Raw genomic sequence first — 144,179 nt, 5'->3', positions numbered from 1 at the left:
TCGTATGGTGAAGGTGATACTTGGAATGGTGAAGGTGATACTTGATATGGTGAAGGTGATACTTGGTACGGTGAAGGTGATACTTGGTACGGTGAAGGTGATACTTGGTACGGTGAAGGTGATACTTGGTACGGTGAAGGTGATGCTTGCTACGGTGAAGGTGATGCTTGCTACGGTGAAGGTGATGCTTGCTACGGTGAAGGTGATGCTTGCTACGGTGAAGGTGATGCTTGCTACGGTGAAGGTGATGCTTGCTACAGTGAAGGTGATGCTTGCTACGGTGAAGGTGATGCTTGCTATTGTGAAGGTGATGCTTGCTATGGTGAAGGTGATGCTTGCTATGGTGAAGGTGATGCTTGCTATGGTGAAGGAGATGCTTGCTATGGTGAAGGTGATGCTTGCTATGGTGAAGGTGATGCTTGCTATGGTGAAGGTGACGCTTGTTATGGTGAAGGTGATGCTTGCTATGGTGAAGGTGATGCTTGCTATGGTGAAGGTGATGCTTGCTATGGTGAAGGTGATGCTTGCTATGGTGAAGGTGATGCTTGCTATGGTGAAGGTGATGCTTGCTATGGTGAAGGTGATGCTTGCTATTGTGAAGGTGATGCTTGCTATGGTGAAGGTGATGCTTGCTATGGTGAAGGTGATGCTTGCTATGGTGAAGGTGATGCTTGCTATGGTGAAGGTGATGCTTGCTATGGTGAAGGTGATGCTTGCTATGGTGAAGGCGATGATTGCTATGGTGAAGGAGATGCTTGCTATGGTGAAGGCGATGCTTGCTGTGGTGAAGGTGATGCTTGGTATGTTGAAGGTGATACTTGGTATGTTGAAGGTGATGCTTGGTATGGTGAAGGTGATGCTTGGTATGGTGAAGGTGATACTTGGTATGGTGAAGGTGATACTTGGTATGGTGAAGGTGATATTTGGTATGGTGAAGGTGATACTTGGTATGGTGAAGGTGATACTTGGTATGGTGAAGGTGATACTTGGTATGGTGAAGGTGATACTTGGTACGGTGAAGGTGATACTTGGTACGGTGAAGGTGATACTTGGTACGGTGAAGGTGATACTTGGTACGGTGAAGGTGATGCTTGGTACGGTGAAGGTGATGCTTGGTACGGTGAAGGTGATGCTTGGTACGGTGAAGGTGATCCTTGGTACGGTGAAGGTGATGCTTGGTATGGTGAAGGTGATGCTTGCTATGGTGAAGGTGATGCTTGCTATGGTGAAGGTGATGCTTGCTATGGTGAAGGTGATGCTTGCTATGGTGAAGGTGATGCTTGCTATGGTGAAGGTGATGCTTGCTATGGTGAAGGTGAAGCTTGCTATGGTGAAGGTGATGCTTGCTATGGTGAAGGTGATGCTTGCTATGGTGAAGGTGATGCTTGCTATGGTGAAGGTGATGCTTGCTATGGTGAACGTGATGCTTGCTATGGTGAAGGTGATGCTGGGTATGGTCAAGGTGATGCTTGCTATGGTGAAGGTGATGCTTGGTATGGAAGGTGATGCTTGCTATGGTGAAGGTGATGCTTGGTATGGTGAAGGTGATGCTTGCTATGGTGAAGGTGATGCTTGCTATGGTGAAGGTGATGCTTGGTATGGTGAAGGTGATGCTTGCTATGGTGAAGGTGATGCTTGGTACGGTGAAGGTGATGCTTGATACGGTGAAGGTGATACTTGGTACAGTGAAGGTGATGCTTGCAATGGTGAAGGTGATGCTTGCTATGGTGAAGGTGATGCTTGCTATGGTGAAGGTGATGCTTGCTATGGTGAAGGTGATGCTTGCTATGGTGAAGGTGATGCTTGCTATGGTGAAGGTGATGCTTGCTATGGTGAAGGTGATGCTTGCTATGGTGAAGGTGATGCTTGCTATGGTGAAGGTGATGCTTGGTATGGTGAAGGTGATGCTTGCTATGGTGAAGGTGATGCTTGGTATGGTGAAGGTGATGCTTGCTATGGTGGAGGTGATGCTTGCTATGGTGAAGGTGATGCTTGGTATGGTGAAGGTGATGCTTGCTATGGTGAAGGTGATGCTTGCTATGGTGAAGGTGATGCTTGCTATGGTGGAGGTGATGCTTGCTATGGTGAAGGTGATGCTTGCTATGGTGAAGGTGATGCTTTCTATGGTGAAGGTGATGCTTGCTATGGTGAAGGTGATGCTTGCTATTGTGGAGGTGATGCTTGCTATGGTGAAGGTGATGCTTGCTATGGTGAAGGTTATGCTTGCTATGGTGAAGGTGATGCTTGCTATGGTGAAGGTGATGCTTGCTATGGTGAAGGTGATGCTTGCTATGGTGAAGGTGATGCTTGCTATGGTGAAGGTGATGCTTGCTATGGTTAAGGTGATGCTTGCTATGGTGAAGGTGATGCTTGCTATGGTGAAGGTGATGCTTGCTATGGTGAAGGTGATGCTTGGTATGGTGAAGGTGATGCTTGCTATGGTGAAGGTGATGCTTGCTATGGTGAAGGTGATGCTTGCTATGGTGGAGGTGATGCTTGCTATGGTGAAGGTGATGCTTGGTATGGTGAAGGTGATGCTTGCTATGGTGAAGGTGATGCTTGCTATGGTGAAGGTGATGCTTGCTATGGTGGAGGTGATGCTTGCTATGGTGAAGGTGATGCTTGCTATGGTGAAGGTGATGCTTTCTATGGTGAAGGTGATGCTTGCTATGGTGAAGGTGATGCTTGCTATTGTGGAGGTGATGCTTGCTATGGTGAAGGTGATGCTTGCTATGGTGAAGGTTATGCTTGCTATGGTGAAGGTGATGCTTGCTATGGTGAAGGTGATGCTTGCTATGGTGAAGGTGATGCTTGCTATGGTGAAGGTGATGCTTGCTATGGTGAAGGTGATGCTTGCTATGGTGAAGGTGATGCTTGCTATGGTGAAGGTGATGCTTGGTATGTTGAAGGTGATACTTGGTATGGTGAAGGTGATACTTAGTATGGTGAAGGTGATACTTGGTACGGTGAAGGTGATACTTGGTATGGTGAAGGTGATACTTGGTATGGTGAAGGTGATACTTGGTATGGTGAAGGTGATACTTGGTATGGTGAAGGTGATACTTGGTATGGTGAAGGTGATACTTGGTATGGTGAAGGTGATGCTTGCTATGGTGAAGGTGATGCTTGCTATGGTGAAGGTGATGCTTGGTATGGTGAAGGTGATGCTTGCTATGGTGAAGGTGATGCTTGCTATGGTGAACGTGATGCTTGGTATGGTGAAGGTGATGCTTGCTATGGTGAAGGTGATGCTTGGTATGGTGAAGGTGATGCTTGCTATGGTGGAGGTGATGCTTGCTATGGTGAAGGTGATGCTTGGTATGGTGAAGGTGATGCTTGCTATGGTGAAGGTGATGCTTGCTATGGTGAAGGTGATGCTTGCTATGGTGGAGGTGATGCTTGCTATGGTGAAGGTGATGCTTGCTATGGTGAAGGTGATGCTTTCTATGGTGAAGGTGATGCTTGCTATGGTGAAGGTGATGCTTGCTATTGTGGAGGTGATGCTTGCTATGGTGAAGGTGATGCTTGCTATGGTGAAGGTTATGCTTGCTATGGTGAAGGTGATGCTTGCTATGGTGAAGGTGATGCTTGCTATGGTGAAGGTGATGCTTGCTATGGTGAAGGTGATGCTTGCTATGGTGGAGGTGATGCTTGCTATGGTGAAGGTGATGCTTGCTATGGTGAAGGTGATGCTTGGTATGCTGAAGGTGATACTTGGTATGGTGAAGGTGATACTTGGTATGGTGAAGGTGATGCCTGGTATGGTGAAGGTGATGCTTAGTATGGTGAAGGTGATGCTTGCTATGGTGAAGGTGATGCTTGCTATGGTGAAGGTGATGCTTGCTATGGTGAAGGTGATGCTTGCTATGGTGAAGGTGATGCTTGCAATGGTGAAGGTGATGATTGGTATGGTGAAGGTGATGCTTGCTATGGTGAAGGTGATGCTTGGTATGGTGAAGGTGATGCTTGCTATGGTGAAGGTGATGCTTGCTATGGTGAAGGTGATGCTTGGTATGTTGAAGGTGATACTTGGTATGGTGAAGGTGATACTTGGTATGGTGAAGGTGATATTTGGTATGGTGAAGGTGATACTTGGTATGGTGAAGGTGATACTTGGTATGGTGAAGGTGATATTTGGTATGGTGAAGGTGATACTTGGTATGGTGAAGGTGATACTTGGTATGGTGAAGGTGATACTTGGTATGGTGAAGGTGATACTTGGTACGGTGAAGGTGATACTTGGTACGGTGAAGGTGATACTTGGTACGGTGAAGGTGATACTTGGTACGGTGAAGGTGATGCTTGGTACGGTGAAGGTGATGCTTGGTACGGTGAAGGTGATGCTTGGTACGGTGAAGGTGATCCTTGGTACGGTGAAGGTGATGCTTGGTATGGTGAAGGTGATGCTTGCTATGGTGAAGGTGATGCTTGCTATGGTGAAGGTGATGCTTGCTATGGTGAAGGTGATGCTTGCTAAGGTGAAGGTGATGCTTGCTATGGTGAAGGTGATGCTTGCTATGGTGAAGGTGAAGCTTGCTATGGTGAAGGTGATGCTTGCTATGGTGAAGGTGATGCTTGCTATGGTGAAGGTGATGCTTGCTATTGTGAAGGTGATGCTTGCTATGGTGAACGTGATGCTTGCTATGGTGAAGGTGATGCTGGGTATGGTCAAGGTGATGCTTGCTATGGTGAAGGTGATGCTTGGTATGGAAGGTGATGCTTGCTATGGTGAAGGTGATGCTTGGTATGGTGAAGGTGATGCTTGCTATGGTGAAGGTGATGCTTGCTATGGTGAAGGTGATGCTTGGTATGGTGAAGGTGATGCTTGCTATGGTGAAGGTGATGCTTGGTACGGTGAAGGTGATGCTTGATACGGTGAAGGTGATACTTGGTACGGTGAAGGTGATGCTTGCAATGGTGAAGGTGATGCTTGCTATGGTGAAGGTGATGCTTGCTATGGTGAAGGTGATGCTTGCTATGGTGAAGGTGATGCTTGCTATGGTGAAGGTGATGCTTGCTATGGTGAAGGTGATGCTTGCTATGGTGAAGGTGATGCTTGCTATGGTGAAGGTGATGCTTGGTATGGTGAAGGTGATGCTTGCTATGGTGAAGGTGATGCTTGGTATGGTGAAGGTGATGCTTGCTATGGTGGAGGTGATGCTTGCTATGGTGAAGGTGATGCTTGCTATGGTGAAGGTGATGCTTGCTATGGTGAAGGTGATGCTTGCTATGGTGAAGGTGATGCTTGCTATTGTGGAGGTGATGCTTGCTATGGTGAAGGTGATGCTTGCTATGGTGAAGGTTATGCTTGCTATGGTGAAGGTGATGCTTGCTATGGTGAAGGTGATGCTTGCTATGGTGAAGGTGATGCTTGCTATGGTGAAGGTGATGCTTGCTATGGTGAAGGTGATGCTTGCTATGGTGAAGGTGATGCTTGCTATGGTGAAGGTGATGCTTGCTATGGTGAAGGTGATGCTTGCTATGGTGAAGGTGATGCTTGGTATGGTGAAGGTGATGCTTGCTATGGTGAAGGTGATGCTTGGTATGGTGAAGGTGATGCTTGCTATGGTGGAGGTGATGCTTGCTATGGTGAAGGTGATGCTTGGTATGGTGAAGGTGATGCTTGCTATGGTGAAGGTGATGCTTGCTATGGTGAAGGTGATGCTTGCTATGGTGGAGGTGATGCTTGCTATGGTGAAGGTGATGCTTGCTATGGTGAAGGTGATGCTTTCTATGGTGAAGGTGATGCTTGCTATGGTGAAGGTGATGCTTGCTATTGTGGAGGTGATGCTTGCTATGGTGAAGGTGATGCTTGCTATGGTGAAGGTTATGCTTGCTATGGTGAAGGTGATGCTTGCTATGGTGAAGGTGATGCTTGCTATGGTGAAGGTGATGCTTGCTATGGTGAAGGTGATGCTTGCTATGGTGGAGGTGATGCTTGCTATGGTGAAGGTGATGCTTGCTATGGTGAAGGTGATGCTTGCTATGGTGAAGGTGATGCTTGGTATGTTGAAGGTGATACTTGGTATGGTGAAGGTGATACTTAGTATGGTGAAGGTGATACTTGGTACGGTGAAGGTGATACTTGGTATGGTGAAGGTGATACTTGGTATGGTGAAGGTGATACTTGGTATGGTGAAGGTGATACTTGGTATGGTGAAGGTGATACTTGGTATGGTGAAGGTGATGCTTGCTATGGTGAAGGTGATGCTTGCTATGGTGAAGGTGATGCTTGGTATGGTGAAGGTGATGCTTGCTATGGTGAAGGTGATGCTTGCTATGGTGAACGTGATGCTTGGTATGGTGAAGGTGATGCTTGCTATGGTGAAGGTGATGCTTGGTATGGTGAAGGTGATGCTTGCTATGGTGGAGGTGATGCTTGCTATGGTGAAGGTGATGCTTGGTATGGTGAAGGTGATGCTTGCTATGGTGAAGGTGATGCTTGCTATGGTGAAGGTGATGCTTGCTATGGTGGAGGTGATGCTTGCTATGGTGAAGGTGATGCTTGCTATGGTGAAGGTGATGCTTTCTATGGTGAAGGTGATGCTTGCTATGGTGAAGGTGATGCTTGCTATTGTGGAGGTGATGCTTGCTATGGTGAAGGTGATGCTTGCTATGGTGAAGGTTATGCTTGCTATGGTGAAGGTGATGCTTGCTATGGTGAAGGTGATGCTTGCTATGGTGAAGGTGATGCTTGCTATGGTGAAGGTGATGCTTGCTATGGTGGAGGTGATGCTTGCTATGGTGAAGGTGATGCTTGCTATGGTGAAGGTGATGCTTGGTATGCTGAAGGTGATACTTGGTATGGTGAAGGTGATACTTGGTATGGTGAAGGTGATGCCTGGTATGGTGAAGGTGATGCTTAGTATGGTGAAGGTGATGCTTGCTATGGTGAAGGTGATGCTTGCTATGGTGAAGGTGATGCTTGCTATGGTGAAGGTGATGCTTGCTATGGTGAAGGTGATGCTTGCAATGGTGAAGGTGATGATTGGTATGGTGAAGGTGATGCTTGCTATGGTGAAGGTGATGCTTGGTATGGTGAAGGTGATGCTTGCTATGGTGAAGGTGATGCTTGCTATGGTGAAGGTGATGCTTGGTATGTTGAAGGTGATACTTGGTATGGTGAAGGTGATACTTAGTATGGTGAAGGTGATACTTGGTACGGTGAAGGTGTTACTTGGTATGGTGAAGGTGATACTTGGTATGGTGAAGGTGATACTTGGTATGGTGAAGGTGATACTTGGTATGGTGAAGGTGATACTTGGTATGGTGAAGGTGATACTTGGTATGGTGAAGGTGATGCTTGCTATGGTGAAGGTGATGCTTGCTATGGTGAAGGTGATGCTTGGTATGGTGAAGGTGATGCTTGCTATGGTGAAGGTGATGCTCGCTATGGTGAAGGTGATGCTCGGTATGGTGAAGGTGATGCTCGGTATGGTGAAGGTGATGCTTGGTATGGTGAAGGTGATGCTTAGTACGGTGAAGGTGATGCTTGGTATGGTGAAGGTGATGCTTGGTACGGTGAAGGTGATGCCTGGTACGGTGAAGGTGATACTTGGTACGGTGAAGGTGATGCTTGCTATGGTGAAGGTGATGCTTGCTATGGTGAAGGTGATGCTTGCTATGGTGAAGGTGATGCTTGCTATTGTGAAGGTGATGCTTGCTATGGTGAAGGTGATGCTTGCTATGGTGAAGGTGATGCTTGCTATGGTGAAGGTGATGCTTGCTATGGTGAAGGTGATGCTTGCTATGGTGAAGGTGATGCTTGCTATGGTGAAGGCGATGATTGCTATGGTGAAGGAGATGCTTGCTATGGTGAAGGCGATGCTTGCTGTGGTGAAGGTGATGCTTGGTATGTTGAAGGTGATACTTGGTATGTTGAAGGTGATGCTTGGTATGGTGAAGGTGATGCTTGGTATGGTGAAGGTGATACTTGGTATGGTGAAGGTGATACTTGGTATGGTGAAGGTGATATTTGGTATGGTGAAGGTGATACTTGGTATGGTGAAGGTGATACTTGGTATGGTGAAGGTGATACTTGGTATGGTGAAGGTGATGCTTGCTATGGTGAAGGTGATGCTTGGTATGGTGAAGGTGATGCTTGCTATGGTGGAGGTGATGCTTGCTATGGTGAAGGTGATGCTTGGTATGGTGAAGGTGATGCTTGCTATGGTGAAGGTGATGCTTGCTATGGTGAAGGTGATGCTTGCTATGGTGAAGGTGATGCTTGCTATGGTGAAGGAGATGCTTGCTATGGTGAAGGTGATGCTTGCTATGGTGAAGGTGATGCTTGCTATGGTGAAGGTGACGCTTGTTATGGTGAAGGTGATGCTTGCTATGGTGAAGGTGATGCTTGCTATGGTGAAGGTGATGCTTGCTATGGTGAAGGTGATGCTTGCTATGGTGAAGGTGATGCTTGCTATGGTGAAGGTGATGCTTGCTATGGTGAAGGTGATGCTTGCTATTGTGAAGGTGATGCTTGCTATGGTGAAGGTGATGCTTGCTATGGTGAAGGTGATGCTTGCTATGGTGAAGGTGATGCTTGCTATGGTGAAGGTGATGCTTGCTATGGTGAAGGTGATGCTTGCTATGGTGAAGGCGATGATTGCTATGGTGAAGGAGATGCTTGCTATGGTGAAGGCGATGCTTGCTGTGGTGAAGGTGATGCTTGGTATGTTGAAGGTGATACTTGGTATGTTGAAGGTGATGCTTGGTATGGTGAAGGTGATGCTTGGTATGGTGAAGGTGATACTTGGTATGGTGAAGGTGATACTTGGTATGGTGAAGGTGATATTTGGTATGGTGAAGGTGATACTTGGTATGGTGAAGGTGATACTTGGTATGGTGAAGGTGATACTTGGTATGGTGAAGGTGATACTTGGTACGGTGAAGGTGATACTTGGTACGGTGAAGGTGATACTTGGTACGGTGAAGGTGATACTTGGTACGGTGAAGGTGATGCTTGGTACGGTGAAGGTGATGCTTGGTACGGTGAAGGTGATGCTTGGTACGGTGAAGGTGATCCTTGGTACGGTGAAGGTGATGCTTGGTATGGTGAAGGTGATGCTTGCTATGGTGAAGGTGATGCTTGCTATGGTGAAGGTGATGCTTGCTATGGTGAAGGTGATGCTTGCTATGGTGAAGGTGATGCTTGCTATGGTGAAGGTGATGCTTGCTATGGTGAAGGTGAAGCTTGCTATGGTGAAGGTGATGCTTGCTATGGTGAAGGTGATGCTTGCTATGGTGAAGGTGATGCTTGCTATGGTGAAGGTGATGCTTGCTATGGTGAACGTGATGCTTGCTATGGTGAAGGTGATGCTGGGTATGGTCAAGGTGATGCTTGCTATGGTGAAGGTGATGCTTGGTATGGAAGGTGATGCTTGCTATGGTGAAGGTGATGCTTGGTATGGTGAAGGTGATGCTTGCTATGGTGAAGGTGATGCTTGCTATGGTGAAGGTGATGCTTGGTATGGTGAAGGTGATGCTTGCTATGGTGAAGGTGATGCTTGGTACGGTGAAGGTGATGCTTGATACGGTGAAGGTGATACTTGGTACGGTGAAGGTGATGCTTGCAATGGTGAAGGTGATGCTTGCTATGGTGAAGGTGATGCTTGCTATGGTGAAGGTGATGCTTGCTATGGTGAAGGTGATGCTTGCTATGGTGAAGGTGATGCTTGCTATGGTGAAGGTGATGCTTGCTATGGTGAAGGTGATACTTGGTATGGTGAAGGTGATACTTGGTATGGTGAAGGTGATGCTTGCTATGGTGAAGGTGATGCTTGCTATGGTGAAGGTGATGCTTGGTATGGTGAAGGTGATGCTTGCTATGGTGAAGGTGATGCTCGCTATGGTGAAGGTGATGCTCGGTATGGTGAAGGTGATGCTCGGTATGGTGAAGGTGATGCTTGGTATGGTGAAGGTGATGCTTAGTACGGTGAAGGTGATGCTTGGTATGGTGAAGGTGATGCTTGGTACGGTGAAGGTGATGCCTGGTACGGTGAAGGTGATACTTGGTACGGTGAAGGTGATGCTTGCTATGGTGAAGGTGATGCTTGCTATGGTGAAGGTGATGCTTGCTATGGTGAAGGTGATGCTTGCTATGGTGAAGGTGATGCTTGCTATGGTGAAGGTGATTCTTGCTATGGTGAAGGTGATGCTTGCTATGGTGAAGGTGATGCTTGCTATGGTGAACGTGATGCTTGCTATGGTGAAGGTGATGCTTGGTATGGTCAAGGTGATGCTTGCTATGGTGAAGGTGATGCTGGTATGGAAGGTGATGCTTGCTATGGTGAAGGTGATGCTTGGTATGGTGAAGGTGATGCTTGGTATGGTGAAGGTGATGCTTGGTATGGTGAAGGTGATGCTTGGTATGGTGAAGGTGATGCTTGGTATGGTGAAGGTGATGCTTGCTATGGTGAAGGTGATGCTTGGTATGGTGAAGGTGATGCTTGGTATGGTGAAGGTGATGCTTGGTATGGTGAAGGTGATGCTTGGTATGGTGAAGGTGATGCTTGGTATGGTGAAGGTGATGCTTGGTATGGTGAAGGTGATGCTTGGTATGGTGAAGGTGATGCTTGGTATGGTGAAGGTGATGCTTGGTATGGTGAAGGTGATGCTTGGTATGGTGAAGGTGATGCTTGGTATGGTGAAGGTGATGCTTGCTATGGTGGAGGTGATGCTTGCTATGGTGGAGGTGATGCTTGCTATGGTGAAGGTGATGCTTGGTACGGTGAAGGTGATGCTTGGTACGGTGAAGGTGATGCTTGGTACGGTGAAGGTGATGCTTGCTATGGTGAAGGTGATGCTTGCTATGGTGAAGGTGATGCTTGCTATGGTGAAGGTGATGCTTGCTATGGTGAAGGTGATGCTTGCTACGGTGAAGGGGATGCTTGCTACGGTGAAGGGGATGCTTGCTACGGTGAAGGTGATGCTTGCTACGGTGAAGGTGATGCTTGCTACGGTGAAGGTGATGCTTGCTACGGTGAAGGTGATGCTTGCTACGGTGAAGGTGATGCTTGCTACGGTGAAGGTGATGCTTGCTACGGTGAAGGTGATGCTTGCTATTGTGAAGGTGATGCTTGCTACGGTGAAGGTGATGCTTGCTACGGTGAAGGTGATGCTTGCTATGGTGAAGGTGATGCTTGCTATGGTGAAGGTGATGCTTGCTATGGTGAAGGTGATGCTTGCTATGGTGAAGGTGATGCTTGCTATGGTGAAGGTGACGCTTGCTATGGTGACGCTTGCTATGGTGAAGGCGACGCTTGCTATGGTGACGCTTGCTATGGTGAAGGTGATGCTTGGTATGGTGAAGGTGATGCTTGGTATGGTGAAGGTGATGCTTGGTTTTTGGAAGGTGATGCTTGGTATGGTGAAGGTGATGCTTGGTATGGTGAAGGTGATGCTTGCTATGGTGAAGGTGATGCTTGCTATGGTGAAGGTGATGCTTGCTATGGTGAAGGTGATGCTTGCTATGGTGAAGGTGATGCTTGCTATGGTGAAGGTGATGCTTGCTATGGTGAAGGTGATGCTTGCTATGGTGAAGGTGATGCTTGCTATGGTGAAGGTGATGCTTGCTATGGTGAAGGTGATGCTTGCTATGGTGAAGGTGATGCTTGCTGTGGTGAAGGTGATGCTTGCTGTGGTGAAGGTGATGCTTGCTATGGTGAAGGTGATGCTTGCTATGGTGAAGGAGATGCTTGCTATGGTGAAGGTGATGCTTGCTATGGTGAAGGTGATGCTTGCTATGGTGAAGGCGATGATTGCTATGGTGAAGGCGATGCTTGCTATGGTGAAGGCGATGCTTGCTATGGTGAAGGTGATGCTTGGTATGTTGAAGGTGATGCTTGGTATGGTGAAGGTGATACTTGGTATGGTGAAGGTGATACTTGGTATGGTGAAGGTGATATTTGGTATGGTGAAGGTGATACTTGGTATGGTGAAGGTGATAATTGGTACGGTGAAGGTGATACTTGGTATGGTGAAGGTGATACTTGGTACAGTGAAGGTGATACTTGGTACGGTGAAGGTGATACTTGGTACGGTGAAGGTGATACTTGGTACGGTGAAGGTGATGCTTGGTACGGTGAAGGTGATGCTTGGTACGGTGAAGGTGATGCTTGGTACGGTGAAGGTGATCCTTGGTACGGTGAAGGTGATCCTTGGTACGGTGAAGGTGATGCTTGGTACGGTGAAGGTGATGCTTGCTATGGTGAAGGTGATGCTTGCTATGGTGAAGGTGATGCTTGCTATGGTGAAGGTGATGCTTGCTATGGTGAAGGTGATGCTAGCTACGGTGAAGGTGATGCTTGCTATGGTGAAGGTGATGCTTGCTATGGTGAAGGTGATGCTTGCTATGGTGAAGGTGATGTTTGCTATGGTGAAGGTGATGCTTGCTATGGTGATGGTGATGCTTGCTATGGTGAAGGTGATGCTTGCTATGGTGAACGTGATGCTTGCTATGGTGAAGGTGATGCTTGGTATGGTGAAGGTGATGCTTGGTATGGTGAAGGTGATACTTGGTATGGTGAAGGTGATACTTGGTATGGTGAAGGTGATACTTGGTACAGTGAAGGTGATACTTGGTACGGTGAAGGTGATACTTGGTACGGTGAAGGTGATACTTGGTACGGTGAAGGTGATACTTGGTACGGTGAAGGTGATGCTTGGTACGGTGAAGGTGATGCTTGGTACGGTGAAGGTGATGCTTGGTACGGTGAAGGTGATCCTTGGTACGGTGAAGGTGATGCTTGGTACGGTGAAGGTGATGCTTGCTATGGTGAAGGTGATGCTTGCTATGGTGAAGGTGATGCTTGCTATGGTGAAGGTGATGCTTGCTATGGTGAAGGTGATGCTAGCTATGGTGAAGGTGATGCTTGCTATGGTGAAGGTGATGCTTGCTATGGTGAAGGTGATGCTTGCTATGGTGAAGGTGATGTTTGCTATGGTGAAGGTGATGCTTGCTATGGTGATGGTGATGCTTGCTATGGTGAAGGTGATGCTTGCTATGGTGAACGTGATGCTCGCTATGGTGAAGGTGATGCTTGGTATGGTGAAGGTGATGCTTGCTATGGTGAAGGTGATGCTTGCTATGGTGAAGGTGATGCTTGCTATGGTGAAGGTGATGCTTGCTATGGTGAAGGTGATGCTTGCTATGGTGAACGTGATGCTTGCTATGGTGAAGGTGATGCTTGGTACGGTCAAGGTGATGCTTGCTATGGTGAAGGTGATGCTTGGTATGGAAGGTGATGCTTGCTATGGTGAAGGTGATGCTTGCTATGGTGAAGGTGATGCTTGCTATGGTGAAGGTGATGCTTGGTATGGTGAAGGTGATGCTTGCTATGGTGAAGGTGATGCTTGGTATGGTGAAGGTGATGCTTGCTATGGTGGAGGTGATGCTTGCCATGGTGAAGGTGATGCTTGGTATGGTGAAGGTGATGCTTGCTATGGTGAAGGTGATGCTTGCTATGGTGAAGGTGATGCTTGCTATGGTGGAGGTGATGCTTGCTATGGTGAAGGTGATGCTTGCTATGGTGAAGGTGATGCTTTCTATGGTGAAGGTGATGCTTGCTATGGTGAAGGTGATGCTTGCTATTGTGGAGGTGATGCTTGCTATGGTGAAGGTGATGCTTGCTATGGTGAAGGTTATGCTTGCTATGGTGAAGGTGATGCTTGCTATGGTGAAGGTGATGCTTGCTATGGTGAAGGTGATGCTTGCTATGGTGAAGGTGATGCTTGCTATGGTGGAGGTGATGCTTGCTATGGTGGAGGTGATGCTTGCTATGGTGAAAATGATGCTTGCTATGGTGAAGGTGATGCTTGGTATGGTGAAGGTGATACTTGGTATGGTGAAGGTGATACTTGGTATGGTGAAGGTGAGGCTTTGTATGGTGAAGGTGATGCTTGGTATGGTGAAGGTGATGCTTGCTATGGTGAAGGTGATGCTTGGTATGGTGAAGGTGATGCTTGGTATGGTGAAGGTGACGCTTGGTATGGTGAAGGTGATGCTTGGTATGGTGAAGGTGATGCTTGCTATGGTGAAGGTGATGCTTGGTATGGTGAAGGTGATGCTTGGTATGGTGAAGGTGATGCTTGGTATGGTGAAGGTGATGCTTGGTATGGTGAAGGTGATGCTTGGTATGGTGAAGGTGATGCTTGGTATGGTGAAGGTGATGCTTGGTATGGTGAAGGTGATGCTTGCTATGGTGAAGGTGATGCTTGCTATGGTGAAGGCGATGATTGCTATGGTGAAGGCGATGCTTGCTATGGTGAAGGCGATGCTTGCTATGGTGAAGGTGATGCTTGCTATGGTGAAGGTGATGCTTGCTATGGTGAAGGTGACGCTTGTTATGGTGAAGGTGATGCTTGCTATGGTGAAGGTGATGCTTGCTATGGTGAAGGTGATGCTTGCTATGGTGAAGGTGATGCTTGCTATGGTGAAGGTGATGCTTGCTATGGTGAAGGTGATGCTTGCTATTGTGAAGGTGATGCTTGCTATGGTGAAGGTGATGCTTGCTATGGTGAAGGTGATGCTTGCTATGGTGAAGGAGATGCTTGCTATGGTGAAGGTGATGCTTGCTATGGTGAAGGTGATGCTTGCTATGGTGAAGGCGATGATTGCTATGGTGAAGGCGATGCTTGCTATGGTGAAGGCGATGCTTGCTATGGTGAAGGTGATGCTTGCTATGGTGAAGGTGATGCTTGCTATGGTGAAGGTGACGCTTGTTATGGTGAAGGTGATGCTTGCTATGGTGAAGGTGATGCTTGCTATGGTGAAGGTGATGCTTGCTATGGTGAAGGTGATGCTTGCTATGGTGAAGGTGATGCTTGCTATGGTGAAGGTGATGCTTGCTATGGTGAAGGTGATGCTTGCTATGGTGAAGGTGATGCTTGCTATGGTGAAGGTGATGCTTGCTATGGTGAAGGTGATGCTTGCTATTGTGAAGGTGATGCTTGCTATGGTGAAGGTGATGCTTGCTATGGTGAAGGTGATGCTTGCTATGGTGAAGGAGATGCTTGCTATGGTGAAGGTGATGCTTGCTATGGTGAAGGTGATGCTTGCTATGGTGAAGGTGATGCTTGCTATGGTGAAGGCGATGATTGCTATGGTGAAGGAGATGCTTGCTATGGTGAAGGCGATGCTTGCTATGGTGAAGGTGATGCTTGGTATGTTGAAGGTGATACTTGGTATGTTGAAGGTGATGCTTGGTATGGTGAAGGTGATGCTTGGTATGGTGAAGGTGATACTTAGTATGGTGAAGGTGATACTTGGTATGGTGAAGGTGATATTTGGTATGGTGAAGGTGATACTTGGTATGGTGAAGGTGATACTTGGTATGGTGAAGGTGATACTTGGTATGGTGAAGGTGATACTTGGTACAGTGAAGGTGATACTTGGTACGGTGAAGGTGATACTTGGTAGGGTGAAGGTGATACTTGGTACGGTGAAGGTGATACTTGGTACGGTGAAGGTGATGCTTGGTACGGTGAAGGTGATGCTTGGTACGGTGAAGGTGATGCTTGGTACGGTGAAGGTGATCCTTGGTACGGTGAAGGTGATGCTTGGTACGGTGAAGGTGATGCTTGCTATGGTGAAGGTGATGCTTGCTATGGTGAAGGTGATGCTTGCTATGGTGAAGGTGATGCTTGCTATGGTGAAGGTGATGCTTGCTATGGTGAAGGTGATGCTTGCTATGGTGAAGGTGATGCTTGCTATGGTGAAGGTGATGCTTGGTATGGTGAAGGTGATGCTTGCTATGGTGAAGGTGATGCTTGCTATGGTGAAGGTGATGCTTGCTATGGTGAAGGTGATGCTTGCTATGGCGAAGGTGATGCTTGCTATGGTGAAGGTGATGCTTGCTATGGTGAAGGTGATGCTTGCTATGGTGAAGGTGATGCTTGCTATGGTGAAGGTGATGCTTGCTATGGTGAAGGTGATGCTTGCTGTGGTGAAGGTGATGCTTGGCATGGTGAAGGTGTTGCTTGGTATGGTGAAGGTGTTGCTTGGTATGGTGAAGGTGATGCTTGGTATGGTGAAGGTGTTGCTTGGTATGGTGAAGGTGATGCTTGGTATGGTGAAGGTGTTGCTTGGTATGGTGAAGGTGATGCTTGGTATGGTGAAGGTGATGCTTGGTATGGTGAAGGTGATGCTTGGTATGGTGAAGGTGATACTTGGTATGGTGAAGGTGATGCTTGGTATGGTGAAGGTGATGCTTGGTATGGTGAAGGTGATGCTTGGTATGGTGAAGGTGATGCATGGTATGGTGAAGGTGCTGCTTGGTATGGTGAAGGTGATGCTTCGTATGGTGAAGGTGATGCTTGGTATGTTGAAGGTGATGCTTGGTATGTTGAAGGTGATGCTTGGTATGGTGAAGGTGATGCTTGGTATGGTGAAGGTGATACTTGGTATGGTGAAGGTGATACTTGGTATGGTGAAGGTGATACTTGGTATGGTGAAGGTGATACTTGGTATGGTGAAGGTGATACTTGGTATGGTGAAGGTGATGCTTGCTATGGTGGAGGTGATGCTTGCTATGGTGAAGGTGATGCTTGCTATGGTGAAGGTGATGCTTGCTATGGTGAAGGTGATGCTTGCTATGGTGGAGGTGATGCTTGCTATGGTGGAGGTGATGCTTGCTATGGTGAAGGTGATGCTTGCTATGGTGAAGGTGATGCTCGGTATGGTGAAGGTGATGCTCGGTATGGTGAAGGTGATGCTCGGTATGGTGAAGGTGATGCTCGGTATGGTGAAGGTGATGCTCGGTATGTTGAAGGTGATGCTTGGTATGGTGAAGGTGATGCTTGGTATGGTGAAGGTGATGCTTGGTATGGTGAAGGTGATGCTTGGTATGGTGAAGGTGATGCTTGCTATGGTGAAGGTGATGCTTGCTATGGTGAAGGTGATGCTTGCTGTGGTGAAGGTGATGCTTGGCATGGTGAAGGTGTTGCTTGGTATGGTGAAGGTGTTGCTTGGTATGGTGAAGGTGATGCTTGGTATGGTGAAGGTGTTGCTTGGTATGGTGAAGGTGATGCTTGGTATGGTGAAGGTGTTGCTTGGTATGGTGAAGGTGATGCTTGGTATGGTGAAGGTGATGCTTGGTATGGTGAAGGTGATGCTTGGTATGGTGAAGGTGATACTTGGTATGGTGAAGGTGATGCTTGGTATGGTGAAGGTGATGCTTGGTATGGTGAAGGTGATGCTTGGTATGGTGAAGGCGATGATTGCTATGGTGAAGGAGATGCTTGCTATGGTGAAGGCGATGCTTGCTATGGTGAAGGTGATGCTTGGTATGTTGAAGGTGATACTTGGTATGTTGAAGGTGATGCTTGGTATGGTGAAGGTGATGCTTGGTATGGTGAAGGTGATACTTAGTATGGTGAAGGTGATACTTGGTATGGTGAAGGTGATATTTGGTATGGTGAAGGTGATACTTGGTATGGTGAAGGTGATACTTGGTATGGTGAAGGTGATACTTGGTATGGTGAAGGTGATACTTGGTACGGTGAAGGTGATACTTGGTACGGTGAAGGTGATACTTGGTACGGTGAAGGTGATACTTGGTACGGTGAAGGTGATGCTTGGTACGGTGAAGGTGATGCTTGGTACGGTGAAGGTGATGCTTGGTACGGTGAAGGTGATCCTTGGTACGGTGAAGGTGATGCTTGGTACGGTGAAGGTGATGCTTGCTATGGTGAAGGTGATGCTTGCTATGGTGAAGGTGATGCTTGCTATGGTGAAGGTGATGCTTGCTATGGTGAAGGTGATGCTTGCTATGGTGAAGGTGATGCTTGCTATGGTGAAGGTGAAGCTTGCTATGGTGAAGGTGATGCTTGCTATGGTGAAGGTGATGCTTGCTATGGTGAAGGTGATGCTTGCTATGGTGAAGGTGATGCTTGCTATGGTGAACGTGATGCTTGCTATGGTGAAGGTGATGCTGGGTATGGTCAAGGTGATGCTTGCTATGGTGAAGGTGATGCTTGGTATGGAAGGTGATGCTTGGTATGGTGAAGGTGATGCTTGCTATGGTGAAGGTGATGCTTGCTATGGTGAAGGTGATGCTTGGTATGGTGAAGGTGATGCTTGCTATGGTGAAGGTGATGCTTGCTATGGTGAAGGTGATGCTTGCTATGGTGAAGGTGATGCTTGCTATGGCGAAGGTGATGCTTGCTATGGTGAAGGTGATGCTTGCTATGGTGAAGGTGATGCTTGCTATGGTGAAGGTGATGCTTGCTATGGTGAAGGTGATGCTTGCTATGGTGAAGGTGATGCTTGCTGTGGTGAAGGTGATGCTTGGCATGGTGAAGGTGTTGCTTGGTATGGTGAAGGTGTTGCTTGGTATGGTGAAGGTGATGCTTGGTATGGTGAAGGTGTTGCTTGGTATGGTGAAGGTGATGCTTGGTATGGTGAAGGTGTTGCTTGGTATGGTGAAGGTGATGCTTGGTATGGTGAAGGTGATGCTTGGTATGGTGAAGGTGATGCTTGGTATGGTGAAGGTGATACTTGGTATGGTGAAGGTGATGCTTGGTATGGTGAAGGTGATGCTTGGTATGGTGAAGGTGATGCTTGGTATGGTGAAGGTGATGCATGGTATGGTGAAGGTGCTGCTTGGTATGGTGAAGGTGATGCTTCGTATGGTGAAGGTGATGCTTGGTATGTTGAAGGTGATGCTTGGTATGTTGAAGGTGATGCTTGGTATGGTGAAGGTGATGCTTGGTATGGTGAAGGTGATACTTGGTATGGTGAAGGTGATACTTGGTATGGTGAAGGTGATACTTGGTATGGTGAAGGTGATACTTGATATGGTGAAGGTGATACCTGGTATGGTGAAGGTGATGCTTGCTATGGTGGAGGTGATGCTTGCTATGGTGAAGGTGATGCTTGCTATGGTGAAGGTGATGCTTGCTATGGTGAAGGTGATGCTTGCTATGGTGAAGGTGATGCTTGCTATGGTGGAGGTGATGCTTGCTATGGTGAAGGTGATGCTTGCTATGGTGAAGGTGATGCTCGCTATGGTGAAGGTGATGCTCGGTATGGTGAAGGTGATGCTCGGTATGGTGAAGGTGATGCTCGGTATGGTGAAGGTGATGCTCGGTATGGTGAAGGTGATGCTCGGTATGTTGAAGGTGATGCTTGGTATGGTGAAGGTGATGCTTGGTATGGTGAAGGTGATGCTTGGTATGGTGAAGGTGATGCTTGGTATGGTGAAGGTGATGCTTGGTATGGTGAAGGTGATGCTTGGTATGGTGAAGGTGATGCTTGGTATGGTGAAGGTGATGCTTGGTATGGTGAAGGTGATGCTTGGTATGGTGAAGGTGATGCTTGGTATGGTGAAGGTGATGCTTGGTATGTTGAAGGTGATACTTGGTATGTTGAAGGTGATGCTTGGTATGGTGAAGGTGATGCTTGGTATGGTGAAGGTGATGCTTGGTATGGTGAAGGTGATACTTGGTATAGTGAAGGTGATACTTGGTATGGTGAAGGTGATACTTGGTATTGTGAAGGTGATACTTGGTACGGTGAAGGTGATACTTGGTACGGTGAAGGTGATACTTGGTACGGTGAAGGTGATACTTGGTACGGTGAAGGTGATACTTGGTACGGTGAAGGTGATGCTTGGTACGGTGAAGGTGATGCTTGGTACGGTGAAGGTGATACTTGGTACGGTGAAGGTGATACTTGGTACGGTGAAGGTGATGCTTGGTACGGTGAAGGTGATGCTTGCTATGGTGAAGGTGATGCTTGCTATGGTGAAGGTGATGCTTGCTATGGTGAAGGTGATGCTTGCTATGGTGAAGGTGATGCTTGCTATGGTGAAGGTGATGCTTGCTATGGTGAAGGTGATGCTTGCTATGGTGAAGGTGATGCTTGCTATGGTGAAGGTGATGCTTGCTATGGTGAAGGTGATGCTTGCTATGGTGAACGTGATGCTTGCTATGGTGAAGGTGATGCTTGGTACGGTCAAGGTGATGCTTGCTATGGTGAAGGTGATGCTTGGTATGGAAGGTGATGCTTGCTATGGTGAAGGTGATGCTTGCTATGGTGAAGGTGATGCTTGCTATGGTGAAGGTGATGCTTGCTATGGTGAAGGTGATGCTTGCTATGGTGAAGGTGACGCTTGCTATGGTGAAGGTGATGCTTGCTATGGTGAAGGTGATGCTTGCTATGGTGAAGGTGATGCTTGCAATGGTGAAGGTGATGCTTGCTATGGTGAAGGTGATGCTTGCTATGGTGAAGGTGATGCTTGCTATGGTGAAGGTGATGCTTGGTATGGTCAAGGTGATGCTTGCTATGGTGAAGGTGATGCTTGGTATGGAAGGTGATGCTTGCTATGGTGAAGGTGATGCTTGCTATGGTGAAGGTGATACTTGGTATGGTGAAGGTGATATTTGGTATGGTGAAGGTGATACTTCGTATGGTGAAGGTGATACTTGGAATGGTGAAGGTGATACTTGATATGGTGAAGGTGATACTTGGTACGGTGAAGGTGATACTTGGTACGGTGAAGGTGATACTTGGTACGGTGAAGGTGATACTTGGTACGGTGAAGGTGATGCTTGCTACGGTGAAGGTGATGCTTGCTACGGTGAAGGTGATGCTTGCTACGGTGAAGGTGATGCTTGCTACGGTGAAGGTGATGCTTGCTACGGTGAAGGTGATGCTTGCTACAGTGAAGGTGATGCTTGCTACGGTGAAGGTGATGCTTGCTATTGTGAAGGTGATGCTTGCTATGGTGAAGGTGATGCTTGCTATGGTGAAGGTGATGCTTGCTATGGTGAAGGAGATGCTTGCTATGGTGAAGGTGATGCTTGCTATGGTGAAGGTGATGCTTGCTATGGTGAAGGTGACGCTTGTTATGGTGAAGGTGATGCTTGCTATGGTGAAGGTGATGCTTGCTATGGTGAAGGTGATGCTTGCTATGGTGAAGGTGATGCTTGCTATGGTGAAGGTGATGCTTGCTATGGTGAAGGTGATGCTTGCTATGGTGAAGGTGATGCTTGCTATTGTGAAGGTGATGCTTGCTATGGTGAAGGTGATGCTTGCTATGGTGAAGGTGATGCTTGCTATGGTGAAGGTGATGCTTGCTATGGTGAAGGTGATGCTTGCTATGGTGAAGGTGATGCTTGCTATGGTGAAGGCGATGATTGCTATGGTGAAGGAGATGCTTGCTATGGTGAAGGCGATGCTTGCTGTGGTGAAGGTGATGCTTGGTATGTTGAAGGTGATACTTGGTATGTTGAAGGTGATGCTTGGTATGGTGAAGGTGATGCTTGGTATGGTGAAGGTGATACTTGGTATGGTGAAGGTGATACTTGGTATGGTGAAGGTGATATTTGGTATGGTGAAGGTGATACTTGGTATGGTGAAGGTGATACTTGGTATGGTGAAGGTGATACTTGGTATGGTGAAGGTGATACTTGGTACGGTGAAGGTGATACTTGGTACGGTGAAGGTGATACTTGGTACGGTGAAGGTGATACTTGGTACGGTGAAGGTGATGCTTGGTACGGTGAAGGTGATGCTTGGTACGGTGAAGGTGATGCTTGGTACGGTGAAGGTGATCCTTGGTACGGTGAAGGTGATGCTTGGTATGGTGAAGGTGATGCTTGCTATGGTGAAGGTGATGCTTGCTATGGTGAAGGTGATGCTTGCTATGGTGAAGGTGATGCTTGCTATGGTGAAGGTGATGCTTGCTATGGTGAAGGTGATGCTTGCTATGGTGAAGGTGAAGCTTGCTATGGTGAAGGTGATGCTTGCTATGGTGAAGGTGATGCTTGCTATGGTGAAGGTGATGCTTGCTATGGTGAAGGTGATGCTTGCTATGGTGAACGTGATGCTTGCTATGGTGAAGGTGATGCTGGGTATGGTCAAGGTGATGCTTGCTATGGTGAAGGTGATGCTTGGTATGGAAGGTGATGCTTGCTATGGTGAAGGTGATGCTTGGTATGGTGAAGGTGATGCTTGCTATGGTGAAGGTGATGCTTGCTATGGTGAAGGTGATGCTTGGTATGGTGAAGGTGATGCTTGCTATGGTGAAGGTGATGCTTGGTACGGTGAAGGTGATGCTTGATACGGTGAAGGTGATACTTGGTACAGTGAAGGTGATGCTTGCAATGGTGAAGGTGATGCTTGCTATGGTGAAGGTGATGCTTGCTATGGTGAAGGTGATGCTTGCTATGGTGAAGGTGATGCTTGCTATGGTGAAGGTGATGCTTGCTATGGTGAAGGTGATGCTTGCTATGGTGAAGGTGATGCTTGCTATGGTGAAGGTGATGCTTGCTATGGTGAAGGTGATGCTTGGTATGGTGAAGGTGATGCTTGCTATGGTGAAGGTGATGCTTGGTATGGTGAAGGTGATGCTTGCTATGGTGGAGGTGATGCTTGCTATGGTGAAGGTGATGCTTGGTATGGTGAAGGTGATGCTTGCTATGGTGAAGGTGATGCTTGCTATGGTGAAGGTGATGCTTGCTATGGTGGAGGTGATGCTTGCTATGGTGAAGGTGATGCTTGCTATGGTGAAGGTGATGCTTTCTATGGTGAAGGTGATGCTTGCTATGGTGAAGGTGATGCTTGCTATTGTGGAGGTGATGCTTGCTATGGTGAAGGTGATGCTTGCTATGGTGAAGGTTATGCTTGCTATGGTGAAGGTGATGCTTGCTATGGTGAAGGTGATGCTTGCTATGGTGAAGGTGATGCTTGCTATGGTGAAGGTGATGCTTGCTATGGTGAAGGTGATGCTTGCTATGGTTAAGGTGATGCTTGCTATGGTGAAGGTGATGCTTGCTATGGTGAAGGTGATGCTTGCTATGGTGAAGGTGATGCTTGGTATGGTGAAGGTGATGCTTGCTATGGTGAAGGTGATGCTTGCTATGGTGAAGGTGATGCTTGCTATGGTGGAGGTGATGCTTGCTATGGTGAAGGTGATGCTTGGTATGGTGAAGGTGATGCTTGCTATGGTGAAGGTGATGCTTGCTATGGTGAAGGTGATGCTTGCTATGGTGGAGGTGATGCTTGCTATGGTGAAGGTGATGCTTGCTATGGTGAAGGTGATGCTTTCTATGGTGAAGGTGATGCTTGCTATGGTGAAGGTGATGCTTGCTATTGTGGAGGTGATGCTTGCTATGGTGAAGGTGATGCTTGCTATGGTGAAGGTTATGCTTGCTATGGTGAAGGTGATGCTTGCTATGGTGAAGGTGATGCTTGCTATGGTGAAGGTGATGCTTGCTATGGTGAAGGTGATGCTTGCTATGGTGAAGGTGATGCTTGCTATGGTGAAGGTGATGCTTGCTATGGTGAAGGTGATGCTTGGTATGTTGAAGGTGATACTTGGTATGGTGAAGGTGATACTTAGTATGGTGAAGGTGATACTTGGTACGGTGAAGGTGATACTTGGTATGGTGAAGGTGATACTTGGTATGGTGAAGGTGATACTTGGTATGGTGAAGGTGATACTTGGTATGGTGAAGGTGATACTTGGTATGGTGAAGGTGATACTTGGTATGGTGAAGGTGATGCTTGCTATGGTGAAGGTGATGCTTGCTATGGTGAAGGTGATGCTTGGTATGGTGAAGGTGATGCTTGCTATGGTGAAGGTGATGCTTGCTATGGTGAACGTGATGCTTGGTATGGTGAAGGTGATGCTTGCTATGGTGAAGGTGATGCTTGGTATGGTGAAGGTGATGCTTGCTATGGTGGAGGTGATGCTTGCTATGGTGAAGGTGATGCTTGGTATGGTGAAGGTGATGCTTGCTATGGTGAAGGTGATGCTTGCTATGGTGAAGGTGATGCTTGCTATGGTGGAGGTGATGCTTGCTATGGTGAAGGTGATGCTTGCTATGGTGAAGGTGATGCTTTCTATGGTGAAGGTGATGCTTGCTATGGTGAAGGTGATGCTTGCTATTGTGGAGGTGATGCTTGCTATGGTGAAGGTGATGCTTGCTATGGTGAAGGTTATGCTTGCTATGGTGAAGGTGATGCTTGCTATGGTGAAGGTGATGCTTGCTATGGTGAAGGTGATGCTTGCTATGGTGAAGGTGATGCTTGCTATGGTGGAGGTGATGCTTGCTATGGTGAAGGTGATGCTTGCTATGGTGAAGGTGATGCTTGGTATGCTGAAGGTGATACTTGGTATGGTGAAGGTGATACTTGGTATGGTGAAGGTGATGCCTGGTATGGTGAAGGTGATGCTTAGTATGGTGAAGGTGATGCTTGCTATGGTGAAGGTGATGCTTGCTATGGTGAAGGTGATGCTTGCTATGGTGAAGGTGATGCTTGCTATGGTGAAGGTGATGCTTGCAATGGTGAAGGTGATGATTGGTATGGTGAAGGTGATGCTTGCTATGGTGAAGGTGATGCTTGGTATGGTGAAGGTGATGCTTGCTATGGTGAAGGTGATGCTTGCTATGGTGAAGGTGATGCTTGGTATGTTGAAGGTGATACTTGGTATGGTGAAGGTGATACTTGGTATGGTGAAGGTGATACTTGGTATGGTGAAGGTGATACTTGGTATGGTGAAGGTGATACTTGGTATGGTGAAGGTGATACTTGGTATGGTGAAGGTGATACTTGGTATGGTGAAGGTGATACTTGGTATGGTGAAGGTGATACTTGGTATGGTGAAGGTGATACTTGGTACGGTGAAGGTGATACTTGGTACGGTGAAGGTGATACTTGGTACGGTGAAGGTGATACTTGGTACGGTGAAGGTGATGCTTGGTACGGTGAAGGTGATGCTTGGTACGGTGAAGGTGATGCTTGGTACGGTGAAGGTGATCCTTGGTACGGTGAAGGTGATGCTTGGTACGGTGAAGGTGATGCTTGCTATGGTGAAGGTGATGCTTGCTATGGTGAAGGTGATGCTTGCTATGGTGAAGGTGATGCTTGCTATGGTGAAGGTGATGCTTGCTATGGTGAAGGTGATGCTTGCTATGGTGAAGGTGAAGCTTGCTATGGTGAAGGTGATGCTTGCTATGGTGAAGGTGATGCTTGCTATGGTGAAGGTGATGCTTGCTATTGTGAAGGTGATGCTTGCTATGGTGAACGTGATGCTTGCTATGGTGAAGGTGATGCTGGGTATGGTCAAGGTGATGCTTGCTATGGTGAAGGTGATGCTTGGTATGGAAGGTGATGCTTGCTATGGTGAAGGTGATGCTTGGTATGGTGAAGGTGATGCTTGCTATGGTGAAGGTGATGCTTGCTATGGTGAAGGTGATGCTTGGTATGGTGAAGGTGATGCTTGCTATGGTGAAGGTGATGCTTGGTACGGTGAAGGTGATGCTTGATACGGTGAAGGTGATACTTGGTACGGTGAAGGTGATGCTTGCAATGGTGAAGGTGATGCTTGCTATGGTGAAGGTGATGCTTGCTATGGTGAAGGTGATGCTTGCTATGGTGAAGGTGATGCTTGCTATGGTGAAGGTGATGCTTGCTATGGTGAAGGTGATGCTTGCTATGGTGAAGGTGATGCTTGCTATGGTGAAGGTGATGCTTGGTATGGTGAAGGTGATGCTTGCTATGGTGAAGGTGATGCTTGGTATGGTGAAGGTGATGCTTGCTATGGTGGAGGTGATGCTTGCTATGGTGAAGGTGATGCTTGCTATGGTGAAGGTGATGCTTGCTATGGTGAAGGTGATGCTTGCTATGGTGAAGGTGATGCTTGCTATTGTGGAGGTGATGCTTGCTATGGTGAAGGTGATGCTTGCTATGGTGAAGGTTATGCTTGCTATGGTGAAGGTGATGCTTGCTATGGTGAAGGTGATGCTTGCTATGGTGAAGGTGATGCTTGCTATGGTGAAGGTGATGCTTGCTATGGTGAAGGTGATGCTTGCTATGGTGAAGGTGATGCTTGCTATGGTGAAGGTGATGCTTGCTATGGTGAAGGTGATGCTTGCTATGGTGAAGGTGATGCTTGGTATGGTGAAGGTGATGCTTGCTATGGTGAAGGTGATGCTTGGTATGGTGAAGGTGATGCTTGCTATGGTGGAGGTGATGCTTGCTATGGTGAAGGTGATGCTTGGTATGGTGAAGGTGATGCTTGCTATGGTGAAGGTGATGCTTGCTATGGTGAAGGTGATGCTTGCTATGGTGGAGGTGATGCTTGCTATGGTGAAGGTGATGCTTGCTATGGTGAAGGTGATGCTTTCTATGGTGAAGGTGATGCTTGCTATGGTGAAGGTGATGCTTGCTATTGTGGAGGTGATGCTTGCTATGGTGAAGGTGATGCTTGCTATGGTGAAGGTTATGCTTGCTATGGTGAAGGTGATGCTTGCTATGGTGAAGGTGATGCTTGCTATGGTGAAGGTGATGCTTGCTATGGTGAAGGTGATGCTTGCTATGGTGGAGGTGATGCTTGCTATGGTGAAGGTGATGCTTGCTATGGTGAAGGTGATGCTTGCTATGGTGAAGGTGATGCTTGGTATGTTGAAGGTGATACTTGGTATGGTGAAGGTGATACTTAGTATGGTGAAGGTGATACTTGGTACGGTGAAGGTGATACTTGGTATGGTGAAGGTGATACTTGGTATGGTGAAGGTGATACTTGGTATGGTGAAGGTGATACTTGGTATGGTGAAGGTGATACTTGGTATGGTGAAGGTGATGCTTGCTATGGTGAAGGTGATGCTTGCTATGGTGAAGGTGATGCTTGGTATGGTGAAGGTGATGCTTGCTATGGTGAAGGTGATGCTTGCTATGGTGAACGTGATGCTTGGTATGGTGAAGGTGATGCTTGCTATGGTGAAGGTGATGCTTGGTATGGTGAAGGTGATGCTTGCTATGGTGGAGGTGATGCTTGCTATGGTGAAGGTGATGCTTGGTATGGTGAAGGTGATGCTTGCTATGGTGAAGGTGATGCTTGCTATGGTGAAGGTGATGCTTGCTATGGTGGAGGTGATGCTTGCTATGGTGAAGGTGATGCTTGCTATGGTGAAGGTGATGCTTTCTATGGTGAAGGTGATGCTTGCTATGGTGAAGGTGATGCTTGCTATTGTGGAGGTGATGCTTGCTATGGTGAAGGTGATGCTTGCTATGGTGAAGGTTATGCTTGCTATGGTGAAGGTGATGCTTGCTATGGTGAAGGTGATGCTTGCTATGGTGAAGGTGATGCTTGCTATGGTGAAGGTGATGCTTGCTATGGTGGAGGTGATGCTTGCTATGGTGAAGGTGATGCTTGCTATGGTGAAGGTGATGCTTGGTATGCTGAAGGTGATACTTGGTATGGTGAAGGTGATACTTGGTATGGTGAAGGTGATGCCTGGTATGGTGAAGGTGATGCTTAGTATGGTGAAGGTGATGCTTGCTATGGTGAAGGTGATGCTTGCTATGGTGAAGGTGATGCTTGCTATGGTGAAGGTGATGCTTGCTATGGTGAAGGTGATGCTTGCAATGGTGAAGGTGATGATTGGTATGGTGAAGGTGATGCTTGCTATGGTGAAGGTGATGCTTGGTATGGTGAAGGTGATGCTTGCTATGGTGAAGGTGATGCTTGCTATGGTGAAGGTGATGCTTGGTATGTTGAAGGTGATACTTGGTATGGTGAAGGTGATACTTAGTATGGTGAAGGTGATACTTGGTACGGTGAAGGTGTTACTTGGTATGGTGAAGGTGATACTTGGTATGGTGAAGGTGATACTTGGTATGGTGAAGGTGATACTTGGTATGGTGAAGGTGATACTTGGTATGGTGAAGGTGATACTTGGTATGGTGAAGGTGATGCTTGCTATGGTGAAGGTGATGCTTGCTATGGTGAAGGTGATGCTTGGTATGGTGAAGGTGATGCTTGCTATGGTGAAGGTGATGCTCGCTATGGTGAAGGTGATGCTCGGTATGGTGAAGGTGATGCTCGGTATGGTGAAGGTGATGCTTGGTATGGTGAAGGTGATGCTTAGTACGGTGAAGGTGATGCTTGGTATGGTGAAGGTGATGCTTGGTACGGTGAAGGTGATGCCTGGTACGGTGAAGGTGATACTTGGTACGGTGAAGGTGATGCTTGCTATGGTGAAGGTGATGCTTGCTATGGTGAAGGTGATGCTTGCTATGGTGAAGGTGATGCTTGCTATTGTGAAGGTGATGCTTGCTATGGTGAAGGTGATGCTTGCTATGGTGAAGGTGATGCTTGCTATGGTGAAGGTGATGCTTGCTATGGTGAAGGTGATGCTTGCTATGGTGAAGGTGATGCTTGCTATGGTGAAGGCGATGATTGCTATGGTGAAGGAGATGCTTGCTATGGTGAAGGCGATGCTTGCTGTGGTGAAGGTGATGCTTGGTATGTTGAAGGTGATACTTGGTATGTTGAAGGTGATGCTTGGTATGGTGAAGGTGATGCTTGGTATGGTGAAGGTGATACTTGGTATGGTGAAGGTGATACTTGGTATGGTGAAGGTGATATTTGGTATGGTGAAGGTGATACTTGGTATGGTGAAGGTGATACTTGGTATGGTGAAGGTGATACTTGGTATGGTGAAGGTGATGCTTGCTATGGTGAAGGTGATGCTTGGTATGGTGAAGGTGATGCTTGCTATGGTGGAGGTGATGCTTGCTATGGTGAAGGTGATGCTTGGTATGGTGAAGGTGATGCTTGCTATGGTGAAGGTGATGCTTGCTATGGTGAAGGTGATGCTTGCTATGGTGAAGGTGATGCTTGCTATGGTGAAGGAGATGCTTGCTATGGTGAAGGTGATGCTTGCTATGGTGAAGGTGATGCTTGCTATGGTGAAGGTGACGCTTGTTATGGTGAAGGTGATGCTTGCTATGGTGAAGGTGATGCTTGCTATGGTGAAGGTGATGCTTGCTATGGTGAAGGTGATGCTTGCTATGGTGAAGGTGATGCTTGCTATGGTGAAGGTGATGCTTGCTATGGTGAAGGTGATGCTTGCTATTGTGAAGGTGATGCTTGCTATGGTGAAGGTGATGCTTGCTATGGTGAAGGTGATGCTTGCTATGGTGAAGGTGATGCTTGCTATGGTGAAGGTGATGCTTGCTATGGTGAAGGTGATGCTTGCTATGGTGAAGGCGATGATTGCTATGGTGAAGGAGATGCTTGCTATGGTGAAGGCGATGCTTGCTGTGGTGAAGGTGATGCTTGGTATGTTGAAGGTGATACTTGGTATGTTGAAGGTGATGCTTGGTATGGTGAAGGTGATGCTTGGTATGGTGAAGGTGATACTTGGTATGGTGAAGGTGATACTTGGTATGGTGAAGGTGATATTTGGTATGGTGAAGGTGATACTTGGTATGGTGAAGGTGATACTTGGTATGGTGAAGGTGATACTTGGTATGGTGAAGGTGATACTTGGTACGGTGAAGGTGATACTTGGTACGGTGAAGGTGATACTTGGTACGGTGAAGGTGATACTTGGTACGGTGAAGGTGATGCTTGGTACGGTGAAGGTGATGCTTGGTACGGCGAAGGTGATGCTTGGTACGGTGAAGGTGATCCTTGGTACGGTGAAGGTGATGCTTGGTATGGTGAAGGTGATGCTTGCTATGGTGAAGGTGATGCTTGCTATGGTGAAGGTGATGCTTGCTATGGTGAAGGTGATGCTTGCTATGGTGAAGGTGATGCTTGCTATGGTGAAGGTGAAGCTTGCTATGGTGAAGGTGATGCTTGCTATGGTGAAGGTGATGCTTGCTATGGTGAAGGTGATGCTTGCTATGGTGAAGGTGATGCTTGCTATGGTGAACGTGATGCTTGCTATGGTGAAGGTGATGCTGGGTATGGTCAAGGTGATGCTTGCTATGGTGAAGGTGATGCTTGGTATGGAAGGTGATGCTTGCTATGGTGAAGGTGATGCTTGGTATGGTGAAGGTGATGCTTGCTATGGTGAAGGTGATGCTTGCTATGGTGAAGGTGATGCTTGGTATGGTGAAGGTGATGCTTGCTATGGTGAAGGTGATGCTTGGTACGGTGAAGGTGATGCTTGATACGGTGAAGGTGATACTTGGTACGGTGAAGGTGATGCTTGCAATGGTGAAGGTGATGCTTGCTATGGTGAAGGTGATGCTTGCTATGGTGAAGGTGATGCTTGCTATGGTGAAGGTGATGCTTGCTATGGTGAAGGTGATGCTTGCTATGGTGAAGGTGATGCTTGCTATGGTGAAGGTGATACTTGGTATGGTGAAGGTGATACTTGGTATGGTGAAGGTGATGCTTGCTATGGTGAAGGTGATGCTTGCTATGGTGAAGGTGATGCTTGGTATGGTGAAGGTGATGCTTGCTATGGTGAAGGTGATGCTCGCTATGGTGAAGGTGATGCTCGGTATGGTGAAGGTGATGCTCGGTATGGTGAAGGTGATGCTTGGTATGGTGAAGGTGATGCTTAGTACGGTGAAGGTGATGCTTGGTATGGTGAAGGTGATGCTTGGTACGGTGAAGGTGATGCCTGGTACGGTGAAGGTGATACTTGGTACGGTGAAGGTGATGCTTGCTATGGTGAAGGTGATGCTTGCTATGGTGAAGGTGATGCTTGCTATGGTGAAGGTGATGCTTGCTATGGTGAAGGTGATGCTTGCTATGGTGAAGGTGATTCTTGCTATGGTGAAGGTGATGCTTGCTATGGTGAAGGTGATGCTTGCTATGGTGAACGTGATGCTTGCTATGGTGAAGGTGATGCTTGGTATGGTCAAGGTGATGCTTGCTATGGTGAAGGTGATGCTGGTATGGAAGGTGATGCTTGCTATGGTGAAGGTGATGCTTGGTATGGTGAAGGTGATGCTTGGTATGGTGAAGGTGATGCTTGGTATGGTGAAGGTGATGCTTGGTATGGTGAAGGTGATGCTTGGTATGGTGAAGGTGATGCTTGCTATGGTGAAGGTGATGCTTGGTATGGTGAAGGTGATGCTTGGTATGGTGAAGGTGATGCTTGGTATGGTGAAGGTGATGCTTGGTATGGTGAAGGTGATGCTTGGTATGGTGAAGGTGATGCTTGGTATGGTGAAGGTGATGCTTGGTATGGTGAAGGTGATGCTTGGTATGGTGAAGGTGATGCTTGGTATGGTGAAGGTGATGCTTGGTATGGTGAAGGTGATGCTTGGTATGGTGAAGGTGATGCTTGCTATGGTGGAGGTGATGCTTGCTATGGTGGAGGTGATGCTTGCTATGGTGAAGGTGATGCTTGGTACGGTGAAGGTGATGCTTGGTACGGTGAAGGTGATGCTTGGTACGGTGAAGGTGATGCTTGCTATGGTGAAGGTGATGCTTGCTATGGTGAAGGTGATGCTTGCTATGGTGAAGGTGATGCTTGCTATGGTGAAGGTGATGCTTGCTACGGTGAAGGGGATGCTTGCTACGGTGAAGGGGATGCTTGCTACGGTGAAGGTGATGCTTGCTACGGTGAAGGTGATGCTTGCTACGGTGAAGGTGATGCTTGCTACGGTGAAGGTGATGCTTGCTACGGTGAAGGTGATGCTTGCTACGGTGAAGGTGATGCTTGCTACGGTGAAGGTGATGCTTGCTATTGTGAAGGTGATGCTTGCTACGGTGAAGGTGATGCTTGCTACGGTGAAGGTGATGCTTGCTATGGTGAAGGTGATGCTTGCTATGGTGAAGGTGATGCTTGCTATGGTGAAGGTGATGCTTGCTATGGTGAAGGTGATGCTTGCTATGGTGAAGGTGACGCTTGCTATGGTGACGCTTGCTATGGTGAAGGCGACGCTTGCTATGGTGACGCTTGCTATGGTGAAGGTGATGCTTGGTATGGTGAAGGTGATGCTTGGTATGGTGAAGGTGATGCTTGGTTTTTGGAAGGTGATGCTTGGTATGGTGAAGGTGATGCTTGGTATGGTGAAGGTGATGCTTGCTATGGTGAAGGTGATGCTTGCTATGGTGAAGGTGATGCTTGCTATGGTGAAGGTGATGCTTGCTATGGTGAAGGTGATGCTTGCTATGGTGAAGGTGATGCTTGCTATGGTGAAGGTGATGCTTGCTATGGTGAAGGTGATGCTTGCTATGGTGAAGGTGATGCTTGCTATGGTGAAGGTGATGCTTGCTATGGTGAAGGTGATGCTTGCTGTGGTGAAGGTGATGCTTGCTGTGGTGAAGGTGATGCTTGCTATGGTGAAGGTGATGCTTGCTATGGTGAAGGAGATGCTTGCTATGGTGAAGGTGATGCTTGCTATGGTGAAGGTGATGCTTGCTATGGTGAAGGCGATGATTGCTATGGTGAAGGCGATGCTTGCTATGGTGAAGGCGATGCTTGCTATGGTGAAGGTGATGCTTGGTATGTTGAAGGTGATGCTTGGTATGGTGAAGGTGATACTTGGTATGGTGAAGGTGATACTTGGTATGGTGAAGGTGATATTTGGTATGGTGAAGGTGATACTTGGTATGGTGAAGGTGATAATTGGTACGGTGAAGGTGATACTTGGTATGGTGAAGGTGATACTTGGTACAGTGAAGGTGATACTTGGTACGGTGAAGGTGATACTTGGTACGGTGAAGGTGATACTTGGTACGGTGAAGGTGATGCTTGGTACGGTGAAGGTGATGCTTGGTACGGTGAAGGTGATGCTTGGTACGGTGAAGGTGATCCTTGGTACGGTGAAGGTGATCCTTGGTACGGTGAAGGTGATGCTTGGTACGGTGAAGGTGATGCTTGCTATGGTGAAGGTGATGCTTGCTATGGTGAAGGTGATGCTTGCTATGGTGAAGGTGATGCTTGCTATGGTGAAGGTGATGCTAGCTACGGTGAAGGTGATGCTTGCTATGGTGAAGGTGATGCTTGCTATGGTGAAGGTGATGCTTGCTATGGTGAAGGTGATGTTTGCTATGGTGAAGGTGATGCTTGCTATGGTGATGGTGATGCTTGCTATGGTGAAGGTGATGCTTGCTATGGTGAACGTGATGCTTGCTATGGTGAAGGTGATGCTTGGTATGGTGAAGGTGATGCTTGGTATGGTGAAGGTGATACTTGGTATGGTGAAGGTGATACTTGGTATGGTGAAGGTGATACTTGGTACAGTGAAGGTGATACTTGGTACGGTGAAGGTGATACTTGGTACGGTGAAGGTGATACTTGGTACGGTGAAGGTGATACTTGGTACGGTGAAGGTGATGCTTGGTACGGTGAAGGTGATGCTTGGTACGGTGAAGGTGATGCTTGGTACGGTGAAGGTGATCCTTGGTACGGTGAAGGTGATGCTTGGTACGGTGAAGGTGATGCTTGCTATGGTGAAGGTGATGCTTGCTATGGTGAAGGTGATGCTTGCTATGGTGAAGGTGATGCTTGCTATGGTGAAGGTGATGCTAGCTATGGTGAAGGTGATGCTTGCTATGGTGAAGGTGATGCTTGCTATGGTGAAGGTGATGCTTGCTATGGTGAAGGTGATGTTTGCTATGGTGAAGGTGATGCTTGCTATGGTGATGGTGATGCTTGCTATGGTGAAGGTGATGCTTGCTATGGTGAACGTGATGCTCGCTATGGTGAAGGTGATGCTTGGTATGGTCAAGGTGATGCTTGCTATGGTGAAGGTGATGCTTGCTATGGTGAAGGTGATGCTTGCTATGGTGAAGGTGATGCTTGCTATGGTGAAGGTGATGCTTGCTATGGTGAAGGTGATGCTTGCTATGGTGAACGTGATGCTTGCTATGGTGAAGGTGATGCTTGGTACGGTCAAGGTGATGCTTGCTATGGTGAAGGTGATGCTTGGTATGGAAGGTGATGCTTGCTATGGTGAAGGTGATGCTTGCTATGGTGAAGGTGATGCTTGCTATGGTGAAGGTGATGCTTGGTATGGTGAAGGTGATGCTTGCTATGGTGAAGGTGATGCTTGGTATGGTGAAGGTGATGCTTGCTATGGTGGAGGTGATGCTTGCCATGGTGAAGGTGATGCTTGGTATGGTGAAGGTGATGCTTGCTATGGTGAAGGTGATGCTTGCTATGGTGAAGGTGATGCTTGCTATGGTGGAGGTGATGCTTGCTATGGTGAAGGTGATGCTTGCTATGGTGAAGGTGATGCTTTCTATGGTGAAGGTGATGCTTGCTATGGTGAAGGTGATGCTTGCTATTGTGGAGGTGATGCTTGCTATGGTGAAGGTGATGCTTGCTATGGTGAAGGTTATGCTTGCTATGGTGAAGGTGATGCTTGCTATGGTGAAGGTGATGCTTGCTATGGTGAAGGTGATGCTTGCTATGGTGAAGGTGATGCTTGCTATGGTGGAGGTGATGCTTGCTATGGTGGAGGTGATGCTTGCTATGGTGAAAATGATGCTTGCTATGGTGAAGGTGATGCTTGGTATGGTGAAGGTGATACTTGGTATGGTGAAGGTGATACTTGGTATGGTGAAGGTGAGGCTTTGTATGGTGAAGGTGATGCTTGGTATGGTGAAGGTGATGCTTGCTATGGTGAAGGTGATGCTTGGTATGGTGAAGGTGATGCTTGGTATGGTGAAGGTGATGCTTGGTATGGTGAAGGTGATGCTTGGTATGGTGAAGGTGATGCTTGCTATGGTGAAGGTGATGCTTGGTATGGTGAAGGTGATGCTTGGTATGGTGAAGGTGATGCTTGGTATGGTGAAGGTGATGCTTGGTATGGTGAAGGTGATGCTTGGTATGGTGAAGGTGATGCTTGGTATGGTGAAGGTGATGCTTGGTATGGTGAAGGTGATGCTTGCTATGGTGAAGGTGATGCTTGCTATGGTGAAGGCGATGATTGCTATGGTGAAGGCGATGCTTGCTATGGTGAAGGCGATGCTTGCTATGGTGAAGGTGATGCTTGCTATGGTGAAGGTGATGCTTGCTATGGTGAAGGTGACGCTTGTTATGGTGAAGGTGATGCTTGCTATGGTGAAGGTGATGCTTGCTATGGTGAAGGTGATGCTTGCTATGGTGAAGGTGATGCTTGCTATGGTGAAGGTGATGCTTGCTATGGTGAAGGTGATGCTTGCTATTGTGAAGGTGATGCTTGCTATGGTGAAGGTGATGCTTGCTATGGTGAAGGTGATGCTTGCTATGGTGAAGGAGATGCTTGCTATGGTGAAGGTGATGCTTGCTATGGTGAAGGTGATGCTTGCTATGGTGAAGGCGATGATTGCTATGGTGAAGGCGATGCTTGCTATGGTGAAGGCGATGCTTGCTATGGTGAAGGTGATGCTTGCTATGGTGAAGGTGATGCTTGCTATGGTGAAGGTGACGCTTGTTATGGTGAAGGTGATGCTTGCTATGGTGAAGGTGATGCTTGCTATGGTGAAGGTGATGCTTGCTATGGTGAAGGTGATGCTTGCTATGGTGAAGGTGATGCTTGCTATGGTGAAGGTGATGCTTGCTATGGTGAAGGTGATGCTTGCTATGGTGAAGGTGATGCTTGCTATGGTGAAGGTGATGCTTGCTATGGTGAAGGTGATGCTTGCTATTGTGAAGGTGATGCTTGCTATGGTGAAGGTGATGCTTGCTATGGTGAAGGTGATGCTTGCTATGGTGAAGGAGATGCTTGCTATGGTGAAGGTGATGCTTGCTATGGTGAAGGTGATGCTTGCTATGGTGAAGGTGATGCTTGCTATGGTGAAGGCGATGATTGCTATGGTGAAGGAGATGCTTGCTATGGTGAAGGCGATGCTTGCTATGGTGAAGGTGATGCTTGGTATGTTGAAGGTGATACTTGGTATGTTGAAGGTGATGCTTGGTATGGTGAAGGTGATGCTTGGTATGGTGAAGGTGATACTTAGTATGGTGAAGGTGATACTTGGTATGGTGAAGGTGATATTTGGTATGGTGAAGGTGATACTTGGTATGGTGAAGGTGATACTTGGTATGGTGAAGGTGATACTTGGTATGGTGAAGGTGATACTTGGTACAGTGAAGGTGATACTTGGTACGGTGAAGGTGATACTTGGTAGGGTGAAGGTGATACTTGGTACGGTGAAGGTGATACTTGGTACGGTGAAGGTGATGCTTGGTACGGTGAAGGTGATGCTTGGTACGGTGAAGGTGATGCTTGGTACGGTGAAGGTGATCCTTGGTACGGTGAAGGTGATGCTTGGTACGGTGAAGGTGATGCTTGCTATGGTGAAGGTGATGCTTGCTATGGTGAAGGTGATGCTTGCTATGGTGAAGGTGATGCTTGCTATGGTGAAGGTGATGCTTGCTATGGTGAAGGTGATGCTTGCTATGGTGAAGGTGATGCTTGCTATGGTGAAGGTGATGCTTGGTATGGTGAAGGTGATGCTTGCTATGGTGAAGGTGATGCTTGCTATGGTGAAGGTGATGCTTGCTATGGTGAAGGTGATGCTTGCTATGGCGAAGGTGATGCTTGCTATGGTGAAGGTGATGCTTGCTATGGTGAAGGTGATGCTTGCTATGGTGAAGGTGATGCTTGCTATGGTGAAGGTGATGCTTGCTATGGTGAAGGTGATGCTTGCTGTGGTGAAGGTGATGCTTGGCATGGTGAAGGTGTTGCTTGGTATGGTGAAGGTGTTGCTTGGTATGGTGAAGGTGATGCTTGGTATGGTGAAGGTGTTGCTTGGTATGGTGAAGGTGATGCTTGGTATGGTGAAGGTGTTGCTTGGTATGGTGAAGGTGATGCTTGGTATGGTGAAGGTGATGCTTGGTATGGTGAAGGTGATGCTTGGTATGGTGAAGGTGATACTTGGTATGGTGAAGGTGATGCTTGGTATGGTGAAGGTGATGCTTGGTATGGTGAAGGTGATGCTTGGTATGGTGAAGGTGATGCATGGTATGGTGAAGGTGCTGCTTGGTATGGTGAAGGTGATGCTTCGTATGGTGAAGGTGATGCTTGGTATGTTGAAGGTGATGCTTGGTATGTTGAAGGTGATGCTTGGTATGGTGAAGGTGATGCTTGGTATGGTGAAGGTGATACTTGGTATGGTGAAGGTGATACTTGGTATGGTGAAGGTGATACTTGGTATGGTGAAGGTGATACTTGGTATGGTGAAGGTGATACTTGGTATGGTGAAGGTGATGCTTGCTATGGTGGAGGTGATGCTTGCTATGGTGAAGGTGATGCTTGCTATGGTGAAGGTGATGCTTGCTATGGTGAAGGTGATGCTTGCTATGGTGGAGGTGATGCTTGCTATGGTGGAGGTGATGCTTGCTATGGTGAAGGTGATGCTTGCTATGGTGAAGGTGATGCTCGGTATGGTGAAGGTGATGCTCGGTATGGTGAAGGTGATGCTCGGTATGGTGAAGGTGATGCTCGGTATGGTGAAGGTGATGCTCGGTATGTTGAAGGTGATGCTTGGTATGGTGAAGGTGATGCTTGGTATGGTGAAGGTGATGCTTGGTATGGTGAAGGTGATGCTTGGTATGGTGAAGGTGATGCTTGGTATGGTGAAGGTGATGCTTGGTATGGTGAAGGTGATGCTTGGTATGGTGAAGGTGATGCTTGGTATGGTGAAGGTGATGCTTGGTATGGTGAAGGTGATGCTTGGTATGGTGAAGGTGATGCTTGGTATGTTGAAGGTGATACTTGGTATGTTGAAGGTGATGCTTGGTATGTTGAAGGTGATGCTTGGTATGGTGAAGGTGATGCTTGGTATGGTGAAGGTGATACTTGGTATAGTGAAGGTGATACTTGGTATGGTGAAGGTGATACTTGGTATGGTGAAGGTGATACTTGGTATTGTGAAGGTGATACTTGGTACGGTGAAGGTGATACTTGGTACGGTGAAGGTGATACTTGGTACGGTGAAGGTGATACTTGGTACGGTGAAGGTGATACTTGGTACGGTGAAGGTGATGCTTGGTACGGTGAAGGTGATGCTTGGTACGGTGAAGGTGATGCTTGGTACGGTGAAGGTGATACTTGGTACGGTGAAGGTGATGCTTGGTACGGTGAAGGTGATGCTTGCTATGGTGAAGGTGATGCTTGCTATGGTGAAGGTGATGCTTGCTATGGTGAAGGTGATGCTTGCTATGGTGAAGGTGATGCTTGCTATGGTGAAGGTGATGCTTGCTATGGTGAAGGTGATGCTTGCTATGGTGAAGGTGATGCTTGCTATGGTGAAGGTGATGCTTGCTATGGTGAAGGTGATGCTTGCTATGGTGAACGTGATGCTTGCTATGGTGAAGGTGATGCTTGGTACGGTCAAGGTGATGCTTGCTATGGTGAAGGTGATGCTTGGTATGGAAGGTGATGCTTGCTATGGTGAAGGTGATGCTTGCTATGGTGAAGGTGATGCTTGCTATGGTGAAGGTGATGCTTGGTATGGTGAAGGTGATGCTTGCTATGGTGAAGGTGATGCTTGCTATGGTGAAGGTGATGCTTGCTATGGTGAAGGTGATGCTTGCTATGGTGAAGGTGATGCTTGCTATGGTGAAGGTGATGCTTGCAATGGTGAAGGTGATGCTTGCTATGGTGAAGGTGATGCTTGCTATGGTGAAGGTGATGCTTGCTATGGTGAAGGTGGTGCTTGGTATGGTCAAGGTGATGCTTGCTATGGTGAAGGTGATGCTTGGTATGGAAGGTGATGCTTGCTATGGTGAAGGTGATGCTTGCTATGGTGAAGGTGATACTTGGTATGGTGAAGGTGATATTTGGTATGGTGAAGGTGATACTTCGTATGGTGAAGGTGATACTTGGAATGGTGAAGGTGATACTTGATATGGTGAAGGTGATACTTGGTACGGTGAAGGTGATACTTGGTACGGTGAAGGTGATACTTGGTACGGTGAAGGTGATACTTGGTACGGTGAAGGTGATGCTTGCTACGGTGAAGGTGATGCTTGCTACGGTGAAGGTGATGCTTGCTACGGTGAAGGTGATGCTTGCTACGGTGAAGGTGATGCTTGCTACGGTGAAGGTGATGCTTGCTACGGTGAAGGTGATGCTTGCTACGGTGAAGGTGATGCTTGCTATTGTGAAGGTGATGCTTGCTATGGTGAAGGTGATGCTTGCTATGGTGAAGGTGATGCTTGCTATGGTGAAGGAGATGCTTGCTATGGTGAAGGTGATGCTTGCTATGGTGAAGGTGATGCTTGCTATGGTGAAGGTGACGCTTGTTATGGTGAAGGTGATGCTTGCTATGGTGAAGGTGATGCTTGCTATGGTGAAGGTGATGCTTGCTATGGTGAAGGTGATGCTTGCTATGGTGAAGGTGATGCTTGCTATGGTGAAGGTGATGCTTGCTATGGTGAAGGTGATGCTTGCTATTGTGAAGGTGATGCTTGCTATGGTGAAGGTGATGCTTGCTATGGTGAAGGTGATGCTTGCTATGGTGAAGGTGATGCTTGCTATGGTGAAGGTGATGCTTGCTATGGTGAAGGTGATGCTTGCTATGGTGAAGGCGATGATTGCTATGGTGAAGGAGATGCTTGCTATGGTGAAGGCGATGCTTGCTGTGGTGAAGGTGATGCTTGGTATGTTGAAGGTGATACTTGGTATGTTGAAGGTGATGCTTGGTATGGTGAAGGTGATGCTTGGTATGGTGAAGGTGATACTTGGTATGGTGAAGGTGATACTTGGTATGGTGAAGGTGATACTTGGTATGGTGAAGGTGATACTTGGTATGGTGAAGGTGATACTTGGTATGGTGAAGGTGATACTTGGTATGGTGAAGGTGATACTTGGTACGGTGAAGGTGATACTTGGTACGGTGAAGGTGATACTTGGTACGGTGAAGGTGATACTTGGTACGGTGAAGGTGATGCTTGGTACGGTGAAGGTGATGCTTGGTACGGTGAAGGTGATGCTTGGTACGGTGAAGGTGATGCTTGGTACGGTGAAGGTGATGCTTGGTATGGTGAAGGTGATGCTTGGTATGGTGAAGGTGATGCTTGGTATGGTGAAGGTGATGCTTGCTATGGTGAAGGTGATGCTTGCTATGGTGAAGGTGATGCTTGCTATGGTGAAGGTGATGCTTGCTATGGTGAAGGTGATGCTTGCTATGGTGAAGGTGAAGCTTGCTATGGTGAAGGTGATGCTTGCTATGGTGAAGGTGATGCTTGCTATGGTGAAGGTGATGCTTGCTATGGTGAAGGTGATGCTTGCTATGGTGAACGTGATGCTTGCTATGGTGAAGGTGATGCTGGGTATGGTCAAGGTGATGCTTGCTATGGTGAAGGTGATGCTTGGTATGGAAGGTGATGCTTGCTATGGTGAAGGTGATGCTTGGTATGGTGAAGGTGATGCTTGCTATGGTGAAGGTGATGCTTGCTATGGTGAAGGTGATGCTTGGTATGGTGAAGGTGATGCTTGCTATGGTGAAGGTGATGCTTGGTACGGTGAAGGTGATGCTTGATACGGTGAAGGTGATACTTGGTACGGTGAAGGTGATGCTTGCAATGGTGAAGGTGATGCTTGCTATGGTGAAGGTGATGCTTGCTATGGTGAAGGTGATGCTTGCTATGGTGAAGGTGATGCTTGCTATGGTGAAGGTGATGCTTGCTATGGTGAAGGTGATGCTTGCTATGGTGAAGGTGATGCTTGCTATGGTGAAGGTGATGCTTGCTGTGGTGAAGGTGATGCTTGGTATGGTGAAGGTGATGCTTGCTATGGTGAAGGTGATGCTTGGTATGGTGAAGGTGATGCTTGCTATGGTGGAGGTGATGCTTGCTATGGTGAAGGTGATGCTTGGTATGGTGAAGGTGATGCTTGCTATGGTGAAGGTGATGCTTGCTATGGTGGAGGTGATGCTTGCTATGGTGGAGGTGATGCTTGCTATGGTGAAGGTGATGCTTGCTATGGTGAAGGTGATGCTTTCTATGGTGAAGGTGATGCTTGCTATGGTGAAGGTGATGCTTGCTATTGTGGAGGTGATGCTTGCTATGGTGAAGGTGATGCTTGCTATGGTGAAGGTTATGCTTGCTATGGTGAAGGTGATGCTTGCTATGGTGAAGGTGATGCTTGCTATGGTGAAGGTGATGCTTGCTATGGTGAAGGTGATGCTTGCTATGGTGGAGGTGATGCTTGCTATGGTGAAGGTGATGCTTGCTATGGTGAAGGTGATGCTTGGTATGCTGAAGGTGATACTTGGTATGGTGAAGTTGATACTTGGTATGGTGAAGGTGATGCCTGGTATGGTGAAGGTGATGCTTAGTATGGTGAAGGTGATGCTTGCTATGGTGAAGGTGATGCTTGCTATGGTGAAGGTGATGCTTGCTATGGTGAAGGTGATGCTTGCTATGGTGAAGGTGATGCTTGCTATGGTGAAGGTGATGCTTGCTATTGTGAAGGTGATGCTTGCTATGGTGAAGGTGATGCTTGCTATGGTGAAGGTGATGCTTGCTATGGTGAAGGTGATGCTTGCTATGGTGAAGGTGATGCTTGCTATGGTGAAGGTGATGCTTGCTATGGTGAAGGCGATGATTGCTATGGTGAAGGAGATGCTTGCTATGGTGAAGGCGATGCTTGCTGTGGTGAAGGTGATGCTTGGTATGTTGAAGGTGATACTTGGTATGTTGAAGGTGATGCTTGGTATGGTGAAGGTGATGCTTGGTATGGTGAAGGTGATACTTGGTATGGTGAAGGTGATACTTGGTATGGTGAAGGTGATACTTGGTATGGTGAAGGTGATACTTGGTATGGTGAAGGTGATACTTGGTATGGTGAAGGTGATACTTGGTATGGTGAAGGTGATACTTGGTACGGTGAAGGTGATACTTGGTACGGTGAAGGTGATACTTGGTACGGTGAAGGTGATACTTGGTACGGTGAAGGTGATGCTTGGTACGGTGAAGGTGATGCTTGGTACGGTGAAGGTGATGCTTGGTACGGTGAAGGTGATGCTTGGTACGGTGAAGGTGATGCTTGGTATGGTGAAGGTGATGCTTGGTATGGTGAAGGTGATGCTTGGTATGGTGAAGGTGATGCTTGCTATGGTGAAGGTGATGCTTGCTATGGTGAAGGTGATGCTTGCTATGGTGAAGGTGATGCTTGCTATGGTGAAGGTGATGCTTGCTATGGTGAAGGTGAAGCTTGCTATGGTGAAGGTGATGCTTGCTATGGTGAAGGTGATGCTTGCTATGGTGAAGGTGATGCTTGCTATGGTGAAGGTGATGCTTGCTATGGTGAACGTGATGCTTGCTATGGTGAAGGTGATGCTGGGTATGGTCAAGGTGATGCTTGCTATGGTGAAGGTGATGCTTGGTATGGAAGGTGATGCTTGCTATGGTGAAGGTGATGCTTGGTATGGTGAAGGTGATGCTTGCTATGGTGAAGGTGATGCTTGCTATGGTGAAGGTGATGCTTGGTATGGTGAAGGTGATGCTTGCTATGGTGAAGGTGATGCTTGGTACGGTGAAGGTGATGCTTGATACGGTGAAGGTGATACTTGGTACGGTGAAGGTGATGCTTGCAATGGTGAAGGTGATGCTTGCTATGGTGAAGGTGATGCTTGCTATGGTGAAGGTGATGCTTGCTATGGTGAAGGTGATGCTTGCTATGGTGAAGGTGATGCTTGCTATGGTGAAGGTGATGCTTGCTATGGTGAAGGTGATGCTTGCTATGGTGAAGGTGATGCTTGCTGTGGTGAAGGTGATGCTTGGTATGGTGAAGGTGATGCTTGCTATGGTGAAGGTGATGCTTGGTATGGTGAAGGTGATGCTTGCTATGGTGGAGGTGATGCTTGCTATGGTGAAGGTGATGCTTGGTATGGTGAAGGTGATGCTTGCTATGGTGAAGGTGATGCTTGCTATGGTGGAGGTGATGCTTGCTATGGTGGAGGTGATGCTTGCTATGGTGAAGGTGATGCTTGCTATGGTGAAGGTGATGCTTTCTATGGTGAAGGTGATGCTTGCTATGGTGAAGGTGATGCTTGCTATTGTGGAGGTGATGCTTGCTATGGTGAAGGTGATGCTTGCTATGGTGAAGGTTATGCTTGCTATGGTGAAGGTGATGCTTGCTATGGTGAAGGTGATGCTTGCTATGGTGAAGGTGATGCTTGCTATGGTGAAGGTGATGCTTGCTATGGTGGAGGTGATGCTTGCTATGGTGAAGGTGATGCTTGCTATGGTGAAGGTGATGCTTGGTATGCTGAAGGTGATACTTGGTATGGTGAAGTTGATACTTGGTATGGTGAAGGTGATGCCTGGTATGGTGAAGGTGATGCTTAGTATGGTGAAGGTGATGCTTGCTATGGTGAAGGTGATGCTTGCTATGGTGAAGGTGATGCTTGCTATGGTGAAGGTGATGCTTGCTATGGTGAAGGTGATGCTTGCAATGGTGAAGGTGATGATTGGTATGGTGAAGGTGATGCTTGGTATGGTGAAGGTGATGCTTGCTATGGTGAAGGTGATGCTTGCTATGGTGAAGGTGATGCTTGGTATGTTGAAGGTGATACTTGGTATGGTGAAGGTGATACTTAGTATGGTGAAGGTGATACTTGGTACGGTGAAGGTGATACTTGGTATGGTGAAGGTGATACTTGGTATGGTGAAGGTGATACTTGGTATGGTGAAGGTGATACTTGGTATGGTGAAGGTGATACTTGGTATGGTGAAGGTGATACTTGGTATGGTGAAGGTGATGCTTGCTATGGTGAAGGTGATGCTTGCTATGGTGAAGGTGATGCTTGGTATGGTGAAGGTGATGCTTGCTATGGTGAAGGTGATGCTCGCTATGGTGAAGGTGATGCTCGGTATGGTGAAGGTGATGCTCGGTATGGTGAAGGTGATGCTTGGTATGGTGAAGGTGATGCTTAGTACGGTGAAGGTGATGCTTGGTATGGTGAAGGTGATGCTTGGTACGGTGAAGGTGATGCCTGGTACGGTGAAGGTGATACTTGGTACGGTGAAGGTGATGCTTGCTATGGTGAAGGTGATGCTTGCTATGGTGAAGGTGATGCTTGCTATGGTGAAGGTGATGCTTGCTATGGTGAAGGTGATGCTTGCTATGGTGAAGGTGATTCTTGCTATGGTGAAGGTGATGCTTGCTATGGTGAAGGTGATGCTTGCTATGGTGAACGTGATGCTTGCTATGGTGAAGGTGATGCTTGGTATGGTCAAGGTGATGCTTGCTATGGTGAAGGTGATGCTGGTATGGAAGGTGATGCTTGCTATGGTGAAGGTGATGCTTGGTATGGTGAAGGTGATGCTTGGTATGGTGAAGGTGATGCTTGGTATGGTGAAGGTGATGCTTGGTATGGTGAAGGTGATGCTTGGTATGGTGAAGGTGATGCTTGCTATGGTGAAGGTGATGCTTGGTATGGTGAAGGTGATGCTTGGTATGGTGAAGGTGATGCTTGGTATGGTGAAGGTGATGCTTGGTATGGTGAAGGTGATGCTTGGTATGGTGAAGGTGATGCTTGGTATGGTGAAGGTGATGCTTGGTATGGTGAAGGTGATGCTTGGTATGGTGAAGGTGATGCTTGGTATGGTGAAGGTGATGCTTGGTATGGTGAAGGTGATGCTTGGTATGGTGAAGGTTATGCTTGGTATGGTGAAGGTGATGCTTGCTATGGTGGAGGTGATGCTTGCTATGGTGGAGGTGATGCTTGCTATGGTGAAGGTGATGCTTGGTACGGTGAAGGTGATGCTTGGTACGGTGAAGGTGATGCTTGGTACGGTGAAGGTGATGCTTGCTATGGTGAAGGTGATGCTTGCTATGGTGAAGGTGATGCTTGCTATGGTGAAGGTGATGCTTGCTATGGTGAAGGTGATGCTTGCTACGGTGAAGGGGATGCTTGCTACGGTGAAGGGGATGCTTGCTACGGTGAAGGTGATGCTTGCTACGGTGAAGGTGATGCTTGCTACGGTGAAGGTGATGCTTGCTACGGTGAAGGTGATGCTTGCTACGGTGAAGGTGATGCTTGCTACGGTGAAGGTGATGCTTGCTACGGTGAAGGTGATGCTTGCTATTGTGAAGGTGATGCTTGCTACGGTGAAGGTGATGCTTGCTACGGTGAAGGTGATGCTTGCTATGGTGAAGGTGATGCTTGCTATGGTGAAGGTGATGCTTGCTATGGTGAAGGTGATGCTTGCTATGGTGAAGGTGATGCTTGCTATGGTGAAGGTGACGCTTGCTATGGTGACGCTTGCTATGGTGAAGGCGACGCTTGCTATGGTGACGCTTGCTATGGTGAAGGTGATGCTTGGTATGGTGAAGGTGATGCTTGGTATGGTGAAGGTGATGCTTGGTTTTTGGAAGGTGATGCTTGGTATGGTGAAGGTGATGCTTGGTATGGTGAAGGTGATGCTTGCTATGGTGAAGGTGATGCTTGCTATGGTGAAGGTGATGCTTGCTATGGTGAAGGTGATGCTTGCTATGGTGAAGGTGATGCTTGCTATGGTGAAGGTGATGCTTGCTATGGTGAAGGTGATGCTTGCTATGGTGAAGGTGATGCTTGCTATGGTGAAGGTGATGCTTGCTATGGTGAAGGTGATGCTTGCTATGGTGAAGGTGATGCTTGCTGTGGTGAAGGTGATGCTTGCTGTGGTGAAGGTGATGCTTGCTATGGTGAAGGTGATGCTTGCTATGGTGAAGGAGATGCTTGCTATGGTGAAGGTGATGCTTGCTATGGTGAAGGTGATGCTTGCTATGGTGAAGGCGATGATTGCTATGGTGAAGGCGATGCTTGCTATGGTGAAGGCGATGCTTGCTATGGTGAAGGTGATGCTTGGTATGTTGAAGGTGATGCTTGGTATGGTGAAGGTGATACTTGGTATGGTGAAGGTGATACTTGGTATGGTGAAGGTGATATTTGGTATGGTGAAGGTGATACTTGGTATGGTGAAGGTGATAATTGGTACGGTGAAGGTGATACTTGGTATGGTGAAGGTGATACTTGGTACAGTGAAGGTGATACTTGGTACGGTGAAGGTGATACTTGGTACGGTGAAGGTGATACTTGGTACGGTGAAGGTGATACTTGGTACGGTGAAGGTGATGCTTGGTACGGTGAAGGTGATGCTTGGTACGGTGAAGGTGATGCTTGGTACGGTGAAGGTGATCCTTGGTACGGTGAAGGTGATGCTTGGTACGGTGAAGGTGATGCTTGCTATGGTGAAGGTGATGCTTGCTATGGTGAAGGTGATGCTTGCTATGGTGAAGGTGATGCTTGCTATGGTGAAGGTGATGCTAGCTACGGTGAAGGTGATGCTTGCTATGGTGAAGGTGATGCTTGCTATGGTGAAGGTGATGCTTGCTATGGTGAAGGTGATGTTTGCTATGGTGAAGGTGATGCTTGCTATGGTGATGGTGATGCTTGCTATGGTGAAGGTGATGCTTGCTATGGTGAACGTGATGCTTGCTATGGTGAAGGTGATGCTTGGTATGGTGAAGGTGATGCTTGGTATGGTGAAGGTGATACTTGGTATGGTGAAGGTGATACTTGGTATGGTGAAGGTGATACTTGGTACAGTGAAGGTGATACTTGGTACGGTGAAGGTGATACTTGGTACGGTGAAGGTGATACTTGGTACGGTGAAGGTGATACTTGGTACGGTGAAGGTGATGCTTGGTACGGTGAAGGTGATGCTTGGTACGGTGAAGGTGATGCTTGGTACGGTGAAGGTGATCCTTGGTACGGTGAAGGTGATGCTTGGTACGGTGAAGGTGATGCTTGCTATGGTGAAGGTGATGCTTGCTATGGTGAAGGTGATGCTTGCTATGGTGAAGGTGATGCTTGCTATGGTGAAGGTGATGCTAGCTATGGTGAAGGTGATGCTTGCTATGGTGAAGGTGATGCTTGCTATGGTGAAGGTGATGCTTGCTATGGTGAAGGTGATGTTTGCTATGGTGAAGGTGATGCTTGCTATGGTGATGGTGATGCTTGCTATGGTGAAGGTGATGCTTGCTATGGTGAACGTGATGCTCGCTATGGTGAAGGTGATGCTTGGTATGGTCAAGGTGATGCTTGCTATGGTGAAGGTGATGCTTGCTATGGTGAAGGTGATGCTTGCTATGGTGAAGGTGATGCTTGCTATGGTGAAGGTGATGCTTGCTATGGTGAAGGTGATGCTTGCTATGGTGAAGGTGATGCTTGCTATGGTGAAGGTGATGCTTGGTACGGTCAAGGTGATGCTTGCTATGGTGAAGGTGATGCTTGGTATGGAAGGTGATGCTTGCTATGGTGAAGGTGATGCTTGCTATGGTGAAGGTGATGCTTGCTATGGTGAAGGTGATGCTTGGTATGGTGAAGGTGATGCTTGCTATGGTGAAGGTGATGCTTGGTATGGTGAAGGTGATGCTTGCTATGGTGGAGGTGATGCTTGCTATGGTGAAGGTGATGCTTGGTATGGTGAAGGTGATGCTTGCTATGGTGAAGGTGATGCTTGCTATGGTGAAGGTGATGCTTGCTATGGTGGAGGTGATGCTTGCTATGGTGAAGGTGATGCTTGCTATGGTGAAGGTGATGCTTTCTATGGTGAAGGTGATGCTTGCTATGGTGAAGGTGATGCTTGCTATTGTGGAGGTGATGCTTGCTATGGTGAAGGTGATGCTTGCTATGGTGAAGGTTATGCTTGCTATGGTGAAGGTGATGCTTGCTATGGTGAAGGTGATGCTTGCTATGGTGAAGGTGATGCTTGCTATGGTGAAGGTGATGCTTGCTATGGTGGAGGTGATGCTTGCTATGGTGGAGGTGATGCTTGCTATGGTGAAAATGATGCTTGCTATGGTGAAGGTGATGCTTGGTATGGTGAAGGTGATACTTGGTATGGTGAAGGTGAGGCTTTGTATGGTGAAGGTGATGCTTGGTATGGTGAAGGTGATGCTTGCTATGGTGAAGGTGATGCTTGGTATGGTGAAGGTGATGCTTGGTATGGTGAAGGTGATACTTGCAATGGTGAAGGTGATGATTGGTATGGTGAAGGTGATGCTTGCTATGGTGAAGGTGATGCTTGGTATGGTGAAGGTGATGCTTGCTATGGTGAAGGTGATGCTTGCTATGGTGAAGGTGATGCTTGGTATGTTGAAGGTGATACTTGGTATGGTGAAGGTGATACTTAGTATGGTGAAGGTGATACTTGGTATGGTGAAGGTGATACTTGGTATGGTGAAGGTGATACTTGGTATGGTGAAGGTGATACTTGGTATGGTGACGGTGATACTTGGTATGGTGAAGGTGATACTTGGTATGGTGAAGGTGATGCTTGCTATGGTGAAGGTGATGCTTGCTATGGTGAAGGTGATGCTTGGTATGGTGAAGGTGATGCTTGCTATGGTGAAGGTGATGCTTGCTATGGTGAAGGTGATGCTCGGTATGGTGAAGGTGATGCTCGGTATGGTGAAGGTGATGCTTGGTATGGTGAAGGTGATGCTTGGTACGGTGAAGGTGATGCTTGGTATGGTGAAGGTGATGCTTGGTACGGTGGAGGTGATGCTTGGTACGGTGAAGGTGATACTTGGTACGGTGAAGGTGATGCTTGCTATGGTGAAGGTGATGCTTGCTATGGTGAAGGTGATGCTTGCTATGGTGAAGGTGATGCTTGCTATGGTGAAGGTGATGCTTGCTATGGTGAAGGTGATTCTTGCTATGGTGAAGGTGATGCTTGCTATGGTGAAGGTGATGCTTGCTATGGTGAACGTGATGCTTGCTATGGTGAAGGTGATGCTTGGTATGGTCAAGGTGATGCTTGCTATGGTGAAGGTGATGCCTGGTATGGAAGGTGATGCTTGCTATGGTGAAGGTGATGCTTGCTATGGTGAAGGTGATGCTTGGTATGGTGAAGGTGATGCTTGCTATGGTGAAGGTGATGCTTGGTATGGTGAAGGTGATGCTTGGTATTGTGAAGGTGATGCTTGGTATGGTGAAGGTGATGCTTGGTATGGTGAAGGTGATGCTTGGTATGGTGAAGGTGATGCTTGGTATGGTGAAGGTGATGCTTGGTATGGTGAAGGTGATGCTTGGTATGGTGAAGGTGATGCTTGGTATGGTGAAGGTGATGCTTGGTATGGTGAAGGTGATGCTTGGTATGGTGAAGGTGATGCTTGGTATGGTGAAGGTGATGCTTGGTATGGTGAAGGTGATGCTTGCTATGGTGGAGGTGATGCTTGCTATGGTGGAGGTGATGCTTGGTATGGTGAAGGTGATGCTTGGTATGGTGAAGGTGATGCTTGGTATGGTGAAGGTGATGCTTGCTATGGTGGAGGTGATGCTTGCTATGGTGGAGGTGATGCTTGCTATGGTGAAGGTGATGCTTGGTACGGTGAAGGTGATGCTTGGTACGGTGAAGGTGATGCTTGGTACGGTGAAGGTGATGCTTGCTACGGTGAAGGTGATGCTTGCTATGGTGAAGGTGATGCTTGCTATGGTGAAGGTGATGCTTGCTACGGTGAAGGTGATGCTTGCTACGGTGAAGGGGATGCTTGCTACGGTGAAGGGGATGCTTGCTACGGTGAAGGTGATGCTTGCTACGGTGAAGGTGATGCTTGCTACGGTGAAGGTGATGCTTGCTACGGTGAAGGTGATGCTTGCTACGGTGAAGGTGATGCTTGCTACGGTGAAGGTGATGCTTGCTACGGTGAAGGTGATGCTTGCTACGGTGAAGGTGATGCTTGCTACGGTGAAGGTGATGCTTGCTACGGTGAAGGTGATGCTTGCTACGGTGAAGGTGATGCTTGCTATTGTGAAGGTGATGCTTGCTACGGTGAAGGTGATGCTTGCTACGGTGAAGGTGATGCTTGCTACGGTGAAGGTGATGCTTGCTACGGTGAAGGTGATGCTTGCTACGGTGAAGGTGATGCTTGCTACGGTGAAGGTGATGCTTGCTACGGTGAAGGTGATGCTTGCTACGGTGAAGGTGATGCTTGGTATGGTGAAGGTGATGCTTGCTATGGTGGACGTGATGCTTGCTATGGTGGAGGTGATGCTTGCTATGGTGAAGGTGATGCTTGGTATGGTGAAGGTGATGCTTGCTATGGTGGAGGTGATGCTTGCTATGGTGAAGGTGATGCTTGCTATGGTGAAGGTGATGCTTTCTATGGTGAAGGTGATGCTTGCTATGGTGAAGGTGATGCTTGCTATTGTGGAGGTGATGCTTGCTATGGTGAAGGTGATGCTTGCTATGGTGAAGGTTATGCTTGCTATGGTGAAGGTGATGCTTGCTATGGTGAAGGTGATGCTTGCTATGGTGAAGGTGATGCTTGCTGTGGTGAAGGTGATGCTTGGCATGGTGAAGGTGATGCTTGGTATGGTGAAGGTGATGCTTGGTACGGTGAAGGTGATGCTTGGTACGGTGAAGGTGATGCTTGGTACGGTGAAGGTGATGCTTGCTACGGTGAAGGTGATGCTTGCTATGGTGAAGGTGATGCTTGCTATGGTGAAGGTGATGCTTGCTATGGTGAAGGTGATGCTTGCTATGGTGAAGGTGATGCTTGCTATGGTGAAGGTGATTCTTGCTATGGTGAAGGTGATGCTTGCTATGGTGAAGGTGATGCTTGCTATGGTGAAGGTGATGCTTGCTATGGTGAAGGTGATGCTTGCTATGGTGAAGGTGATGCTTGGTATGGTGAAGGTGATGCTTGTTATGGTGAAGGTGATGCTTGGTATGGTGAAGGTGATGCTTGGTATGGTGAAGGTGATGCTTGGTATGGTGAAGGTGATGCTTGGTATGGTGAAGGTGATGCTTGGTATGGTGAAGGTGATGCTTGGTATGGTGAAGGTGATGCTTGGTATGGTGAAGGTGATGCTTGGTATGGTGAAGGTGATGCTTGGTATGGTGAAGGTGATGATTGGTATGGTGAAGGTGATGCTTGGTATGGTGAAGGTGATGCTTGGTATGGTGAAGGTGATGCTTGCTATGGTGGAGGTGATGCTTGCTATGGTGGAGGTGATGCTTGCTATGGTGAAGGTGATGCTTGGTACGGTGAAGGTGATGCTTGGTACGGTGAAGGTGATGCTTGGTACGGTGAAGGTGATGCTTGCTATGGTGAAGGTGATGCTTGCTATGGTGAAGGTGATGCTTGCTATGGTGAAGGTGATGCTTGCTATGGTGAAGGTGATGCTTGCTATGGTGAAGGTGATGCTTGCTATGGTGAAGGTGATGCTTGCTACGGTGAAGGGGATGCTTGCTACGGTGAAGGGGATGCTTGCTACGGTGAAGGTGATGCTTGCTACGGTGAAGGTGATGCTTGCTACGGTGAAGGTGATGCTTGCTACGGTGAAGGTGATGCTTGCTACGGTGAAGGTGATGCTTGCTACGGTGAAGGTGATGCTTGCTACGGTGAAGGTGATGCTTGCTACGGTGAAGGTGATGCTTGCTACGGTGAAGGTGATGCTTGCTACGGTGAAGGTGATGCTTGCTACGGTGAAGGTGATGCTTGCTACGGTGAAGGTGATGCTTGCTATTGTGAAGGTGATGCTTGCTACGGTGAAGGTGATGCTTGCTACGGTGAAGGTGATGCTTGCTACGGTGAAGGTGATGCTGGCTACGGTGAAGGTGATGCTTGCTACGGTGAAGGTGATGCTTGCTACGGTGAAGGTGATGCTTGCTACGGTGAAGGTGATGCTTGCTACGGTGAAGGTGATGCTTGCTACGGTGAAGGTGATGCTTGCTACGGTGAAGGTGATGCTTGGTATGGTGAAGGTGATGCTTGCTATGGTGGAGGTGATGCTTGCTATGGTGGAGGTGATGCTTGCTATGGTGAAGGTGATGCTTGGTATGGTGAAGGTGATGCTTGCTATGGTGGAGGTGATGCTTGCTATGGTGAAGGTGATGCTTGCTATGGTGAAGGTGATGCTTTCTATGGTGAAGGTGATGCTTGCTATGGTGAAGGTGATGCTTGCTATTGTGGAGGTGATGCTTGCTATGGTGAAGGTGATGCTTGCTATGGTGAAGGTTATGCTTGCTATGGTGAAGGTGATGCTTGCTATGGTGAAGGTGATGCTTGCTATGGTGAAGGTGATGCTTGCTATGGTGGAGGTGATGCTTGCTATGGTGAAGGTGATGCTTGCTATGGTGAAGGTGATGCTTGGTATGCTGAAGGTGATACTTGGTATGGTGAAGGTGATACTTGGTATGGTGAAGGTAATGCTTGGTATGGTGAAGGTGATGCTTGGTATGGTGAAGGTGATGCTTGCTATGGTGAAGGTGATGCTTGCTATGGTGAAGGTGATGCTTGGTATGGTGAAGGTGATGCTTGGTATGGTGAAGGTGATGCTTGCAATGGTGAAGGTGATGATTGGTATGGTGAAGGTGATGCTTGCTATGGTGAAGGTGATGCTTGGTATGGTGAAGGTGATGCTTGCTATGGTGAAGGTGATGCTTGCTATGGTGAAGGTGATGCTTGGTATGTTGAAGGTGATACTTGGTATGGTGAAGGTGATACTTGGTATGGTGAAGGTGATACTTGGTATGGTGAAGGTGATACTTGGTATGGTGAAGGTGATACTTGGTATGGTGAAGGTGATACTTGGTATGGTGAAGGTGATGCTTGCTATGGTGAAGGTGATGCTTGCTATGGTGAAGGTGATGCTTGGTATGGTGAAGGTGATGCTTGCTATGGTGAAGGTGATGCTTGCTATGGTGAAGGTGATGCTCGGTATGGTGAAGGTGATGCTCGGTATGGTGAAGGTGATGCTTGGTATGGTGAAGGTGATGCTTGGTACGGTGAAGGTGATGCTTGGTATGGTGAAGGTGATGCTTGGTACGGTGAAGGTGATGCTTGGTACGATGAAGGTGATACTTGGTACGGTGAAGGTGATGCTTGCTATGGTGAAGGTGATGCTTGCTATGGTGAAGGTGATGCTTGCTATGGTGAAGGTGATGCTTGCTATGGTGAAGGTGATTCTTGCTATGGTGAAGGTGATGCTTGCTATGGTGAAGGTGATGCTTGCTATGGTGAACGTGATGCTTGCTATGGTGAAGGTGATGCTTGGTATGGTCAAGGTGATGCTTCCTATGGTGAAGGTGATGCCTGGTATGGAAGGTGATGCTTGCTCTGGTGAAGGTGATGCTTGCTATGGTGAAGGTGATGCTTGGTATGGTGAAGGTGATGCTTGCTATGGTGAAGGTGATGCTTGGTATGGTGAAGGTGATGCTTGCTATGGTGAAGGTGATGCTTGGTATGGTGAAGGTGATGCTTGGTATGGTGAAGGTGATGCTTGGTATGGTGAAGGTGATGCTTGGTATGGTGAAGGTGATGCTTGGTATGGTGAAGGTGATGCTTGGTATGGTGAAGGTGATGCTTGGTATGGTGAAGGTGATGCTTGGTATGGTGAAGGTGATGCTTGGTATGGTGAAGGTGATGCTTGGTATGGTGAAGGTGATGCTTGGTATGGTGAAGGTGATGCTTGGTATGGTGAAGGTGATGCTTGGTATGGTGAAGGTGATGCTTGCTATGGTGGAGGTGATGCTTGCTATGGTGGAGGTGATGCTTGCTATGGTGAAGGTGATGCTTGGTACGGTGAAGGTGATGCTTGGTACAGTGAAGGTGATGCTTGGTACGGTGAAGGTGATGCTTGCTACGGTGAAGGTGATGCTTGCTATGGTGAAGGTGATGCTTGCTATGGTGAAGGTGATGCTTGCTATGGTGAAGGTGATGCTTGCTATGGTGAAGGTGATGCTTGCTATGGTGAAGGTGATGCTTGCTACGGTGAAGGGGATGCTTGCTACGGTGAAGGTGATGCTTGCTACGGTGAAGGTGATGCTTGCTACGGTGAAGGTGATGCTTGCTACGGTGAAGGTGATGCTTGCTACGGTGAAGGTGATGCTTGCTACGGTGAAGGTGATGCTTGCTACGGTGAAGGTGATGCTTGCTACGGTGAAGGTGATGCTTGCTATTGTGAAGGTGATGCTTGCTACGGTGAAGGTGATGCTTGCTACGGTGAAGGTGATGCTTGCTACGGTGAAGGTGATGCTTGCTACGGTGAAGGTGATGCTTGCTACGGTGAAGGTGATGCTTGCTACGGTGAAGGTGATGCTTGCTACGGTGAAGGTGATGCTTGCTACGGTGAAGGTGATGCTATGGTGAAGGTGATGCTTGCTATGGTGAAGGTGATGCTTGCTATGGTGAAGGTGATGCTTGCTATGGTGAAGGTGATGCTTGCTATGGTGAAGGTGACGCTTGCTATGGTGACGCTTGCTATGGTGAAGGTGACGCTTGCTATGGTGAAGGTGATGCTTGCTATGGTGAAGGTGATGCTTGGTATGGTGAAGGTGATGCTTGGTATGGTGAAGGTGATGCTTGGTATGGTGAAGGTGATGCTTGGTTTTTGGAAGGTGATGCTTGGTATGGTGAAGGTGATGCTTGGTATGGTGAAGGTGATGCTTGGTATGGTGAAGGTGATGCTTGCTATGGTGAAGGTGATGCTTGCTATGGTGAAGGTGATGCTTGCTATGGTGAAGGTGATGCTTGTTATGGTGAAGGTGATGCTTGCTATGGTGAAGGTGATGCTTGCTATGGTGAAGGTGATGCTTGCTATGGTGAAGGTGATGCTTGCTATGGTGAAGGTGATGCTTGCTATGGTGAAGGTGATGCTTGCTATGGTGAAGGTGATGCTTGCTATGGTGAAGGAGATGCTTGCTATGGTGAAGGTGATGCTTGCTATGGTGAAGGTGATGCTTGCTATGGTGAAGGCGATGATTGCTATGGTGAAGGCGATGCTTGCTATGGTGAAGGTGATGCTTGGTATGTTGAAGGTGATGCTTGGTATGGTGAAGGTGATGCTTGGTATGGTGAAGGTGATGCTTGGTATGGTGAAGGTGATACTTGGTATGGTGAAGGTGATACTTGGTATGGTGAAGGTGATATTTGGTATGGTGAAGGTGATACTTGGTATGGTGAAGGTGATAATTGGTATGGTGAAGGTGATACTTGGTATGGTGAAGGTGATACTTGGTACGGTGAAGGTGATACTTGGTACGGTGAAGGTGATACTTGGTACGGTGAAGGTGATACTTGGTACGGTGAAGGTGATACTTGGTACAGTGAAGGTGATGCTTGGTACGGTGAAGGTGATGCTTGGTACGGTGAAGGTGATGCTTGGTACGGTGAAGGTGATCCTTGGTACGGTGAAGGTGATGCTTGGTACGGTGAAGGTGATGCTTGCTATGGTGAAGGTGATGCTTGCTATGGTGAAGGTGATGCTTGCTATGGTGAAGGTGATGCTTGCTATGGTGAAGGTGATGCTTGCTATGGTGAAGGTGATGCTTGCTATGGTGAAGGTGATGCTTGCTATGGTGAAGGTGATGCTTGCTATGGTGAAGGTGATGCTTGCTATGGTGAAGGTGATGCTTGCTATGGTGAAGGTGATGCTTGCTATGGTGAAGGTGATGCTTGCTATGGTGAACGTGATGCTTGCTATGGTGAAGGTGATGCTTGGTATGGTCAAGGTGATGCTTGCTATGGTGAAGGTGATGCTTGGTATGGAAGGTGATGCTTGCTATGGTTAAAGTGATGCTTGCTATGGTGAAGGTGATGCTTGGTATGGTGAAGGTGATGCTTGGTATGGTGAAGGTGATGCTTGCAATGGTGAAGGTGATGATTGGTATGGTGAAGGTGATGCTTGCTATGGTGAAGGTGATGCTTGGTATGGTGAAGGTGATGCTTGCTATGGTGAAGGTGATGCTTGCTATGGTGAAGGTGATGCTTGGTATGTTGAAGGTGATACTTGGTATGGTGAAGGTGATACTTGGTATGGTGAAGGTGATACTTGGTATGGTGAAGGTGATACTTGGTATGGTGAAGGTGATACTTGGTATGGTGAAGGTGATACTTGGTATGGTGAAGGTGATGCTTGCTATGGTGAAGGTGATGCTTGCTATGGTGAAGGTGATGCTTGGTATGGTGAAGGTGATGCTTGCTATGGTGAAGGTGATGCTTGCTATGGTGAAGGTGATGCTCGGTATGGTGAAGGTGATGCTCGGTATGGTGAAGGTGATGCTTGGTATGGTGAAGGTGATGCTTGGTACGGTGAAGGTGATGCTTGGTATGGTGAAGGTGATGCTTGGTACGGTGAAGGTGATGCTTGGTACGATGAAGGTGATACTTGGTACGGTGAAGGTGATGCTTGCTATGGTGAAGGTGATGCTTGCTATGGTGAAGGTGATGCTTGCTATGGTGAAGGTGATGCTTGCTATGGTGAAGGTGATTCTTGCTATGGTGAAGGTGATGCTTGCTATGGTGAAGGTGATGCTTGCTATGGTGAACGTGATGCTTGCTATGGTGAAGGTGATGCTTGGTATGGTCAAGGTGATGCTTCCTATGGTGAAGGTGATGCCTGGTATGGAAGGTGATGCTTGTTATGGTGAAGGTGATGCTTGCTATGGTGAAGGTGATGCTTGGTATGGTGAAGGTGATGCTTGCTATGGTGAAGGTGATGCTTGGTATGGTGAAGGTGATGCTTGCTATGGTGAAGGTGATGCTTGGTATGGTGAAGGTGATGCTTGGTATGGTGAAGGTGATGCTTGGTATGGTGAAGGTGATGCTTGGTATGGTGAAGGTGATGCTTGGTATGGTGAAGGTGATGCTTGGTATGGTGAAGGTGATGCTTGGTATGGTGAAGGTGATGCTTGGTATGGTGAAGGTGATGCTTGGTATGGTGAAGGTGATGCTTGGTATGGTGAAGGTGATGCTTGGTATGGTGAAGGTGATGCTTGGTATGGTGAAGGTGATGCTTGCTATGGTGGAGGTGATGCTTGCTATGGTGGAGGTGATGCTTGCTATGGTGAAGGTGATGCTTGGTACGGTGAAGGTGATGCTTGGTACAGTGAAGGTGATGCTTGGTACGGTGAAGGTGATGCTTGCTACGGTGAAGGTGATGCTTGCTATGGTGAAGGTGATGCTTGCTATGGTGAAGGTGATGCTTGCTATGGTGAAGGTGATGCTTGCTATGGTGAAGGTGATGCTTGCTATGGTGAAGGTGATGCTTGCTACGGTGAAGGGGATGCTTGCTACGGTGAAGGTGATGCTTGCTACGGTGAAGGTGATGCTTGCTACGGTGAAGGTGATGCTTGCTACGGTGAAGGTGATGCTTGCTACGGTGAAGGTGATGCTTGCTACGGTGAAGGTGATGCTTGCTACGGTGAAGGTGATGCTTGCTACGGTGAAGGTGATGCTTGCTATTGTGAAGGTGATGCTTGCTACGGTGAAGGTGATGCTTGCTACGGTGAAGGTGATGCTTGCTACGGTGAAGGTGATGCTTGCTACGGTGAAGGTGATGCTTGCTACGGTGAAGGTGATGCTTGCTACGGTGAAGGTGATGCTTGCTACGGTGAAGGTGATGCTTGCTACGGTGAAGGTGATGCTTGCTACGGTGAAGGTGATGCTATGGTGAAGGTGATGCTTGCTATGGTGAAGGTGATGCTTGCTATGGTGAAGGTGATGCTTGCTATGGTGAAGGTGATGCTTGCTATGGTGAAGGTGACGCTTGCTATGGTGACGCTTGCTATGGTGAAGGTGACGCTTGCTATGGTGAAGGTGATGCTTGCTATGGTGAAGGTGATGCTTGGTATGGTGAAGGTGATGCTTGGTATGGTGAAGGTGATGCTTGGTATGGTGAAGGTGATGCTTGGTTTTTGGAAGGTGATGCTTGGTATGGTGAAGGTGATGCTTGGTATGGTGAAGGTGATGCTTGGTATGGTGAAGGTGATGCTTGCTATGGTGAAGGTGATGCTTGCTATGGTGAAGGTGATGCTTGCTATGGTGAAGGTGATGCTTGTTATGGTGAAGGTGATGCTTGCTATGGTGAAGGTGATGCTTGCTATGGTGAAGGTGATGCTTGCTATGGTGAAGGTGATGCTTGCTATGGTGAAGGTGATGCTTGCTATGGTGAAGGTGATGCTTGCTATGGTGAAGGTGATGCTTGCTATGGTGAAGGAGATGCTTGCTATGGTGAAGGTGATGCTTGCTATGGTGAAGGTGATGCTTGCTATGGTGAAGGTGATGCTTGCTATGGTGAAGGCGATGATTGCTATGGTGAAGGCGATGCTTGCTATGGTGAAGGTGATGCTTGGTATGTTGAAGGTGATGCTTGGTATGGTGAAGGTGATGCTTGGTATGGTGAAGGTGATGCTTGGTATGGTGAAGGTGATACTTGGTATGGTGAAGGTGATACTTGGTATGGTGAAGGTGATATTTGGTATGGTGAAGGTGATACTTGGTATGGTGAAGGTGATAATTGGTATGGTGAAGGTGATGCTTGGTACGGTGAAGGTGATGCTTGGTACGGTGAAGGTGATCCTTGGTACGGTGAAGGTGATGCTTGGTACGGTGAAGGTGATGCTTGCTATGGTGAAGGTGATGCTTGCTATGGTGAAGGTGATGCTTGCTATGGTGAAGGTGATGCTTGCTATGGTGAAGGTGATGCTTGCTATGGTGAAGGTGATGCTTGCTATGGTGAAGGTGATGCTTGCTATGGTGAAGGTGATGCTTGCTATGGTGAAGGTGATGCTTGCTATGGTGAAGGTGATGCTTGCTATGGTGAACGTGATGCTTGCTATGGTGAAGGTGATGCTTGGTATGGTCAAGGTGATGCTTGCTATGGTGAAGGTGATGCTTGGTATGGAAGGTGATGCTTGCTATGGTGAAGGTGATGCTTGCTATGGTGAAGGTGATGCTTGGTATGGTGAAGGTGATGCTTGCTATGTTGAAGGTGATGCTTGGTATGGTGAAGGTCATGCTTGCTATGGTGAAGGTGATGCTTGGTATGGTGAAGGTGATGCTTGGTATGGTGAAGGTGATGCTTGGTATGGTGAAGGTGATGCTTGGTATGGTGAAGGTGATGCTTGGGATGGTGAAGGTGATGCTTGGTATGGTGAAGGTGATGCTTGGTATGGTGAAGGTGATGCTTGGTATGGTGAAGGTGATGCTTGGTATGGTGAAGGTGATGCTTGGTACAGTGAAGGTGATACTTGGTACGGTGAAGGTGATACTTGGTACGGTGAAGGTGATACTTGGTACGGTGAAGGTGATACTTGGTACGGTGAAGGTGATGCTTGGTACGGTGAAGGTGATGCTTGGTACGGTGAAGGTGATGCTTGGTACGGTGAAGGTGATCCTTGGTACGGTGAAGGTGATGCTTGGTACGGTGAAGGTGATGCTTGCTATGGTGAAGGTGATGCTTGCTATGGTGAAGGTGATGCTTGCTATGGTGAAGGTGATGCTTGCTATGGTGAAGGTGATGCTTGCTATGGTGAAGGTGATGCTTGCTATGGTGAAGGTGATGCTTGCTATGGTGAAGGTGATGCTTGCTATGGTCAAGGTGATGCTTGCTATGGTGAAGGTGATGCTTGCTATGGTGAAGGTGATGCTTGGTATGGAAGGTGATGCTTGCTATGGTGAAGGTGATGCTTGCTATGGTGAAGGTGATGCTTGCTACGGTGAAGGTGATGCTTGCTACGGTGAAGGTGATGCTTGCTACGGTGAAGGTGATGCTTGCTACGGTGAAGGTGATGCTTGCTACGGTGAAGGTGATGCTTGCTACGGTGAAGGTGATGCTTGCTATGGTGAAGGTGATGTTTGCTATGGTGAAGGTGATGTTTGCTATGGTGAAGGTGATGCTTGCTATGGTGAAGGTGATGCTTGCTATGGTGAAGGTGATGCTTGCTATGGTGAAGGTGATGCTTGCTATGGTGAAGGTGATGCTTGGTATGGTGAAGGTGATGCTTGGTATGGTGAAGTGATGCTTGGTATGGTGAAGGTGATGCTTGGTATGGTGAAGTTGATGCTTGGTATGGTGAAGGTGATGCTTGCTATGGTGAAGGTGATGCTTGCTATGGTGAAGGTGATGCTTGCTATGGTGAAGGTGATGCTTGGTATGGTGAAGGTGATGCTTGCTATGGTGAAGGTGATGCTTGCTATGGTGAAGGTGATGCTTGCTATGGTGAAGGTGATGCTTGCTATGGTGAAGGTGATGCTTGCTATGGTGAAGGTGATGCTTGCTATGGTGAAGGTGATGCTTGCTATGGTGAAGGTGATGCTTGGTATGGTGAAGGTGATGCTTGCTATGGTGAAGGTGATACTTGGTATGGTGAAGGTGATACTTGGTACAGTGAAGGTGATACTTGGTATGGTGAAGGTGATGCTTGGTATGGTGAAGGTGATGCTTGGTATGGTGAAGGTGATGCTTGCTATGGTGGAGGTGATGCTTGCTATGGTGGAGGTGATGCTTGCTATGGTGAAGGTGATGCTTGGTACGGTGAAGGTGATGCTTGGTACAGTGAAGGTGATGCTTGGTACGGTGAAGGTGATGCTTGCTACGGTGAAGGTGATGCTTGCTATGGTGAAGGTGATGCTTGCTATGGTGAAGGTGATGCTTGCTATGGTGAAGGTGATGCTTGCTATGGTGAAGGTGATGCTTGCTACGGTGAAGGGGATGCTTGCTACGGTGAAGGTGATGCTTGCTACGGTGAAGGTGATGCTTGCTACGGTGAAGGTGATGCTTGCTACGGTGAAGGTGATGCTTGCTACGGTGAAGGTGATGCTTGCTACGGTGAAGGTGATGCTTGCTACGGTGAAGGTGATGCTTGCTACGGTGAAGGTGATGCTTGCTATTGTGAAGGTGATGCTTGCTACGGTGAAGGTGATGCTTGCTACGGTGAAGGTGATGCTTGCTACGGTGAAGGTGATGCTTGCTACGGTGAAGGTGATGCTTGCTACGGTGAAGGTGATGCTTGCTACGGTGAAGGTGATGCTTGCTACGGTGAAGGTGATGCTTGCTACGGTGAAGGTGATGCTATGGTGAAGGTGATGCTTGCTATGGTGAAGGTGATGCTTGCTATGGTGAAGGTGATGCTTGCTATGGTGAAGGTGATGCTTGCTATGGTGAAGGTGACGCTTGCTAAGGTGACGCTTGCTATGGTGAAGGTGACGCTTGCTATGGTGAAGGTGATGCTTGCTATGGTGAAGGTGATGCTTGGTATGGTGAAGGTGATGCTTGGTATGGTGAAGGTGATGCTTGGTATGGTGAAGGTGATGCTTGGTTTTTGGAAGGTGATGCTTGGTATGGTGAAGGTGATGCTTGGTATGGTGAAGGTGATGCTTGCTATGGTGAAGGTGATGCTTGCTATGGTGAAGGTGATGCTTGCTATGGTGAAGGTGATGCTTGTTATGGTGAAGGTGATGCTTGCTATGGTGAAGGTGATGCTTGCTATGGTGAAGGTGATGCTTGGTATGGTGAAGGTGATGCTTGGTATGGTGAAGGTGATGCTTGGTATGGTGAAGTGATGCTTGGTATGGTGAAGGTGATGCTTGGTATGGTGAAGTTGATGCTTGGTATGGTGAAGGTGATGCTTGCTATGGTGAAGGTGATGCTTGCTATGGTGAAGGTGATGCTTGCTATGGTGAAGGTGATGCTTGGTATGGTGAAGGTGATGCTTGCTATGGTGAAGGTGATGCTTGCTATGGTGAAGGTGATGCTTGCTATGGTGAAGGTGATGCTTGCTATGGTGAAGGTGATGCTTGCTATGGTGAAGGTGATGCTTGCTATGGTGAAGGTGATGCTTGGTATGGTGAAGGTGATGCTTGCTATGGTGAAGGTGATACTTGGTATGGTGAAGGTGATACTTGGTACAGTGAAGGTGATACTTGGTATGGTGAAGGTGATGCTTGGTATGGTGAAGGTGATGCTTGGTATGGTGAAGGTGATGCTTGCTATGGTGGAGGTGATGCTTGCTATGGTGGAGGTGATGCTTGCTATGGTGAAGGTGATGCTTGGTACGGTGAAGGTGATGCTTGGTACAGTGAAGGTGATGCTTGGTACGGTGAAGGTGATGCTTGCTACGGTGAAGGTGATGCTTGCTATGGTGAAGGTGATGCTTGCTATGGTGAAGGTGATGCTTGCTATGGTGAAGGTGATGCTTGCTATGGTGAAGGTGATGCTTGCTACGGTGAAGGGGATGCTTGCTACGGTGAAGGTGATGCTTGCTACGGTGAAGGTGATGCTTGCTACGGTGAAGGTGATGCTTGCTACGGTGAAGGTGATGCTTGCTACGGTGAAGGTGATGCTTGCTACGGTGAAGGTGATGCTTGCTACGGTGAAGGTGATGCTTGCTACGGTGAAGGTGATGCTTGCTATTGTGAAGGTGATGCTTGCTACGGTGAAGGTGATGCTTGCTACGGTGAAGGTGATGCTTGCTACGGTGAAGGTGATGCTTGCTACGGTGAAGGTGATGCTTGCTACGGTGAAGGTGATGCTTGCTACGGTGAAGGTGATGCTTGCTACGGTGAAGGTGATGCTTGCTACGGTGAAGGTGATGCTTGCTACGGTGAAGGTGATGCTATGGTGAAGGTGATGCTTGCTATGGTGAAGGTGATGCTTGCTATGGTGAAGGTGATGCTTGCTATGGTGAAGGTGATGCTTGCTATGGTGAAGGTGACGCTTGCTAAGGTGACGCTTGCTATGGTGAAGGTGACGCTTGCTATGGTGAAGGTGATGCTTGCTATGGTGAAGGTGATGCTTGGTATGGTGAAGGTGATGCTTGGTATGGTGAAGGTGATGCTTGGTTTTTGGAAGGTGATGCTTGGTATGGTGAAGGTGATGCTTGGTATGGTGAAGGTGATGCTTGCTATGGTGAAGGTGATGCTTGCTATGGTGAAGGTGATGCTTGCTATGGTGAAGGTGATGCTTGTTATGGTGAAGGTGATGCTTGGGATGGTGAAGGTGATGCTTGGTATGGTGAAGGTGATGCTTGGTATGGTGAAGGTGATGCTTGGTATGGTGAAGGTGATGCTTGGTATGGTGAAGGTGATGCTTGGTACAGTGAAGGTGATACTTGGTACGGTGAAGGTGATACTTGGTACGGTGAAGGTGATACTTGGTACGGTGAAGGTGATACTTGGTACGGTGAAGGTGATGCTTGGTACGGTGAAGGTGATGCTTGGTACGGTGAAGGTGATGCTTGGTACGGTGAAGGTGATCCTTGGTACGGTGAAGGTGATGCTTGGTACGGTGAAGGTGATGCGTGCTATGGTGAAGGTGATGCTTGCTATGGTGAAGGTGATGCTTGCTATGGTGAAGGTGATGCTTGCTATGGTGAAGGTGATGCTTGCTATGGTGAAGGTGATGCTTGCTATGGTGAAGGTGATGCTTGCTATGGTGAAGGTGATGCTTGCTATGGTCAAGGTGATGCTTGCTATGGTGAAGGTGATGCTTGCTATGGTGAAGGTGATGCTTGGTATGGAAGGTGATGCTTGCTATGGTGAAGGTGATGGTTGCTATGGTGAAGGTGATGCTTGCTACGGTGAAGGTGATGCTTGCTACGGTGAAGGTGATGCTTGCTACGGTGAAGGTGATGCTTGCTACGGTGAAGGTGATGCTTGCTACGGTGAAGGTGATGCTTGCTACGGTGAAGGTGATGCTTGCTATGGTGAAGGTGATGTTTGCTATGGTGAAGGTGATGTTTGCTATGGTGAAGGTGATGCTTGCTATGGTGAAGGTGATGCTTGCTATGGTGAAGGTGATGCTTGCTATGGTGAAGGTGATGCTTGCTATGGTGAAGGTGATGCTTGGTATGGTGAAGGTGATGCTTGGTATGGTGAAGGTGATGCTTGGTATGGTGAAGTGATGCTTGGTATGGTGAAGGTGATGCTTGGTATGGTGAAGTTGATGCTTGGTATGGTGAAGGTGATGCTTGCTATGGTGAAGGTGATGCTTGCTATGGTGAAGGTGATGCTTGCTATGGTGAAGGTGATGCTTGGTATGGTGAAGGTGATGCTTGCTATGGTGAAGGTGATGCTTGCTATGGTGAAGGTGATGCTTGCTATGGTGAAGGTGATGCTTGCTATGGTGAAGGTGATGCTTGCTATGGTGAAGGTGATGCTTGCTATGGTGAAGGTGATGCTTGGTATGGTGAAGGTGATGCTTGCTATGGTGAAGGTGATACTTGGTATGGTGAAGGTGATACTTGGTACAGTGAAGGTGATACTTGGTATGGTGAAGGTGATGCTTGGTATGGTGAAGGTGATGCTTGGTATGGTGAAGGTGATGCTTGCTATGGTGGAGGTGATGCTTGCTATGGTGGAGGTGATGCTTGCTATGGTGAAGGTGATGCTTGGTACGGTGAAGGTGATGCTTGGTACAGTGAAGGTGATGCTTGGTACGGTGAAGGTGATGCTTGCTATGGTGAAGGTGATGCTTGCTATGGTGAAGGTGATGCTTGCTATGGTGAAGGTGATGCTTGCTATGGTGAAGGTGATGCTTGCTACGGTGAAGGGGATGCTTGCTACGGTGAAGGTGATGCTTGCTACGGTGAAGGTGATGCTTGCTACGGTGAAGGTGATGCTTGCTACGGTGAAGGTGATGCTTGCTACGGTGAAGGTGATGCTTGCTACGGTGAAGGTGATGCTTGCTACGGTGAAGGTGATGCTTGCTACGGTGAAGGTGATGCTTGCTATTGTGAAGGTGATGCTTGCTACGGTGAAGGTGATGCTTGCTACGGTGAAGGTGATGCTTGCTACGGTGAAGGTGATGCTTGCTACGGTGAAGGTGATGCTTGCTACGGTGAAGGTGATGCTTGCTACGGTGAAGGTGATGCTTGCTACGGTGAAGGTGATGCTTGCTACGGTGAAGGTGATGCTTGCTACGGTGAAGGTGATGCTATGGTGAAGGTGATGCTTGCTATGGTGAAGGTGATGCTTGCTATGGTGAAGGTGATGCTTGCTATGGTGAAGGTGATGCTTGCTATGGTGAAGGTGACGCTTGCTAAGGTGACGCTTGCTATGGTGAAGGTGACGCTTGCTATGGTGAAGGTGATGCTTGCTATGGTGAAGGTGATGCTTGGTATGGTGAAGGTGATGCTTGGTATGGTGAAGGTGATGCTTGGTATGGTGAAGGTGATGCTTGGTTTTTGGAAGGTGATGCTTGGTATGGTGAAGGTGATGCTTGGTATGGTGAAGGTGATGCTTGCTATGGTGAAGGTGATGCTTGCTATGGTGAAGGTGATGCTTGCTATGGTGAAGGTGATGCTTGTTATGGTGAAGGTGATGCTTGCTATGGTGAAGGTGATGCTTGCTATGGTGAAGGTGATGCTTGCTATGGTGAAGGTGATGCTTGCTATGGTGAAGGTGATGCTTGCTATGGTGAAGGTGATGCTTGCTATGGTGAAGGTGATGCTTGCTATGGTGAAGGTGATGCTTGCTATGGTGAAGGAGATGCTTGCTATGGTGAAGGTGATGCTTGCTATGGTGAAGCTGATGCTTGCTATGGTGAAGGTGATGCTTGCTATGGTGAAGGCGATGATTGCTATGGTGAAGGCGATGCTTGCTATGGTGAAGGTGATGCTTGGTATGTTGAAGGTGATGCTTGGTATGGTGAAGGTGATGCTTGGTATGGTGAAGGTGATGCTTGGTATGGTGAAGGTGATACTTGGTATGGTGAAGGTGATACTTGGTATGGTGAAGGTGATATTTGGTATGGTGAAGGTGATAATTGGTATGGTGAAGGTGATACTTGGTATGGTGAAGGTGATACTTGGTACGGTGAAGGTGATACTTGGTACGGTGAAGGTGATACTTGGTACGGTGAAGGTGATACTTGGTACGGTGAAGGTGATACTTGGTACAGTGAAGGTGATGCTTGGTACGGTGAAGGTGATGCTTGGTACGGTGAAGGTGATGCTTGGTACGGTGAAGGTGATCCTTGGTACGGTGAAGGTGATGCTTGGTACGGTGAAGGTGATGCTTGCTATGGTGAAGGTGATGCTTGCTATGGTGAAGGTGATGCTTGCTATGGTGAAGGTGATGCTTGCTATGGTGAAGGTGATGCTTGCTATGGTGAAGGTGATGCTTGCTATGGTGAAGGTGATGCTTGCTATGGTGAAGGTGATGCTTGCTATGGTGAAGGTGATGCTTGCTATGGTGAAGGTGATGCTTGCTATGGTGAAGGTGATGCTTGCTATGGTGAAGGTGATGCTTGCTATGGTGAACGTGATGCTTGCTATGGTGAAGGTGATGCTTGGTATGGTCAAGGTGATGCTTGCTATGGTGAAGGTGATGCTTGGTATGGAAGGTGATGCTTGCTATGGTGAAGGTGATGCTTGCTATGGTGAAGGTGATGCTTGGTATGGTGAAGGTGATGCTTGCTATGTTGAAGGTGATGCTTGGTATGGTGAAGGTCATGCTTGCTATGGTGAAGGTGATGCTTGGTATGGTGAAGGTGATGCTTGGTATGGTGAAGGTGATGCTTGGTATGGTGAAGGTGATGCTTGGTATGGTGAAGGTGATGCTTGGGATGGTGAAGGTGATGCTTGGTATGGTGAAGGTGATGCTTGGTATGGTGAAGGTGATGCTTGGTATGGTGAAGGTGATGCTTGGTATGGTGAAGGTGATGCTTGGTACAGTGAAGGTGATACTTGGTACGGTGAAGGTGATACTTGGTACGGTGAAGGTGATACTTGGTACGGTGAAGGTGATACTTGGTACGGTGAAGGTGATGCTTGGTACGGTGAAGGTGATGCTTGGTACGGTGAAGGTGATGCTTGGTACGGTGAAGGTGATCCTTGGTACGGTGAAGGTGATGCTTGGTACGGTGAAGGTGATGCTTGCTATGGTGAAGGTGATGCTTGCTATGGTGAAGGTGATGCTTGCTATGGTGAAGGTGATGCTTGCTATGGTGAAGGTGATGCTTGCTATGGTGAAGGTGATGCTTGGTATGGAAGGTGATGCTTGCTATGGTGAAGGTGATGCTTGCTATGGTGAAGGTGATGCTTGCTACGGTGAAGGTGATGCTTGCTACGGTGAAGGTGATGCTTGCTACGGTGAAGGTGATGCTTGCTACGGTGAAGGTGATGCTTGCTACGGTGAAGGTGATGCTTGCTACGGTGAAGGTGATGCTTGCTATGGTGAAGGTGATGCTTGCTATGGTGAAGGTGATGTTTGCTATGGTGAAGGTGATGTTTGCTATGGTGAAGGTGATGCTTGCTATGGTGAAGGTGATGCTTGCTATGGTGAAGGTGATGCTTGCTATGGTGAAGGTGATGCTTGCTATGGTGAAGGTGATGCTTGGTATGGTGAAGGTGATGCTTGGTATGGTGAAGCTGATGCTTGGTATGGTGAAGTGATGCTTGGTATGGTGAAGGTGATGCTTGGTATGGTGAAGTTGATGCTTGGTATGGTGAAGGTGATGCTTGCTATGGTGAAGGTGATGCTTGCTATTGTGAAGGTGATGCTTGCTACGGTGAAGGTGATGCTTGCTACGGTGAAGGTGATGCTTGCTACGGTGAAGGTGATGCTTGCTACGGTGAAGGTGATGCTTGCTACGGTGAAGGTGATGCTTGCTACGGTGAAGGTGATGCTTGCTACGGTGAAGGTGATGCTTGCTACGGTGAAGGTGATGCTATGGTGAAGGTGATGCTTGCTATGGTGAAGGTGATGCTTGCTATGGTGAAGGTGATGCTTGCTATGGTGAAGGTGACGCTTGCTATGGTGACGCTTGCTATGGTGAAGGTGACGCTTGCTATGGTGAAGGTGATGCTTGCTATCGTGAAGGTGATGCTTGGTATGGTGAAGGTGATGCTTGGTATGGTGAAGGTGATGCTTGGTATGGTGAAGGTGATGCTTGGTTTTTGGAAGGTGATGCTTGGTATGGTGAAGGTGATGCTTGCTATGGTGAAGGTGATGCTTGTTATGGTGAAGGTGATGCTTGCTATGGTGAAGGTGATGCTTGCTATGGTGAAGGTGATGCTTGCTATGGTGAAGGTGATGCTTGCTATGGTGAAGGTGATGCTTGCTATGGTGAAGGTGATGCTTGCTATGGTGAAGGTGATGCTTGCTATGGTGAAGGTGATGCTTGCTATGGTGAAGGAGATGCTTGCTATGGTGAAGGTGATGCTTGCTATGGTGAAGGTGATGCTTGCTATGGTGAAGGTGATGCTTGCTATGGTGAAGGCGATGATTGCTATGGTGAAGGCGATGCTTGCTATGGTGAAGGTGATGCTTGGTATGTTGAAGGTGATGCTTGGTATGGTGAAGGTGATGCTTGGTATGGTGAAGGTGATACTTGGTACAGTGAAGGTGATACTTGGTACGGTGAAGGTGATGCTTGGTATGGTGAAGGTGATGCTTGCTATGGTGAAGGTGATGCTTGGTATGGAAGGTGATGCTTGCTATGGTGAAGGTGATGCTTGCTATGGTGAAGGTGATGCTTGGTATGGTGAAGGTGATGCTTGCTATGGTGAAGGTGATGCTTGCTATGGTGAAGGTCATGCTTGCTATGGTGAAGGTGATGCTTGGTATGGTGAAGGTGATGCTTGGTATGGTGAAGGTGATGCTTGGTATGGTGAAGGTGATGCTTGGTATGGTGAAGGTGATGCTTGGTATGGTGAAGGTGATGCTTGGTATGGTGAAGGTGATGCTTGGTATGGTGAAGGTGATGCTTGGTATGGTGAAGGTGATGCTTGGTATGGTGAAGGTGATGCTTGGTACAGTGAAGGTGATACTTGGTACGGTGAAGGTGATGCTTGCTACGGTGAAGGTGATGCTTGCTACGGTGAAGGTGATGCTTGCTACGGTGAAGGTGATGCTTGCTACGGTGAACGTGATGCTTGCTACGGTGAAGGTGATGCTTGCTACGGTGAAGGTGATGCTATGGTGAAGGTGATGCTTGCTATGGTGAAGGTGATGCTTGCTATGGTGAAGGTGATGCTTGCTATGGTGAAGGTGACGCTTGCTATGGTGACGCTTGCTATGGTGAAGGTGACGCTTGCTATGGTGAAGGTGATGCTTGCTATCGTGAAGGTGATGCTTGGTATGGTGAAGGTGATGCTTGGTATGGTGAAGGTGATGCTTGGTATGGTGAAGGTGATGCTTGGTTTTTGGAAGGTGATGCTTGGTATGGTGAAGGTGATGCTTGGTATGGTGAAGGTGATGCTTGGTATGGTGAAGGTGATGCTTGCTATGGTGAAGGTGATGCTTGCTATGGTGAAGGTGATGCTTGCTATGGTGAAGGTGATGCTTGTTATGGTGAAGGTGATGCTTGCTATGGTGAAGGTGATGCTTGCTATGGTGAAGGTGATGCTTGCTATGGTGAAGGTGATGCTTGCTATGGTGAAGGTGATGCTTGCTATGGTGAAGGTGATGCTTGCTATGGTGAAGGTGATGCTTGCTATGGTGAAGGTGATGCTTGCTATGGTGAAGGAGATGCTTGCTATGGTGAAGGTGATGCTTGCTATGGTGAAGGTGATGCTTGCTATGGTGAAGGTGATGCTTGCTATGGTGAAGGCGATGATTGCTATGGTGAAGGCGATGCTTGCTATGGTGAAGGTGATGCTTGGTATGTTGAAGGTGATATTTGGTATGGTGAAGGTGATACTTGGTATGGTGAAGGTGATAATTGGTATGGTGAAGGTGATACTTGGTATGGTGAAGGTGATACTTGGTACGGTGAAGGTGATACTTGGTACGGTGAAGGTGATACTTGGTACGGTGAAGGTGATACTTGGTACAGTGAAGGTGATGCTTGGTACGGTGATGGTGATGCTTGGTACGGTGAAGGTGATGCTTGGTACGGTGAAGGTGATCCTTGGTACGGTGAAGGTGATGCTTGGTACGGTGAAGGTGATGCTTGCTATGGTGAAGGTGATGCTTGCTATGGTGAAGGTGATGCTTGCTATGGTGAAGGTGATGCTTGCTATGGTGAAGGTGATGCTTGCTATGGTGAAGGTGATGCTTGCTATGGTGAAGGTGATGCTTGCTATGGTGAAGGTGATGCTTGCTATGGTGAAGGTGATGCTTGCTATGGTGAAGGTGATGCTTGCTATGGTGAACGTGATGCTTGCTATGGTGAAGGTGATGCTTGGTATGGTCAAGGTGATGCTTGCTATGGTGAAGGTGATGCTTGGTATGGAAGGTGATGCTTGCTATGGTGAAGGTGATGCTTGCTATGGTGAAGGTGATGCTTGGTATGGTGAAGGTGATGCTTGCTATGGTGAAGGTGATGCTTGCTATGGTGAAGGTCATGCTTGCTATGGTGAAGGTGATGCTTGGTATGGTGAAGGTGATGCTTGGTATGGTGAAGGTGATGCTTGGTATGGTGAAGGTGATGCTTGGTATGGTGAAGGTGATGCTTGGTATGGTGAAGGTGATGCTTGGTATGGTGAAGGTGATGCTTGGTATGGTGAAGGTGATGCTTGGTATGGTGAATGTGATGCTTGGTACAGTGAAGGTGATACTTGGTACGGTGAAGGTGATACTTGGTACGGTGAAGGTGATACTTGGTACGGTGAAGGTGATACTTGGTACGGTGAAGGTGATGCTTGGTACGGTGAAGGTGATGCTTGGTACGGTGAAGGTGATGCTTGGTACGGTGAAGGTGATCCTTGGTACGGTGAAGGTGATGCTTGGTACGGTGAAGGTGATGCTTGCTATGGTGAAGGTGATGCTTGCTATGGTGAAGGTGATGCTTGCTATGGTGAAGGTGATGCTTGCTATGGTGAAGGTGATGCTTGCTATGGTGAAGGTGATGCTTGCTATGGTGAAGGTGATGCTTGCTATGGTGAAGGTGATGCTTGCTATGGTCAAGGTGATGCTTGCTATGGTGAAGGTGATGCTTGCTATGGTGAAGGTGATGCTTGGTATGGAAGGTGATGCTTGCTATGGTGAAGGTGATGCTTGCTATGGTGAAGGTGATGCTTGCTACGGTGAAGGTGATGCTTGCTACGGTGAAGGTGATGCTTGCTACGGTGAAGGTGATGCTTGCTACGGTGAAGGTGATGCTTGCTACGGTGAAGGTGATGCTTGCTATGGTGAAGGTGATGCTTGCTATGGTGAAGGTGATGTTTGCTATGGTGAAGGTGATGCTTGCTATGGTGAAGGTGATGCTTGCTATGGTGAAGGTGATGCTTGCTATGGTGAAGGTGATGCTTGCTATGGTGAAGGTGATGCTTGGTATGGTGAAGGTGATGCTTGGTATGGTGAAGGTGATGCTTGGTATGGTGAAGTGATGCTTGGTATGGTGAAGGTGATGCTTGGTATGGTGAAGTTGATGCTTGGTATGGTGAAGGTGATGCTTGCTATGGTGAAGGTGATGCTTGCTATGGTGAAGGTGATGCTTGGTATGGTGAAGGTGATGCTTGCTATGGTGAAGGTGATGCTTGCTATGGTGAAGGTGATGCTTGCTATGGTGAAGGTGATGCTTGCTATGGTGAAGGTGATGCTTGCTATGGTGAAGGTGATGCTTGCTATGGTGAAGGTGATGCTTGGTATGGTGAAGGTGATGCTTGCTATGGTGAAGGTGATACTTGGTATGGTGAAGGTGATGCTTGCTATGGTGAAGGTGATACTTGGTACAGTGAAGGTGATACTTGGTACGGTGAAGGTGATACTTGGTACGGTGAAGGTGATACTTGGTACAGTGAAGGTGATACTTGGTACGGTGAAGGTGATACTTGGTACGGTGAAGGTGATGCTTGGTACGGTGAAGGTGATACTTGGTACGGTGAAGGTGATACTTGGTACGGTGAAGGTGATGCTTGCTATGGTGAAGGTGATGCTTGCTATGGTGAAGGTGATGCTTGCTATGGTGAAGGTGATGCTTGCTATGGTGAAGGTGATGCTTGCTATGGTGAAGGTGATGCTTGCTATGGTGAAGGTGATGCTTGCTATGGTGAAGGTGATGCTTGCTATGGTGAAGGTGATGCTTGCTACGGTGAAGGGGATGCTTGCTACGGTGAAGGTGATGCTTGCTACGGTGAAGGTGATGCTTGCTACGGTGAAGGTGATGCTTGCTACGGTGAAGGTGATGCTTGCTACGGTGAAGGTGATGCTTGCTACGGTGAAGGTGATGCTTGCTACGGTGAAGGTGATGCTTGCTACGGTGAAGGTGATGCTTGCTATTGTGAAGGTGATGCTTGCTACGGTGAAGGTGATGCTTGCTACGGTGAAGGTGATGCTTGCTACGGTGAAGGTGATGCTTGCTACGGTGAAGGTGATGCTTGCTACGGTGAAGGTGATGCTTGCTACGGTGAAGGTGATGCTTGCTACGGTGAAGGTGATGCTATGGTGAAGGTGATGCTTGCTATGGTGAAGGTGATGCTTGCTATGGTGAAGGTGATGCTTGCTATGGTGAAGGTGACGCTTGCTATGGTGAAGGTGACGCTTGCTATGGTGAAGGTGATGCTTGCTATGGTGAAGGTGATGCTTGGTATGGTGAAGGTGATGCTTGGTATGGTGAAGGTGATGCTTGGTATGGTGAAGGTGATGCTTGGTTTTTGGAAGGTGATGCTTGGTATGGTGAAGGTGATGCTTGGTATGGTGAAGGTGATGCTTGGTATGGTGAAGGTGATGCTTGCTATGGTGAAGGTGATGCTTGCTATGGTGAAGGTGATGCTTGCTATGGTGAAGGTGATGCTTGTTATGGTGAAGGTGATGCTTGCTATGGTGAAGGTGATGCTTGCTATGGTGAAGGTGATGCTTGCTATGGTGAAGGTGATGCTTGCTATGGTGAAGGTGATGCTTGCTATGGTGAAGGTGATGCTTGCTATGGTGAAGGTGATGCTTGCTATGGTGAAGGTGATGCTTGCTATGGTGAAGGTGATGCTTGCTATGGTGAAGGAGATGCTTGCTATGGTGAAGGTGATGCTTGCTATGGTGAAGGTGATGCTTGCTATGGTGAAGGTGATGCTTGCTATGGTGAAGGCGATGATTGCTATGGTGAAGGCGATGCTTGCTATGGTGAAGGTGATGCTTGGTATGTTGAAGGTGATGCTTGGTATGGTGAAGGTGATGCTTGGTATGGTGAAGGTGATGCTTGGTATGGTGAAGGTGATACTTGGTATGGTGAAGGTGATACTTGGTATGGTGAAGGTGATATTTGGTATGGTGAAGGTGATACTTGGTATGGTGAAGGTGATAATTGGTATGGTGAAGGTGATACTTGGTATGGTGAAGGTGATACTTGGTACGGTGAAGGTGATACTTGGTACGGTGAAGGTGATACTTGGTACGGTGAAGGTGATACTTGGTACGGTGAAGGTGATGCTTGGTACGGTGAAGGTGATGCTTGGTACGGTGAAGGTGATGCTTGGTACGGTGAAGGTGATCCTTGGTACGGTGAAGGTGATGCTTGGTACGGTGAAGGTGATGCTTGCTATGGTGAAGGTGATGCTTGCTATGGTGAAGGTGATGCTTGCTATGGTGAAGGTGATGCTTGCTATGGTGAAGGTGATGCTTGCTATGGTGAAGGTGATGCTTGCTATGGTGAAGGTGATGCTTGCTATGGTGAAGGTGATGCTTGCTATGGTGAAGGTGATGCTTGCTATGGTGAAGGTGATGCTTGCTATGGTGAACGTGATGCTTGCTATGGTGAAGGTGATGCTTGGTATGGTCAAGGTGATGCTTGCTATGGTGAAGGTGATGCTTGGTATGGAAGGTGATGCTTGCTATGGTGAAGGTGATGCTTGCTATGGTGAAGGTGATGCTTGGTATGGTGAAGGTGATGCTTGCTATGGTGAAGGTCATGCTTGCTATGGTGAAGGTGATGCTTCGTATGGTGAAGGTGATGCTTGGTATGGTGAAGGTGATGCTTGGTATGGTGAAGGTGATGCTTGGTATGGTGAAGGTGATGCTTGGTATGGTGAAGGTGATGTTTGGTATGGTGAAGGTGATGCTTGGTATGGTGAAGGTGATGCTTGGTATGGTGAAGGTGATGCTTGGTACAGTGAAGGTGATACTTGGTACGGTGAAGGTGATACTTGGTACGGTGAAGGTGATACTTGGTACGGTGAAGGTGATACTTGGTACGGTGAAGGTGATGCTTGGTACGGTGAAGGTGATGCTTGGTACGGTGAAGGTGATGCTTGGTACGGTGAAGGTGATCCTTGGTACGGTGAAGGTGATGCTTGGTACGGTGAAGGTGATGCTTGCTATGGTGAAGGTGATGCTTGCTATGGTGAAGGTGATGCTTGCTATGGTGAAGGTGATGCTTGCTATGGTGAAGGTGATGCTTGCTATGGTGAAGGTGATGCTTGCTATGGTGAAGGTGATGCTTGCTATGGTGAAGGTGATGCTTGCTATGGTCAAGGTGATGCTTGCTATGGTGAAGGTGATGCTTGCTATGGTGAAGGTGATGCTTGGTATGGAAGGTGATGCTTGCTATGGTGAAGGTGATGCTTGCTATGGTGAAGGTGATGCTTGCTACGGTGAAGGTGATGCTTGCTACGGTGAAGGTGATGCTTGCTACGGTGAAGGTGATGCTTGCTACGGTGAAGGTGATGCTTGCTACGGTGAAGGTGATGCTTGCTATGGTGAAGGTGATGCTTGCTATGGTGAAGGTGATGTTTGCTATGGTGAAGGTGATGCTTGCTATGGTGAAGGTGATGCTTGCTATGGTGAAGGTGATGCTTGCTATGGTGAAGGTGATGCTTGCTATGGTGAAGGTGATGCTTGGTATGGTGAAGGTGATGCTTGGTATGGTGAAGGTGATGCTTGGTATGGTGAAGTGATGCTTGGTATGGTGAAGGTGATGCTTGGTATGGTGAAGTTGATGCTTGGTATGGTGAAGTTGATGCTTGGTATGGTGAAGGTGATGCTTGCTATGGTGAAGGTGATGCTTGCTATGGTGAAGGTGATGCTTGGTATGGTGAAGGTGATGCTTGCTATGGTGAAGGTGATGCTTGCTATGGTGAAGGTGATGCTTGCTATGGTGAAGGAGATGCTTGCTATGGTGAAGGTGATGCTTGCTATGGTGAAGGTGATGCTTGCTATGGTGAAGGTGATGCTTGCTATGGTGAAGGCGATGATTGCTATGGTGAAGGAGATGCTTGCTACGGTGAAGGTGATGCTTGCTATGGTGAAGGTGATGCTTGCTATGGTGAAGGTGACGCTTGTTATGGTGAAGGTGATGCTTGCTATGGTGAAGGCGATGCTTGCTATGGTGAAGGTGATGCTTGCTATGGTGAAGGTGATGCTTGCTATGGTGAAGGTGATGCTTGCTATGGTGAAGGTGATGCTTGCTATGGTGAAGGTGATGCTTGCTATTGTGAAGGTGATGCTTGCTATGGTGAAGGTGATGCTTGCTATGGTGAAGGTGATGCTTGCTATGGTGAAGGAGATGCTTGCTATGGTGAAGGTGATGCTTGCTATGGTGAAGGTGATGCTTGCTATGGTGAAGGTGATGCTTGCTATGGTGAAGGCGATGATTGCTATGGTGAAGGAGATGCTTGCTATGGTGAAGGTGATGCTTGCTATGGTGAAGGTGATGCTTGCTATGGTGAAGGTGATGCTTGCTATGGTGAAGGCGATGATTGCTATGGTGAAGGAGATGCTTGCTATGGTGAAGGCGATGCTTGCTATGGTGAAGGTGATGCTTGGTATGTTGAAGGTGATACTTGGTATGTTGAAGGTGATGCTTGGTATGGTGAAGGTGATGCTTGGTATGGTGAAGGTGATACTTGGTATGGTGTAGGTGATACTTGGTATGGTGAAGGTGATATTTGGTATGGTGAAGGTGATACTTGGTATGGTGAAGGTGATACTTGGTATGGTGAAGGTGATATTTGGTATGGTGAAGGTGATACTTGGTACAGTGAAGGTGATACTTGGTACGGTGAAGGTGATACTTGGTACGGTGAAGGTGATACTTGGTACGGTGAAGGTGATGCTTGGTACGGTGAAGGTGATGCTTGGTACGGTGAAGGTGATGCTTGGTACGGTGAAGGTGATGCTTGGTACGGTGAAGGTGATCCTTGGTACGGTGAAGGTGATGCTTGGTACGGTGAAGGTGATGCTTGCTATGGTGAAGGTGATGCTTGCTATGGTGAAGGTGATGCTTGCTATGGTGAAGGTGATGCTTGCTATGGTGAAGGTGATGCTTGCTATGGTGAAGGTGATGCTTGCTATGGTGAAGGTGATGCTTGCTATGGTGAAGGTGATGCTTGCTATGGTGAAGGTGATGCTTGCTATGGTGAAGGTGATGCTTGCTATGGTGAACGTGATGCTTGCTATGGTGAAGGTGATGCTGGGTATGGTCAAGGTGATGCTTGCTATGTTGAAGGTGATGCTTGGTATGGAAGGTGATGCTTGCTATGGTGAAGGTGATGCTTGGTATGGTGAAGGTGATGCTTGCTATGGTGAAGGTGATGCTTGCTATGGTGAAGGTGATGCTTGGTATGGTGAAGGTGATGCTTGCTATGGTGAAGGTGATGCTTGCTATGGTGAAGGTGATGCTCGGTATGGTGAAGGTGATGCTCGGTATGGTGAAGGTGATGCTTGGTATGGTGAAGGTGATGCTTGGTACGGTGAAGGTGATGCTTGGTATGGTGAAGGTGATGCTTGGTACGGTGAAGGTGATGCTTGATACGGTGAAGGTGATACTTGGTACGGTGAAGGTGATGCTTGCTATGGTGAAGGTGATGCTTGCTATGGTGAAGGTGATGCTTGCTATGGTGAAGGTGATGCTTGCTATGGTGAAGGTGATGCTTGCTATGGTGAAGGTGATGCTTGCTGTGGTGAAGGTGATGCTTGGCATGGTGAAGGTGTTGCTTGGTATGGTGAAGGTGTTGCTTGGTATGGTGAAGGTGATGCTTGGTATGGTGAAGGTGTTGCTTGGTATGGTGAAGGTGATGCTTGGTATGGTGAAGGTGTTGCTTGGTATGGTGAAGGTGATGCTTGGTATGGTGAAGGTGATGCTTGGTATGGTGAAGGTGATACTTGGTATGGTGAAGGTGATGCTTGGTATGGTGAAGGTGATGCTTGGTATGGTGAAGGTGATGCTTGGTATGGTGAAGGTGATGCTTGGTATGGTGAAGGTGCTGCTTGGTATGGTGAAGGTGATGCTTCGTATGGTGAAGGTGATGCTTGGTATGGTGAAGGTGATGCTTGGTATGTTGAAGGTGATGCTTGGTATGGTGAAGGTGATGCTTGGTATGGTGAAGGTGATACTTGGTATGGTGAAGGTGATACTTGGTATGGTGAAGGTGATACTTGGTATGGTGAAGGTGATACTTGGTATGGTGAAGGTGATGCTTGCTATGGTGGAGGTGATGCTTGCTATGGTGAAGGTGATGCTTGCTATGGTGAAGGTGATGCTTGCTATGGTGAAGGTGATGCTTGCTATGGTGAAGGTGATGCTTGCTATGGTGGAGGTGATGCTTGCTATGGTGAAGGTGATGCTTGCTATGGTGAAGGTGATGCTCGCTATGGTGAAGGTGATGCTCGGTATGGTGAAGGTGATGCTCGGTATGGTGAAGGTGATGCTCGGTATGGTGAAGGTGATGCTCGGTATGGTGAAGGTGATGCTCGGTATGGTGAAGGTGATGCTTGGTATGTTGAAGGTGATGCTTGGTATGGTGAAGGTGATGCTTGGTATGGTGAAGGTGATGCTTGGTATGGTGAAGGTGATGCTTGGTATGGTGAAGGTGATGCTTGGTATGGTGAAGGTGATGCTTGGTATGGTGAAGGTGATGCTTGGTATGGTGAAGGTGATGCTTGGTATGGTGAAGGTGATGCTTGGTATGTTGAAGGTGATACTTGGTATGTTGAAGGTGATGCTTGGTATGTTGAAGGTGATGCTTGGTATGGTGAAGGTGATGCTTGGTATGGTGAAGGTGATACTTGGTATAGTGAAGGTGATACTTGGTATGGTGAAGGTGATACTTGGTATGGTGAAGGTGATACTTGGTATTGTGAAGGTGATACTTGGTACGGTGAAGGTGATACTTGGTACGGTGAAGGTGATACTTGGTACGGTGAAGGTGATACTTGGTACGGTGAAGGTGATACTTGGTACGGTGAAGGTGATGCTTGGTACGGTGAAGGTGATGCTTGGAACGGTGAAGGTGATACTTGGTACGGTGAAGGTGATACTTGGTACGGTGAAGGTGATGCTTGGTACGGTAAGGTGATGCTTGGTACGGTGAAGGTGATGCTTGCTATGGTGAAGGTGATGCTTGCTATGGTGAAGGTGATGCTTGCTATGGTGAAGGTGATGCTTGCTATGGTGAAGGTGATGCTTGCTATGGTGAAGGTGATGCTTGCTATGGTGAAGGTGATGCTTGCTATGGTGAAGGTGATGCTTGCTATGGTGAAGGTGATGCTTGCTATGGTGAACGTGATGCTTGCTATGGTGAAGGTGATGCTTGGTACGGTCAAGGTGATGCTTGCTATGGTGAAGGTGATGCTTGGTATGGAAGGTGATGCTTGCTATGGTGAAGGTGATGCTTGCTATGGTGAAGGTGATGCTTGGTATGGTGAAGGTGATGCTTGCTATGGTGAAGGTGATGCTTGCTATGGTGAAGGTGATGCTTGCTATGGTGAAGGTGATGCTTGCTATGGTGAAGGTGATGCTTGCTATGGTGAAGGTGATGCTTGCTATGGTGAAGGTGATGCTTGGTATGGTCAAGGTGATGCTTGCTATGGTGAAGGTGATGCTTGGTATGGAAGGTGATGCTTGCTATGGTGAAGGTGATGCTTGCTATGGTGAAGGTGATACTTGGTATGGTGAAGGTGATATTTGGTATGGTGAAGGTGATACTTCGTATGGTGAAGGTGATACTTGGTATGGTGAAGGTGATACTTGGTATGGTGAAGGTGATACTTGGTACGGTGAAGGTGATACTTGGTACGGTGAAGGTGATACTTGGTACGGTGAAGGTGATACTTGGTACGGTGAAGGTGATGCTTGCTACGGTGAAGGTGATGCTTGCTACGGTGAAGGTGATGCTTGCTACGGTGAAGGTGATGCTTGCTACGGTGAAGGTGATGCTTGCTACAGTGAAGGTGATGCTTGCTACGGTGAAGGTGATGCTTGCTACGGTGAAGGTGATGCTTGCTACGGTGAAGGTGATGCTTGCTATGGTGAAGGTGACGCTTGTTATGGTGAAGGTGATGCTTGCTATGGTGAAGGTGATGCTTGCTATGGTGAAGGTGATGCTTGCTATGGTGAAGGTGATGCTTGCTATGGTGAAGGTGATGCTTGCTATGGTGAAGGTGATGCTTGCTATGGTGAAGGTGATGCTTGCTATTGTGCAGGTGATGCTTGCTATGGTGAAGGTGATGCTTGCTATGGTGAAGGTGATGCTTGCTATGGTGAAGGAGATGCTTGCTATGGTGAAGGTGATGGTTGCTATGGTGAAGGTGATGCTTGCTATGGTGAAGGTGATGCTTGCTATGGTGAAGGCGATGATTGCTATGGTGAAGGCGATGCTTGCTATGGTGAAGGCGATGCTTGCTATGGTGAAGGTGATGCTTGCTATGGTGAAGGTGATGCTTGCTATGGTGAAGGTGACGCTTGTTATGGTGAAGGTGATGCTTGCTATGGTGAAGGTGATGCTTGCTATGGTGAAGGTGATGCTTGCTATGGTGAAGGTGATGCTTGCTATGGTGAAGGTGATGCTTGCTATGGTGAAGGTGATGCTTGCTATGGTGAAGGTGATGCTTGCTATTGTGAAGGTGATGCTTGCTATGGTGAAGGTGATGCTTGCTATGGTGAAGGAGATGCTTGCTATGGTGAAGGAGATGCTTGCTATGGTGAAGGTGATGCTTGCTATGGTGAAGGTGATGCTTGCTATGGTGAAGGCGATGATTGCTATGGTGAAGGAGATGCTTCCTATGGTGAAGGCGATGCTTGCTATGGTGAAGGTGATGCTTGGTATGTTGAAGGTGATACTTGGTATGGTGAAGGTGATACTTGGTATGGTGAAGGTGATATTTGGTATGGTGAAGGTGATACTTGGTATGGTGAAGGTGATACTTGGTATGGTGAAGGTGATACTTGGTATGGTGAAGGTGATACTTGGTACAGTGAAGGTGATACTTGGTACGGTGAAGGTGATACTTGGTACGGTGAAGGTGATACTTGGTACGGTGAAGGTGATACTTGGTACGGTGAAGGTGATGCTTGGTACGGTGAAGGTGATGCTTGGTACGGTGAAGGTGATGCTTGGTACGGTGAAGGTGATGCTTGCTATGGTGAAGGTGATGCTTGCTATGGTGAAGGTGATGCTTGCTATGGTGAACGTGATGCTTGCTATGGTGAAGGTGATGCTTGCTATGGTGAAGGTGAAGCTTGCTATGGTGAAGGTGATGCTTGCTATGGTGAAGGTGATGCTTGCTATGGTGAAGGTGATGCTTGCTATGGTGAACGTGATGCTTGCTATGGTGAAGGTGATGCTGGGTATGGTCAAGGTGATGCTTGCTATGGTGAAGGTGATGCTTGGTATGGAAGGTGATGCTTGCTATGGTGAAGGTGATGCTTGGTATGGTGAAGGTGATGCTTGCTATGGTGAAGGTGATGCTTGCTATGGTGAAGGTGATGCTTGGTATGGTGAAGGTGATGCTTGCAATGGTGAAGGTGATGCTTGCTATGGTGAAGGTGATGCTCGGTATGGTGAAGGTGATGCTCGGTATGGTGAAGGTGATGCTTGGTATGGTGAAGGTGATGCTTGGTACGGTGAAGGTGATGCTTGGTATGGTGAAGGTGATGCTTGGTACGGTGAAGGTGATGCTTGATACGGTGAAGGTGATACTTGGTACGGTGAAGGTGATGCTTGCTATGGTGAAGGTGATGCTTGCTATGGTGAAGGTGATGCTTGCTATGGTGAAGGTGATGCTTGCTATGGTGAAGGTGATGCTTGCTATGGTGAAGGTGATGCTTGCTATGGTGAAGGTGATGCTTGCTATGGTGAAGGTGATGCTTGCTATGGTGAAGGTGATGCTTGATGTGGTGAAGGTGATGCTTGGCATGGTGAAGGTGTTGCTTGGTATGGTGAAGGTGTTGCTTGGTATGGTGAAGGTGATGCTTGGTATGGTGAAGGTGTTGCTTGGTATGGTGAAGGTGATGCTTGGTATGGTGAAGGTGTTGCTTGGTATGGTGAAGGTGATGCTTGGTATGGTGAAGGTGATGCTTGGTATGGTGAAGGTGATGCTTGGTATGGTGAAGGTGATACTTGGTATGGTGAAGGTGATGCTTGGTATGGTGAAGGTGATGCTTGGTATGGTGAAGGTGATGCTTGGTATGGTGAAGGTGCTGCTTGGTATGGTGAAGGTGCTGCTTGGTATGGTGAAGGTGATGCTTCGTATGGTGAAGGTGATGCTTGGTATGGTGAAGGTGATGCTTGGTATGGTGAAGGTGATGCTTGGTATGTTGAAGGTGATGCTTGGTATGGTGAAGGTGATGCTTGGTATGGTGAAGGTGATACTTGGTATGGTGAAGGTGATACTTGGTATGGTGAAGGTGATACTTGGTATGGTGAAGGTGATACTTGGTATGGTGAAGGTGATACTTGGTATGGTGAAGGTGATGCTTGCTATGGTGGAGGTGATGCTTGCTATGGTGAAGGTGATGCTTGCTATGGTGAAGGTGATGCTTGCTATGGTGAAGGTGATGCTTGCTATGGTGAAGGTGATGCTTGCTATGGTGGAGGTGATGCTTGCTATGGTGAAGGTGATGCTTGCTATGGTGAAGGTGATGCTCGCTATGGTGAAGGTGATGCTCGGTATGGTGAAGGTGATGCTCGGTATGGTGAAGGTGATGCTCGGTATGGTGAAGGTGATGCTCGGTATGGTGAAGGTGATGCTTGGTATGTTGAAGGTGATGCTTGGTATGGTGAAGGTGATGCTTGGTATGGTGAAGGTGATGCTTGGTATGGTGAAGGTGATGCTTGGTATGGTGAAGGTGATGCTTGGTATGGTGAAGGTGATGCTTGGTATGGTGAAGGTGATGCTTGGTATGGTGAAGGTGATGCTTGGTATGGTGAAGGTGATGCTTGGTATGGTGAAGGTGATGCTTGGTATGGTGAAGGTGATGCTTGGTATGTTGAAGGTGATACTTGGTATGTTGAAGGTGATGCTTGGTATGTTGAAGGTGATGCTTGGTATGGTGAAGGTGATGCTTGGTATGGTGAAGGTGATACTTGGTATAGTGAAGGTGATACTTGGTATGGTGAAGGTGATACTTGGTATGGTGAAGGTGATACTTGGTATTGTGAAGGTGATACTTGGTACGGTCAAGGTGATGCTTGCTATGGTGAAGGTGATGCTTGGTATGGAAGGTGATGCTTGCTATGATGAAGGTGATGCTTGGTATGGTGAAGGTGATGCTTGCTATGGTGGAGGTGATGCTTGCTATGGTGAAGGTGATGCTTGGTATGGTGAAGGTGATGCTTGCTATGGTGAAGGTGATGCTTGCTATGGTGAAGGTGATGCTTGCTATGGTGGAGGTGATGCTTGCTATGGTGAAGGTGATGCTTGCTATGGTGAAGGTGATGCTTTCTATGGTGAAGGCGATGCTTGCTATGGTGAAGGTGATGCTTGCTATTGTGGAGGTGATGCTTGCTATGGTGAAGGTGATGCTTGCTATGGTGAAGGTTATGCTTGCTAAGGTGAAGGTGATGCTTGCTATGGTGAAGGTGATGCTTGCTATGGTGAAGGTGATGCTTGCTATGGTGAAGGTGATGCTTGCTATGGTGAAGGTGATGCTTGCTATGGTGGAGGTGATGCTTGCTATGGTGAAGGTGATGCTTGCTATGGTGAAGGTGATGCTTGGTATGCTGAAGGTGGTACTTGGTATGGTGAAGGTGATACTTGGTATGGTGAAGGTGATGCTTGGTATGGTGAAGGTGATGCTTGGTATGGTGAAGGTGATGCTTGCTATGGTGAAGGTGATGCTTGCTATGGTGAAGGTGATGCTTGGTATGGTGAAGGTGATGCTTGGTATGGTGAAGGTGATGCTTGCAATGGTGAAGGTGATGATTGGTATGGTGAAGGTGATGCTTGCTATGGTGAAGGTGATGCTTGGTATGGTGAAGGTGATGCTTGCTATGGTGAAGGTGATGCTTGGTATGTTGAAGGTGATACTTGGTATGGTGAAGGTGATACTTGGTATGGTGAAGGTGATACTTGGTATGGTGAAGGTGATGCTTGCTATGGTGAAGGTGATGCTTGGTATGGTGAAGGTGATGCTTGCTATGGTGAAGGTGATGCTCGCTATGGTGAAGGTGATGCTCGGTATGGTGAAGGTGATGCTCGGTATGGTGAAGGTGATGCTTGGTATGGTGAAGGTGATGCTTGGTACGGTGAAGGTGATGCTTGGTATGGTGAAGGTGATGCTTGGTACGGTGAAGGTGATGCCTGGTACGGTGAAGGTGATACTTGGTACGGTGAAGGTGATGCTTGCTATGGTGAAGGTGATGCTTGCTATGGTGAAGGTGATGCTTGCTATGGTGAAGGTGATGCTTGCTATGGTGAAGGTGATGCTTGCTATGGTGAAGGTGATGCTTGCTATGGTGAAGGTGATGCTTGGTATGGTGAAGGTGATGCTTGGTATGGTGAAGGTGATGCTTGGTATGGTGAAGGTGATGCTTGCTATGGTGAAGGTGATGCTTGGTATGGTGAAGGTGATGCTTGGTATGGTGAAGGTGATGCTTGGTATGGTGAAGGTGATGCTTGGTATGGTGAAGGTGATGCTTGGTATGGTGAAGGTGATGCTTGGTATGGTGAAGGTGATGCTTGGTATGGTGAAGGTGATGCTTGGTATGGTGAAGGTGATGCTTGGTATGGTGAAGGTGATGCTTGGTATGGTGAAGGTGATGCTTGGTATGGTGAAGGTGATGCTTGCTATGGTGGAGGTGATGCTTGCTATGGTGGAGGTGATGCTTGCTATGGTGAAGGTGATGCTTGGTACGGTGAAGGTGATGCTTGGTACGGTGAAGGTGATGCTTGGTACGGTGAAGGTGATGCTTGCTATGGTGAAGGTGATGCTTGCTATGGTGAAGGTGATGCTTGCTATGGTGAAGGTGATGCTTGCTATGGTGAAGGTGATGCTTGCTACGGTGAAGGGGATGCTTGCTACGGTGAAGGTGATGCTTGCTACGGTGAAGGTGATGCTTGCTATGGTGAAGGTGATGCTTGCTACGGTGAAGGTGATGCTTGCTACGGTGAAGGTGATGCTTGCTACGGTGAAGGTGATGCTTGCTACGGTGAAGGTGATGCTTGCTACGGTGAAGGTGATGCTATGGTGAAGGTGATGCTTGCTATGGTGAAGGTGATGCTTGCTATGGTGAAGGTGATGCTTGCTATGGTGAAGGTGATGCTTGCTATGGTGAAGGTGATGCTTGCTATGGTGAAGGTGATGCTTGCTATGGTGAAGGTGATGCTTGCTATGGTGAAGGTGACGCTTGCTATGGTGACGCTTGCTATGGTGAAGGTGACGCTTGCTATGGTGACGCTTGCTATGGTGAAGGTGATGCTTGGTATGGTGAAGGTGATGCTTGGTATGGTGAAGGTGATGCTTGGTATGGTGAAGGTGATGCTTGGTTTTTGGAAGGTGATGCTTGGTATGGTGAAGGTGATGCTTGGTATGGTGAAGGTGATGCTTGGTATGGTGAAGGTGATGCTTGCTATGGTGAAGGTGATGCTTGCTATGGTGAAGGTGATGCTTGCTATGGTGAAGGTGATGCTTGCTATGGTGAAGGTGATGCTTGCTATGGTGAAGGTGATGCTTGCTATGGTGAAGGTGATGCTTGCTATGGTGAAGGTGATGCTTGCTATGGTGAAGGCGATGCTTGCTATGGTGAAGGTGATGCTTGCTGTGGTGAAGGTGATGCTTGCTATGGTGAAGGTGATGCTTGCTATGGTGAAGGAGATGCTTACTATGGTGAAGGTGATGCTTGCTATGGTGAAGGTGATGCTTGCTATGGTGAAGGTGATGCTTGCTATGGTGAAGGTGATGCTTGCTATGGTGAAGGTGATGCTTGCTATGGTGAAGGCGATGATTGCTATGGTGAAGGAGATGCTTGCTACGGTGAAGGTGATGCTTGCTATGGTGAAGGTGATGCTTGCTATGGTGAAGGTGACGCTTGTTATGGTGAAGGTGATGCTTGCTATGGTGAAGGCGATGCTTGCTATGGTGAAGGTGATGCTTGCTATGGTGAAGGTGATGCTTGCTATGGTGAAGGTGATGCTTGCTATGGTGAAGGTGATGCTTGCTATGGTGAAGGTGATGCTTGCTATTGTGAAGGTGATGCTTGCCATGGTGAAGGTGATGCTTGCTATGGTGAAGGTGATGCTTGCTATGGTGAAGGAGATGCTTGCTATGGTGAAGGTGATGCTTGCTATGGTGAAGGTGATGCTTGCTATGGTGAAGGTGATGCTTGCTATGGTGAAGGCGATGATTGCTATGGTGAAGGAGATGCTTGCTATGGTGAAGGTGATGCTTGCTATGGTGAAGGTGATGCTTGCTATGGTGAAGGTGATGCTTGCTATGGTGAAGGCGATGATTGCTATGGTGAAGGAGATGCTTGCTATGGTGAAGGCGATGCTTGCTATGGTGAAGGTGATGCTTGGTATGTTGAAGGTGATACTTGGTATGTTGAAGGTGATGCTTGGTATGGTGAAGGTGATGCTTGGTATGGTGAAGGTGATACTTGGTATGGTGTAGGTGATACTTGGTATGGTGAAGGTGATATTTGGTATGGTGAAGGTGATACTTGGTATGGTGAAGGTGATACTTGGTATGGTGAAGGTGATATTTGGTATGGTGAAGGTGATACTTGGTACAGTGAAGGTGATACTTGGTACGGTGAAGGTGATACTTGGTACGGTGAAGGTGATACTTGGTACGGTGAAGGTGATGCTTGGTACGGTGAAGGTGATGCTTGGTACGGTGAAGGTGATGCTTGGTACGGTGAAGGTGATGCTTGGTACGGTGAAGGTGATCCTTGGTACGGTGAAGGTGATGCTTGGTACGGTGAAGGTGATGCTTGCTATGGTGAAGGTGATGCTTGCTATGGTGAAGGTGATGCTTGCTATGGTGAAGGTGATGCTTGCTATGGTGAAGGTGATGCTTGCTATGGTGAAGGTGATGCTTGCTATGGTGAAGGTGATGCTTGCTATGGTGAAGGTGATGCTTGCTATGGTGAAGGTGATGCTTGCTATGGTGAAGGTGATGCTTGCTATGGTGAACGTGATGCTTGCTATGGTGAAGGTGATGCTGGGTATGGTCAAGGTGATGCTTGCTATGTTGAAGGTGATGCTTGGTATGGAAGGTGATGCTTGCTATGGTGAAGGTGATGCTTGGTATGGTGAAGGTGATGCTTGCTATGGTGAAGGTGATGCTTGCTATGGTGAAGGTGATGCTTGGTATGGTGAAGGTGATGCTTGCTATGGTGAAGGTGATGCTTGCTATGGTGAAGGTGATGCTCGGTATGGTGAAGGTGATGCTCGGTATGGTGAAGGTGATGCTTGGTATGGTGAAGGTGATGCTTGGTACGGTGAAGGTGATGCTTGGTATGGTGAAGGTGATGCTTGGTACGGTGAAGGTGATGCTTGATACGGTGAAGGTGATACTTGGTACGGTGAAGGTGATGCTTGCTATGGTGAAGGTGATGCTTGCTATGGTGAAGGTGATGCTTGCTATGGTGAAGGTGATGCTTGCTATGGTGAAGGTGATGCTTGCTATGGTGAAGGTGATGCTTGCTGTGGTGAAGGTGATGCTTGGCATGGTGAAGGTGTTGCTTGGTATGGTGAAGGTGTTGCTTGGTATGGTGAAGGTGATGCTTGGTATGGTGAAGGTGTTGCTTGGTATGGTGAAGGTGATGCTTGGTATGGTGAAGGTGTTGCTTGGTATGGTGAAGGTGATGCTTGGTATGGTGAAGGTGATGCTTGGTATGGTGAAGGTGATACTTGGTATGGTGAAGGTGATGCTTGGTATGGTGAAGGTGATGCTTGGTATGGTGAAGGTGATGCTTGGTATGGTGAAGGTGATGCTTGGTATGGTGAAGGTGCTGCTTGGTATGGTGAAGGTGATGCTTCGTATGGTGAAGGTGATGCTTGGTATGGTGAAGGTGATGCTTGGTATGTTGAAGGTGATGCTTGGTATGGTGAAGGTGATGCTTGGTATGGTGAAGGTGATACTTGGTATGGTGAAGGTGATACTTGGTATGGTGAAGGTGATACTTGGTATGGTGAAGGTGATACTTGGTATGGTGAAGGTGATGCTTGCTATGGTGGAGGTGATGCTTGCTATGGTGAAGGTGATGCTTGCTATGGTGAAGGTGATGCTTGCTATGGTGAAGGTGATGCTTGCTATGGTGAAGGTGATGCTTGCTATGGTGGAGGTGATGCTTGCTATGGTGAAGGTGATGCTTGCTATGGTGAAGGTGATGCTCGCTATGGTGAAGGTGATGCTCGGTATGGTGAAGGTGATGCTCGGTATGGTGAAGGTGATGCTCGGTATGGTGAAGGTGATGCTCGGTATGGTGAAGGTGATGCTCGGTATGGTGAAGGTGATGCTTGGTATGTTGAAGGTGATGCTTGGTATGGTGAAGGTGATGCTTGGTATGGTGAAGGTGATGCTTGGTATGGTGAAGGTGATGCTTGGTATGGTGAAGGTGATGCTTGGTATGGTGAAGGTGATGCTTGGTATGGTGAAGGTGATGCTTGGTATGGTGAAGGTGATGCTTGGTATGGTGAAGGTGATGCTTGGTATGTTGAAGGTGATACTTGGTATGTTGAAGGTGATGCTTGGTATGTTGAAGGTGATGCTTGGTATGGTGAAGGTGATGCTTGGTATGGTGAAGGTGATACTTGGTATAGTGAAGGTGATACTTGGTATGGTGAAGGTGATACTTGGTATTGTGAAGGTGATACTTGGTACGGTGAAGGTGATACTTGGTACGGTGAAGGTGATACTTGGTACGGTGAAGGTGATACTTGGTACGGTGAAGGTGATACTTGGTACGGTGAAGGTGATGCTTGGTACGGTGAAGGTGATGCTTGGAACGGTGAAGGTGATGCTTGGTACGGTGAAGGTGATACTTGGTACGGTGAAGGTGATGCTTGGTACGGTGAAGGTGATGCTTGGTACGGTAAGGTGATGCTTGGTACGGTGAAGGTGATGCTTGCTATGGTGAAGGTGATGCTTGCTATGGTGAAGGTGATGCTTGCTATGGTGAAGGTGATGCTTGCTATGGTGAAGGTGATGCTTGCTATGGTGAAGGTGATGCTTGCTATGGTGAAGGTGATGCTTGCTATGGTGAAGGTGATGCTTGCTATGGTGAACGTGATGCTTGCTATGGTGAAGGTGATGCTTGGTACGGTCAAGGTGATGCTTGCTATGGTGAAGGTGATGCTTGGTATGGAAGGTGATGCTTGCTATGGTGAAGGTGATGCTTGCTATGGTGAAGGTGATGCTTGGTATGGTGAAGGTGATGCTTGGTATGGTGAAGGTGATGCTTGCTATGGTGAAGGTGATGCTTGCTATGGTGAAGGTGATGCTTGCTATGGTGAAGGTGATGCTTGCTATGGTGAAGGTGATGCTTGCTATGGTGAAGGTGATGCTTGGTATGGTCAAGGTGATGCTTGCTATGGTGAAGGTGATGCTTGGTATGGAAGGTGATGCTTGCTATGGTGAAGGTGATGCTTGCTATGGTGAAGGTGATACTTGGTATGGTGAAGGTGATATTTGGTATGGTGAAGGTGATACTTCGTATGGTGAAGGTGATACTTGGTATGGTGAAGGTGATACTTGGTATGGTGAAGGTGATACTTGGTACGGTGAAGGTGATACTTGGTACGGTGAAGGTGATACTTGGTACGGTGAAGGTGATACTTGGTACGGTGAAGGTGATGCTTGCTACGGTGAAGGTGATGCTTGCTACGGTGAAGGTGATGCTTGCTACGGTGAAGGTGATGCTTGCTACGGTGAAGGTGATGCTTGCTACGGTGAAGGTGATGCTTGCTACGGTGAAGGTGATGCTTGCTACGGTGAAGGTGATGCTTGCTACGGTGAAGGTGATGCTTGCTATGGTGAAGGTGACGCTTGTTATGGTGAAGGTGATGCTTGCTATGGTGAAGGTGATGCTTGCTATGGTGAAGGTGATGCTTGCTATGGTGAAGGTGATGCTTGCTATGGTGAAGGTGATGCTTGCTATGGTGAAGGTGATGCTTGCTATGGTGAAGGTGATGCTTGCTATTGTGCAGGTGATGCTTGCTATGGTGAAGGTGATGCTTGCTATGGTGAAGGTGATGCTTGCTATGGTGAAGGAGATGCTTGCTATGGTGAAGGTGATGGTTGCTATGGTGAAGGTGATGCTTGCTATGGTGAAGGTGATGCTTGCTATGGTGAAGGCGATGATTGCTATGGTGAAGGCGATGCTTGCTATGGTGAAGGCGATGCTTGCTATGGTGAAGGTGATGCTTGCTATGGTGAAGGTGATGCTTGCTATGGTGAAGGTGACGCTTGTTATGGTGAAGGTGATGCTTGCTATGGTGAAGGTGATGCTTGCTATGGTGAAGGTGATGCTTGCTATGGTGAAGGTGATGCTTGCTATGGTGAAGGTGATGCTTGCTATGGTGAAGGTGATGCTTGCTATGGTGAAGGTGATGCTTGCTATTGTGAAGGTGATGCTTGCTATGGTGAAGGTGATGCTTGCTATGGTGAAGGAGATGCTTGCTATGGTGAAGGAGATGCTTGCTATGGTGAAGGTGATGCTTGCTATGGTGAAGGTGATGCTTGCTATGGTGAAGGCGATGATTGCTATGGTGAAGGAGATGCTTCCTATGGTGAAGGCGATGCTTGCTATGGTGAAGGTGATGCTTGGTATGTTGAAGGTGATACTTGGTATGGTGAAGGTGATACTTGGTATGGTGAAGGTGATATTTGGTATGGTGAAGGTGATACTTGGTATGGTGAAGGTGATACTTGGTATGGTGAAGGTGATACTTGGTATGGTGAAGGTGATACTTGGTACAGTGAAGGTGATACTTGGTACGGTGAAGGTGATACTTGGTACGGTGAAGGTGATACTTGGTACGGTGAAGGTGATACTTGGTACGGTGAAGGTGATGCTTGGTACGGTGAAGGTGATGCTTGGTACGGTGAAGGTGATGCTTGGTACGGTGAAGGTGATGCTTGCTATGGTGAAGGTGATGCTTGCTATGGTGAAGGTGATGCTTGCTATGGTGAACGTGATGCTTGCTATGGTGAAGGTGATGCTTGCTATGGTGAAGGTGAAGCTTGCTATGGTGAAGGTGATGCTTGCTATGGTGAAGGTGATGCTTGCTATGGTGAAGGTGATGCTTGCTATGGTGAACGTGATGCTTGCTATGGTGAAGGTGATGCTGGGTATGGTCAAGGTGATGCTTGCTATGGTGAAGGTGATGCTTGGTATGGAAGGTGATGCTTGCTATGGTGAAGGTGATGCTTGGTATGGTGAAGGTGATGCTTGCTATGGTGAAGGTGATGCTTGCTATGGTGAAGGTGATGCTTGGTATGGTGAAGGTGATGCTTGCAATGGTGAAGGTGATGCTTGCTATGGTGAAGGTGATGCTCGGTATGGTGAAGGTGATGCTCGGTATGGTGAAGGTGATGCTTGGTATGGTGAAGGTGATGCTTGGTACGGTGAAGGTGATGCTTGGTATGGTGAAGGTGATGCTTGGTACGGTGAAGGTGATGCTTGATACGGTGAAGGTGATACTTGGTACGGTGAAGGTGATGCTTGCTATGGTGAAGGTGATGCTTGCTATGGTGAAGGTGATGCTTGCTATGGTGAAGGTGATGCTTGCTATGGTGAAGGTGATGCTTGCTATGGTGAAGGTGATGCTTGCTATGGTGAAGGTGATGCTTGCTATGGTGAAGGTGATGCTTGCTATGGTGAAGGTGATGCTTGATGTGGTGAAGGTGATGCTTGGCATGGTGAAGGTGTTGCTTGGTATGGTGAAGGTGTTGCTTGGTATGGTGAAGGTGATGCTTGGTATGGTGAAGGTGTTGCTTGGTATGGTGAAGGTGATGCTTGGTATGGTGAAGGTGTTGCTTGGTATGGTGAAGGTGATGCTTGGTATGGTGAAGGTGATGCTTGGTATGGTGAAGGTGATGCTTGGTATGGTGAAGGTGATACTTGGTATGGTGAAGGTGATGCTTGGTATGGTGAAGGTGATGCTTGGTATGGTGAAGGTGATGCTTGGTATGGTGAAGGTGCTGCTTGGTATGGTGAAGGTGCTGCTTGGTATGGTGAAGGTGATGCTTCGTATGGTGAAGGTGATGCTTGGTATGGTGAAGGTGATGCTTGGTATGGTGAAGGTGATGCTTGGTATGTTGAAGGTGATGCTTGGTATGGTGAAGGTGATGCTTGGTATGGTGAAGGTGATACTTGGTATGGTGAAGGTGATACTTGGTATGGTGAAGTTGATACTTGGTATGGTGAAGGTGATACTTGGTATGGTGAAGGTGATACTTGGTATGGTGAAGGTGATGCTTGCTATGGTGGAGGTGATGCTTGCTATGGTGAAGGTGATGCTTGCTATGGTGAAGGTGATGCTTGCTATGGTGAAGGTGATGCTTGCTATGGTGAAGGTGATGCTTGCTATGGTGGAGGTGATGCTTGCTATGGTGAAGGTGATGCTTGCTATGGTGAAGGTGATGCTCGCTATGGTGAAGGTGATGCTCGGTATGGTGAAGGTGATGCTCGGTATGGTGAAGGTGATGCTCGGTATGGTGAAGGTGATGCTCGGTATGGTGAAGGTGATGCTTGGTATGTTGAAGGTGATGCTTGGTATGGTGAAGGTGATGCTTGGTATGGTGAAGGTGATGCTTGGTATGGTGAAGGTGATGCTTGGTATGGTGAAGGTGATGCTTGGTATGGTGAAGGTGATGCTTGGTATGGTGAAGGTGATGCTTGGTATGGTGAAGGTGATGCTTGGTATGGTGAAGGTGATGCTTGGTATGGTGAAGGTGATGCTTGGTATGTTGAAGGTGATACTTGGTATGTTGAAGGTGATGCTTGGTATGTTGAAGGTGATGCTTGGTATGGTGAAGGTGATGCTTGGTATGGTGAAGGTGATACTTGGTATAGTGAAGGTGATACTTGGTATGGTGAAGGTGATACTTGGTATGGTGAAGGTGATACTTGGTATTGTGAAGGTGATACTTGGTACGGTCAAGGTGATGCTTGCTATGGTGAAGGTGATGCTTGGTATGGAAGGTGATGCTTGCTATGATGAAGGTGATGCTTGGTATGGTGAAGGTGATGCTTGCTATGGTGGAGGTGATGCTTGCTATGGTGAAGGTGATGCTTGGTATGGTGAAGGTGATGCTTGCTATGGTGAAGGTGATGCTTGCTATGGTGAAGGTGATGCTTGCTATGGTGGAGGTGATGCTTGCTATGGTGAAGGTGATGCTTGCTATGGTGAAGGTGATGCTTTCTATGGTGAAGGCGATGCTTGCTATGGTGAAGGTGATGCTTGCTATTGTGGAGGTGATGCTTGCTATGGTGAAGGTGATGCTTGCTATGGTGAAGGTTATGCTTGCTAAGGTGAAGGTGATGCTTGCTATGGTGAAGGTGATGCTTGCTATGGTGAAGGTGATGCTTGCTATGGTGAAGGTGATGCTTGCTATGGTGAAGGTGATGCTTGCTATGGTGGAGGTGATGCTTGCTATGGTGAAGGTGATGCTTGCTATGGTGAAGGTGATGCTTGGTATGCTGAAGGTGGTACTTGGTATGGTGAAGGTGATACTTGGTATGGTGAAGGTGATGCTTGGTATGGTGAAGGTGATGCTTGGTATGGTGAAGGTGATGCTTGCTATGGTGAAGGTGATGCTTGCTATGGTGAAGGTGATGCTTGGTATGGTGAAGGTGATGCTTGGTATGGTGAAGGTGATGCTTGCAATGGTGAAGGTGATGATTGGTATGGTGAAGGTGATGCTTGCTATGGTGAAGGTGATGCTTGGTATGGTGAAGGTGATGCTTGCTATGGTGAAGGTGATGCTTGGTATGTTGAAGGTGATACTTGGTATGGTGAAGGTGATACTTGGTATGGTGAAGGTGATACTTGGTATGGTGAAGGTGATGCTTGCTATGGTGAAGGTGATGCTTGGTATGGTGAAGGTGATGCTTGCTATGGTGAAGGTGATGCTCGCTATGGTGAAGGTGATGCTCGGTATGGTGAAGGTGATGCTCGGTATGGTGAAGGTGATGCTTGGTATGGTGAAGGTGATGCTTGGTACGGTGAAGGTGATGCTTGGTATGGTGAAGGTGATGCTTGGTACGGTGAAGGTGATGCCTGGTACGGTGAAGGTGATACTTGGTACGGTGAAGGTGATGCTTGCTATGGTGAAGGTGATGCTTGCTATGGTGAAGGTGATGCTTGCTATGGTGAAGGTGATGCTTGCTATGGTGAAGGTGATGCTTGCTATGGTGAAGGTGATGCTTGGTATGGTGAAGGTGATGCTTGGTATGGTGAAGGTGATGCTTGGTATGGTGAAGGTGATGCTTGCTATGGTGAAGGTGATGCTTGGTATGGTGAAGGTGATGCTTGGTATGGTGAAGGTGATGCTTGGTATGGTGAAGGTGATGCTTGGTATGGTGAAGGTGATGCTTGGTATGGTGAAGGTGATGCTTGGTATGGTGAAGGTGATGCTTGGTATGGTGAAGGTGATGCTTGGTATGGTGAAGGTGATGCTTGGTATGGTGAAGGTGATGCTTGGTATGGTGAAGGTGATGCTTGCTATGGTGGAGGTGATGCTTGCTATGGTGGAGGTGATGCTTGCTATGGTGAAGGTGATGCTTGGTACGGTGAAGGTGATGCTTGGTACGGTGAAGGTGATGCTTGGTACGGTGAAGGTGATGCTTGCTATGGTGAAGGTGATGCTTGCTATGGTGAAGGTGATGCTTGCTATGGTGAAGGTGATGCTTGCTATGGTGAAGGTGATGCTTGCTACGGTGAAGGGGATGCTTGCTACGGTGAAGGTGATGCTTGCTACGGTGAAGGTGATGCTTGCTATGGTGAAGGTGATGCTTGCTACGGTGAAGGTGATGCTTGCTACGGTGAAGGTGATGCTTGCTACGGTGAAGGTGATGCTTGCTACGGTGAAGGTGATGCTTGCTACGGTGAAGGTGATGCTATGGTGAAGGTGATGCTTGCTATGGTGAAGGTGATGCTTTCTATGGTGAAGGTGATGCTTGCTATGGTGAAGGTGATGCTTGCTATGGTGAAGGTGATGCTTGCTATGGTGAAGGTGATGCTTGCTATGGTGAAGGTGATGCTTGCTATGGTGAAGGTGACGCTTGCTATGGTGAAGGTGACGCTTGCTATGGTGACGCTTGCTATGGTGAAGGTGATGCTTGGTATGGTGAAGGTGATGCTTGGTATGGTGAAGGTGATGCTTGGTATGGTGAAGGTGATGCTTGGTTTTTGGAAGGTGATGCTTGGTATGGTGAAGGTGATGCTTGGTATGGTGAAGGTGATGCTTGGTATGGTGAAGGTGATGCTTGCTATGGTGAAGGTGATGCTTGCTATGGTGAAGGTGATGCTTGCTATGGTGAAGGTGATGCTTGCTATGGTGAAGGTGATGCTTGCTATGGTGAAGGTGATGCTTGCTATGGTGAAGGTGATGCTTGCTATGGTGAAGGTGATGCTTGCTATGGTGAAGGCGATGCTTGCTATGGTGAAGGTGATGCTTGCTGTGGTGAAGGTGATGCTTGCTATGGTGAAGGTGATGCTTGCTATGGTGAAGGAGATGCTTACTATGGTGAAGGTGATGCTTGCTATGGTGAAGGTGATGCTTGCTATGGTGAAGGTGATGCTTGCTATGGTGAAGGCGATGATTGCTATGGTGAAGGCGATGCTTGCTATGGTGAAGGCGATGCTTGCTATGGTGAAGGTGATGCTTGGTATGTTGAAGGTGATACTTGGTATGTTGAAGGTGATGCTTGGTATGGTGAAGGTGATGCTTGGTATGGTGAAGGTGATACTTGGTATGGTGAAGGTGATACTTGGTATGGTGAAGGTGATATTTGGTATGGTGAAGGTGATACTTGGTATGGTGAAGGTGATAATTGGTATGGTGAAGGTGATACTTGGTATGGTGAAGGTGATACTTGGTACAGTGAAGGTGATACTTGGTACGGTGAAGGTGATACTTGGTATGGTGAAGGTGATACTTGGTACGGTGAAGGTGATACTTGGTACGGTGAAGGTGATGCTTGGTACGGTGAAGGTGATGCTTGGTACGGTGAAGGTGATGCTTGGTACGGTGAAGGTGATCCTTGGTACGGTGAAGGTGATGCTTGGTACGGTGAAGGTGATGCTTGCTATGGTGAAGGTGATGCTTGCTATGGTGAAGGTGATGCTTGCTATGGTGAAGGTGATGCTTGCTATGGTGAAGGTGATGCTTGCTATGGTGAAGGTGATGCTTGCTATGGTGAAGGTGATGCTTGCTATGGTGAAGGTGATGCTTGCTATGGTGAAGGTGATGTTTGCTATGGTGAAGGTGATGCTTGCTATGGTGATGGTGATGCTTGCTATGGTGAAGGTGATGCTTGCTATGGTGAACGTGATGCTTGCTATGGTGAAGGTGGTGCTTGGTATGGTCAAGGTGATGCTTGCTATGGTGAAGGTGATGCTTGCTATGGTGAAGGTGATGCTTGCTATGGTGAAGGTGATGCTTGCTATGGTGAAGGTGATGCTTGCTATGGTGAACGTGATGCTTCCTATGGTGAAGGTGATGCTTGGTACGGTCAAGGTGATGCTTGCTATGGTGAAGGTTATGCTTGGTATGGAAGGTGATGCTTGCTATGGTGAAGGTGATGCTTGCTATGGTGAAGGTGATGCTTGGTATGGTGAAGGTGATGCTTGCTATGGTGAAGGTGATGCTTGGTATGGTGAAGGTGATGCTTGCTATGTTGAAGGTTATGCTTGCTATGGTGAAGGTGATGCTTGCTATGGTGAAGGTGATGCTTGCTATGGTGAAGGTGATGCTTGCTATGGTGAAGGTGATGCTTGCTATGGTGAAGGTGATGCTTGCTATGGTGGAGGTGATGCTTGCTATGGTGAAGGTGATGCTTGCTATGGTGAAGGTGATGCTTGGTATGCTGAAGGTGATACTTGGTATGGTGAAGGTGATACTTGGTATGCTGAAGGTGAGGCTTGGTATGGTGAAGGTGATGCTTGGTATGGTGAAGGTGATGCTTGCTATGGTGAAGGTGATGCTTGGTATGGTGAAGGTGATGCTTGGTATGGTGAAGGTGATGCTTGCAATGGTGAAGGTGATGATTGGTATGGTGAAGGTGATGCTTGCTATGGTGAAGGTGATGCTTGGTATGGTGAAGGTGATGCTTGCTATGGTGAAGGTGATGCTTGCTATGGTGAAGGTGATGCTTGGTATGTTGAAGGTGATACTTGGTATGGTGAAGGTGATACTTAGTATGGTGAAGGTGATACTTGGTATGGTGAAGGTGATACTTGGTATGGTGAAGGTGATACTTGGTATGGTGAAGGTGATACTTGGTATGGTGAAGGTGATACTTGGTATGGTGAAGGTGATGCTTGCTATGGTGAAGGTGATGCTTGCTATGGTGAAGGTGATGCTTGGTATGGTGAAGGTGATGCTTGCTATGGTGAAGGTGATGCTTGCTATGGTGAAGGTGATGCTCGGTATGGTGAAGGTGATGCTCGGTATGGTGAAGGTGATGCTTGGTATGGTGAAGGTGATGCTTGGTACGGTGAAGGTGATGCTTGGTATGGTGAAGGTGATGCTTGGTACGGTGAAGGTGATGCTTGGTACGGTGAAGGTGATACTTGGTACGGTGAAGGTGATGCTTGCTATGGTGAAGGTGATGCTTGCTATGGTGAAGGTGATGCTTGCTATGGTGAAGGTGATGCTTGCTATGGTGAAGGTGATGCTTGCTATGGTGAAGGTGATTCTTGCTATGGTGAAGGTGATGCTTGCTATGGTGAAGGTGATGCTTGCTATGGTGAACGTGATGCTTGCTATGGTGAAGGTGATGCTTGGTATGGTCAAGGTGATGCTTGCTATGGTGAAGGTGATGCCTGGTATGGAAGGTGATGCTTGCTAAGGTGAAGGTGATGCTTGCTATGGTGAAGGTGATGCTTGGTATGGTGAAGGTGATGCTTGCTATGGTGAAGGTGATGCTTGGTATGGTGAAGGTGATGCTTGGTATGGTGAAGGTGATGCTTGGTATGGTGAAGGTGATGCTTGGTATGGTGAAGGTGATGCTTGGTATGGTGAAGGTGATGCTTGGTATGGTGAAGGTGATGCTTGGTATGGTGAAGGTGATGCTTGGTATGGTGAAGGTGATGCTTGGTATGGTGAAGGTGATGCTTGGTATGGTGAAGGTGATGCTTGGTATGGTGAAGGTGATGCTTCGTATGGTGAAGGTGATGCTTGGTATGGTGAAGGTGATGCTTGCTATGGTGGAGGTGATGCTTGCTATGGTGGAGGTGATGCTTGCTATGGTGAAGGTGATGCTTGGTACGGTGAAGGTGATGCTTGGTACGGTGAAGGTGATGCTTGGTACGGTGAAGGTGATGCTTGCTATGGTGAAGGTGATGCTTGCTACGGTGAAGGTGATGCTTGCTACGGTGAAGGTGATGCTTGCTATGGTGAAGGTGATGCTTGCTACGGTGAAGGTGATGCTTGCTACGGTGAAGGTGATGCTTGCTACGGTGAAGGGGATGCTTGCTACGGTGAAGGGGATGCTTGCTACGGTGAAGGTGATGCTTGCTACGGTGAAGGTGATGCTTGCTACGGTGAAGGTGATGCTTGCTACGGTGAAGGTGATGCTTGCTACGGTGAAGGTGATGCTTGCTACGGTGAAGGTGATGCTTGCTACGGTGAAGGTGATGCTTGCTACGGTGAAGGTGATGCTTGCTATTGTGAAGGTGATGCTTGCTACGGTGAAGGTGATGCTTGCTACGGTGAAGGTGATGCTTGCTACGGTGAAGGTGATGCTTGCTACGGTGAAGGTGATGCTTGCTACGGTGAAGGTGATGCTTGCTACGGTGAAGGTGATGCTTGCTACGGTGAAGGTGATGCTTGCTACGGTGAAGGTGATGCTTGCTACGGTGAAGGTGATGCTATGGTGAAGGTGATGCTTGCTATGGTGAAGGTGATGCTTGCTATGGTGAAGGTGATGCTTGCTATGGTGAAGGTGATGCTTGCTATGGTGAAGGTGATGCTTGCTATGGTGAAGGTGATGCTTGCTATGGTGAAGGTGACGCTTGCTATGGTGAAGGTGACGCTTGCTATGGTGAAGGTGACGCTTGCTATGGTGAAGGTGATGCTTGCTATGGTGAAGGTGATGCTTGCTATGGTGAAGGTGATGCTTGGTATGGTGAAGGTGATGCTTGGTTTTTGGACGGTGATGCTTGGTATGGTGAAGGTGATGCTTGGTATGGTGAAGGTGATGCTTGGTATGGTGAAGGTGATACTTGGTATAGTGAAGGTGATACTTGGTATGGTGAAGGTGATACTTGGTATGGTGAAGGTGATACTTGGTATTGTGAAGGTGATACTTGGTACGGTGAAGGTGATACTTGGTACGGTGAAGGTGATACTTGGTACGGTGAAGGTGATACTTGGTACGGTGAAGGTGATACTTGGTACGGTGAAGGTGATGCTTGGTACGGTGAAGGTGATGCTTGGTACGGTGAAGGTGATACTTGGTACGGTGAAGGTGATACTTGGTACGGTGAAGGTGATGCTTGGTACGGTGAAGGTGATGCTTGGTACGGTGAAGGTGATGCTTGCTATGGTGAAGGTGATGCTTGCTATGGTGAAGGTGATGCTTGCTATGGTGAAGGTGATGCTTGCTATGGTGAAGGTGATGCTTGCTATGGGAAGGTGATGCTTGCTATGGTGAATGTGATGCTTGCTATGGTGAAGGTGATGCTTGCTATGGTGAAGGTGATGCTTGCTATGGTGAAGGTGATGCTTGCTATGGTGAACGTGATGCTTGCTATGGTGAAGGTGATGCTTGGTACGGTCAAGGTGATGCTTGCTATGGTGAAGGTGATGCTTGGTATGGAAGGTGATGCTTGCTATGGTGAAGGTGATGCTTGCTATGGTGAAGGTGATGCTTGGTATGGTGAAGGTGATGCTTGCTATGGTGAAGGTGATGCTTGGTATGGTGAAGGTGATGCTTGCTATGGTGAAGGTGATGCTTGCTATGGTGAAGGTGATGCTTGCTATGGTGAAGGTGATGCTTGCTATGGTGAAGGTGATGCTTGCTATGGTGAAGGTGATGCTTGCTATGGTGAAGGTGATGCTTGGTATGGTCAAGGTGATGCTTGCTATGGTGAAGGTGATGCTTGGTATGGAAGGTGATGCTTGCTATGGTGAAGGTGATGCTTGCTATGGTGAAGGTGATACTTGGTATGGTGAAGGTGATATTTGGTATGGTGAAGGTGATACTTCGTATGGTGAAGGTGATACTTGGTATGGTGAAGGTGATACTTGGTATGGTGAAGGTGATACTTGGTACGGTGAAGGTGATACTTGGTACGGTGAAGGTGATACTTGGTACGGTGAAGGTGATACTTGGTACGGTGAAGGTGATGCTTGCTACGGTGAAGGTGATGCTTGCTACGGTGAAGGTGATGCTTGCTACGGTGAAGGTGATGCTTGCTACGGTGAAGGTGATGCTTGCTACGGTGAAGGTGATGCTTGCTACGGTGAAGGTGATGCTTGCTACGGTGAAGGTGATGCTTGCTACGGTGAAGGTGATGCTTGCTATGGTGAAGGTGACGCTTGTTATGGTGAAGGTGATGCTTGCTATGGTGAAGGTGATGCTTGCTATGGTGAAGGTGATGCTTGCTATGGTGAAGGTGATGCTTGCTATGGTGAAGGTGATGCTTGCTATGGTGAAGGTGATGCTTGCTATTGTGAAGGTGATGCTTGCTATGGTGAAGGTGATGCTTGCTATGGTGAAGGTGATGCTTGCTATGGTGAAGGAGATGCTTGCTATGGTGAAGGTGATGGTTGCTATGGTGAAGGTGATGCTTGCTATGTTGAAGGTGATGCTTGCTATGGTGAAGGCGATGATTGCTATGGTGAAGGCGATGCTTGCTATGGTGAAGGCGATGCTTGCTATGGTGAAGGTGATGCTTGCTATGGTGAAGGTGATGCTTGCTATGGTGAAGGTGACGCTTGTTATGGTGAAGGTGATGCTTGCTATGGTGAAGGTGATGCTTGCTATGGTGAAGGTGATGCTTGCTATGGTGAAGGTGATGCTTGCTATGGTGAAGGTGATGCTTGCTATGGTGAAGGTGATGCTTGCTATGGTGAAGGTGATGCTTGCTATGGTGAAGGTGATGCTTGCTATGGTGAAGGTGATGCTTGCTATGGTGAAGGTGATGGTTGCTATGGTGAAGGCGATGATTGCTATGGTGAAGGAGATGCTTGCTATGGTGAAGGCGATGCTTGCTATGGTGAAGGTGATGCTTGGTATGTTGAAGGTGATACTTGGTATGTTGAAGGTGATGCTTGGTATGGTGAAGGTGATGCTTGGTATGGTGAAGGTGATACTTGGTATGGTGAAGGTGATACTTGGTATGGTGAAGGTGATATTTGGTATGGTGAAGGTGATACTTGGTATGGTGAAGGTGATACTTGGTATGGTGAAGGTGATACTTGGTATGGTGAAGGTGATACTTGGTACAGTGAAGGTGATACTTGGTACGGTGAAGGTGATACTTGGTACGGTGAAGGTGATACTTGGTACGGTGAAGGTGATACTTGGTACGGTGAAGGTGATGCTTGGTACGGTGAAGGTGATGCTTGGTACGGTGAAGGTGATCCTTGGTACGGTGAAGGCGATGCTTGGTACGGTGAAGGTGATGCTTGCTATGGTGAAGGTGATGCTTGCTATGGTGAAGGTGATGCTTGCTATGGTGAAGGTGATGCTTGCTATGGTGAAGGTGATGCTTGCTATGGTGAAGGTGATGCTTGCTATGGTGAAGGTGAAGCTTGCTATGGTGAAGGTGATGCTTGCTATGGTGAAGGTGATGCTTGCTATGGTGAAGGTGATGCTTGCTATGGTGAAGGTGATGCTTGCTATGGTGAACGTGATGCTTGCTATGGTGAAGGTGATGCTGGGTATGGTCAAGGTGATGCTTGCTATGGTGAAGGTGATGCTTGGTATGGAAGGTGATGCTTGCTATGGTGAAGGTGATGCTTGGTATGGTGAAGGTGATGCTTGCTATGGTGAAGGTGATGCTTGCTATGGTGAAGGTGATGCTTGGTATGGTGAAGGTGATGCTTGCAATGGTGAAGGTGATGCTTGCTATGGTGAAGGTGATGCTCGGTATGGTGAAGGTGATGCTCGGTATGGTGAAGGTGATGCTTGGTATGGTGAAGGTGATGCTTGGTACGGTGAAGGTGATGCTTGGTATGGTGAAGGTGATGCTTGGTACGGTGAAGGTGATGCTTGATACGGTGAAGGTGATACTTGGTACGGTGAAGGTGATGCTTGCTATGGTGAAGGTGATGCTTGCTATGGTGAAGGTGATGCTTGCTATGGTGAAGGTGATGCTTGCTATGGTGAAGGTGATGCTTGCTATGGTGAAGGTGATGCTTGCTATGGTGAAGGTGATGCTTGCTATGGTGAAGGTGATGCTTGCTATGGTGAAGGTGATGCTTGGCATGGTGAAGGTGTTGCTTGGTATGGTGAAGGTGTTGCTTGGTATGGTGAAGGTGATGCTTGGTATGGTGAAGGTGTTGCTTGGTATGGTGAAGGTGATGCTTGGTATGGTGAAGGTGTTGCTTGGTATGGTGAAGGTGATGCTTGGTATGGTGAAGGTGATGCTTGGTATGGTGAAGGTGATGCTTGGTATGGTGAAGGTGATGCTTGGTATGGTGAAGGTGATGCTTGGTATGGTGAAGGTGATGCTTGGTATGGTGAAGGTGATGCTTGGTATGGTGAAGGTGCTGCTTGGTATGGTGAAGGTGATGCTTCGTATGGTGAAGGTGATGCTTGGTATGGTGAAGGTGATGCTTGGTATGGTGAAGGTGATGCTTGGTATGTTGAAGGTGATGCTTGGTATGGTGAAGGTGATGCTTGGTATGGTGAAGGTGATGCTTGGTATGGTGAAGGTGATGCTTGGTATGGTGAAGGTGATGCTTGGTATGGTGAAGGTGATACTTGGTATGGTGAAGGTGATGCTTGCTATGGTGGAGGTGATGCTTGCTATGGTGAAGGTGATGCTTGCTATGGTGAAGGTGATGCTTGCTATGGTGAAGGTGATGCTTGCTATGGTGAAGGTGATGCTTGCTATGGTGGAGGTGATGCTTGCTATGGTGAAGGTGATGCTTGCTATGGTGAAGGTGATGCTCGCTATGGTGAAGGTGATGCTCGGTATGGTGAAGGTGATGCTCGGTATGGTGAAGGTGATGCTCGGTATGGTGAAGGTGATGCTCGGTATGGTGAAGGTGATGCTCGGTATGGTGAAGGTGATGCTTGGTATGTTGAAGGTGATGCTTGGTATGGTGAAGGTGATGCTTGGTATGGTGAAGGTGATGCTTGGTATGGTGAAGGTGATGCTTGGTATGGTGAAGGTGATGCTTGGTATGGTGAAGGTGATGCTTGGTATGGTGAAGGTGATGCTTGGTATGGTGAAGGTGATGCTTGGTATGTTGAAGGTGATACTTGGTATGTTGAAGGTGATGCTTGGTATGTTGAAGGTGATGCTTGGTATGGTGAAGGTGATGCTTGGTATGGTGAAGGTGATACTTGGTATAGTGAAGGTGATACTTGGTATGGTGAAGGTGATACTTGGTATGGTGAAGGTGATACTTGGTATTGTGAAGGTGATACTTGGTACGGTCAAGGTGATGATTGCTATGGTGAAGGTGATGCTTGGTATGGTGAAGGTGATGCTTGCTATGGTGAAGGTGATGCTTGCTATGGTGAAGGTGATGCTTGGTATGGTGAAGGTGATGCTTGCAATGGTGAAGGTGATGCTTGCTATGGTGAAGGTGATGCTCGGTATGGTGAAGGTGATGCTCGGTATGGTGAAGGTGATGCTTGGTATGGTGAAGGTGATGCTTGGTACGGTGAAGGTGATGCTTGGTATGGTGAAGGTGATGCTTGGTACGGTGAAGGTGATGCTTGATACGGTGAAGGTGATACTTGGTACGGTGAAGGTGATGCTTGCTATGGTGAAGGTGATGCTTGCTATGGTGAAGGTGATGCTTGCTATGGTGAAGGTGATGCTTGCTATGGTGAAGGTGATGCTTGCTATGGTGAAGGTGATGCTTGCTATGGTGAAGGTGATGCTTGCTATGGTGAAGGTGATGCTTGCTATGGTGAAGGTGATGCTTGATGTGGTGAAGGTGATGCTTGGCATGGTGAAGGTGTTGCTTGGTATGGTGAAGGTGTTGCTTGGTATGGTGAAGGTGATGCTTGGTATGGTGAAGGTGTTGCTTGGTATGGTGAAGGTGATGCTTGGTATGGTGAAGGTGTTGCTTGGTATGGTGAAGGTGATGCTTGGTATGGTGAAGGTGATGCTTGGTATGGTGAAGGTGATGCTTGGTATGGTGAAGGTGATGCTTGGTATGGTGAAGGTGATGCTTGGTATGGTGAAGGTGATGCTTGGTATGGTGAAGGTGATGCTTGGTATGGTGAAGGTGCTGCTTGGTATGGTGAAGGTGATGCTTCGTATGGTGAAGGTGATGCTTGGTATGGTGAAGGTGATGCTTGGTATGGTGAAGGTGATACTTGGTATGGTGAAGGTGATGCTTGCTATGGTGAAGGTGATGCTTGGTATGGTGAAGGTGATGCTTGCTATGGTGAAGGTGATGCTCGCTATGGTGAAGGTGATGCTCGGTATGGTGAAGGTGATGCTCGGTATGGTGAAGGTGATGCTTGGTATGGTGAAGGTGATGCTTGGTACGGTGAAGGTGATGCTTGGTATGGTGAAGGTGATGCTTGGTACGGTGAAGGTGATGCCTGGTACGGTGAAGGTGATACTTGGTACGGTGAAGGTGATGCTTGCTATGGTGAAGGTGATGCTTGCTATGGTGAAGGTGATGCTTGGTACGGTGAAGGTGATGCTTGGTATGGTGAAGGTGATGCTTGGTATGGTGAAGGTGATGCTTGGTATGGTGAAGGTGATGCTTGCTATGGTGAAGGTGATGCTTGCTATGGTGAAGGCGATGATTGCTATGGTGAAGGCGATGCTTGCTATGGTGAAGGCGATGCTTGCTATGGTGAAGGTGATGCTTGCTATGGTGAAGGTGATGCTTGCTATGGTGAAGGTGACGCTTGTTATGGTGAAGGTGATGCTTGCTATGGTGAAGGTGATGCTTGCTATGGTGAAGGTGATGCTTGCTATGGTGAAGGTGATGCTTGCTATGGTGAAGGTGATGCTTGCTATGGTGAAGGTGATGCTTGCTATGGTGAAGGTGATGCTTGCTATTGTGAAGGTGATGCTTGCTATTGTGAAGGTGATGCTTGCTATGGTGAAGGTGATGCTTGCTATGGTGAAGGAGATGCTTGCTATGGTGAAGGTGATGCTTGCTATGGTGAAGGTGATGCTTGCTATGGTGAAGGTGATGCTTGCTATGGTGAAGGCGATGATTGCTATGGTGAAGGAGATGCTTGCTATGGTGAAGGTGATGCTTGGTATGGTGAAGGTGATGCTTGGTATGGTGAAGGTGATGCTTGGTATGGTGAAGGTGATGCTTGGTTTTTGGAAGGTGATGCTTGGTATGGTGAAGGTGATGCTTGGTATGGTGAAGGTGATGCTTGGTATGGTGAAGGTGATGCTTGCTATGGTGAAGGTGATGCTTGCTATGGTGAAGGTGATGCTTGCTATGGTGAAGGTGATGCTTGTTATGGTGAAGGTGATGCTTGCTATGGTGAAGGTGATGCTTGCTATGGTGAAGGTGATGCTTGCTATGGTGAAGGTGATGCTTGCTATGGTGAAGGTGATGCTTGCTATGGTGAAGGTGATGCTTGCTATGGTGAAGGTGATGCTTGCTATGGTGAAGGTGATGCTTGCTATGGTGAAGGTGATGCTTGCTATGGTGAAGGAGATGCTTGCTATGGTGAAGGTGATGCTTGCTATGGTGAAGGTGATGCTTGCTATGGTGAAGGTGATGCTTGCTATGGTGAAGGCGATGATTGCTATGGTGAAGGCGATGCTTGCTATGGTGAAGGTGATGCTTGGTATGTTGAAGGTGATGCTTGGTATGGTGAAGGTGATGCTTGGTATGGTGAAGGTGATGCTTGGTATGGTGAAGGTGATACTTGGTATGGTGAAGGTGATACTTGGTATGGTGAAGGTGATATTTGGTATGGTGAAGGTGATACTTGGTATGGTGAAGGTGATAATTGGTATGGTGAAGGTGATACTTGGTATGGTGAAGGTGATACTTGGTACGGTGAAGGTGATACTTGGTACGGTGAAGGTGATACTTGGTACGGTGAAGGTGATACTTGGTACGGTGAAGGTGATGCTTGGTACGGTGAAGGTGATGCTTGGTACGGTGAAGGTGATGCTTGGTACGGTGAAGGTGATCCTTGGTACGGTGAAGGTGATGCTTGGTACGGTGAAGGTGATGCTTGCTATGGTGAAGGTGATGCTTGCTATGGTGAAGGTGATGCTTGCTATGGTGAAGGTGATGCTTGCTATGGTGAAGGTGATGCTTGCTATGGTGAAGGTGATGCTTGCTATGGTGAAGGTGATGCTTGCTATGGTGAAGGTGATGCTTGCTATGGTGAAGGTGATGCTTGCTATGGTGAAGGTGATGCTTGCTATGGTGAACGTGATGCTTGCTATGGTGAAGGTGATGCTTGGTATGGTCAAGGTGATGCTTGCTATGGTGAAGGTGATGCTTGGTATGGAAGGTGATGCTTGCTATGGTGAAGGTGATGCTTGCTATGGTGAAGGTGATGCTTGGTATGGTGAAGGTGATGCTTGCTATGGTGAAGGTCATGCTTGCTATGGTGAAGGTGATGCTTCGTATGGTGAAGGTGATGCTTGGTATGGTGAAGGTGATGCTTGGTATGGTGAAGGTGATGCTTGGTATGGTGAAGGTGATGCTTGGTATGGTGAAGGTGATGTTTGGTATGGTGAAGGTGATGCTTGGTATGGTGAAGGTGATGCTTGGTATGGTGAAGGTGATGCTTGGTATGGTGAAGGTGATGCTTGGTATGGTGAAGGTGATGCTTGGTATGGTGAAGGTGATGTTTGGTATGGTGAAGGTGATGCTTGGTATGGTGAAGGTGATGCTTGGTATGGTGAAGGTGATGCTTGGTACAGTGAAGGTGATACTTGGTACGGTGAAGGTGATACTTGGTACGGTGAAGGTGATGCTTGGTACGGTGAAGGTGATGCTTGGTACGGTGAAGGTGATGCTTGGTACGGTGAAGGTGATGCTTGGTACGGTGAAGGTGATCCTTGGTACGGTGAAGGTGATGCTTGGTACGGTGAAGGTGATGCTTGCTATGGTGAAGGTGATGCTTGCTATGGTGAAGGTGATGCTTGCTATGGTGAAGGTGATGCTTGCTATGGTGAAGGTGATGCTTGCTATGGTGAAGGTGATGCTTGCTATGGTGAAGGTGATGCTTGCTATGGTGAAGGTGATGCTTGCTATGGTCAAGGTGATGCTTGCTATGGTGAAGGTGATGCTTGCTATGGTGAAGGTGATGCTTGGTATGGAAGGTGATGCTTGCTATGGTGAAGGTGATGCTTGCTATGGTGAAGGTGATGCTTGCTACGGTGAAGGTGATGCTTGCTACGGTGAAGGTGATGCTTGCTACGGTGAAGGTGATGCTTGCTACGGTGAAGGTGATGCTTGCTACGGTGAAGGTGATGCTTGCTATGGTGAAGGTGATGCTTGCTATGGTGAAGGTGATGCTTGCTATGGTGAAGGTGATGCTTGCTATGGTGAAGGTGATGCTTGCTATGGTGAAGGTGATGCTTGCTATGGTGAAGGTGATGCTTGCTATGGTGAAGGTGATGCTTGGTATGGTGAAGGTGATGCTTGGTATGGTGAAGGTGATGCTTGGTATGGTGAAGTGATGCTTGGTATGGTGAAGGTGATGCTTGGTATGGTGAAGTTGATGCTTGGTATGGTGAAGTTGATGCTTGGTATGGTGAAGGTGATGCTTGCTATGGTGAAGGTGATGCTTGCTATGGTGAAGGTGATGCTTGGTATGGTGAAGGTGATGCTTGCTATGGTGAAGGTGATGCTTGCTATGGTGAAGGTGATGCTTGCTATGGTGAAGGAGATGCTTGCTATGGTGAAGGTGATGCTTGCTATGGTGAAGGTGATGCTTGCTATGGTGAAGGTGATGCTTGCTATGGTGAAGGCGATGATTGCTATGGTGAAGGAGATGCTTGCTACGGTGAAGGTGATGCTTGCTATGGTGAAGGTGATGCTTGCTATGGTGAAGGTGACGCTTGTTATGGTGAAGGTGATGCTTGCTATGGTGAAGGCGATGCTTGCTATGGTGAAGGTGATGCTTGCTATGGTGAAGGTGATGCTTGCTATGGTGAAGGTGATGCTTGCTATGGTGAAGGTGATGCTTGCTATGGTGAAGGTGATGCTTGCTATTGTGAAGGTGATGCTTGCTATGGTGAAGGTGATGCTTGCTATGGTGAAGGTGATGCTTGCTATGGTGAAGGAGATGCTTGCTATGGTGAAGGTGATGCTTGCTATGGTGAAGGTGATGCTTGCTATGGTGAAGGTGATGCTTGCTATGGTGAAGGCGATGATTGCTATGGTGAAGGAGATGCTTGCTATGGTGAAGGTGATGCTTGCTATGGTGAAGGTGATGCTTGCTATGGTGAAGGTGATGCTTGCTATGGTGAAGGCGATGATTGCTATGGTGAAGGAGATGCTTGCTATGGTGAAGGCGATGCTTGCTATGGTGAAGGTGATGCTTGGTATGTTGAAGGTGATACTTGGTATGTTGAAGGTGATGCTTGGTATGGTGAAGGTGATGCTTGGTATGGTGAAGGTGATACTTGGTATGGTGTAGGTGATACTTGGTATGGTGAAGGTGATATTTGGTATGGTGAAGGTGATACTTGGTATGGTGAAGGTGATACTTGGTATGGTGAAGGTGATATTTGGTATGGTGAAGGTGATACTTGGTACAGTGAAGGTGATACTTGGTACGGTGAAGGTGATACTTGGTACGGTGAAGGTGATGCTTGGTACGGTGAAGGTGATGCTTGGTACGGTGAAGGTGATGCTTGGTACGGTGAAGGTGATGCTTGGTACGGTGAAGGTGATCCTTGGTACGGTGAAGGTGATGCTTGGTACGGTGAAGGTGATGCTTGCTATGGTGAAGGTGATGCTTGCTATGGTGAAGGTGATGCTTGCTATGGTGAAGGTGATGCTTGCTATGGTGAAGGTGATGCTTGCTATGGTGAAGGTGATGCTTGCTATGGTGAAGGTGATGCTTGCTATGGTGAAGGTGATGCTTGCTATGGTGAAGGTGATGCTTGCTATGGTGAAGGTGATGCTTGCTATGGTGAACGTGATGCTTGCTATGGTGAAGGTGATGCTGGGTATGGTCAAGGTGATGCTTGCTATGTTGAAGGTGATGCTTGGTATGGAAGGTGATGCTTGCTATGGTGAAGGTGATGCTTGGTATGGTGAAGGTGATGCTTGCTATGGTGAAGGTGATGCTTGCTATGGTGAAGGTGATGCTTGGTATGGTGAAGGTGATGCTTGCTATGGTGAAGGTGATGCTTGCTATGGTGAAGGTGATGCTCGGTATGGTGAAGGTGATGCTCGGTATGGTGAAGGTGATGCTTGGTATGGTGAAGGTGATGCTTGGTACGGTGAAGGTGATGCTTGGTATGGTGAAGGTGATGCTTGGTACGGTGAAGGTGATGCTTGATACGGTGAAGGTGATACTTGGTACGGTGAAGGTGATGCTTGCTATGGTGAAGGTGATGCTTGCTATGGTGAAGGTGATGCTTGCTATGGTGAAGGTGATGCTTGCTATGGTGAAGGTGATGCTTGCTATGGTGAAGGTGATGCTTGCTGTGGTGAAGGTGATGCTTGGCATGGTGAAGGTGTTGCTTGGTATGGTGAAGGTGTTGCTTGGTATGGTGAAGGTGATGCTTGGTATGGTGAAGGTGTTGCTTGGTATGGTGAAGGTGATGCTTGGTATGGTGAAGGTGTTGCTTGGTATGGTGAAGGTGATGCTTGGTATGGTGAAGGTGATGCTTGGTATGGTGAAGGTGATACTTGGTATGGTGAAGGTGATGCTTGGTATGGTGAAGGTGATGCTTGGTATGGTGAAGGTGATGCTTGGTATGGTGAAGGTGATGCTTGGTATGGTGAAGGTGGTGCTTGGTATGGTGAAGGTGATGCTTCGTATGGTGAAGGTGATGCTTGGTATGGTGAAGGTGATGCTTGGTATGTTGAAGGTGATGCTTGGTATGGTGAAGGTGATGCTTGGTATGGTGAAGGTGATACTTGGTATGGTGAAGGTGATACTTGGTATGGTGAAGGTGATACTTGGTATGGTGAAGGTGATACTTGGTATGGTGAAGGTGATGCTTGCTATGGTGGAGGTGATGCTTGCTATGGTGAAGGTGATGCTTGCTATGGTGAAGGTGATGCTTGCTATGGTGAAGGTGATGCTTGCTATGGTGAAGGTGATGCTTGCTATGGTGGAGGTGATGCTTGCTATGGTGAAGGTGATGCTTGCTATGGTGAAGGTGATGCTCGCTATGGTGAAGGTGATGCTCGGTATGGTGAAGGTGATGCTCGGTATGGTGAAGGTGATGCTCGGTATGGTGAAGGTGATGCTCGGTATGGTGAAGGTGATGCTCGGTATGGTAAAGGTGATGCTTGGTATGTTGAAGGTGATGCTTGGTATGGTGAAGGTGATGCTTGGTATGGTGAAGGTGATGCTTGGTATGGTGAAGGTGATGCTTGGTATGGTGAAGGTGATGCTTGGTATGGTGAAGGTGATGCTTGGTATGGTGAAGGTGATGCTTGGTATGGTGAAGGTGATGCTTGGTATGGTGAAGGTGATGCTTGGTATGTTGAAGGTGATACTTGGTATGTTGAAGGTGATGCTTGGTATGTTGAAGGTGATGCTTGGTATGGTGAAGGTGATGCTTGGTATGGTGAAGGTGATACTTGGTATAGTGAAGGTGATACTTGGTATGGTGAAGGTGATACTTGGTATGGTGAAGGTGATACTTGGTATTGTGAAGGTGATACTTGGTACGGTGAAGGTGATACTTGGTACGGTGAAGGTGATACTTGGTACGGTGAAGGTGATACTTGGTACGGTGAAGGTGATACTTGGTACGGTGAAGGTGATGCTTGGTACGGTGAAGGTGATGCTTGGAACGGTGAAGGTGATACTTGGTACGGTGAAGGTGATACTTGGTACGGTGAAGGTGATGCTTGGTACGGTAAGGTGATGCTTGGTACGGTGAAGGTGATGCTTGCTATGGTGAAGGTGATGCTTGCTATGGTGAAGGTGATGCTTGCTATGGTGAAGGTGATGCTTGCTATGGTGAAGGTGATGCTTGCTATGGTGAAGGTGATGCTTGCTATGGTGAAGGTGATGCTTGCTATGGTGAAGGTGATGCTTGCTATGGTGAAGGTGATGCTTGCTATGGTGAACGTGATGCTTGCTATGGTGAAGGTGATGCTTGGTACGGTCAAGGTGATGCTTGCTATGGTGAAGGTGATGCTTGGTATGGAAGGTGATGCTTGCTATGGTGAAGGTGATGCTTGCTATGGTGAAGGTGATGCTTGGTATGGTGAAGGTGATGCTTGCTATGGTGAAGGTGATGCTTGCTATGGTGAAGGTGATGCTTGCTATGGTGAAGGTGATGCTTGCTATGGTGAAGGTGATGCTTGCTATGGTGAAGGTGATGCTTGCTATGGTGAAGGTGATGCTTGGTATGGTCAAGGTGATGCTTGCTATGGTGAAGGTGATGCTTGGTATGGAAGGTGATGCTTGCTATGGTGAAGGTGATGCTTGCTATGGTGAAGGTGATACTTGGTATGGTGAAGGTGATATTTGGTATGGTGAAGGTGATACTTCGTATGGTGAAGGTGATACTTGGTATGGTGAAGGTGATACTTGGTATGGTGAAGGTGATACTTGGTACGGTGAAGGTGATACTTGGTACGGTGAAGGTGATACTTGGTACGGTGAAGGTGATACTTGGTACGGTGAAGGTGATGCTTGCTACGGTGAAGGTGATGCTTGCTACGGTGAAGGTGATGCTTGCTACGGTGAAGGTGATGCTTGCTACGGTGAAGGTGATGCTTGCTACAGTGAAGGTGATGCTTGCTACGGTGAAGGTGATGCTTGCTACGGTGAAGGTGATGCTTGCTACGGTGAAGGTGATGCTTGCTATGGTGAAGGTGACGCTTGTTATGGTGAAGGTGATGCTTGCTATGGTGAAGGTGATGCTTGCTATGGTGAAGGTGATGCTTGCTATGGTGAAGGTGATGCTTGCTATGGTGAAGGTGATGCTTGCTATGGTGAAGGTGATGCTTGCTATGGTGAAGGTGATGCTTGCTATTGTGCAGGTGATGCTTGCTATGGTGAAGGTGATGCTTGCTATGGTGAAGGTGATGCTTGCTATGGTGAAGGAGATGCTTGCTATGGTGAAGGTGATGGTTGCTATGGTGAAGGTGATGCTTGCTATGGTGAAGGTGATGCTTGCTATGGTGAAGGCGATGATTGCTATGGTGAAGGCGATGCTTGCTATGGTGAAGGCGATGCTTGCTATGGTGAAGGTGATGCTTGCTATGGTGAAGGTGATGCTTGCTATGGTGAAGGTGACGCTTGTTATGGTGAAGGTGATGCTTGCTATGGTGAAGGTGATGCTTGCTATGGTGAAGGTGATGCTTGCTATGGTGAAGGTGATGCTTGCTATGGTGAAGGTGATGCTTGCTATGGTGAAGGTGATGCTTGCTATGGTGAAGGTGATGCTTGCTATTGTGAAGGTGATGCTTGCTATGGTGAAGGTGATGCTTGCTATGGTGAAGGAGATGCTTGCTATGGTGAAGGAGATGCTTGCTATGGTGAAGGTGATGCTTGCTATGGTGAAGGTGATGCTTGCTATGGTGAAGGCGATGATTGCTATGGTGAAGGAGATGCTTCCTATGGTGAAGGCGATGCTTGCTATGGTGAAGGTGATGCTTGGTATGTTGAAGGTGATACTTGGTATGGTGAAGGTGATACTTGGTATGGTGAAGGTGATATTTGGTATGGTGAAGGTGATACTTGGTATGGTGAAGGTGATACTTGGTATGGTGAAGGTGATACTTGGTATGGTGAAGGTGATACTTGGTACAGTGAAGGTGATACTTGGTACGGTGAAGGTGATACTTGGTACGGTGAAGGTGATACTTGGTACGGTGAAGGTGATACTTGGTACGGTGAAGGTGATGCTTGGTACGGTGAAGGTGATGCTTGGTACGGTGAAGGTGATGCTTGGTACGGTGAAGGTGATGCTTGCTATGGTGAAGGTGATGCTTGCTATGGTGAAGGTGATGCTTGCTATGGTGAACGTGATGCTTGCTATGGTGAAGGTGATGCTTGCTATGGTGAAGGTGAAGCTTGCTATGGTGAAGGTGATGCTTGCTATGGTGAAGGTGATGCTTGCTATGGTGAAGGTGATGCTTGCTATGGTGAACGTGATGCTTGCTATGGTGAAGGTGATGCTGGGTATGGTCAAGGTGATGCTTGCTATGGTGAAGGTGATGCTTGGTATGGAAGGTGATGCTTGCTATGGTGAAGGTGATGCTTGGTATGGTGAAGGTGATGCTTGCTATGGTGAAGGTGATGCTTGCTATGGTGAAGGTGATGCTTGGTATGGTGAAGGTGATGCTTGCAATGGTGAAGGTGATGCTTGCTATGGTGAAGGTGATGCTCGGTATGGTGAAGGTGATGCTCGGTATGGTGAAGGTGATGCTTGGTATGGTGAAGGTGATGCTTGGTACGGTGAAGGTGATGCTTGGTATGGTGAAGGTGATGCTTGGTACGGTGAAGGTGATGCTTGATACGGTGAAGGTGATACTTGGTACGGTGAAGGTGATGCTTGCTATGGTGAAGGTGATGCTTGCTATGGTGAAGGTGATGCTTGCTATGGTGAAGGTGATGCTTGCTATGGTGAAGGTGATGCTTGCTATGGTGAAGGTGATGCTTGCTATGGTGAAGGTGATGCTTGCTATGGTGAAGGTGATGCTTGCTATGGTGAAGGTGATGCTTGATGTGGTGAAGGTGATGCTTGGCATGGTGAAGGTGTTGCTTGGTATGGTGAAGGTGTTGCTTGGTATGGTGAAGGTGATGCTTGGTATGGTGAAGGTGTTGCTTGGTATGGTGAAGGTGATGCTTGGTATGGTGAAGGTGTTGCTTGGTATGGTGAAGGTGATGCTTGGTATGGTGAAGGTGATGCTTGGTATGGTGAAGGTGATGCTTGGTATGGTGAAGGTGATACTTGGTATGGTGAAGGTGATGCTTGGTATGGTGAAGGTGATGCTTGGTATGGTGAAGGTGATGCTTGGTATGGTGAAGGTGCTGCTTGGTATGGTGAAGGTGCTGCTTGGTATGGTGAAGGTGATGCTTCGTATGGTGAAGGTGATGCTTGGTATGGTGAAGGTGATGCTTGGTATGGTGAAGGTGATGCTTGGTATGTTGAAGGTGATGCTTGGTATGGTGAAGGTGATGCTTGGTATGGTGAAGGTGATACTTGGTATGGTGAAGGTGATACTTGGTATGGTGAAGGTGATACTTGGTATGGTGAAGGTGATACTTGGTATGGTGAAGGTGATACTTGGTATGGTGAAGGTGATGCTTGCTATGGTGGAGGTGATGCTTGCTATGGTGAAGGTGATGCTTGCTATGGTGAAGGTGATGCTTGCTATGGTGAAGGTGATGCTTGCTATGGTGAAGGTGATGCTTGCTATGGTGGAGGTGATGCTTGCTATGGTGAAGGTGATGCTTGCTATGGTGAAGGTGATGCTCGCTATGGTGAAGGTGATGCTCGGTATGGTGAAGGTGATGCTCGGTATGGTGAAGGTGATGCTCGGTATGGTGAAGGTGATGCTCGGTATGGTGAAGGTGATGCTTGGTATGTTGAAGGTGATGCTTGGTATGGTGAAGGTGATGCTTGGTATGGTGAAGGTGATGCTTGGTATGGTGAAGGTGATGCTTGGTATGGTGAAGGTGATGCTTGGTATGGTGAAGGTGATGCTTGGTATGGTGAAGGTGATGCTTGGTATGGTGAAGGTGATGCTTGGTATGGTGAAGGTGATGCTTGGTATGGTGAAGGTGATGCTTGGTATGGTGAAGGTGATGCTTGGTATGTTGAAGGTGATACTTGGTATGTTGAAGGTGATGCTTGGTATGTTGAAGGTGATGCTTGGTATGGTGAAGGTGATGCTTGGTATGGTGAAGGTGATACTTGGTATAGTGAAGGTGATACTTGGTATGGTGAAGGTGATACTTGGTATGGTGAAGGTGATACTTGGTATTGTGAAGGTGATACTTGGTACGGTCAAGGTGATGCTTGCTATGGTGAAGGTGATGCTTGGTATGGAAGGTGATGCTTGCTATGATGAAGGTGATGCTTGGTATGGTGAAGGTGATGCTTGCTATGGTGGAGGTGATGCTTGCTATGGTGAAGGTGATGCTTGGTATGGTGAAGGTGATGCTTGCTATGGTGAAGGTGATGCTTGCTATGGTGAAGGTGATGCTTGCTATGGTGGAGGTGATGCTTGCTATGGTGAAGGTGATGCTTGCTATGGTGAAGGTGATGCTTTCTATGGTGAAGGCGATGCTTGCTATGGTGAAGGTGATGCTTGCTATTGTGGAGGTGATGCTTGCTATGGTGAAGGTGATGCTTGCTATGGTGAAGGTTATGCTTGCTAAGGTGAAGGTGATGCTTGCTATGGTGAAGGTGATGCTTGCTATGGTGAAGGTGATGCTTGCTATGGTGAAGGTGATGCTTGCTATGGTGAAGGTGATGCTTGCTATGGTGGAGGTGATGCTTGCTATGGTGAAGGTGATGCTTGCTATGGTGAAGGTGATGCTTGGTATGCTGAAGGTGGTACTTGGTATGGTGAAGGTGATACTTGGTATGGTGAAGGTGATGCTTGGTATGGTGAAGGTGATGCTTGGTATGGTGAAGGTGATGCTTGCTATGGTGAAGGTGATGCTTGCTATGGTGAAGGTGATGCTTGGTATGGTGAAGGTGATGCTTGGTATGGTGAAGGTGATGCTTGCAATGGTGAAGGTGATGATTGGTATGGTGAAGGTGATGCTTGCTATGGTGAAGGTGATGCTTGGTATGGTGAAGGTGATGCTTGCTATGGTGAAGGTGATGCTTGGTATGTTGAAGGTGATACTTGGTATGGTGAAGGTGATACTTGGTATGGTGAAGGTGATACTTGGTATGGTGAAGGTGATGCTTGCTATGGTGAAGGTGATGCTTGGTATGGTGAAGGTGATGCTTGCTATGGTGAAGGTGATGCTCGCTATGGTGAAGGTGATGCTCGGTATGGTGAAGGTGATGCTCGGTATGGTGAAGGTGATGCTTGGTATGGTGAAGGTGATGCTTGGTACGGTGAAGGTGATGCTTGGTATGGTGAAGGTGATGCTTGGTATGGTCAAGGTGATGCTTGCTATGGTGAAGGTGATGCTTGGTATGGAAGGTGATGCTTGCTATGGTGAAGGTGATGCTTGCTATGGTGAAGGTGATACTTGGTATGGTGAAGGTGATATTTGGTATGGTGAAGGTGATACTTCGTATGGTGAAGGTGATACTTGGTATGGTGAAGGTGATACTTGGTATGGTGAAGGTGATACTTGGTACGGTGAAGGTGATACTTGGTACGGTGAAGGTGATACTTGGTACGGTGAAGGTGATACTTGGTACGGTGAAGGTGATGCTTGCTACGGTGAAGGTGATGCTTGCTACGGTGAAGGTGATGCTTGCTACGGTGAAGGTGATGCTTGCTACGGTGAAGGTGATGCTTGCTACAGTGAAGGTGATGCTTGCTACGGTGAAGGTGATGCTTGCTACGGTGAAGGTGATGCTTGCTACGGTGAAGGTGATGCTTGCTATGGTGAAGGTGACGCTTGTTATGGTGAAGGTGATGCTTGCTATGGTGAAGGTGATGCTTGCTATGGTGAAGGTGATGCTTGCTATGGTGAAGGTGATGCTTGCTATGGTGAAGGTGATGCTTGCTATGGTGAAGGTGATGCTTGCTATGGTGAAGGTGATGCTTGCTATTGTGCAGGTGATGCTTGCTATGGTGAAGGTGATGCTTGCTATGGTGAAGGTGATGCTTGCTATGGTGAAGGAGATGCTTGCTATGGTGAAGGTGATGGTTGCTATGGTGAAGGTGATGCTTGCTATGGTGAAGGTGATGCTTGCTATGGTGAAGGCGATGATTGCTATGGTGAAGGCGATGCTTGCTATGGTGAAGGCGATGCTTGCTATGGTGAAGGTGATGCTTGCTATGGTGAAGGTGATGCTTGCTATGGTGAAGGTGACGCTTGTTATGGTGAAGGTGATGCTTGCTATGGTGAAGGTGATGCTTGCTATGGTGAAGGTGATGCTTGCTATGGTGAAGGTGATGCTTGCTATGGTGAAGGTGATGCTTGCTATGGTGAAGGTGATGCTTGCTATGGTGAAGGTGATGCTTGCTATTGTGAAGGTGATGCTTGCTATGGTGAAGGTGATGCTTGCTATGGTGAAGGAGATGCTTGCTATGGTGAAGGAGATGCTTGCTATGGTGAAGGTGATGCTTGCTATGGTGAAGGTGATGCTTGCTATGGTGAAGGCGATGATTGCTATGGTGAAGGAGATGCTTCCTATGGTGAAGGCGATGCTTGCTATGGTGAAGGTGATGCTTGGTATGTTGAAGGTGATACTTGGTATGGTGAAGGTGATACTTGGTATGGTGAAGGTGATATTTGGTATGGTGAAGGTGATACTTGGTATGGTGAAGGTGATACTTGGTATGGTGAAGGTGATACTTGGTATGGTGAAGGTGATACTTGGTACAGTGAAGGTGATACTTGGTACGGTGAAGGTGATACTTGGTACGGTGAAGGTGATACTTGGTACGGTGAAGGTGATACTTGGTACGGTGAAGGTGATGCTTGGTACGGTGAAGGTGATGCTTGGTACGGTGAAGGTGATGCTTGGTACGGTGAAGGTGATGCTTGCTATGGTGAAGGTGATGCTTGCTATGGTGAAGGTGATGCTTGCTATGGTGAACGTGATGCTTGCTATGGTGAAGGTGATGCTTGCTATGGTGAAGGTGAAGCTTGCTATGGTGAAGGTGATGCTTGCTATGGTGAAGGTGATGCTTGCTATGGTGAAGGTGATGCTTGCTATGGTGAACGTGATGCTTGCTATGGTGAAGGTGATGCTGGGTATGGTCAAGGTGATGCTTGCTATGGTGAAGGTGATGCTTGGTATGGAAGGTGATGCTTGCTATGGTGAAGGTGATGCTTGGTATGGTGAAGGTGATGCTTGCTATGGTGAAGGTGATGCTTGCTATGGTGAAGGTGATGCTTGGTATGGTGAAGGTGATGCTTGCAATGGTGAAGGTGATGCTTGCTATGGTGAAGGTGATGCTCGGTATGGTGAAGGTGATGCTCGGTATGGTGAAGGTGATGCTTGGTATGGTGAAGGTGATGCTTGGTACGGTGAAGGTGATGCTTGGTATGGTGAAGGTGATGCTTGGTACGGTGAAGGTGATGCTTGATACGGTGAAGGTGATACTTGGTACGGTGAAGGTGATGCTTGCTATGGTGAAGGTGATGCTTGCTATGGTGAAGGTGATGCTTGCTATGGTGAAGGTGATGCTTGCTATGGTGAAGGTGATGCTTGCTATGGTGAAGGTGATGCTTGCTATGGTGAAGGTGATGCTTGCTATGGTGAAGGTGATGCTTGCTATGGTGAAGGTGATGCTTGATGTGGTGAAGGTGATGCTTGGCATGGTGAAGGTGTTGCTTGGTATGGTGAAGGTGTTGCTTGGTATGGTGAAGGTGATGCTTGGTATGGTGAAGGTGTTGCTTGGTATGGTGAAGGTGATGCTTGGTATGGTGAAGGTGTTGCTTGGTATGGTGAAGGTGATGCTTGGTATGGTGAAGGTGATGCTTGGTATGGTGAAGGTGATGCTTGGTATGGTGAAGGTGATACTTGGTATGGTGAAGGTGATGCTTGGTATGGTGAAGGTGATGCTTGGTATGGTGAAGGTGATGCTTGGTATGGTGAAGGTGCTGCTTGGTATGGTGAAGGTGCTGCTTGGTATGGTGAAGGTGATGCTTCGTATGGTGAAGGTGATGCTTGGTATGGTGAAGGTGATGCTTGGTATGGTGAAGGTGATGCTTGGTATGTTGAAGGTGATGCTTGGTATGGTGAAGGTGATGCTTGGTATGGTGAAGGTGATACTTGGTATGGTGAAGGTGATACTTGGTATGGTGAAGGTGATACTTGGTATGGTGAAGGTGATACTTGGTATGGTGAAGGTGATACTTGGTATGGTGAAGGTGATGCTTGCTATGGTGGAGGTGATGCTTGCTATGGTGAAGGTGATGCTTGCTATGGTGAAGGTGATGCTTGCTATGGTGAAGGTGATGCTTGCTATGGTGAAGGTGATGCTTGCTATGGTGGAGGTGATGCTTGCTATGGTGAAGGTGATGCTTGCTATGGTGAAGGTGATGCTCGCTATGGTGAAGGTGATGCTCGGTATGGTGAAGGTGATGCTCGGTATGGTGAAGGTGATGCTCGGTATGGTGAAGGTGATGCTCGGTATGGTGAAGGTGATGCTTGGTATGTTGAAGGTGATGCTTGGTATGGTGAAGGTGATGCTTGGTATGGTGAAGGTGATGCTTGGTATGGTGAAGGTGATGCTTGGTATGGTGAAGGTGATGCTTGGTATGGTGAAGGTGATGCTTGGTATGGTGAAGGTGATGCTTGGTATGGTGAAGGTGATGCTTGGTATGGTGAAGGTGATGCTTGGTATGGTGAAGGTGATGCTTGGTATGGTGAAGGTGATGCTTGGTATGTTGAAGGTGATACTTGGTATGTTGAAGGTGATGCTTGGTATGTTGAAGGTGATGCTTGGTATGGTGAAGGTGATGCTTGGTATGGTGAAGGTGATACTTGGTATAGTGAAGGTGATACTTGGTATGGTGAAGGTGATACTTGGTATGGTGAAGGTGATACTTGGTATTGTGAAGGTGATACTTGGTACGGTCAAGGTGATGCTTGCTATGGTGAAGGTGATGCTTGGTATGGAAGGTGATGCTTGCTATGATGAAGGTGATGCTTGGTATGGTGAAGGTGATGCTTGCTATGGTGGAGGTGATGCTTGCTATGGTGAAGGTGATGCTTGGTATGGTGAAGGTGATGCTTGCTATGGTGAAGGTGATGCTTGCTATGGTGAAGGTGATGCTTGCTATGGTGGAGGTGATGCTTGCTATGGTGAAGGTGATGCTTGCTATGGTGAAGGTGATGCTTTCTATGGTGAAGGCGATGCTTGCTATGGTGAAGGTGATGCTTGCTATTGTGGAGGTGATGCTTGCTATGGTGAAGGTGATGCTTGCTATGGTGAAGGTTATGCTTGCTAAGGTGAAGGTGATGCTTGCTATGGTGAAGGTGATGCTTGCTATGGTGAAGGTGATGCTTGCTATGGTGAAGGTGATGCTTGCTATGGTGAAGGTGATGCTTGCTATGGTGGAGGTGATGCTTGCTATGGTGAAGGTGATGCTTGCTATGGTGAAGGTGATGCTTGGTATGCTGAAGGTGGTACTTGGTATGGTGAAGGTGATACTTGGTATGGTGAAGGTGATGCTTGGTATGGTGAAGGTGATGCTTGGTATGGTGAAGGTGATGCTTGCTATGGTGAAGGTGATGCTTGCTATGGTGAAGGTGATGCTTGGTATGGTGAAGGTGATGCTTGGTATGGTGAAGGTGATGCTTGCAATGGTGAAGGTGATGATTGGTATGGTGAAGGTGATGCTTGCTATGGTGAAGGTGATGCTTGGTATGGTGAAGGTGATGCTTGCTATGGTGAAGGTGATGCTTGGTATGTTGAAGGTGATACTTGGTATGGTGAAGGTGATACTTGGTATGGTGAAGGTGATACTTGGTATGGTGAAGGTGATGCTTGCTATGGTGAAGGTGATGCTTGGTATGGTGAAGGTGATGCTTGCTATGGTGAAGGTGATGCTCGCTATGGTGAAGGTGATGCTCGGTATGGTGAAGGTGATGCTCGGTATGGTGAAGGTGATGCTTGGTATGGTGAAGGTGATGCTTGGTACGGTGAAGGTGATGCTTGGTATGGTGAAGGTGATGCTTGGTACGGTGAAGGTGATGCCTGGTACGGTGAAGGTGATACTTGGTACGGTGAAGGTGATGCTTGCTATGGTGAAGGTGATGCTTGCTATGGTGAAGGTGATGCTTGCTATGGTGAAGGTGATGCTTGCTATGGTGAAGGTGATGCTTGCTATGGTGAAGGTGATGCTTGCTATGGTGAAGGTGATGCTTGGTATGGTGAAGGTGATGCTTGGTATGGTGAAGGTGATGCTTGGTATGGTGAAGGTGATGCTTGCTATGGTGAAGGTGATGCTTGGTATGGTGAAGGTGATGCTTGGTATGGTGAAGGTGATGCTTGGTATGGTGAAGGTGATGCTTGGTATGGTGAAGGTGATGCTTGGTATGGTGAAGGTGATGCTTGGTATGGTGAAGGTGATGCTTGGTATGGTGAAGGTGATGCTTGGTATGGTGAAGGTGATGCTTGGTATGGTGAAGGTGATGCTTGGTATGGTGAAGGTGATGCTTGGTATGGTGAAGGTGATGCTTGCTATGGTGGAGGTGATGCTTGCTATGGTGGAGGTGATGCTTGCTATGGTGAAGGTGATGCTTGGTACGGTGAAGGTGATGCTTGGTACGGTGAAGGTGATGCTTGGTACGGTGAAGGTGATGCTTGCTATGGTGAAGGTGATGCTTGCTATGGTGAAGGTGATGCTTGCTATGGTGAAGGTGATGCTTGCTATGGTGAAGGTGATGCTTGCTACGGTGAAGGGGATGCTTGCTACGGTGAAGGTGATGCTTGCTACGGTGAAGGTGATGCTTGCTATGGTGAAGGTGATGCTTGCTACGGTGAAGGTGATGCTTGCTACGGTGAAGGTGATGCTTGCTACGGTGAAGGTGATGCTTGCTACGGTGAAGGTGATGCTTGCTACGGTGAAGGTGATGCTATGGTGAAGGTGATGCTTGCTATGGTGAAGGTGATGCTTGCTATGGTGAAGGTGATGCTTGCTATGGTGAAGGTGATGCTTGCTATGGTGAAGGTGATGCTTGCTATGGTGAAGGTGATGCTTGCTATGGTGAAGGTGATGCTTGCTATGGTGAAGGTGACGCTTGCTATGGTGACGCTTGCTATGGTGAAGGTGACGCTTGCTATGGTGATGCTTGCTATGGTGAAGGTGATGCTTGGTATGGTGAAGGTGATGCTTGGTATGGTGAAGGTGATGCTTGGTATGGTGAAGGTGATGCTTGGTTTTTGGAAGGTGATGCTTGGTATGGTGAAGGTGATGCTTGGTATGGTGAAGGTGATGCTTGGTATGGTGAAGGTGATGCTTGCTATGGTGAAGGTGATGCTTGCTATGGTGAAGGTGATGCTTGCTATGGTGAAGGTGATGCTTGCTATGGTGAAGGTGATGCTTGCTATGGTGAAGGTGATGCTTGCTATGGTGAAGGTGATGCTTGCTATGGTGAAGGTGATGCTTGCTATGGTGAAGGCGATGCTTGCTATGGTGAAGGTGATGCTTGCTGTGGTGAAGGTGATGCTTGCTATGGTGAAGGTGATGCTTGCTATGGTGAAGGAGATGCTTACTATGGTGAAGGTGATGCTTGCTATGGTGAAGGTGATGCTTGCTATGGTGAAGGTGATGCTTGCTATGGTGAAGGTGATGCTTGCTATGGTGAAGGTGATGCTTGCTATGGTGAAGGCGATGATTGCTATGGTGAAGGAGATGCTTGCTACGGTGAAGGTGATGCTTGCTATGGTGAAGGTGATGCTTGCTATGGTGAAGGTGACGCTTGTTATGGTGAAGGTGATGCTTGCTATGGTGAAGGCGATGCTTGCTATGGTGAAGGTGATGCTTGCTATGGTGAAGGTGATGCTTGCTATGGTGAAGGTGATGCTTGCTATGGTGAAGGTGATGCTTGCTATGGTGAAGGTGATGCTTGCTATTGTGAAGGTGATGCTTGCTATGGTGAAGGTGATGCTTGCTATGGTGAAGGTGATGCTTGCTATGGTGAAGGAGATGCTTGCTATGGTGAAGGTGATGCTTGCTATGGTGAAGGTGATGCTTGCTATGGTGAAGGTGATGCTTGCTATGGTGAAGGCGATGATTGCTATGGTGAAGGAGATGCTTGCTATGGTGAAGGTGATGCTTGCTATGGTGAAGGTGATGCTTGCTATGGTGAAGGTGATGCTTGCTATGGTGAAGGCGATGATTGCTATGGTGAAGGAGATGCTTGCTATGGTGAAGGCGATGCTTGCTATGGTGAAGGTGATGCTTGGTATGTTGAAGGTGATACTTGGTATGTTGAAGGTGATGCTTGGTATGGTGAAGGTGATGCTTGGTATGGTGAAGGTGATACTTGGTATGGTGTAGGTGATACTTGGTATGGTGAAGGTGATATTTGGTATGGTGAAGGTGATACTTGGTATGGTGAAGGTGATACTTGGTATGGTGAAGGTGATATTTGGTATGGTGAAGGTGATACTTGGTACAGTGAAGGTGATACTTGGTACGGTGAAGGTGATACTTGGTACGGTGAAGGTGATACTTGGTACGGTGAAGGTGATGCTTGGTACGGTGAAGGTGATGCTTGGTACGGTGAAGGTGATGCTTGGTACGGTGAAGGTGATGCTTGGTACGGTGAAGGTGATCCTTGGTACGGTGAAGGTGATGCTTGGTACGGTGAAGGTGATGCTTGCTATGGTGAAGGTGATGCTTGCTATGGTGAAGGTGATGCTTGCTATGGTGAAGGTGATGCTTGCTATGGTGAAGGTGATGCTTGCTATGGTGAAGGTGATGCTTGCTATGGTGAAGGTGATGCTTGCTATGGTGAAGGTGATGCTTGCTATGGTGAAGGTGATGCTTGCTATGGTGAAGGTGATGCTTGCTATGGTGAACGTGATGCTTGCTATGGTGAAGGTGATGCTGGGTATGGTCAAATTGATGCTTGCTATGTTGAAGGTGATGCTTGGTATGGAAGGTGATGCTTGCTATGGTGAAGGTGATGCTTGGTATGGTGAAGGTGATGCTTGCTATGGTGAAGGTGATGCTTGCTATGGTGAAGGTGATGCTTGGTATGGTGAAGGTGATGCTTGCTATGGTGAAGGTGATGCTTGCTATGGTGAAGGTGATGCTCGGTATGGTGAAGGTGATGCTCGGTATGGTGAAGGTGATGCTTGGTATGGTGAAGGTGATGCTTGGTACGGTGAAGGTGATGCTTGGTATGGTGAAGGTGATGCTTGGTACGGTGAAGGTGATGCTTGATACGGTGAAGGTGATACTTGGTACGGTGAAGGTGATGCTTGCTATGGTGAAGGTGATGCTTGCTATGGTGAAGGTGATGCTTGCTATGGTGAAGGTGATGCTTGCTATGGTGAAGGTGATGCTTGCTATGGTGAAGGTGATGCTTGCTGTGGTGAAGGTGATGCTTGGCATGGTGAAGGTGTTGCTTGGTATGGTGAAGGTGTTGCTTGGTATGGTGAAGGTGATGCTTGGTATGGTGAAGGTGTTGCTTGGTATGGTGAAGGTGATGCTTGGTATGGTGAAGGTGTTGCTTGGTATGGTGAAGGTGATGCTTGGTATGGTGAAGGTGATGCTTGGTATGGTGAAGGTGATACTTGGTATGGTGAAGGTGATGCTTGGTATGGTGAAGGTGATGCTTGGTATGGTGAAGGTGATGCTTGGTATGGTGAAGGTGATGCTTGGTATGGTGAAGGTGCTGCTTGGTATGGTGAAGGTGATGCTTCGTATGGTGAAGGTGATGCTTGGTATGGTGAAGGTGATGCTTGGTATGTTGAAGGTGATGCTTGGTATGGTGAAGGTGATGCTTGGTATGGTGAAGGTGATACTTGGTATGGTGAAGGTGATACTTGGTATGGTGAAGGTGATACTTGGTATGGTGAAGGTGATACTTGGTATGGTGAAGGTGATGCTTGCTATGGTGGAGGTGATGCTTGCTATGGTGAAGGTGATGCTTGCTATGGTGAAGGTGATGCTTGCTATGGTGAAGGTGATGCTTGCTATGGTGAAGGTGATGCTTGCTATGGTGAAGGTGATGCTTGATGTGGTGAAGGTGATGCTTGGCATGGTGAAGGTGTTGCTTGGTATGGTGAAGGTGTTGCTTGGTATGGTGAAGGTGATGCTTGGTATGGTGAAGGTGTTGCTTGGTATGGTGAAGGTGATGCTTGGTATGGTGAAGGTGTTGCTTGGTATGGTGAAGGTGATGCTTGGTATGGTGAAGGTGATGCTTGGTATGGTGAAGGTGATGCTTGGTATGGTGAAGGTGATACTTGGTATGGTGAAGGTGATGCTTGGTATGGTGAAGGTGATGCTTGGTATGGTGAAGGTGATGCTTGGTATGGTGAAGGTGCTGCTTGGTATGGTGAAGGTGCTGCTTGGTATGGTGAAGGTGATGCTTCGTATGGTGAAGGTGATGCTTGGTATGGTGAAGGTGATGCTTGGTATGGTGAAGGTGATGCTTGGTATGTTGAAGGTGATGCTTGGTATGGTGAAGGTGATGCTTGGTATGGTGAAGGTGATACTTGGTATGGTGAAGGTGATACTTGGTATGGTGAAGGTGATACTTGGTATGGTGAAGGTGATACTTGGTATGGTGAAGGTGATACTTGGTATGGTGAAGGTGATGCTTGCTATGGTGGAGGTGATGCTTGCTATGGTGAAGGTGATGCTTGCTATGGTGAAGGTGATGCTTGCTATGGTGAAGGTGATGCTTGCTATGGTGAAGGTGATGCTTGCTATGGTGGAGGTGATGCTTGCTATGGTGAAGGTGATGCTTGCTATGGTGAAGGTGATGCTCGCTATGGTGAAGGTGATGCTCGGTATGGTGAAGGTGATGCTCGGTATGGTGAAGGTGATGCTCGGTATGGTGAAGGTGATGCTCGGTATGGTGAAGGTGATGCTTGGTATGTTGAAGGTGATGCTTGGTATGGTGAAGGTGATGCTTGGTATGGTGAAGGTGATGCTTGGTATGGTGAAGGTGATGCTTGGTATGGTGAAGGTGATGCTTGGTATGGTGAAGGTGATGCTTGGTATGGTGAAGGTGATGCTTGGTATGGTGAAGGTGATGCTTGGTATGGTGAAGGTGATGCTTGGTATGGTGAAGGTGATGCTTGGTATGGTGAAGGTGATGCTTGGTATGTTGAAGGTGATACTTGGTATGTTGAAGGTGATGCTTGGTATGTTGAAGGTGATGCTTGGTATGGTGAAGGTGATGCTTGGTATGGTGAAGGTGATACTTGGTATAGTGAAGGTGATACTTGGTATGGTGAAGGTGATACTTGGTATGGTGAAGGTGATACTTGGTATTGTGAAGGTGATACTTGGTACGGTCAAGGTGATGCTTGCTATGGTGAAGGTGATGCTTGGTATGGAAGGTGATGCTTGCTATGATGAAGGTGATGCTTGGTATGGTGAAGGTGATGCTTGCTATGGTGGAGGTGATGCTTGCTATGGTGAAGGTGATGCTTGGTATGGTGAAGGTGATGCTTGCTATGGTGAAGGTGATGCTTGCTATGGTGAAGGTGATGCTTGCTATGGTGGAGGTGATGCTTGCTATGGTGAAGGTGATGCTTGCTATGGTGAAGGTGATGCTTTCTATGGTGAAGGCGATGCTTGCTATGGTGAAGGTGATGCTTGCTATTGTGGAGGTGATGCTTGCTATGGTGAAGGTGATGCTTGCTATGGTGAAGGTTATGCTTGCTAAGGTGAAGGTGATGCTTGCTATGGTGAAGGTGATGCTTGCTATGGTGAAGGTGATGCTTGCTATGGTGAAGGTGATGCTTGCTATGGTGAAGGTGATGCTTGCTATGGTGGAGGTGATGCTTGCTATGGTGAAGGTGATGCTTGCTATGGTGAAGGTGATGCTTGGTATGCTGAAGGTGGTACTTGGTATGGTGAAGGTGATACTTGGTATGGTGAAGGTGATGCTTGGTATGGTGAAGGTGATGCTTGGTATGGTGAAGGTGATGCTTGCTATGGTGAAGGTGATGCTTGCTATGGTGAAGGTGATGCTTGGTATGGTGAAGGTGATGCTTGGTATGGTGAAGGTGATGCTTGCAATGGTGAAGGTGATGATTGGTATGGTGAAGGTGATGCTTGCTATGGTGAAGGTGATGCTTGGTATGGTGAAGGTGATGCTTGCTATGGTGAAGGTGATGCTTGGTATGTTGAAGGTGATACTTGGTATGGTGAAGGTGATACTTGGTATGGTGAAGGTGATACTTGGTATGGTGAAGGTGATGCTTGCTATGGTGAAGGTGATGCTTGGTATGGTGAAGGTGATGCTTGCTATGGTGAAGGTGATGCTCGCTATGGTGAAGGTGATGCTCGGTATGGTGAAGGTGATGCTCGGTATGGTGAAGGTGATGCTTGGTATGGTGAAGGTGATGCTTGGTACGGTGAAGGTGATGCTTGGTATGGTGAAGGTGATGCTTGGTACGGTGAAGGTGATGCCTGGTACGGTGAAGGTGATACTTGGTACGGTGAAGGTGATGCTTGCTATGGTGAAGGTGATGCTTGCTATGGTGAAGGTGATGCTTGCTATGGTGAAGGTGATGCTTGCTATGGTGAAGGTGATGCTTGCTATGGTGAAGGTGATGCTTGCTATGGTGAAGGTGATGCTTGGTATGGTGAAGGTGATGCTTGGTATGGTGAAGGTGATGCTTGGTATGGTGAAGGTGATGCTTGCTATGGTGAAGGTGATGCTTGGTATGGTGAAGGTGATGCTTGGTATGGTGAAGGTGATGCTTGGTATGGTGAAGGTGATGCTTGGTATGGTGAAGGTGATGCTTGGTATGGTGAAGGTGATGCTTGGTATGGTGAAGGTGATGCTTGGTATGGTGAAGGTGATGCTTGGTATGGTGAAGGTGATGCTTGGTATGGTGAAGGTGATGCTTGGTATGGTGAAGGTGATGCTTGGTATGGTGAAGGTGATGCTTGCTATGGTGGAGGTGATGCTTGCTATGGTGGAGGTGATGCTTGCTATGGTGAAGGTGATGCTTGGTACGGTGAAGGTGATGCTTGGTACGGTGAAGGTGATGCTTGGTACGGTGAAGGTGATGCTTGCTATGGTGAAGGTGATGCTTGCTATGGTGAAGGTGATGCTTGCTATGGTGAAGGTGATGCTTGCTATGGTGAAGGTGATGCTTGCTACGGTGAAGGGGATGCTTGCTACGGTGAAGGTGATGCTTGCTACGGTGAAGGTGATGCTTGCTATGGTGAAGGTGATGCTTGCTACGGTGAAGGTGATGCTTGCTACGGTGAAGGTGATGCTTGCTACGGTGAAGGTGATGCTTGCTACGGTGAAGGTGATGCTTGCTACGGTGAAGGTGATGCTATGGTGAAGGTGATGCTTGCTATGGTGAAGGTGATGCTTGCTATGGTGAAGGTGATGCTTGCTATGGTGAAGGTGATGCTTGCTATGGTGAAGGTGATGCTTGCTATGGTGAAGGTGATGCTTGCTATGGTGAAGGTGATGCTTGCTATGGTGAAGGTGACGCTTGCTATGGTGACGCTTGCTATGGTGAAGGTGACGCTTGCTATGGTGATGCTTGCTATGGTGAAGGTGATGCTTGGTATGGTGAAGGTGATGCTTGGTATGGTGAAGGTGATGCTTGGTATGGTGAAGGTGATGCTTGGTTTTTGGAAGGTGATGCTTGGTATGGTGAAGGTGATGCTTGGTATGGTGAAGGTGATGCTTGGTATGGTGAAGGTGATGCTTGCTATGGTGAAGGTGATGCTTGCTATGGTGAAGGTGATGCTTGCTATGGTGAAGGTGATGCTTGCTATGGTGAAGGTGATGCTTGCTATGGTGAAGGTGATGCTTGCTATGGTGAAGGTGATGCTTGCTATGGTGAAGGTGATGCTTGCTATGGTGAAGGCGATGCTTGCTATGGTGAAGGTGATGCTTGCTGTGGTGAAGGTGATGCTTGCTATGGTGAAGGTGATGCTTGCTATGGTGAAGGAGATGCTTACTATGGTGAAGGTGATGCTTGCTATGGTGAAGGTGATGCTTGCTATGGTGAAGGTGATGCTTGCTATGGTGAAGGTGATGCTTGCTATGGTGAAGGTGATGCTTGCTATGGTGAAGGCGATGATTGCTATGGTGAAGGAGATGCTTGCTACGGTGAAGGTGATGCTTGCTATGGTGAAGGTGATGCTTGCTATGGTGAAGGTGACGCTTGTTATGGTGAAGGTGATGCTTGCTATGGTGAAGGCGATGCTTGCTATGGTGAAGGTGATGCTTGCTATGGTGAAGGTGATGCTTGCTATGGTGAAGGTGATGCTTGCTATGGTGAAGGTGATGCTTGCTATGGTGAAGGTGATGCTTGCTATTGTGAAGGTGATGCTTGCTATGGTGAAGGTGATGCTTGCTATGGTGAAGGTGATGCTTGCTATGGTGAAGGAGATGCTTGCTATGGTGAAGGTGATGCTTGCTATGGTGAAGGTGATGCTTGCTATGGTGAAGGTGATGCTTGCTATGGTGAAGGCGATGATTGCTATGGTGAAGGAGATGCTTGCTATGGTGAAGGTGATGCTTGCTATGGTGAAGGTGATGCTTGCTATGGTGAAGGTGATGCTTGCTATGGTGAAGGCGATGATTGCTATGGTGAAGGAGATGCTTGCTATGGTGAAGGCGATGCTTGCTATGGTGAAGGTGATGCTTGGTATGTTGAAGGTGATACTTGGTATGTTGAAGGTGATGCTTGGTATGGTGAAGGTGATGCTTGGTATGGTGAAGGTGATACTTGGTATGGTGTAGGTGATACTTGGTATGGTGAAGGTGATATTTGGTATGGTGAAGGTGATACTTGGTATGGTGAAGGTGATACTTGGTATGGTGAAGGTGATATTTGGTATGGTGAAGGTGATACTTGGTACAGTGAAGGTGATACTTGGTACGGTGAAGGTGATACTTGGTACGGTGAAGGTGATACTTGGTACGGTGAAGGTGATGCTTGGTACGGTGAAGGTGATGCTTGGTACGGTGAAGGTGATGCTTGGTACGGTGAAGGTGATGCTTGGTACGGTGAAGGTGATCCTTGGTACGGTAAAGGTGATGCTTGGTACGGTGAAGGTGATGCTTGCTATGGTGAAGGTGATGCTTGCTATGGTGAAGGTGATGCTTGCTATGGTGAAGGTGATGCTTGCTATGGTGAAGGTGATGCTTGCTATGGTGAAGGTGATGCTTGCTATGGTGAAGGTGATGCTTGCTATGGTGAAGGTGATGCTTGCTATGGTGAAGGTGATGCTTGCTATGGTGAAGGTGATGCTTGCTATGGTGAACGTGATGCTTGCTATGGTGAAGGTGATGCTGGGTATGGTCAAGGTGATGCTTGCTATGTTGAAGGTGATGCTTGGTATGGAAGGTGATGCTTGCTATGGTGAAGGTGATGCTTGGTATGGTGAAGGTGATGCTTGCTATGGTGAAGGTGATGCTTGCTATGGTGAAGGTGATGCTTGGTATGGTGAAGGTGATGCTTGCTATGGTGAAGGTGATGCTTGCTATGGTGAAGGTGATGCTCGGTATGGTGAAGGTGATGCTCGGTATGGTGAAGGTGATGCTTGGTATGGTGAAGGTGATGCTTGGTACGGTGAAGGTGATGCTTGGTATGGTGAAGGTGATGCTTGGTACGGTGAAGGTGATGCTTGATACGGTGAAGGTGATACTTGGTACGGTGAAGGTGATGCTTGCTATGGTGAAGGTGATGCTTGCTATGGTGAAGGTGATGCTTGCTATGGTGAAGGTGATGCTTGCTATGGTGAAGGTGATGCTTGCTATGGTGAAGGTGATGCTTGCTGTGGTGAAGGTGATGCTTGGCATGGTGAAGGTGTTGCTTGGTATGGTGAAGGTGTTGCTTGGTATGGTGAAGGTGATGCTTGGTATGGTGAAGGTGTTGCTTGGTATGGTGAAGGTGATGCTTGGTATGGTGAAGGTGTTGCTTGGTATGGTGAAGGTGATGCTTGGTATGGTGAAGGTGATGCTTGGTATGGTGAAGGTGATACTTGGTATGGTGAAGGTGATGCTTGGTATGGTGAAGGTGATGCTTGGTATGGTGAAGGTGATGCTTGGTATGGTGAAGGTGATGCTTGGTATGGTGAAGGTGCTGCTTGGTATGGTGAAGGTGATGCTTCGTATGGTGAAGGTGATGCTTGGTATGGTGAAGGTGATGCTTGGTATGTTGAAGGTGATGCTTGGTATGGTGAAGGTGATGCTTGGTATGGTGAAGGTGATACTTGGTATGGTGAAGGTGATACTTGGTATGGTGAAGGTGATACTTGGTATGGTGAAGGTGATACTTGGTATGGTGAAGGTGATGCTTGCTATGGTGGAGGTGATGCTTGCTATGGTGAAGGTGATGCTTGCTATGGTGAAGGTGATGCTTGCTATGGTGAAGGTGATGCTTGCTATGGTGAAGGTGATGCTTGCTATGGTGGAGGTGATGCTTGCTATGGTGAAGGTGATGCTTGCTATGGTGAAGGTGATGCTCGCTATGGTGAAGGTGATGCTCGGTATGGTGAAGGTGATGCTCGGTATGGTGAAGGTGATGCTCGGTATGGTGAAGGTGATGCTCGGTATGGTGAAGGTGATGCTCGGTATGGTGAAGGTGATGCTTGGTATGTTGAAGGTGATGCTTGGTATGGTGAAGGTGATGCTTGGTATGGTGAAGGTGATGCTTGGTATGGTGAAGGTGATGCTTGGTATGGTGAAGGTGATGCTTGGTATGGTGAAGGTGATGCTTGGTATGGTGAAGGTGATGCTTGGTATGGTGAAGGTGATGCTTGGTATGGTGAAGGTGATGCTTGGTATGTTGAAGGTGATACTTGGTATGTTGAAGGTGATGCTTGGTATGTTGAAGGTGATGCTTGGTATGGTGAAGGTGATGCTTGGTATGGTGAAGGTGATACTTGGTATAGTGAAGGTGATACTTGGTATGGTGAAGGTGATACTTGGTATGGTGAAGGTGATACTTGGTATTGTGAAGGTGATACTTGGTACGGTGAAGGTGATACTTGGTACGGTGAAGGTGATACTTGGTACGGTGAAGGTGATACTTGGTACGGTGAAGGTGATGCTTGGTACGGTGAAGGTGATGCTTGGAACGGTGAAGGTGATACTTGGTACGGTGAAGGTGATACTTGGTACGGTGAAGGTGATGCTTGGTACGGTAAGGTGATGCTTGGTACGGTGAAGGTGATGCTTGCTATGGTGAAGGTGATGCTTGCTATGGTGAAGGTGATGCTTGCTATGGTGAAGGTGATGCTTGCTATGGTGAAGGTGATGCTTGCTATGGTGAAGGTGATGCTTGCTATGGTGAAGGTGATGCTTGCTATGGTGAAGGTGATGCTTGCTATGGTGAAGGTGATGCTTGCTATGGTGAACGTGATGCTTGCTATGGTGAAGGTGATGCTTGGTACGGTCAAGGTGATGCTTGCTATGGTGAAGGTGATGCTTGGTATGGAAGGTGATGCTTGCTATGGTGAAGGTGATGCTTGCTATGGTGAAGGTGATGCTTGGTATGGTGAAGGTGATGCTTGCTATGGTGAAGGTGATGCTTGCTATGGTGAAGGTGATGCTTGCTATGGTGAAGGTGATGCTTGCTATGGTGAAGGTGATGCTTGCTATGGTGAAGGTGATGCTTGCTATGGTGAAGGTGATGCTTGGTATGGTCAAGGTGATGCTTGCTATGGTGAAGGTGATGCTTGGTATGGAAGGTGATGCTTGCTATGGTGAAGGTGATGCTTGCTATGGTGAAGGTGATACTTGGTATGGTGAAGGTGATATTTGGTATGGTGAAGGTGATACTTCGTATGGTGAAGGTGATACTTGGTATGGTGAAGGTGATACTTGGTATGGTGAAGGTGATACTTGGTACGGTGAAGGTGATACTTGGTACGGTGAAGGTGATACTTGGTACGGTGAAGGTGATACTTGGTACGGTGAAGGTGATGCTTGCTACGGTGAAGGTGATGCTTGCTACGGTGAAGGTGATGCTTGCTACGGTGAAGGTGATGCTTGCTACGGTGAAGGTGATGCTTGCTACAGTGAAGGTGATGCTTGCTACGGTGAAGGTGATGCTTGCTACGGTGAAGGTGATGCTTGCTACGGTGAAGGTGATGCTTGCTATGGTGAAGGTGACGCTTGTTATGGTGAAGGTGATGCTTGCTATGGTGAAGGTGATGCTTGCTATGGTGAAGGTGATGCTTGCTATGGTGAAGGTGATGCTTGCTATGGTGAAGGTGATGCTTGCTATGGTGAAGGTGATGCTTGCTATGGTGAAGGTGATGCTTGCTATTGTGCAGGTGATGCTTGCTATGGTGAAGGTGATGCTTGCTATGGTGAAGGTGATGCTTGCTATGGTGAAGGAGATGCTTGCTATGGTGAAGGTGATGGTTGCTATGGTGAAGGTGATGCTTGCTATGGTGAAGGTGATGCTTGCTATGGTGAAGGCGATGATTGCTATGGTGAAGGCGATGCTTGCTATGGTGAAGGCGATGCTTGCTATGGTGAAGGTGATGCTTGCTATGGTGAAGGTGATGCTTGCTATGGTGAAGGTGACGCTTGTTATGGTGAAGGTGATGCTTGCTATGGTGAAGGTGATGCTTGCTATGGTGAAGGTGATGCTTGCTATGGTGAAGGTGATGCTTGCTATGGTGAAGGTGATGCTTGCTATGGTGAAGGTGATGCTTGCTATGGTGAAGGTGATGCTTGCTATTGTGAAGGTGATGCTTGCTATGGTGAAGGTGATGCTTGCTATGGTGAAGGAGATGCTTGCTATGGTGAAGGAGATGCTTGCTATGGTGAAGGTGATGCTTGCTATGGTGAAGGTGATGCTTGCTATGGTGAAGGCGATGATTGCTATGGTGAAGGAGATGCTTCCTATGGTGAAGGCGATGCTTGCTATGGTGAAGGTGATGCTTGGTATGTTGAAGGTGATACTTGGTATGGTGAAGGTGATACTTGGTATGGTGAAGGTGATATTTGGTATGGTGAAGGTGATACTTGGTATGGTGAAGGTGATACTTGGTATGGTGAAGGTGATACTTGGTATGGTGAAGGTGATACTTGGTACAGTGAAGGTGATACTTGGTACGGTGAAGGTGATACTTGGTACGGTGAAGGTGATACTTGGTACGGTGAAGGTGATACTTGGTACGGTGAAGGTGATGCTTGGTACGGTGAAGGTGATGCTTGGTACGGTGAAGGTGATGCTTGGTACGGTGAAGGTGATGCTTGCTATGGTGAAGGTGATGCTTGCTATGGTGAAGGTGATGCTTGCTATGGTGAACGTGATGCTTGCTATGGTGAAGGTGATGCTTGCTATGGTGAAGGTGAAGCTTGCTATGGTGAAGGTGATGCTTGCTATGGTGAAGGTGATGCTTGCTATGGTGAAGGTGATGCTTGCTATGGTGAACGTGATGCTTGCTATGGTGAAGGTGATGCTGGGTATGGTCAAGGTGATGCTTGCTATGGTGAAGGTGATGCTTGGTATGGAAGGTGATGCTTGCTATGGTGAAGGTGATGCTTGGTATGGTGAAGGTGATGCTTGCTATGGTGAAGGTGATGCTTGCTATGGTGAAGGTGATGCTTGGTATGGTGAAGGTGATGCTTGCAATGGTGAAGGTGATGCTTGCTATGGTGAAGGTGATGCTCGGTATGGTGAAGGTGATGCTCGGTATGGTGAAGGTGATGCTTGGTATGGTGAAGGTGATGCTTGGTACGGTGAAGGTGATGCTTGGTATGGTGAAGGTGATGCTTGGTACGGTGAAGGTGATGCTTGATACGGTGAAGGTGATACTTGGTACGGTGAAGGTGATGCTTGCTATGGTGAAGGTGATGCTTGCTATGGTGAAGGTGATGCTTGCTATGGTGAAGGTGATGCTTGCTATGGTGAAGGTGATGCTTGCTATGGTGAAGGTGATGCTTGCTATGGTGAAGGTGATGCTTGCTATGGTGAAGGTGATGCTTGCTATGGTGAAGGTGATGCTTGATGTGGTGAAGGTGATGCTTGGCATGGTGAAGGTGTTGCTTGGTATGGTGAAGGTGTTGCTTGGTATGGTGAAGGTGATGCTTGGTATGGTGAAGGTGTTGCTTGGTATGGTGAAGGTGATGCTTGGTATGGTGAAGGTGTTGCTTGGTATGGTGAAGGTGATGCTTGGTATGGTGAAGGTGATGCTTGGTATGGTGAAGGTGATGCTTGGTATGGTGAAGGTGATACTTGGTATGGTGAAGGTGATGCTTGGTATGGTGAAGGTGATGCTTGGTATGGTGAAGGTGATGCTTGGTATGGTGAAGGTGCTGCTTGGTATGGTGAAGGTGCTGCTTGGTATGGTGAAGGTGATGCTTCGTATGGTGAAGGTGATGCTTGGTATGGTGAAGGTGATGCTTGGTATGGTGAAGGTGATGCTTGGTATGTTGAAGGTGATGCTTGGTATGGTGAAGGTGATGCTTGGTATGGTGAAGGTGATACTTGGTATGGTGAAGGTGATACTTGGTATGGTGAAGTTGATACTTGGTATGGTGAAGGTGATACTTGGTATGGTGAAGGTGATACTTGGTATGGTGAAGGTGATGCTTGCTATGGTGGAGGTGATGCTTGCTATGGTGAAGGTGATGCTTGCTATGGTGAAGGTGATGCTTGCTATGGTGAAGGTGATGCTTGCTATGGTGAAGGTGATGCTTGCTATGGTGGAGGTGATGCTTGCTATGGTGAAGGTGATGCTTGCTATGGTGAAGGTGATGCTCGCTATGGTGAAGGTGATGCTCGGTATGGTGAAGGTGATGCTCGGTATGGTGAAGGTGATGCTCGGTATGGTGAAGGTGATGCTCGGTATGGTGAAGGTGATGCTTGGTATGTTGAAGGTGATGCTTGGTATGGTGAAGGTGATGCTTGGTATGGTGAAGGTGATGCTTGGTATGGTGAAGGTGATGCTTGGTATGGTGAAGGTGATGCTTGGTATGGTGAAGGTGATGCTTGGTATGGTGAAGGTGATGCTTGGTATGGTGAAGGTGATGCTTGGTATGGTGAAGGTGATGCTTGGTATGGTGAAGGTGATGCTTGGTATGTTGAAGGTGATACTTGGTATGTTGAAGGTGATGCTTGGTATGTTGAAGGTGATGCTTGGTATGGTGAAGGTGATGCTTGGTATGGTGAAGGTGATACTTGGTATAGTGAAGGTGATACTTGGTATGGTGAAGGTGATACTTGGTATGGTGAAGGTGATACTTGGTATTGTGAAGGTGATACTTGGTACGGTCAAGGTGATGCTTGCTATGGTGAAGGTGATGCTTGGTATGGAAGGTGATGCTTGCTATGATGAAGGTGATGCTTGGTATGGTGAAGGTGATGCTTGCTATGGTGGAGGTGATGCTTGCTATGGTGAAGGTGATGCTTGGTATGGTGAAGGTGATGCTTGCTATGGTGAAGGTGATGCTTGCTATGGTGAAGGTGATGCTTGCTATGGTGGAGGTGATGCTTGCTATGGTGAAGGTGATGCTTGCTATGGTGAAGGTGATGCTTTCTATGGTGAAGGCGATGCTTGCTATGGTGAAGGTGATGCTTGCTATTGTGGAGGTGATGCTTGCTATGGTGAAGGTGATGCTTGCTATGGTGAAGGTTATGCTTGCTAAGGTGAAGGTGATGCTTGCTATGGTGAAGGTGATGCTTGCTATGGTGAAGGTGATGCTTGCTATGGTGAAGGTGATGCTTGCTATGGTGAAGGTGATGCTTGCTATGGTGGAGGTGATGCTTGCTATGGTGAAGGTGATGCTTGCTATGGTGAAGGTGATGCTTGGTATGCTGAAGGTGGTACTTGGTATGGTGAAGGTGATACTTGGTATGGTGAAGGTGATGCTTGGTATGGTGAAGGTGATGCTTGGTATGGTGAAGGTGATGCTTGCTATGGTGAAGGTGATGCTTGCTATGGTGAAGGTGATGCTTGGTATGGTGAAGGTGATGCTTGGTATGGTGAAGGTGATGCTTGCAATGGTGAAGGTGATGATTGGTATGGTGAAGGTGATGCTTGCTATGGTGAAGGTGATGCTTGGTATGGTGAAGGTGATGCTTGCTATGGTGAAGGTGATGCTTGGTATGTTGAAGGTGATACTTGGTATGGTGAAGGTGATACTTGGTATGGTGAAGGTGATACTTGGTATGGTGAAGGTGATGCTTGCTATGGTGAAGGTGATGCTTGGTATGGTGAAGGTGATGCTTGCTATGGTGAAGGTGATGCTCGCTATGGTGAAGGTGATGCTCGGTATGGTGAAGGTGATGCTCGGTATGGTGAAGGTGATGCTTGGTATGGTGAAGGTGATGCTTGGTACGGTGAAGGTGATGCTTGGTATGGTGAAGGTGATGCTTGGTACGGTGAAGGTGATGCCTGGTACGGTGAAGGTGATACTTGGTACGGTGAAGGTGATGCTTGCTATGGTGAAGGTGATGCTTGCTATGGTGAAGGTGATGCTTGCTATGGTGAAGGTGATGCTTGCTATGGTGAAGGTGATGCTTGCTATGGTGAAGGTGATGCTTGGTATGGTGAAGGCGATGCTTGGTATGGTGAAGGTGATGCTTGGTATGGTGAAGGTGATGCTTGCTATGGTGAAGGTGATGCTTGGTATGGTGAAGGTGATGCTTGGTATGGTGAAGGTGATGCTTGGTATGGTGAAGGTGATGCTTGGTATGGTGAAGGTGATGCTTGGTATGGTGAAGGTGATGCTTGGTATGGTGAAGGTGATGCTTGGTATGGTGAAGGTGATGCTTGGTATGGTGAAGGTGATGCTTGGTATGGTGAAGGTGATGCTTGGTATGGTGAAGGTGATGCTTGCTATGGTGGAGGTGATGCTTGCTATGGTGGAGGTGATGCTTGCTATGGTGAAGGTGATGCTTGGTACGGTGAAGGTGATGCTTGGTACGGTGAAGGTGATGCTTGGTACGGTGAAGGTGATGCTTGCTATGGTGAAGGTGATGCTTGCTATGGTGAAGGTGATGCTTGCTATGGTGAAGGTGATGCTTGCTATGGTGAAGGTGATGCTTGCTACGGTGAAGGGGATGCTTGCTACGGTGAAGGTGATGCTTGCTACGGTGAAGGTGATGCTTGCTATGGTGAAGGTGATGCTTGCTACGGTGAAGGTGATGCTTGCTACGGTGAAGGTGATGCTTGCTACGGTGAAGGTGATGCTTGCTACGGTGAAGGTGATGCTTGCTACGGTGAAGGTGATGCTATGGTGAAGGTGATGCTTGCTATGGTGAAGGTGATGCTTGCTATGGTGAAGGTGATGCTTGCTATGGTGAAGGTGATGCTTGCTATGGTGAAGGTGATGCTTGCTATGGTAAAGGTGATGCTTGCTATGGTGAAGGTGATGCTTGCTATGGTGAAGGTGACGCTTGCTATGGTGACGCTTGCTATGGTGAAGGTGACGCTTGCTATGGTGACGCTTGCTATGGTGAAGGTGATGCTTGGTATGGTGAAGGTGATGCTTGGTATGGTGAAGGTGATGCTTGGTATGGTGAAGGTGATGCTTGGTTTTTGGAAGGTGATGCTTGGTATGGTGAAGGTGATGCTTGGTATGGTGAAGGTGATGCTTGGTATGGTGAAGGTGATGCTTGCTATGGTGAAGGTGATGCTTGCTATGGTGAAGGTGATGCTTGCTATGGTGAAGGTGATGCTTGCTATGGTGAAGGTGATGCTTGCTATGGTGAAGGTGATGCTTGCTATGGTGAAGGTGATGCTTGCTATGGTGAAGGTGATGCTTGCTATGGTGAAGGCGATGCTTGCTATGGTGAAGGTGATGCTTGCTGTGGTGAAGGTGATGCTTGCTATGGTGAAGGTGATGCTTGCTATGGTGAAGGAGATGCTTACTATGGTGAAGGTGATGCTTGCTATGGTGAAGGTGATGCTTGCTATGGTGAAGGTGATGCTTGCTATGGTGAAGGCGATGATTGCTATGGTGAAGGCGATGCTTGCTATGGTGAAGGCGATGCTTGCTATGGTGAAGGTGATGCTTGGTATGTTGAAGGTGATACTTGGTATGTTGAAGGTGATGCTTGGTATGGTGAAGGTGATGCTTGGTATGGTGAAGGTGATACTTGGTATGGTGAAGGTGATACTTGGTATGGTGAAGGTGATATTTGGTATGGTGAAGGTGATACTTGGTATGGTGAAGGTGATAATTGGTATGGTGAAGGTGATACTTGGTATGGTGAAGGTGATACTTGGTACAGTGAAGGTGATACTTGGTACGGTGAAGGTGATACTTGGTATGGTGAAGGTGATACTTGGTACGGTGAAGGTGATACTTGGTACGGTGAAGGTGATGCTTGGTACGGTGAAGGTGATGCTTGGTACGGTGAAGGTGATGCTTGGTACGGTGAAGGTGATCCTTGGTACGGTGAAGGTGATGCTTGGTACGGTGAAGGTGATGCTTGCTATGGTGAAGGTGATGCTTGCTATGGTGAAGGTGATGCTTGCTATGGTGAAGGTGATGCTTGCTATGGTGAAGGTGATGCTTGCTATGGTGAAGGTGATGCTTGCTATGGTGAAGGTGATGCTTGCTATGGTGAAGGTGATGCTTGCTATGGTGAAGGTGATGTTTGCTATGGTGAAGGTGATGCTTGCTATGGTGATGGTGATGCTTGCTATGGTGAAGGTGATGCTTGCTATGGTGAACGTGATGCTTGCTATGGTGAAGGTGGTGCTTGGTATGGTCAAGGTGATGCTTGCTATGGTGAAGGTGATGCTTGCTATGGTGAAGGTGATGCTTGCTATGGTGAAGGTGATGCTTGCTATGGTGAAGGTGATGCTTGCTATGGTGAACGTGATGCTTCCTATGGTGAAGGTGATGCTTGGTACGGTCAAGGTGATGCTTGCTATGGTGAAGGTTATGCTTGGTATGGAAGGTGATGCTTGCTATGGTGAAGGTGATGCTTGCTATGGTGAAGGTGATGCTTGGTATGGTGAAGGTGATGCTTGCTATGGTGAAGGTGATGCTTGGTATGGTGAAGGTGATGCTTGCTATGTTGAAGGTTATGCTTGCTATGGTGAAGGTGATGCTTGCTATGGTGAAGGTGATGCTTGCTATGGTGAAGGTGATGCTTGCTATGGTGAAGGTGATGCTTGCTATGGTGAAGGTGATGCTTGCTATGGTGGAGGTGATGCTTGCTATGGTGAAGGTGATGCTTGCTATGGTGAAGGTGATGCTTGGTATGCTGAAGGTGATACTTGGTATGGTGAAGGTGATACTTGGTATGGTGAAGGTGAGGCTTGGTATGGTGAAGGTGATGCTTGGTATGGTGAAGGTGATGCTTGCTATGGTGAAGGTGATGCTTGGTATGGTGAAGGTGATGCTTGGTATGGTGAAGGTGATGCTTGCAATGGTGAAGGTGATGATTGGTATGGTGAAGGTGATGCTTGCTATGGTGAAGGTGATGCTTGGTATGGTGAAGGTGATGCTTGCTATGGTGAAGGTGATGCTTGCTATGGTGAAGGTGATGCTTGGTATGTTGAAGGTGATACTTGGTATGGTGAAGGTGATACTTAGTATGGTGAAGGTGATACTTGGTATGGTGAAGGTGATACTTGGTATGGTGAAGGTGATACTTGGTATGGTGAAGGTGATACTTGGTATGGTGAAGGTGATACTTGGTATGGTGAAGGTGATGCTTGCTATGGTGAAGGTGATGCTTGCTATGGTGAAGGTGATGCTTGGTATGGTGAAGGTGATGCTTGCTATGGTGAAGGTGATGCTTGCTATGGTGAAGGTGATGCTCGGTATGGTGAAGGTGATGCTCGGTATGGTGAAGGTGATGCTTGGTATGGTGAAGGTGATGCTTGGTACGGTGAAGGTGATGCTTGGTATGGTGAAGGTGATGCTTGGTACGGTGAAGGTGATGCTTGGTACGGTGAAGGTGATACTTGGTACGGTGAAGGTGATGCTTGCTATGGTGAAGGTGATGCTTGCTATGGTGAAGGTGATGCTTGCTATGGTGAAGGTGATGCTTGCTATGGTGAAGGTGATGCTTGCTATGGTGAAGGTGATTCTTGCTATGGTGAAGGTGATGCTTGCTATGGTGAAGGTGATGCTTGCTATGGTGAACGTGATGCTTGCTATGGTGAAGGTGATGCTTGGTATGGTCAAGGTGATGCTTGCTATGGTGAAGGTGATGCCTGGTATGGAAGGTGATGCTTGCTAAGGTGAAGGTGATGCTTGCTATGGTGAAGGTGATGCTTGGTATGGTGAAGGTGATGCTTGCTATGGTGAAGGTGATGCTTGGTATGGTGAAGCTGATGCTTGGTATGGTGAAGGTGATGCTTGGTATGGTGAAGGTGATGCTTGGTATGGTGAAGGTGATGCTTGGTATGGTGAAGGTGATGCTTGGTATGGTGAAGGTGATGCTTGGTATGGTGAAGGTGATGCTTGGTATGGTGAAGGTGATGCTTGGTATGGTGAAGGTGATGCTTGGTATGGTGAAGGTGATGCTTGGTATGGTGAAGGTGATGCTTCGTATGGTGAAGGTGATGCTTGGTATGGTGAAGGTGATGCTTGCTATGGTGGAGGTGATGCTTGCTATGGTGGAGGTGATGCTTGCTATGGTGAAGGTGATGCTTGGTACGGTGAAGGTGATGCTTGGTACGGTGAAGGTGATGCTTGGTACGGTGAAGGTGATGCTTGCTATGGTGAAGGTGATGCTTGCTACGGTGAAGGTGATGCTTGCTACGGTGAAGGTGATGCTTGCTATGGTGAAGGTGATGCTTGCTACGGTGAAGGTGATGCTTGCTACGGTGAAGGTGATGCTTGCTACGGTGAAGGGGATGCTTGCTACGGTGAAGGGGATGCTTGCTACGGTGAAGGTGATGCTTGCTACGGTGAAGGTGATGCTTGCTACGGTGAAGGTGATGCTTGCTACGGTGAAGGTGATGCTTGCTACGGTGAAGGTGATGCTTGCTACGGTGAAGGTGATGCTTGCTACGGTGAAGGTGATGCTTGCTACGGTGAAGGTGATGCTTGCTATTGTGAAGGTGATGCTTGCTACGGTGAAGGTGATGCTTGCTACGGTGAAGGTGATGCTTGCTACGGTGAAGGTGATGCTTGCTACGGTGAAGGTGATGCTTGCTACGGTGAAGGTGATGCTTGCTACGGTGAAGGTGATGCTTGCTACGGTGAAGGTGATGCTTGCTACGGTGAAGGTGATGCTTGCTACGGTGAAGGTGATGCTATGGTGAAGGTGATGCTTGCTATGGTGAAGGTGATGCTTGCTATGGTGAAGGTGATGCTTGCTATGGTGAAGGTGATGCTTGCTATGGTGAAGGTGATGCTTGCTATGGTGAAGGTGATGCTTGCTATGGTGAAGGTGACGCTTGCTATGGTGAAGGTGACGCTTGCTATGGTGAAGGTGACGCTTGCTATGGTGAAGGTGATGCTTGCTATGGTGAAGGTGATGCTTGCTATGGTGAAGGTGATGCTTGGTATGGTGAAGGTGATGCTTGGTTTTTGGACGGTGATGCTTGGTATGGTGAAGGTGATGCTTGGTATGGTGAAGGTGATGCTTGGTATGGTGAAGGTGATACTTGGTATAGTGAAGGTGATACTTGGTATGGTGAAGGTGATACTTGGTATGGTGAAGGTGATACTTGGTATTGTGAAGGTGATACTTGGTACGGTGAAGGTGATACTTGGTACGGTGAAGGTGATACTTGGTACGGTGAAGGTGATACTTGGTACGGTGAAGGTGATACTTGGTACGGTGAAGGTGATGCTTGGTACGGTGAAGGTGATGCTTGGTACGGTGAAGGTGATACTTGGTACGGTGAAGGTGATACTTGGTACGGTGAAGGTGATGCTTGGTACGGTGAAGGTGATGCTTGGTACGGTGAAGGTGATGCTTGCTATGGTGAAGGTGATGCTTGCTATGGTGAAGGTGATGCTTGCTATGGTGAAGGTGATGCTTGCTATGGTGAAGGTGATGCTTGCTATGGGAAGGTGATGCTTGCTATGGTGAATGTGATGCTTGCTATGGTGAAGGTGATGCTTGCTATGGTGAAGGTGATGCTTGCTATGGTGAAGGTGATGCTTGCTATGGTGAACGTGATGCTTGCTATGGTGAAGGTGATGCTTGGTACGGTCAAGGTGATGCTTGCTATGGTGAAGGTGATGCTTGGTATGGAAGGTGATGCTTGCTATGGTGAAGGTGATGCTTGCTATGGTGAAGGTGATGCTTGGTATGGTGAAGGTGATGCTTGCTATGGTGAAGGTGATGCTTGGTATGGTGAAGGTGATGCTTGCTATGGTGAAGGTGATGCTTGCTATGGTGAAGGTGATGCTTGCTATGGTGAAGGTGATGCTTGCTATGGTGAAGGTGATGCTTGCTATGGTGAAGGTGATGCTTGCTATGGTGAAGGTGATGCTTGGTATGGTCAAGGTGATGCTTGCTATGGTGAAGGTGATGCTTGGTATGGAAGGTGATGCTTGCTATGGTGAAGGTGATGCTTGCTATGGTGAAGGTGATACTTGGTATGGTGAAGGTGATATTTGGTATGGTGAAGGTGATACTTCGTATGGTGAAGGTGATACTTGGTATGGTGAAGGTGATACTTGGTATGGTGAAGGTGATACTTGGTACGGTGAAGGTGATACTTGGTACGGTGAAGGTGATACTTGGTACGGTGAAGGTGATACTTGGTACGGTGAAGGTGATGCTTGCTACGGTGAAGGTGATGCTTGCTACGGTGAAGGTGATGCTTGCTACGGTGAAGGTGATGCTTGCTACGGTGAAGGTGATGCTTGCTACGGTGAAGGTGATGCTTGCTACAGTGAAGGTGATGCTTGCTACGGTGAAGGTGATGCTTGCTACGGTGAAGGTGATGCTTGCTATGGTGAAGGTGACGCTTGTTATGGTGAAGGTGATGCTTGCTATGGTGAAGGTGATGCTTGCTATGGTGAAGGTGATGCTTGCTATGGTGAAGGTGATGCTTGCTATGGTGAAGGTGATGCTTGCTATGGTGAAGGTGATGCTTGCTATTGTGAAGGTGATGCTTGCTATGGTGAAGGTGATGCTTGCTATGGTGAAGGTGATGCTTGCTATGGTGAAGGAGATGCTTGCTATGGTGAAGGTGATGGTTGCTATGGTGAAGGTGATGCTTGCTATGTTGAAGGTGATGCTTGCTATGGTGAAGGCGATGATTGCTATGGTGAAGGCGATGCTTGCTATGGTGAAGGCGATGCTTGCTATGGTGAAGGTGATGCTTGCTATGGTGAAGGTGATGCTTGCTATGGTGAAGGTGACGCTTGTTATGGTGAAGGTGATGCTTGCTATGGTGAAGGTGATGCTTGCTATGGTGAAGGTGATGCTTGCTATGGTGAAGGTGATGCTTGCTATGGTGAAGGTGATGCTTGCTATGGTGAAGGTGATGCTTGCTATGGTGAAGGTGATGCTTGCTATGGTGAAGGTGATGCTTGCTATGGTGAAGGTGATGCTTGCTATGGTGAAGGTGATGGTTGCTATGGTGAAGGCGATGATTGCTATGGTGAAGGAGATGCTTGCTATGGTGAAGGCGATGCTTGCTATGGTGAAGGTGATGCTTGGTATGTTGAAGGTGATACTTGGTATGTTGAAGGTGATGCTTGGTATGGTGAAGGTGATGCTTGGTATGGTGAAGGTGATACTTGGTATGGTGAAGGTGATACTTGGTATGGTGAAGGTGATATTTGGTATGGTGAAGGTGATACTTGGTATGGTGAAGGTGATACTTGGTATGGTGAAGGTGATACTTGGTATGGTGAAGGTGATACTTGGTACAGTGAAGGTGATACTTGGTACGGTGAAGGTGATACTTGGTACGGTGAAGGTGATACTTGGTACGGTGAAGGTGATACTTGGTACGGTGAAGGTGATGCTTGGTACGGTGAAGGTGATGCTTGGTACGGTGAAGGTGATCCTTGGTACGGTGAAGGCGATGCTTGGTACGGTGAAGGTGATGCTTGCTATGGTGAAGGTGATGCTTGCTATGGTGAAGGTGATGCTTGCTATGGTGAAGGTGATGCTTGCTATGGTGAAGGTGATGCTTGCTATGGTGAAGGTGATGCTTGCTATGGTGAAGGTGAAGCTTGCTATGGTGAAGGTGATGCTTGCTATGGTGAAGGTGATGCTTGCTATGGTGAAGGTGATGCTTGCTATGGTGAAGGTGATGCTTGCTATGGTGAACGTGATGCTTGCTATGGTGAAGGTGATGCTGGGTATGGTCAAGGTGATGCTTGCTATGGTGAAGGTGATGCTTGGTATGGAAGGTGATGCTTGCTATGGTGAAGGTGATGCTTGGTATGGTGAAGGTGATGCTTGCTATGGTGAAGGTGATGCTTGCTATGGTGAAGGTGATGCTTGGTATGGTGAAGGTGATGCTTGCAA

The sequence above is a fragment of the Amblyomma mixtum genome, chromosome 3, assembly GCF_055824585.1.
Source record: "Amblyomma mixtum isolate Tamu chromosome 3, ASM5582458v1, whole genome shotgun sequence".
NCBI classification, from domain to species: domain Eukaryota; kingdom Metazoa; phylum Arthropoda; class Arachnida; order Ixodida; family Ixodidae; genus Amblyomma; species Amblyomma mixtum.
Note: the sequence above shows the minus strand (reverse complement) of the source record.